The sequence below is a fragment of the Pongo abelii genome, chromosome 11 (assembly GCF_028885655.2).
Source record: "Pongo abelii isolate AG06213 chromosome 11, NHGRI_mPonAbe1-v2.0_pri, whole genome shotgun sequence".
NCBI classification, from domain to species: domain Eukaryota; kingdom Metazoa; phylum Chordata; class Mammalia; order Primates; family Hominidae; genus Pongo; species Pongo abelii.
In genome coordinates, this window is record NC_071996.2 from 78,725,843 (window position 1) to 78,854,731 (window position 128,889).

Genomic DNA, 128,889 nt, shown 5'->3' on the forward strand with positions numbered 1-128,889 from the left:
CAATCGTCTGAGCCTGTCCTCTTATTCCCGGTTGTAACTAAATACTGTTGCGAGCGCAGCCGAAGCCCTTTGTTGGAGATGTGTGAGCGCAGTCTCTACAGAGCGGGCTATGTGGGCTCGCTTCTGAATCTGCAGTCGCCAGACTCTTTCTACTTCTCCAACCTGCGGCCGAATGGCGGCCAGTTGGCCGCGCTTCCCCCTATCTCCTACCCGCGCGGCGCGCTGCCCTGGGCCGCCACGCCCGCCTCCTGCGCCCCCGCGCAGCCTGCGGGCGCCACTGCCTTCGGTGGCTTCTCGCAGCCCTACCTGGCTGGCTCCGGGCCTCTCGGCCTGCAGCCCCCAACAGCCAAGGACGGACCCGAAGAGCAGGCTAAGTTCTATGCGCCCGAAGCGGCCGCTGGGCCAGAGGAGCGCGGTCGTACCCGGCAGTCCTTCGCCCCCGAGTCTAGCCTGGCTCCTGCAGTGGCTGCTCTCAAAGCGGCCAAGTATGACTACGCGGGTGTGGGTCGTGCCACACCGGGCTCCGCGACCCTGCTCCAGGGGGCTCCCTGCGTCCCTGGCTTCAAGGACGACACGAAGGGCCCGCTCAACTTGAACATGACAGTGCAGGCGGCGGGCGTTGCCTCTTGCCTGCGACCTTCACTGCCCGACGGTAAACGGTGCCCATGCTCCCTGGGCAGGTTTGGGCCGGGATGGGAGGTGGGGTTCAAGGGAGAGTGTAAGGGGAGGTGAACCGCCTGGGGGCGGGCAATAGACAGAGTACGGGCTGGGTTGACGTGGGTTGGGGCTGTGTTGCAGGCCTGCCGTGGGGGGCGGCCCCGGGGAGGGCCCGCAAGAAGCGGAAACCCTACACGAAGCAGCAGATTGCGGAGTTGGAGAACGAATTCCTCGTCAACGAATTCATCAACAGGCAGAAACGCAAGGAATTGTCCAATAGGCTGAACCTCAGCGACCAGCAAGTCAAAATCTGGTTCCAGAACAGGCGTATGAAGAAGAAGCGCGTGGTGCTTCGGGAGCAGGCGCTGGCGCTCTACTAGCCACGCTCGTGGCCAGGGCTGGGTTGGATCTGCCCTTTTGGACAGAGGCCTTGTTTGGGGAGGAGGATCTGGGGCTAAGGCTAAGGCTTTTCCTTCGGTTCCTTCTCTGCTGGTCCCAGAAGCCACCAAGAGATTTAGAGACCAGGCCAGCTGGGCTTCCTTGCTTTCCTCAGTCCTTGAGAAGCCCGTGAGAAACGTGCAGAAGTACCAGTGCAACTCTGGCTGGCCTTAAGGCTTCCACGTTGGGGGACTGAGGTCACCTCTCCTTGCTCCTGACTGGGGCATTTGCACCCACCGCTCATTCTTGCTCCCTGGTACCTGGATTTCTCTGTTTCCACCCAATTCGTTCTCCCTTTCCCCCTCTCTCCACCCCCTTCAGCGTATAGCAGTCGCCTAGTTAGGGCTCAGAGTGGAAGGCCTCCTGAGGGAATGGAAAGGACTGTGGGTACAATTAGGTCTCTGCAGCAGAAGCCCTTTGTGGCAAGGCCAGGATCTTCACTCTGGAGAAAGGAAAGGGCACCATCCACCCTCCACCCTCCTGTCTGCCCTGGCTGATTTGAGAGGACAAAAGCCATACTAGATCTTCAGACTTTGGGAGGAAAAGGGAGGGAAGGAGCGGGGCTGGGTAGTGTGGTAAACTTGGAGATATCTCGAAATGAGAAATGCGAAATAGGCTGGCTATTTCCAGCTGGGTAGAATAGGGTGGAACCTTCATTTCCTGAAATGGGATGAGAGAGACTGGGGCTCCAGACAAGTGCCATCTCCAGACAAGACTGGCAAACATTGCCCTGCTCCCACCTCCTCATACATGCCTAGGCCAGGCCCATGAACCCTGTAACTGGATCCCCAGAGCCTAGCTCTGGTCTGCTTTCAGAGCTGTTGGTCTGCTTTGAAGCTCTGTTGCACAGGGAGGAGGGAAAGATATCCAGGGGAGGAGAAGGGAGTGAATAAGAGGAGGAGGGGTGCTACACTCCAACTGTAAATATGGCTTTCCAGTTGAGGTGAGTAAAGGTATCGGTGTATCTTTCTTTCTTCAATTACCTTAATGGAACCCCACAAGGATAGGCAAAAGTCCTTCTCAAGAGTCAAGGGGAGGGGAAGGAAATCTCTTAGATTCTCCGCCCCGCTAGCTGCTCTTGACAAAGCAAAGAGGACCAGAAGTTCCTCTCACCGTCTCTACCATCTGCCAACTCTACCAGAGGCCCAGCTACTGTGCCCCTTCTGAGGCATGTCTGGCCTGTCCCAGTGAAGACTTTGAGGCCCTGGACCCTGCCAGGCTTGCCTCATGGAGGCAGGGGTTCCCAAATGCCAGGTGGAGTTGTTCTGGGTGTACTGGAGTGTCCCGCCTTAATCTCAGTGAACCAAGCCTCCCCCTGCCAGCTCATTCCACTATCCCTGTCTCTTCTCCCTCTCCTTCTGACATGTAGCACTCCTCCTTCACAATTCCTAGCATGATGCACAACAACCCAAGGATTCAGGATTCCTTCCCAAAGTCCAGTGATTTCTTTTCAGTGGAGGACCGGGCCCTAAACCTGGAGTGGGCCCCTCACAGAGAGCCCTGAGCCTTAGCCCAACTGACTTCAGTTGATGTTTAGACTAATTTCATTTTCTAGGCTATCTAATAGTTATCATGCATGTTTTGTTTTGATTTTGTCAAAAACAGTAGCTTGTATATATTAGACACAATATATACAAATGTTTTGAGTGAAAATAAATATCCAGGTCTGAGCCAAGGTGTCAAGGGGCTGAAGTCAATTTTTCAAAATGTTTTGGATTCCACCTTAATGTTTTTCGGGCCACCAAATTCGTTTTTCTATTCCGGTTGTTGTTTCACCGCGGGTGTTGACTGTTTGTTAAATGAGAAAATGGCTTCCGAGGCGGTCAGGAAATGGTGTATAAAAGCCTACGAACCAAATATGTTTGGAATATCCAAAAGGGAAGGACCATGGCAGATCTGAGTGTGTCTCACACATTAAGGGGACTCTCAGCTTGTTGCAAGTTGGGACTTCTGCACTTAGCCTAAATTCTCAAATTTTAAAGCTTGCCGGTATTCGGAGTCTGTAAAGATTTGAGGTTCTTCAGATGTCAAAACAAAACGTCTGTCTCCACCGAGTTTTGGTCTGACTTCTCTGGAACGGCTATGTCCTGCTAAATCCTTGATACCAGCAGGTTTACCAGAAGCCCAGCAGACTCCTTTGGGAAATGGGGCCTCAAAACTTCCTAGTCTATCTGAACCTCTAGCTTAGCCCAGGAAAGTCAGGGCCTGCTTGCTACTCATTTTCTTGCAAACCCCAGCTCCTAGCGGGTGGAGGTGGAAACTAGCTTTTAGCTAGAGGAAGAATTAGCAAAACCACTAACTCACTAACACTGAATATTCAACATTTCAACTCCCCTTCCCAGAAGCAAATTTGGTGTATAATTAAAATTTTAATTGTTCTTTAATTGTATACACACACACAACTATATATACATATATGTATATATATTCAATAGGAGAGAAAGAAGCAAGAGCTGCCAAGGCCCTATGGCTCAAAAGGATTCTCCACCTGGCTGGGCACATAGAGGCGATGGTACCCAGAGCAGGATCTCCAAGTCTGAGTCTGCATTCAGAGGTCTGCCTCCTCAAAAACAACTGAACAAAGGCTGAAGCCACACTGAGCCCTCGGAAGCCTGGGGAAAGAAGGAGGAAAGCATATGAATTCAGATCCAGGCCTTAAGACAGAAAACACGGAGGTCGTTTCTTTCCAAAATATATCATTAAATCATCGTGTTCTTTCTGTTTAGCTTGGGATGAGTAGGGGGAGGGGATATTCATGGAGATCACTCCTCAAAGAAAATTAAATTATTCTAAATATAAAAGCATATCTCTTGGTTCAGCAGTTTTTTCCAAATCTATCCCGTTTGCTATTTCACACAAATACAAAGACTCTGGTGTCTCCTTCCATAGCCCGTGTTCCCGCAGAGATTTGGAACCACTAGGAAATTTGTAAAAAAAAAAAAAAAAAAAAAAAAAAAAATGCTGAAGAGAAAGGACGCTAAAATCTGAGTGCTCAACATTCCCTTCAGAAAGACAAATGTGTCCTCTGAAATGCTGCAGTCCAAGCGGGCCTCTTGACCAAGAAAACCGTTTTAAAACGAGAAAAAAACAGCTTCGTCTGGCATTCAATCAGTTGGGAACTCAGAGGGCGGCGGGGAAGGGGGGACGCTTTTAAGGCCTGGGGGTTCTCCCCCAGGGAGGCGGGCTGAGGAGGCTTCCGGGATGCCGGCGGGTGGAAGAGAAATCTGGAATCGTTGTAAATATTCATGTGGGGGGATGCCCCTTCACCCTTCACCCTTCACCCGCCTCTCCCAGCTGCATTCCCCCCTCAGTGATAGTGGGGGAGGGCAAGGCGACTGCCCCACTGTCCTTAGACAAAGGTGATCTCCCCATATTTTTGTTCTCCAGTCGCTTGACTTAAGGAGTCCATTCCGAACGCTCTGCAGGGAAGGAACTGGCTCTGGGTGTTTTCCCTGCGTTTCTCTTCTTTCGTTTCTTAAAAGAGCATAAATAATTAAAGTTTGGCAGGGAGGAAAAGCTTTCTTGCAGAACTGTAGTGGCAATAAATGAAATGACTCAGAATCCCTTCCCCAGTCAGCTTTTACGAGAGCTGCCAGACAGTGTCTGTTCACGTTCTCCAGATACCAGGGGCACCCTGACAAAGTTAAGGTCAAGTTAGTGTCTTATCTTGGGTGGCTCAAAATCACCGCATCGCGTCCCGGAGCTGTGCGGAAAGCTCTTTCTCGCGGAGCGGCTAGCTGCGCCCCGAAGGCCTGGTGCGCTCCCTGCGTTTCGGGTGGGGCCGCATAGGCAAGGACAAGGCCACAGAACCGGGGTATTCACGGTAGGTTCTCGAGCGGGACTCGCGGGTCCGGAGGCTGCGGGTTTTCCCCGGGTTTGGGGAATGGGGGCAGGAACTAGGAGGGAGCTGCGGCCAAAGAGCCAAGCGGGCTGGGACTGGAATGAAAGCGCTCTGGGCTGTGGAGTGGGTCGTGGGGCAAGGGTCCGCGCTAAGGAGCCGAAAGGGGCCGGCCGCCCCCTTCCCCTGTGCACCGGCGCGCCACTGCAGATGGCTCACCCTCCCCCGCCAAATCGCTGCTCCCGCCAGAGCTGCCGTCGCCATGTCGTTGAACTTGAATGGTTCGTCCTCCCCATTTCCCTCTTCGGCGGTCAGCAGGCTCCACATTGGGGGCGCCGGGCTGCCTGCGCCCCACCCCGTGCCTCCAGTAGAGAGAAGGTGCGAGAATTTTGCGAACCCCCAGACACATAAAGACCCGGATTGAAGTCCTCGCAGCTGCCCTGGGTCCTGAGCTACCGCAGGGCCAGTGTGCAGCGTCCGGGGAGCCATTTTAGGAGAGAGATCCAGGGGCGTCGACCACGAGCCCGAAAGGGAGAGGCTTGGGCCTGGGATGGAGATGGGGAGGCAGATAAGTGTGCTGGGGGTCTGGGTTGAGGAGAAGAATGTCAGCTGGAATCTGGGCGGGGGTGCCAGCTGTGGGGAGGGAGCACACAAGATGGGCAGTTCTAGTTGGGGGAGGCTCGATGCCCTCCAGTCGCCACAGACCTATTTGCGCAGTGTTGGGGGAGGGAAGCAGACATGGGAAGGGGCGGAGGAAGGAGAGAGGAAGGGAGAAAGGGAGGGAGGAGAAAAAGAGGAAGGGGGGGTACATCAGCCAGAAAATAGATATTAGCTCAGACCACCCGCCTTTTCTCTGTCTGTCCGCACGGTGGGCAGAGCGCACACCACCGGCACTGCAGCAGCCCGGGCCAGGGAGGGAACCAGCATCACAGCCAGCGCCGCCTGCCCTGGGTATAGGACTGAGGCCCAGGCCCCAGCGCAGGGATTGCCTGGGTGGAGGAATCTTGGGGAAAGGGGCAGCCTCCTGCCCTCGGTTCTGGGATTTGGGTTTGGGAAGAGACGGTTTACCTTTGAAAAGCGTCTGCTATCTCGGAGGTGGGAGCCCAGGCCTCGCCTGGACCCATGGGCTAGGAGAGGGTCGCGGCAGGCTGGGAGGAGAGTGAGGCCTTGGGGGAGTGGATGGGGCGCCCCACGAAGAGTCTGCCTCAGAGCCAGGTGACACAGAGGGGCTCCAGTAGGGAGTCAGGCTCTGCTGAGAACCCTTAGAGAGACAACCTATCTTGGGGGAGGGGCTGAAGTGACCATGCAGACCCAAGGGTACCAGAAGAGCCTCGGGGAAACGCGGCGTGGATGCGCAGGCCTTGGAGGGGCTCCGAAGCAATGAAGGGTCTGGGTATAAGGCGGACACCCAGGCCAGGCCTGAAAGCAGAGGGTTGAGGAGGACGGAGGTGCGAGTGTGTGGGGGTTGTCTCTTGTGGGGAGCCAGCGGGAAGCCAGGCACCCTGAGAGTAGGACTCCAGATCCTTTTGTTCACCAGACTCCCCAGATTCTAGGGAGGCCGGGGACCACGGGCTGAGCCCCCTCCTGGCTTTAGTGCTGAAGGGGAAGGCGGAGAGGCAACAGGGAGAGAGACAGAGACAGTAACACACAGCTTAGAGGAAAGGAGGGGAGAGGATGAGAGGACAGAGAGAGAGAGGAGAAAGGAGACAGGAAAGCAAGAGGAAGGACGAAGGAAAGCGGAAAAGAAGAGGAAGGAGAGAAGTGAAGACAGGAGAGAGAAGGGAGAAGACTGAAGAGAGACCAAGCAAGGAGAAAGAGAGACAAGAACAGAGAGGGAAACCAGAGAGGAGGGAAGAGAGCCGGGTGGGCACGAAGGCCCCGGCCTGGATGAGTGCCTAGGAGGTGAATGGCCTGGGTTTTTCCGAGGCCAGCACTCGCACTCCTGGGGTCAGAACCGGAAAGAGCCAAGTCACTCCGCTCTGAACGCACTGGGCAGAGAAATATGTAAATCAGGGCTCCCTGCGCCCTGGAGAGTGGCGAAATTACGCCCGCCCGGTGAACAAGAAGCAACAAGCTCCCAGGCGGGTGAGCTGCAGAGGGTGGCAGAGTCGCGGGGGAGGGAGCGGCTGCAGTAAGGGGGGTGGGGTTCGGAACCTCACACCCTCACACCTAGTTCCTAGCTTCTAGGGAGCCTGGAGCCGGGCTCCCTCCACCCTCTGCTCGCTGCTTCTCTCCCTTCCCCCTTCCTCCCCCTCTTCCCCCTCCTTCCTCCTCCCCGCCGGCCTCGGTCCGCGTACTTAAAGCGGCGCGGGAGGGCAGACGCGGGCGGGCGGCCCGTTCGGGCGGTGGCAGATGCGCCCAGCGGTGGCAGCGGCCAGCGGCGCGCAGGTGACCGGCCTGAGGCGCAGCCTGGTCAGGGAGCGCCCGGGGAGAGCTGGCGGCAGAGGGCAGCCGATCCGCCTCCAGCGCGCGCTTCTCGGCGCCAGGAGCCGTCCTGGGGCGTGTTGGCGAGCGTTGATATAGATATAAGGACATTTCTCTTCATGGCGTCACGTGACATAATTACCACCAGAATCAATCAAGATGAATTGCACGTCAGCGCCCGGTGGGGATTTTTGCTTAGTTGATCCTGGCCCAAGCCTCTTGTGCAATCGATGGCTCAGGTTGGCTGCGCGGGAAGCGGCCAGGGGCTCGCTGGCGCGCACGCCGCGGAGCCATGAACGACTTTGACGAGTGCGGCCCGAGCGCAGCCAGCATGTACCTGCCGGGCTGCGCCTACTATGTGGCCCCGTCTGACTTCGCTAGCAAGCCGTCGTTCCTTTCCCAACCGTCCTCCTGCCAGATGACTTTCCCCTACTCTTCCAACCTGGCGCCGCACGTCCAGCCCGTGCGCGAAGTGGCCTTCCGCGACTACGGCCTGGAGCGCGCCAAGTGGCCGTACCGCGGCGGCGGCGGCGGCGGCAGCAGCGCGGGGGGCGGCAGCAGCGGGGGCGGCCCCGGCGGGGGCGGCGGCGGCGCGGGGGGCTACGCTCCCTACTACGCGGCGGCGGCGGCGGCAGCTGCGGCGGCCGCGGCGGCCGAGGAGGCGGCCATGCAACGCGAGCTGCTCCCGCCCGCGGGCCGCCGGCCGGACGTGCTCTTCAAGGCGCCTGAGCCGGTGTGCGCTGCGCCGGGGCCTCCGCACGGCCCCGCGGGCGCCGCCTCCAACTTCTACAGCGCGGTGGGCCGCAATGGCATCTTGCCACAGGGCTTCGACCAGTTCTACGAGGCGGCGCCCGGGCCCCCGTTCGCCGGGCCGCAGCCCCCGCCGCCGCCCGCGCCGCCACAGCCCGAGGGTGCAGCCGACAAGGGCGACCCCAAGACCGGGGCTGGTGGCGGCAGGGGCAGTCCCTGCACCAAGGCTACCCCTGGCTCGGAGCCCAAGGGGGCAGCGGAAGGCAGCGGTGGCGACGGCGAGGGCCCCCCGGGAGAGGCGGGGGCCGAGAAGAGCGGCGGCGCAGGTAGGCACGGGGTGCTGGGCGAGCGGTGGGCCCGGGGGCCGCGGGGGAGGGGGGGCGGCGGGGGCCTCCCTCTGCTTGCGCCTTTTTATGTGCTACTTTATAAGCATTCGAAGAGGTTTATACATCCTATAAGATTTCCCGGGCCGTTGTAAAGCGTGTTTATGGTAGGAAACCAATTTAGGTGGGCTTAAGGTAGACTTCGAGGAGGACATTAATCGCTGTAGAGAGCCTTTTCCCAGTTTTGGGCAGGGGGTTGCTAGATACCATGGAAGGAGGGAGGGAGGGAGATTTCCAGCCAGTGTGAGTGCATACACCGGAGCCTCCCGCTTTTAAGGGAGAGAGGCGGGGGGGTGGGGAAGTGGGGGGAGTTTGATCCTTGCACTGGACTTTATCCAAGCCTCTAGCTGACGCGCGCCGCTGGAGTCAAGCAGATGCCCCGGCGGGCCCGCTCTTGTTTCTCTTCCTTCAGGTTCCAGTTTAGAGCCTGCCTTGCCCTCTGCTTCCCCACCTCTGTGCCAGGCTCTGTGTGTGTGTGTGTGTGTGTGTGTGTGTGTCCGGGCGTGAACACATGTCCACGCCCGCACTCTCTCCTGTGCCCGCCCATATATCATCCCCCACGACGCAGGCAGGGCCTTTCAGCCGCGGCAGAGAATGTCCCCAACGGGGCCAGGGCCTGGCCCTCGCTCAGTGGCCTGGGCGGGCTGGTGGGGGCTGGCAGGCAGCGGCCTCTCTCACCCCTTGGTCTCTTTGCCTTGCAGTTGCCCCCCAGCGGTCCCGGAAAAAGCGCTGTCCCTATACCAAGTACCAGATCCGCGAACTGGAACGCGAGTTTTTCTTTAACGTGTACATAAACAAAGAGAAAAGACTTCAACTCTCTCGGATGCTCAACCTCACTGACCGGCAAGTCAAAATCTGGTTCCAGAATCGCAGGATGAAAGAAAAGAAACTGAACAGAGACCGTCTGCAGTATTTCACTGGAAACCCCTTATTTTGAGAGCTCCAGGAAGCGCCCCCTCCCCAGCCCCACTCACCCACCCTCCTTCCCACCAGCCTGCTCTCCGCAGGCCCAATGTCCTTGGGTTTAATGACGTCTCTTCTCTGTGGAACTTCACGATTCCTTCCCACGGTCAACTCGGGACCTCCCAGCGACCACTGCAGCCTGCGGACGAGGCCGGGACTTGGCCGAGCGGATCCTAATAAGGGGAAAATGGTAAATGCAAACGTCCCTTTACAATTTTACCGCCAATGTGCTGTCGTTCCTCCTCCCCCTCTCCGCGTCCTCGTGGGGACACGGCGGGGTCTCTAGGAAGTTGGGCCGGGTTGGGGGTGCTAGAAGGCGCTGGTGTTTTGCTCTGAGTTTTAAGAGATCCCTTCTTTCCTCTTCGGTGAATGCAGGTTATTTAAACTTTGGGAAATGTACCTTTAGTCTGTCATATCAAGGCATGAGTCACTGTCTTTTTTTGTGTGAATAAATGGTTTCTAGTAAAATGGAGGTTACAGCTTCAATACACTGCATGAATTCTCCTCTTTGAGGTTTAGTGCCCCATTAGGATATTTTAGTGGCCAGGACCCATGCAACTGAAAATCGAATGAAACACTTTTTAGTCCCACTAAAATAGTAGTCGTTCCGTCCCACCACCTCTAGGTTACACTGGTTTTAAAAATCATGTTAGTGATGAATTTCTGAATTGATGATGTGACCAAGCAATGCTGGCGCTGCCTTCTCCAGGCAGTAAGGCTGGGGCAGCAGGAACCTAAGAAGCAAACTCCCACCCCCACCCTAGTCTAGTGAACTTGGGATTTCTGAAAAGACAGCAACCATTTTAAAAAACTGGTTAGAAAATCCAAATGATCTCTTACAAGCTAACAAGGAGCCACAGTACCTTAAAAAGAAACCAAAATTAGAACCTTCCATTGAAGGGAAAAGTTTTCGAAAAGGAAGTCATCAGTAGGTGGAGAGGGCTTGCTGATATCATAAGTGGACCTGGAGCAGGGAAGGTAAACCCTCCCCGCCCCCACTGTAATAGGGCCAGGAGCTGCAGACCCTCTCACGGCATTTATCGCTTCAAGTTAAAGAATGTGGTGAGGGCTGTACTGCACTTTATGTTGCAGGGCCAGGCCAGGCTGTTTACAAAACCTTGAACTGTCTAGACAACACCATAAAAGCCAAAGTTCTAAACAGCTTAATTGGGTTATATTATACACCTTCTGGTGGGCCCAAAAGAGATTTCCGCAATGTGCAATAAACTGGAGAAGTGAGAAAAGCTCTCTCTCTGAAAAGAGTGAAGTGAATCTTATGACTCTTAACCTCTCCTAAGCCCAAAGACAAAATATAAATCTATAAATGCACAGTACCCCATGCATCTTTCAAGGAGTCATGCATTTCAAAATGCAATTTTAAAAATTGCTAAGCCTTATTTGGGAAGGAAAAAATAAGTGCATAAATGTATGCCTTTGAACTTCCGAAATGTCAAGGTCATCACCTTTAACCTTTCTGAATAATTAGGCGCCTTAAGGTTCTTCTTGATTTTCAGCTGCCACCCACTCTCACACATACATGCTCACACGTAGCCAGAGCCACACACACATTTATGACCACACAAAATCATACCAGGAGCTCACCATAAATCTAAGAAAATTCCTAATTTCAGGATCAATAACCTTAATTTCTCTGCAAAGGTTTGTGTAATGCAATAGCAGTCAACTTCTTTTGAAAAATACTGATTAGATTAAAATGCCTGCTAGCTGTTTTCACTACAGCTAGGAAAGGCTGAGAATTCTGGCGGGGGTTCTTAAATAGTAGTCCCCTTTGCTTTAATGAAGAACTACAGTTTTAAAATCAAGCATTTGAAAGAGGAAGTTCTGTGTAGCCTTACACTTTCATTAAATTTGAAAGCAATTTGCCACCCTGTGAAATAAATTATTGCACTTTCTATAATAAGGAACAAAAGGAAATATAGTTATATTGCTTTTAAAAGCATCCTTTGGTGAAAGATGCAATGGAAACAAAGCCTACAATCGAAAAATTTCGTTAAGAAGGGGATTCCTTTGGTATTCTAGACATCGGTTAAAATTTTAGTGCCCTAATAGTATGATCATTTCATGAGCTTAAAACAGTTTTTTTTCTTTCTGTTTCCATCTATTTTTTAAAACTGCATCTAAACGTAGCAAGCTTGTGTGCCCACCACCCAAGGCAAGCCGAACCCGAGATACCATTTTCCGTTTGCAGGGGCCTGGAGATCCACACGAGGGCGCGCTCACGTTCCAGAAGCCGCCTTTGACCAAGAGGCCGCGGTACCTTATCTGTCCAATACTGGATTCTAATAGGCAACCTCAACCCCTTGGAAACAGGCGGCAGCTAAGATGTTTGCTAGTTTATTTGTTCTAAGCAGCCACGAGGTGTGAGAAGTTGTATAGAGACAGAAAACGGAGCAATTAGATTCACGAAACAGTCTAATCTTTGTCTCTTTAAAGACAAAGCTGTTGCAAAAGAATATCTTGGTATAACTTGATGGTGTGGAGGAGAGAGTTTTAAAAGATAAATGTATGCATTTCGAAATATGCTATTGCCACTGCTAGTTAATTAAATTAGGGAAAATCAATTTTCTTGGTTTCAGTGTGGAGACCCTTGTCTAGGGTTGGACACCCCCACTGACATCCCCCTCCCCCCCGCAAAAAAAAAAAAAAAACCTTCATCGGTTTTACCCCCTCTCAGACCGCCTGGGATGATTAAAAGGCTTTTGTTTATAACAGATCAGGGCGCGGGCCACTTAGCCAAATGTCTCTCAGAAAAAAATAAGACGCATGGGGGACTGGGAGAATCGTTCTGGGAGCCCGCGGCCGTGCCTGGAGTGCGCGGCTACCAGTGGCGACCGGGTGGCGCCGGCAGGACTGTGAGTTGGTGTGCCCAGGCCTGGCTGGGCTGATGCGGACACGGGAGGCAGCAGGCACTCAGGGGGAAACGTTTATACTTCAAGGCGTTGTGGAACGGGGAATATATTTGAAGCAAACGGGCTTTGCCTTTGACAGAACACTGGCCACCCTTCCAAGTTGCACGCCGGTCTTGAGCAGAGTTGAATTGTGGCTCTCAGAAGCAGTGCATTCGTTGCGTGCCCTCCTTCCTCCAGCAAAGCCCCTGACCTTGGGGAGGGCCTGTGTTCCCGTTCGGAGTTCACAAGAGAGGAGACAGGGCTCCCGGACAGTGGCCTCTCTAAGGGAGGATGACTGCCCCCTTTCCCTCCCCGAAGTTCATTGTGAAGAGCCTGCAACCCCCAGAATTAGCGCCGGCCTTGTTGGCCCTCCAAGCCCTGGACCAAAGGCCCTGGGGCCTGCCGCTTGCCCCTCTCCCGGAGCTGGCCTCAGCTTTGGTGGGGAGGCCGGGGCTCCAGTGAGCCCCCCGGCGAGGCTTCAACGAGTGGCGTGGGTGTTCCCCGCGGGCAACCTTGGCTCCACTAGTCTGCCGCCGGTCCAGCTTGTCTATAGTGTGGCTACCTTTCCCGAGGCTGAACGGGGTCCTCGGTCTATGTGGAGTGAGAGCTGCCCTCCCTAAATGTCGTTGTGTTCCTCTCAAGGCGGCCCCAGCGGCTGCACATCTGGCTGTGCGGGGGCCCCTTGGACTTGGCTGGCAGCCGCCTGCGAAACACCGCTTCTCAGCGGTCTGCAGTTCCTTTCCTCCCTGCGCCCAAGATGGGCCTGACAAGGGTCCGGGATCACACCAGAACCTCTGGGGGCTGAAGACCTCTCCCCATCCCCATCTTTCAGAGTGTGTGGGGCTTGCGGAGAGTGGCCTTGGATCCTGAGGCACCAAGGTCTCCGACTCTGAAGTGGAAGGGAAATGCGCGAAGTAGGAGCCTTTTGTGTCTGTGCAGAAAGAGGCTCTCCGGCTGCCGGCCCTTGTTGCACGTCTCGATAGACCCCTTATTGCATTGGTGGTAGACTCCCCATTTGCCCCCTAGATTTCCTTTCACCTTGGCTTGGAGGTGCACAGTGCAACCCGGAGGAGCGCCCTGGGAAGACAGCTTTTAATTGACTCTATCCGCTCTGTCCCCAAAGAGTGACACAGCCCAGAGGTGGCTCAGGACCCTAATCCGGGGTGACCCTAAGAACCCACAGGTCCACTCAGGCCCAGGGCTTCAACTTTTCTTCCAGGAGACAAGAGTGCAGATGCAAGCCACTTTTTGATTACAAGTGCTAATATCTTGCTCAAGCTGTTCTTTTAATTTTTCCCTGGAAAGAACTGTGGTGTCTTGGTACAAATATGGGTATTCATCTCCTTTATGGTGCAATATTGATTTATTATTAATGATAACTGCTCCAACTGATCTAAAGATGATCGAAAACATCAGCTACATTAAATACTCGTAAGCAAAATAAAGGCTGGCCTGTAGAGCACTGCCTTTTTATTCCATTTGTCTCACCTCAGCCTTAGAGTCTTAGGCACACTTTCCATCCTTTGGGGCTCAGATCATTCTTTTGTATTATTTCTATCTTGCTCGATTTTTTAATGATAAAATATCTCAAAATATTGACAGTCTCTTGTCTCAAGGAGCGGGTCTGAAGGCAGAAATTTTAAAGATAAAAAATAGAATTTTGTGAGAACAGATTCAAAATTATGTCTGATATACACATTTTTGTCTGTGAGTAAAAACCTATTTAACTCTAACCAATATGGGAGTGACTTTGAGCTCAAAGCCACCGAAAGCTGAAATGGAAAGGTCCCCAGATTCTGAAGACACATCCTGCCTATTCTGGCTCACTGCAGACCTACCCGAACGCAAGGAATTGCTTGTTTTTAGCCTGTATGTTTTCTTCATGTATAAATAAAGATTATGAAAGGGCATTTGATGGGCATAAAATTCCCGATTAGATTAAACAGTCTTGCCTTGCTTAGGGTAGGGAAAATTGGGCAAACAAGTTCCCAGCAGCTCTCCTGGCCGAGATGCAAAAGCGCGACACTCGATACTGCTGGAGCGCCAAGCTAGTGTCAGGGCGCCTGCGGCAAGTGAGTGCAGCGGGCACTTTATCCAGCCTTGGGCACGCTTAGCCCTGGCTCGAAGCAAGATCTCTACTACGTGAGAAAGCAAATTTCAGGGCGCTGGTCAGTGGCTGTTAGCTTTGAACAGTACCTTAGCAACCTAGAGTCAAAAGTTATGTTTTGTTTTGTTTTGTTTTTCCTGCCATCCTCAACCCCAACCCCCAAGCTCGAAAATAGCCACCCCTGTGGAAAGGTAATGTTTAAACCTCAGGCTATGCTGGGATGCCGCAGCCAAAGCAGTTAGAGGCGCCAGGCTTTTAACCTGACAATGATGTTGTATTTGAACAGCTGCGTAAAGGTTTAAAAGGTCTGTCTCATTGCCACCGCGGAGTTTTTTAAAAGAGGTTATTGTTTGGGCGAGAGCACTGAGAGGGAACAGGCGAAACGGTCCCAAGGCCGAAAATAATGTTCGATGCTTGTTTCCACCAGGCCAGGGGAGATTCCTTTTTGGGAAGAGGGACAAAGGGTTTGTTGGGAAAGGTTTTTGTAAAGGAGCGGGCGGGCTACTAGGTACCCCAGAATGCTGAGGCGCTTTAATGAACATCAGGCCCCAAAGAAATGTTCTGTTGAGATGGAAACCCAATTTACCCACAAGTTCAGTCTCTGGGCCTGAAATCCAAGGCCAGCCCATGCCCCAGCGAGTATGGGGAAAAGAGAACACAGATGCCCTCCCGGACTGAGAACTGGTTCATGGTCAGAGTTGCTGGGGCCGTTTTAGTTTCTTGGCTGGCAGGAAGGGAACCCGGCAGGCCGAAGGATGGCTCCAAGCCCTGGCCGGCCCCTCACTCAGGGCACGTCTTTGGAAATCAAGGTTAAAGCTCCCCGCTGCTGCCCCGAGGCCCGGGCTTCCGCAGGGCGGCTCACCCGCCTGCAACAAGAGAGAGAGGGAGGAAGTTGTTGAAGTTTCTCATAAAACTCTGAGTTTCCATGGTGGTAGTGGTGGTTCTTTAATGAGCCGGACCACAACCCCAGACCTTATCCTCTTTATAGAAGTTTCCCTCACCAAAGGAAACAGAGAACTAAGATTCCCACCTCCTTTCCCTCCCTTATCCAAGCAAAGCCTTGTCAAATAATTTTAGGAATTGTCCAAAACTGTAAAACTCAACTTCTGACAAAAGTATAGCTTTTAATATTTGACAATTTGTATTAAAACAAAAATTGACCTTCTTGGTTAGCAGCGAAGGGAAAAAATCAATAGTATAATTTTCAATAATTCATAAAGCAAACGCCATTATGCTAAATTTAACTATTAATCTTATCCTTTACAAAGTCTCGATTGATTTGTTAATAAAGTATCTTCCCGTGTGTGGCAACAGCGGGCATAACTCTTTAAAAACCTTCAGAAGCAAGAAAATTACCAAGTAGCCCAAGAATGTAGATGAGAATTTTATTGATCGCCCTGATTCTTCTTAATATGTATTAATAAATTCCACAACCTTTTGTACCTTGCACTTGTCAGAAACCAATGCTTTTACAAAATCCATAAAAGGAAAACATTTTTCTTTGCAGAAGAACCAAAATGACACCTTTGCATTTCTCTCTGTCCTTCTTGGCCCAGTCAGTTTTCTAAAACTTCTGGATTCTGAGGGTCAGAGTTTCCCCTTTTCTTAAATTATTTTTTCCTCTATTCCTTCCTTTTTGCCCTCCATTATCAGGGTGTGGGGAGAGAAACCTCTGTTTAGTTCTCCTGCAGGGAGCCCGAGGGACGCTTTCGCGGATAGTGAACTGCTGGCAAAGAATTGTCTCTGGGCTGAAAGCTCCCAGAGGTCCGGCCCCGCAGAGGTCAGGGTGTGGTTCCTCTGAGAGCCGAAGGCTCGTGTAGCCCTCCGGGGTGCATAGGAACCTGGAGCCAGGCAGGAAGACCGAGGGGGAGACAACGCCGGGACCGACCCATCCATGGGGATCCGGGTCCCGGCCCTCGCTGCCCTTTTTGCCTCCGCCCTCCGAGAGACACCTTGGCCGCTTTTTAGCCCCAGGGGATCTTTCCTTTGGACCCCTGGGGTGGGATGTCTCAGGGCCCGCGGAATCCGCGGAATCCGCGGAAGCCGACTCACCTTCCTGCTGGGCTGCCCGGGACTAAATTAACCAGCCTGCGCCCCCACCCGCTTGTCCTGGACCCGGCCCTCTTAAGCGCGTTCTGCCTGTGTATGTGGGGGGGATGCTTCTGTGCGCTGGCGCCAGGGCACTCTGGCTTCCCTCCCCGTCCGTGCGTGTCCACTTGGAGGCCCCTAGAGCTGAGCCTTTCCTTCCGCCGGTTGGGCCCAGGGGCCGAAGCGGGGGACGCGAGTGGGGCGGGCTGGCCGAGCGAGCCCTGGAGAAGCGGACGGGAGGGCGGCGGAGAGCGCTGGGCCGGTTGTCTCCAGCGCGCACTATCGCGGGCGCGTAGTAGATGTCGCTGTTGTCCGTGCTAACGCGGCCGGCCGGCCAGGCTCTGGAGCACGTGACCCGAGAGGAGGCTGCGGCTCAAGGCCATTTTCAAATCTCATTGGCTTGGTTGTCATGTGGTCGGCAGAGGCATCCACAATTACACGGGGAATGTTTTCCTAGAGATGTCAGCCTACAAAGGACACAATCTCTCTTCTTCAAATTCTTCCCCAAAATGTCCTTTCCCAACAGCTCTCCTGCTGCTAATACTTTTTTAGTAGATTCCTTGATCAGTGCCTGCAGGAGTGACAGTTTTTATTCCAGCAGCGCCAGCATGTACATGCCACCACCTAGCGCAGACATGGGGACCTATGGAATGCAAACCTGTGGACTGCTCCCGTCTCTGGCCAAAAGAGAAGTGAACCACCAAAATATGGGTATGAATGTGCATCCTTATATACCTCAAGTAGACAGTTGGACAGATCCGAACAGATCTTGTCGAATAGAGCAACCTGTTACACAGCAAGTCCCCACTTGCTCCTTCACCACCAACATTAAGGAAGAATCCAATTGCTGCATGTATTCTGATAAGCGCAACAAACTCATTTCGTCCGAGGTCCCTTCGTACCAGAGGCTGGTCCCTGAGTCTTGTCCCGTTGAGAACCCTGAGGTTCCCGTCCCTGGATATTTTAGACTGAGTCAGACCTACGCCACCGGGAAAACCCAAGAGTACAATAACAGCCCCGAAGGCAGCTCCACTGTCATGCTCCAGCTCAACCCTCGTGGCGCGGCCAAGCCGCAGCTCTCCGCTGCCCAGCTGCAGATGGAAAAGAAGATGAACGAGTCCGTGAGCGGCCAGGAGCCCACCAAAGTCTCCCAGGTGGAGAGCCCCGAGGCCAAAGGCGGCCTTCCCGAAGAGAGGAGCTGCCTGGCTGAGGTCTCCGTGTCCAGTCCCGAAGTGCAGGAGAAGGAAAGCAAAGGTCGGTATGAGCAGAGTTGCCACCCCAGCGGGGCGCGCAGACCGGGAACCCGGCAGAGAGGGAGTGCCGGGGTGCCCAGAGCCGAGCCGGCGCCCGACTTGGCAGGTGCTGCTCCGCCTGGCTGTTAGAGGGGTGATCTCAGCCCTGAGATAGTCCCCGCTTCTCCCCTGCTGCCCTGGCCCTCCCCTCCAGTCCTGGTCCCACGCTGATGGCGCCCGGGCAGAGGAAAAGCTTCCCGGTTTTATTTTTCCTGAGCTAGACCTGAACACAACAAAAGAGCGCAAAGGAGACCTGCGGCTCGTAAACACGACCCCAGAGCCTCCTTTCTCCTGCTCAGATTTGCAGTTCCAGTTTTGCCTTGAGCCCAGTGATCCTGTTCGTGTTCAAGTGTATGCACCCCGCATCCTGCGAGCTTGGGGGTGGTGAGGGGAAAGAGATGGCTGGGCTGGTTGGTGCTTGAGCTGGGAAACAGGGCTTACTGCCTTTGCTGGGCTAGGTAACCTTGGCTTTGTTTAGGAAAAGTGCTGCAGGCTTTGCAATCCGTCGGCAAAGAGCGCAAAGGTGGAGGGGGAGAGTGGAACCCGTATTGCCCTCCCTGCAAGGCCAGCCTTAGGGCTGGGCTAAGGCAAAGAGCCAGGGATCTAGCTTTTTGAGAAGGAATCCTGCTCCTCTCCCCCAGTGCTTAGAGGTGGGCCACAGTAGGGGGCTCCCTTTCTGGGGGAATGCTTTTGTGTGGAGGCAAGAAGACATGAAAATTAAGGAAATTCTGGGGAATGCAACAATACCCAGGCAAGGCGGGGGAAGGTGTCTCCCTTCCCCATTTATCTTTTGAAAGAGAATGGGCACCTATAAACCTGACTGTTGGGCTCCCTGTCTGCCTAGAAGAGGTGGGGAAGAAGTGGCAGATTTGGGGACCTGAGGCAGCAGTGTGGTTGGTAGGCTTGTCCAGGCTTGTGGTGGCTTATTCCCCTCTGTCCCTGTTAGGAGCTGAACCCTTAGAATGTTGCTGGGGAGATCTGGAAAGTTTACTATTGTACTAATGTTTCTACAAGTGAGAAAGTTGAAAGAGAGAGAGAGAACCCAAATGCAGACTGTCCTGCCATCATGTCATTTAAGTAACGTGGCATCAATGTAAGATTCCCTTCCAGGGCCCACTTCATGTGAGTAATGTTTAATATTAGCATTTTCCAAAGCGGCCTGGCTGCCAGCAGGGTCATGGCCAAGGGTACATTTGAACAGTCTGAAGAAAAAAACAAAAACAAAAACCAAAAAAAAAAAAAAAACCCCAAAAAAAAAACCTCTTGATTTTTTTTTCTTCTTCTCCCTTTAATTTTGTTAGAGGAAATCAAGTCTGATACACCAACCAGCAATTGGCTCACTGCAAAGAGTGGCAGAAAGAAGAGGTGCCCTTACACTAAGCACCAAACGCTGGAATTAGAAAAAGAGTTCTTGTTCAATATGTACCTCACCCGCGAGCGCCGCCTAGAGATCAGTAAGAGCGTTAACCTCACCGACAGGCAGGTGAAGATTTGGTTTCAAAACCGCCGAATGAAACTCAAGAAGATGAGCCGAGAGAACCGGATCCGAGAACTGACCGCCAACCTCACGTTTTCTTAGGTCTGAGGCCGGTCAGAGGCCAGGATTGGAGAGGGGGCACCGCGTTCCAGGGCCCAGTGCTGGAGGACTGGGAAAGCGGAAACAAAACCTTCACTGCTCTTTGTTTTTCGTTTTGTTGTATTTTGTTTTCCTGCTAGAATGTGACTTTGGGGTCATTATGTTCGTGCTGCAAGTGATCTGTAATCCCTATGAGTATATATATATATATATATGTATATATATATACATATATATGTACATATATGTATATATATGTACATATATGTATATATATACATATATATGTACATATATATAAACTTAGCACGTGTAATTTATTATTTTTTCATCGTAATGCAGGGTAACTATTATTGCGCATTTTCGTTTGGGTCTTAACTTATTGGAACTGTAGAGCATCCATCCATCCATCCAGCAATGTGACTTTTTCATGTCTTTCCTAACACAAAAGGTCTATGTGTGTGGTTAGTCCATGAACTCATGGCATTTTGAATACATCTAGTACTTTAAAAATGACATATATATTTAAAAAAAAAATTAAGAAAACCCACAAGCTTGGAGGGAGGGGGACTTAAAAAGCACATTACAATGTATCTTTTCACAAATGAATTTAGCAATTGTCCTTGGTGAGATGGGATATTGACGATTTATGCCTTGTAGCCTTTCCCTTGTGGTGCATCTGTGGTTTGGTAGGAGTACAACAGCAACCTGTCCTTTCTGTGCATGTTCTGGTCGCATGTATTATGCAATAAACTCTGGAAACGAGTTCGCTCCCTCTGCTTTCTGAAATGGAAATACGTTATGGTGGAAATGAAAGCCTATGGTGAGATTATCTTCTGGTTACACTCCCTGTTTGGGGCATTTGGGCAGGGGAGTGATAGACGAGTAGGGGAAAGGAGATGGGGGAGAAAAGCTGGAGGAGGCCTAGGGTGTTGGATTTTGGCAGTGGTTGGGGGAGAGGAATGATAAGCTAGCCTGAGAGTGAAGTTTTCATAATTGGGAGGAAGGGGAGTCTCCTCTTTCCTTTCCCAGTCCCCAGTGATAGTAACATAATTGCGCTCTCAATGGTTGTGAGCTTTCCTCTGGCCTGAACCTGGTAAGTAAGCCTATACCCCAAGCCACTTTCTCCTCAAAGCTTCCCATTTGTGTGTTTTCTCCTCTTTGGTTTTGGTTGTTTGTTTTTAATGCTTTCAGTGGCGCCTTGGTGATTTCTGGCTGGCGAGCAATCATCAGGGGCTAGGTTGAAGCTAGTCTTGCCCACCTGGAAATTGCCGGCCTCCATTACAGGAGCAAGGACAAGCAGCAGTGTAGCACTGCAGCGGATCCAATTCTGCCCCTTTTCCCTCAGCCCTACCCCCATCCCCAGCGCAAGACAGCCAGACCCCAGAGAAGCCGAGGATGGGTGAGTTTTCCCATCCCACTTTGCCTTGATCTCCTTGTGGACGGGTTTTATGCTCCGTCATTACCTTTTAGTGGCCCACATGAAATTTTTTTAAAGGAAGAAATGAAAAGATTTTCCCCAGTCAGTCTTTCCTCTATTTAATTACAAAATGCTGGTGGGAACTGCTGCATCTGGGATGCAAGAAAATGCAGAAAGGGTGACTGAAAATTTTGCAAATGAACATGACTTCCCATGAAGTCTAGTGTTCCATTCGCTGCCATGGCCCAGGAGACTCCCACCAGCTTCCACCGGCTTCTACAGGATCCCCACTAGAGAGCCCAGACTTATCTAGTCCTGTCGGGGAAAAGGGAGAAGAGGTCTTGCAGGAGAAAGCTAACAGGAAATTCATTACCCCAGGTCCTGCCTGCAGTTTCAAATAGCTTCCAGCAGTTTCACAAAACACATCCTTTGCATTTCTTCCTTTTAAATGTTTCCCTAAGAACGATCCATTTAGGTGCTATAAGTCCTCAGCCAGGGAGTCTCTGGGACACTGGCATTCAAAATTTTAAACTTCCGCCCCAAAACCAGGAACATTCCAAGACCGAACTCTTTTAGGGGGCCATTTCCTGGGGGTGGGGGAGAGGGCTTGGAATCAATGCTAGATTGAAAACGTTGTAATAGGTTTGCCCCATACTTAACACCGGTTGGGCAGGAGGAGGGTAATTTTTATTTAGCCGTTTCTCCGATCATGTGGGGAGCACCATTAGTTGTTGATAGCGGGCCATGTATCCGAGGAAAGCCTGAGCTACAAGGCAAAGGCATCCCCTCTGGAACAAAATCAGAAAGCTATTGGCAAAGGTAATCAATCAGGCCATAAGTAGCCATTTACCCGCTTCCTTTTCGGGGCTGGAGGTGGGCCGGGAGCCCTCCAAGGGTGAGCTGGGCAACTTGTAGAGCGAGGAATATGCCCTCCGCCGCTGGCGCCCCGGCCGCTTTTGTCTGGGCTCCCAGCCGGGCTTCCGAGGCTTTGTACCATGGATTTGGGAGTGACAATGGGCATTTCCCTCAGATTCAAGGCTGCTCAACCTCACCTCTGTAGGGGGAAAAAAAATCAGAAGGGAGTGGCCCAAGGACCTAGCCATTCGGCTGAAATTTTTAGACATTTTGGGAGTCTCCTCCGAGGCCTTTAAGTGCGAACCGCGCGAAGCGGCCCTGCCGGGGGAGACTCGCTGAGTCAGGGCTGAGGCGGCGGGCGGGAGCAAGCTGCTCTAGCATTTGGGCTCTGCCCTGTGTCGTGTTCTCTTCCAGGGCCTTTCCAGCATCATCGGAGAAGACGAAGCACCCTGGCCGCCACTGTCCGTGCTGCGCCAACTCGCCCGGCCGCCCGCCCTTCCGAGGGCAGGCAGAAGCCCATCTGTGTCCTCCGCCGCCGCGCCCGGCCGCCCCGGCTCGCCCCTCGGGCCGCGGCGTGTGCCCAGCCTCACGTCGGGGTGTGTGTGGCAGCGCGGGCGTGTGTGAGTGTGGCAGGGGGAGGGGGCCCTCCGAGCTGCTCCATCCGTCCGTTTTATTAGGGACACATTAATCTATAATCAAATACACCTCATAAAATTTTTATTGAAAGGCATAATATCATTACAGAGGTCTTCCACCTGTTTTAAACAACACGACAAGCTGTGAGCAAGCGTGTGTGTGGGGATGTGTGGGGATGTGTGGGGAGGGGTGGGTGTGGGGAGGGAGAGAGGCGAGGGGAGAACAGCTCCCCTCGGGCGCCAGGGGCCGCCCCGAGGGCCCGCCTGCCTCGGGCGACACCGGCCTGGCGCGCCCCCGGCCGCTCCGTGTGCCCTGGACGCGCCGCCCGCGGCTCGGAAGCTGGAGAGTCAGCGACGGGGCCCGACTGCGGGACCCAGGGCTGCAAGAAGAAGCGAACAAATAGTCCCCAGCGCCTCCTCTGGATGCGGTCGCGTCTGTGATCCTGGCAGCCGCTGGGCGGGCCAGGCCAGGCCGGGCCGGGCCGAGCCGGGCACATGGACCTGGGCCTGCGGGCTCTAATTGCGGCGCTTATGTTGATGATTTTTTTTTTTTTTTAATCACAGCAGCCTCCAGTTTAGCGGACTGATTTACTCTTGGTATTGGTAAATATGATCACGTGGGCTGCGCGACCAATGGTGGAGGCTGCAGCCTGCGAACTAGTCGGCGGCTCGGGCGCCGGAGGGGAGCGGCTCGGCGGCCCACAGTGTAACCTTGGGTGGGAGCGCGGGACGCCTCAAAATGTCTTCCAGTGGCACCCTCAGCAACTACTACGTGGACTCGCTTATAGGCCATGAGGGCGACGAGGTGTTCGCGGCGCGCTTCGGGCCGCCGGGGCCAGGCGCGCAAGGCCGGCCTGCAGGTGTGGCTGATAGCCCGGCCGCCACCGCCGCCGAGTTCGCCTCGTGTAGTTTTGCCCCCAAATCGGCCGTGTTCTCTGCCTCGTGGTCCGCGGTGCCCGCCCAGCCCCCAGCAGCTGCAGCGATGAGCGGCCTCTACCACCCGTATGTTCCCCCGCCGCCCCTGGCCGCCTCTGCCTCCGATCCCGGCCGCTACGTGCGCTCCTGGATGGAGCCGCTGCCCGGCTTCCCGGGCGGTGCGGGCGGTGGCGGTGGCGGTGACGGAGGTGGTGGAGGCGGCGGTCCGGGCCCCGTTCCCAGCTCTGGCCCCAGCGGCCCAGCCAACGGGCGCCACTACGGGATTAAGCCTGAAACCCGAGCGGCCCCGGCCCCCGCCACGGCCGCCTCCACCGCCTCCTCCTCCACTTCCTTATCCTCCTCCTCCAAACGGACTGAGTGCTCCGCGGCCCGGGAGTCCCAGGGGAGCAGCGGCCCCGAGTTCTCGTGCAACTCGTTCCTGCGGGACAAGGCGGCAGCGGCGACAGGGGGAACCGGGCCTGGGGCAGGGATCGGGGCCGCGACTGGGACGGGCGGCTCGTCGGAGCCCTCAGCTTGCAGCGACCACCCGAGCCCGGGCTGTCCGCTGAAGGAGGAGGAGAAGCAGCATTCGCAGCCGCAGCAGCAGCAACTTGACCCAAGTAAGTGCAAAAGAAATTGCCTCCTGATTTATTGCTGAAACCTGTAAGGCTCGAATGTGCAAAACTGATAGTTTTACTAACCTATAAAAACGTCTAGACGCCTACCCAAGCCTAGGCGAGCAACATGCATCCATAAAAATAGCTTCCCATAACCACCTACCCTGGGCGCTCGGTTTGTACGGTAAACAGAGCGCGGGCATTAAGGCTTTTTATGATAATTCCCCCCAAGTTGTGAAAAGCGACCATCCTTGGTGAAATTAATTTAACGACCTCTCTTCCCCACCCTGTCGTCTCTCCCTGCCTCCCCTCCGCCCCTCTCTCCCCATCTCCAAACCTCCCTCTTTGTAGACAACCCCGCAGCGAACTGGATCCACGCTCGCTCCACCCGGAAAAAGCGCTGTCCCTACACCAAATACCAGACGCTTGAGCTGGAGAAAGAATTCCTCTTCAACATGTACCTCACGCGGGACCGGCGCTACGAGGTGGCCAGGATTCTCAACCTAACAGAGAGACAGGTCAAAATCTGGTTTCAGAACCGTAGGATGAAAATGAAAAAGATGAGCAAGGAGAAATGCCCCAAAGGAGACTGACCCGGCGCGGTGCTGGCGGGAGCGCCCAAGGGCAGCGGATTTGTTGTTGTTGTTGTTTTCCTTGTGGGTGCTTGGTGCTTGATTTCCAGAAACTCTCCAGCGACTTGGACGTCTTTTTTTTTTTTTCTTTTTCCTTTTTAGATAGAAGTAACTATGTGGTTGGTCTCTGTGAGGTATTTGGGGGACTCTGTATTTGCTCGTTTATGTGTTGGAAAAACCAAGTGGCTTTGGGGTTTCGCCCTATCCCACTCCCTCCCTTTCCTGCTCCATTGATTCTTTAAGAAATGCTATATTTTGTGAGTGCACGCTGGCTTGGGGAGCCCTCTCTTGTGTAAATGTCCCCCATGTTTCTGAAAAGTGCTGTAGTTTAGTCCCCTCACCCCCAGCACTGCCCAAACAGGGGCCAAGTGCGCCCCAATTCCAAGAATGAAGACAGAGCGACAACAGTGCGGACACCCCGGCTGCTAGCCCACCGTGAAGCCCGGCCGGGTTGCCCACCAGTTGCGAAAGCCCCCTTTCCTCAGGGAGCACGCGGGACCTCGGCGGAGATCTCCAGTGAGGCCTAGAGAGAGGAGCCCAGGGCCTCGGGCGGGTTGGGGTTTGTCCTCAGTGCATTGGACGCACTGCTCTCTCCCCTGAAGGCTGGGCTCGCGTGGGCGGCCGCGGGTGGTGGCCCTCCCGGTTCCTGCCCGAGGACCAGTTGTAAATGTTACTGCTTCCTACTAATAAATGCTGACCTGATCAAATGGAGCCCAGACGCTGGCCCTAAACGTTGTGTGCCTGCTTTCTCTGCCTCTCTGCAAAATATCACACTCAAGATATTTCTCCTCTACCCCTGGGAGGGGGACATTGTTAAAAATTCAGGGCCCTTCCACCTGACAGATCTCTCTGATGTGTCTCTGCCTTCTCTGCCTCACATCCCTTTATGTAGGCAGATGCAGCAGCACAGACCCTGTGGGGGGACATTGGTGCCTCCCCAAGCCTGGTTCAAGGTCCTCCACGACCTCTGTGCTTGGGCCCAGTGTTAGCCTTGCAGCAGCGCCCAGAGAAGCCAGCAGGCCCCAGAAGCCAGGCACTTTCAGGCTGGGGCTTGGGTACACAGCACCCTAACCTTCCCTGGGCTCCTGGAGCCCCAGATGCCAAACCCCTCTCCAAACAAGGGAAAGGCCAACTCTGCACTCCGGAGCAACTGTCCCAGCTCGGCGGGGCTGGCTGGCTCCAGGAGGTCCCAGCTGGTCAGGCTGTGAGCTTCTGCCCCTCCCCACCAAAGCCCCAAAGTGACCTTAGCGATCAAAATGGTCAAGGCTCTCCTCCCCAGCCACCTCCATTTCATCACCCCCTTCCCCCCCACCCAGCTTCTGTGTATGTTTAGCCCCCAGCTTGGCCCTCTGAGGGCTGTATTCAGGGGCTAAAATGAAGGTCATTGTAAGTGAGGGTTTGGGTGAGCACAGCCTTTGCAGGCCAAAGAGGCGGCACTGCCAGGTGGCCTGAGCTGGGTGGAAGGTGGGGGTGGTGGCAGAGATCTTGGGGGATCCCAATGAAAGAGGGGACTCGAAGAAAAAGCAAAGAGGGGCTGAGAGGGAAAGCCAAGGAAGGCCCAGATCCGGCAGAAGCTGCTGTGCACCCCTGCCACTGTGGCCAACTCGGTACCTAGGGCTCTTTGAAAACAGGAAGAGCCAAGGTGTCATAAAGCTATCTAGCCGGCCAGACGTCTGGAGGTAATGAGTTTACGACAGGCCGGGTGCTTTGCTTTGAAACCATCTCATTTTGATGTTTGTGTTTGTGGGAGGAAAGGAAAAATGCAGACAAAATGGGGTCTTAAAATCTAGACAATAAAATATAAACAAGACTGCGTGGGACCAAGAAGGCAGGGGCATGGGAGCTGCCGGGTGAGGTGTGAGCGCCTAGGAAGTAAACATGATAGAGGTAGGAAGGAAGAGGTGAATGAATTTCTGATTTTTGAAATGAACCAGATATTGGAAGTAGCCTAAGGTGATGGCATTTTATAATATTTTGACTATGACCACGGTTTAGCTGGTTCTTTAGAAACAAACAAAAAATTGGCCTGTTATCTGGGGATAGGGCGGTTAGTGATCTTAGGTCATTTACCCAGGTGACAGTCTCCCAGAAGTGTGGTTTGCGCGAAAAGATGAAGTTAGATGCCTATTCATAAGAATTTGTGGCCCTCCACTCCAAACTTTGAAGCAAAATATTGTTGGAATTTATGTCTATTCACTTATAAAAAAATACAATTGTTACACCTAAACTGGAGGAAAGCAGTTTTGAAGAAGAGTAAAAAGATTAACCTAACAGGAAACACTTAAGCCAATTGAATAGTCATTGCTTTTAAAAAAAATTCTAGTGGAATGCTTAGTTCAATGACTTTTGATATATATTTTAAAAATCCCATTTATTGTCCATAGAAATTCAAACGAACAGAAGCGCAAAGGGACTTTCCAGACAGCCGCTCAGAGATCCAGCAAAAAGCTTTTGATTTGGCTTCGATTCCCCCCAAAATCGCCCACCTAAGTGGGCCCAAAGCATTAAAGTTACAGTGTTAAAATAGCAAATATTCATGATTTAATCCTAAAAGCAACAGCTGTAAGAGAAAAACAAAAACATAACAATACTTGATTTCTGTAATTTCTTGGTTGCCAAAGTGGTTCCTCTGGAAAAGAAAAGGCCTCTTGGCAGTTGATATTTAGAAAGTTGTAGGTTTTGTTAAATCTAGCCTGTCCTATAATTGTTTTAAAAGGCACAGCTGGGCGGTTACAGCATGGGAACTTTTGGTGTCTGGCAAAAGAAGGGCTGGAAGCTTTTGGAAAAGACACTACTGGAAGCTGTTGGGAGCACTGATTAGAATATCCCAGGCATGCAGGAGCTCCTGCTTGCTGCTCTTGACTTGTTGACAGTCACAGGAATGAAGCATTATTAGCGTCAGCAGTCCAAGCCCCAAACTAAAGAACGAGATTAGAATTGGTTTAAGATGAATAAAAATTAAATTCCGTGGACTGGAGGTGGCATTTGGCCACTAGAGAGCGCTGTTGCTCCACTTTCTGATCTCGTAAAGCTGGAATTGCGGCGGAGAAAGGTTTTGATTAAAAATATTTACAATCTTATTTTTAATCCCAAATTAGGATAATTTTAACCAAAAATAAACAAGGTGTACTATTAATTTCTGTGTTTGCTGGGCATAAAATTTTGGCTCGATCAGGGCTTCAGAAAATTTGGACTGTGGCACAGCTGAAACTATAAAACATTATGATAAATTAATGTATTATATCAAAACAGAAAGCTGTAAAAAGCATAGATCTTTGCTTACTAAGTTAATCGCGCTCTTTTTCTACTCATATTATAAACGGAATGCTTAAATAAATGTTAAAAACTGTTTTGTCCCAAGAGGAAATGTTGTGTTGTAACGTTTTCTAAATTTGGCCTGAATGTCTATAAATGAATTTTCTAGTGTTCATTTTTCTTTTATTCCTCCGAAGAATCACACAGTTCTACAAGATGCCTGGTATTGTTGAGATCCGGGCTCTTTCATTTTTTCCCCCCATTCCATTCCAAAATCCACTCATTTATCCAGGGTTCAAAGGCGCGCGCACACACAAACACACACACGCCAAACTGAAAAAAAGGGGCACAATTACAAAAGTAGCTCCAAGGCTTTATTGACAATAATAATCTTTTAATTGGGCATTTGCAAGATTGGAGGACAAATCCTTAATTGTCAGAATCAATTCGTTCGCCTTCGGATTTAAAGAAAGTCATTATACTTGGCAATAACCAGCAGAAAAAAAACCCCACAAAAACAAACAACAACAACAACAACAAAACCCTTGCTCTCCACCACCCCAAGTGTGCACTCCTTACTAATTTAAAAATTAGATAAAGCATGCCTTTATCATCTCCAGATTCATTAACGATTCCTTTACCTTTCAGTCATTCCCAGTAGAAATAATTGAGTCAGACATTATCACCTTGCTATGTCTGTCCATCTCGATCTCATTTTCTCCCTTTGTAAAAATGATATTTCAGTCCACCCGGACACAAGTCAGGATCGCGCTCGCACGCTGGGCCAACCCACAAGGAGCTAGGGGTAGCTGAAATCGCTCGCCAGCCTGCGGCATCTCTGAGGCCGTCTGGGGTTTTCGGAAATTTGCATTTGGTGTGGAAAGCCGGCGTGGTGCGTTTAGCTTGAGCAGGGGCGCCTTGGAGGTCTGTTTCCAAGGCTGTGGGCCTAGCGCCCTCACGACATTTTACCTGTCCCGAAGGAAACGGGGCTCAGTCACCCAAAGAGCCCACGAAAAAGGCCGAGCAGGAGAGGGGAAAACACACACACAACAGAGAACCATTGCATTTATTGGACATTGAAACGGGAGCAGAGAGAGAAAGAAAGTGTGTGGGGAGGCGGTTGGTAGGGTAAAGCCAGACAGCTTTGGAGAGAGCTGCTAAAATCACGAATATTTTGTCGATTCACACTCGACTGGGCCAAATGACTCGGGCAACTTTTCTTCATCTCTGCTCACAAACTAGGCTGAGCCTTCTCTTTCTCTGCTTTGGGAAAAATTCGTAACTTTGAGGCCTGCGCGCTCTCTCGGCAGTAATTTCACAGGCTTGGCGGAGGAACTAGGATCGTTAGCAGAAGATGGGCCGCCTGCAGCTGCCTGGAACCGGCGCGATCTGAACGCCGGCCGGGAGGCTCCTGGGGGGAACTCGCGGTCGTCTGCCCCCCGCGCTCCTCCGGGAACCGCAGCCGGCCCTGGTTCGCTGCGCGCCGGGGCCGAGACCCGGGAGCCGCGTCCTGCCCGAGGAAATGTCACCCTCCCCAGCGCGAGCCCTTTTTCCCGCCTCAGAACGTTTCTGTCCGCTCTTCTATTTACTCTCTCAGCAAGCCTAATGCCCCCTCCTGCATTCTTCAGCCTCCCCCTGCGCCCAGTGCTGACGTCTATCAAGGGTGAAATGATGGAAACTATATTCATGGGCATGATTTCCATTAAATATCAATTAACCTGAGAGCCTCGGCCAGGCTTGCGGTGCGTCAAGGGTAAATGTACGTCTCATTTCCACGGGCCTACTCGGCTGGAAAAGAAGGGCTTTGATTTGCTTTGATAACGCCAGGATCTGGGGCCACACTCGCGGCTTTTAATTAAACCACTTCGATATGCCCCAACTCAAATGCACGGTCCGGTCCGTCAACACCTCTTGTCCACGTTCCCTGTGCTGCACCCGCGTGTCCAGAGCTGCAAAAGCCACGGGCAACCTCTTCTGGGCTGCCCCAGGGGTTCGGGGAGGGAGTCATTTGCTCCGCAGCCTCCTGGGAGTGGCCTCCTTGTCTCCCCCAAGTCTAAGGCTCCGCCGCGGCCCCTCCCTGCCGGCTGCGGGCCGCGTTCCCGCGGCCCCCGGGCACATGGAGCCCTTGGCAGTGCGTCTTTATGGGCCCCCTTTAAGGCTGGCGGAGGCATCTCGGGCCGGGCGCGGCGCTCCGTCCGTCGGCCGTAGCGGCTGAACTGCGCGCGGATCCTTCCGCGGGGCTCCTCGCCCCCGTCACGCCGTCTTTTCGTGCAGTGCTGTGGTGCGAAAATGCCTCGCCGGTGCGCACCGGGGCGGCAGCCTCGGCGGCTGGGGCGAGAGCGGCGGGAGGGGGGCGCCGGGGGGGGCGCGGTAAGAGGTGGCGGCGGGCAGAGGGTGTTTTTTTTCTTTTCCCTCCAGAGCTGGGGTTTGTAAACCGAGGCCAGAGTGTCCCCGTGGGCCGAGCGCACTTTTTTCTTGTCCGGGTACTCTCAGGCACTCTTGGTGCCTGAGAGGAAACAGTGGAGGCAGCGGGGCAGGTCGCCCGGGGCGTCGGCGATTATATTGCGGCCGAGCCGGGGCGCGCCGGGAAAGGCCGGGAGGGCGGCGGCGCGCGGGGGCTGGGCGAGGCCCCGCGACCCGCGAGGGAGGCGGCGCGAAGCCGAGGCGGCGGGCGCAAGACCCAGGCATGAGCGCCCAGTAGCTGAGCGCCCGCGGTTGCCCAGCCTCAGAAGCGACGCGCGAGCGCGGGCGGGCGGCAGCAGCGAAGTAGCCCGGCGGCGAGAGCAGCCGCCCCAGAGGTCCCCGCGGCAGTGCGGCCGAGTCAAGGCTCGCTCCCTGGCTGCTTAGCGCCGCCCGCCCGCCCCGGGCCGCCGCCGCTGACACCCCAATGAGTTCCTACTTCGTGAACCCGCTGTACTCCAAGTACAAGGCGGCGGCCGCGGCGGCGGCGGCGGCGGCGGCGGCGGGCGAGGCCATCAATCCCACTTACTACGACTGTCACTTCGCGCCCGAGGTCGGCGGCCGTCACGCCGCCGCCGCAGCAGCCCTGCAGCTCTATGGCAACAGCGCCGCCGGCTTCCCGCACGCGCCCCCGCAGGCGCACGCGCACCCGCACCCGCACCCGCACCCGTCGCCGCCGCCCTCCGGGACGGGGTGCGGCGGTGGGGACGGCCGGGGCCAGGACTACTTCCATCCCGGCGGGGGCAGCCCGGCCGCTGCCTACCAGGCCGCCCCCCCTCCTCCTCCGCATCCTCCGCCTCCGCCGCCGCCTCCCCCCTGCGGCGGGATTGCCTGTCACGGGGAGCCCGCGAAGTTTTACGGATACGATAACTTACAGAGACAGCCGATTTTTACGACCCAGCAAGAGGCCGAGCTGGTACAATATCCTGACTGTAAATCGTCCAGTGGTAATATTGGCGAGGACCCAGACCACTTAAATCAGAGCTCGTCTCCTTCTCAAATGTTTCCCTGGATGAGACCACAAGGTTGGGATGCATTTTTTTTTTAAGAAGGGAGAAGGGGAGAAATTTGCTTTCATCTCACGTTCTGGCTTTAAAACTCCCCTTCCCTCTCCCCCTCCTTTTCCTTCTTGTGTAGCCACAGTGGCTCTTATTCATAAAGTAATACAGACTTTTTTTTAAAAAAGTAGGAACCATGTAAAGATGATGGGGACAGAATAATTGTGAAGACCTTCTCTCTGCCCCTCTTGCCTGCACACCCTATATATATCGGAGCTAAAGAGCGCTGTGTATATTTCACCCCGTAGACCCCCGTTCCACAAACCTCCAGCAACATGCAGAGGTACCATAACATTTTTAAAACGTTTATCCCCCCTTTTTTTTTGTTTTAATCAGCAGCTCCTGGTAGACGAAGAGGAAGACAAACCTACAGTCGCTTCCAAACTCTAGAGTTGGAAAAGGAATTTCTTTTTAACCCCTATCTGACCAGGAAAAGAAGAATCGAAGTTTCCCACGCCCTAGCCCTCACCGAGAGACAGGTAAAAATCTGGTTCCAGAACAGGAGAATGAAATGGAAAAAGGAAAACAACAAGGACAAATTTCCCGTTTCCCGGCAGGAGGTGAAGGACGGGGAAACGAAAAAGGAAGCCCAAGAGCTGGAGGAAGACAGAGCCGAAGGCCCGACAAATTAACTTCTACCTTTAAAATTTTACCACAGACTATTAAAACTAATAATCACCATATGCTGTGGACACCACCTACTTTCTTTGTTGGAAAGGATCTTACCTGTGTTTCAAGCTACCTTCATGTCACTGCTCTTGAGGTTTCTGCGCTTTGAGAGGGATTTGGGTGTTTAAAAAAGTTTCTAGTATCACATAGAAGCAGTCCTTGAGCTGTCCTATGGAAGGGTAATTTGATACTGACCTTGTAGCTATATTTTTATAATGGTTTTTGATGTCTGAGCTGGTGATTTGCCTGAACAACGTAAACTTCCTAATGATTAGCACTTAATTGCATATAAAATGCTTTATTAATCAAACAAGTGCACTTGAACATTTTAATCTTTGTGGTGAGTAAATTAAAAGGAGTCTATTAATTTTTTTAAAAAAATTATGTCTGCAGAATATTTACTTTATATTATTTGATTACAATATTATTTATGGATTTTTTATTCTTTCTTTTATAATGAATAGTTCGGGTGCGTTTTATTTACTCCTAAGAGGTTTCTTTGCGTATTTTCTAAATGTAATATCTCGGGGAAAAGGCTGGGCTAAATATTTGAAAAGCACGTATTAGCTGAAGAGTGTAACATGTAGTCCAGCTCTGCAGCTTCCTTAAACTTAAGGAAAAGATTGGGCCAGTGACAAGAGTTTAAAGACAATGTCCAAGTTGACAATTATTTTTCTATAGTCCATACAAATTAAATAATCTGGCAACTCTGGCAAATCGCCTTGTAAAATGCGTCTCATTTTTTAACTTGCTTTCGTTTTGAACCGCCCTTGTAATCGCCTGAAATCGCTAGTTCTTTATGCGGTGGCTGCCGCTGTGTTCCGTTATTTTCAGTAGGTGCCATACTTATTTGTATTGCCTTCGTTCTGTTCGCCGCTGGTTTTAAACCAGCTTGCTGTGCGCATCTCAGACGTCGGTTGGTACGTCCTCTGCTGTTCTTCAGGAAAGCGATAGCCTCACCTATTTGAAACAAGCCCTGAGAGGAAACGCAGAAAAACCTGAGTGTAAACAACTCTGGAATGTCGCTAGCTCCTTAATAAATAAATGAATCTCTTTCTGGAGCTAGTGTCTTTGAGCGCCGCAAATACCCCTTTTCCATGAATCACTAACAATTGCCTGGGCTCACACGAAGGAAAGGACTCGCTCAAGGCTTCTGTTTAATAAGAAAGGGGTGGGGTTACAAACATTCCGCGCTGTTTAAAAAAAAAAAAAGGCCGCAGGGGCCCCTTCTTTTTCCAGAGAGGACTGGCTAGTCTATCTTGCTCTAAATAATCTTGCTAAGATGCTCTGAGAACTTTGATCCTCTTAAAGGACTCAAGTTGTAGGCCCAGTGGGGGACAACGCAGAGTCCATGTTACACCACAGCTTATTGCATTGAGCCGGCGTTGATGCTGGGTTTTCGCATCTGTTATTAACAAGATATCCATTTTCCATTGGAGGCTGCTCCTGCAGCTGCCATTTTAGAGGGGAAAGTTGGGGGAAGAGGAGCGGGAGAAAAGAGGAGAAATTCAAGTAATGTAACATTCCGGAAAGAGGGAAAGCACCTTTATTAGGTAGTCATCGAAGAGCTCTCTGCTTTCTCTAACCATGTTTATTTTCAAAGGGGTATGTTTTTATTTCCACAGTTGCTTTTATTACATAGATAAGAAAATGGAATCCTATAGTTTTGCGCCAGGGTCACCTCATCGGGTTTTATCAGGCTGTTTGCCTGTGGCTTCATGGACCACAGAAATGTTGCCACTGGCCAGGTCAGAAGGAAAGCACCACCTGGCTTTCCATGCTGAGAAGAAGTGATGGCTGTGACATTCTCTGACCGGAGCCAGGAAAGATAATTTTAAATCACAGGTGGCCCAGGACTTAAACATTTGCACTCCAAGAGACAGCTGCAAATGCCTATGCTGGATTTGAGAATGTTTTGCTCTGTGCACTGCTTAAGACTCTGCTGTCGGCTGGTACAGAGTAAGGATGCCAAGGGCCAAGAGGCTGGGGAACAGCCTCCAGTGTAAACCATCCAAAGACCAGTGCTGGCTGAAATCCAGCTGCCCTGGATTTAAGGGACTCAGGACTCCTTTGTATATTAGCAAAACTGGCTGTCTCCTGCTCAAGGATGCTCACCAGATACTTTTAGAACCCTGAAATAATGTTGGCAGGATTGTCAGGTGGGAGCCCTGTGTATGGGTGGGTATGGAAATCAAGGAAGGAAGAGGAGATAAAATTGTCATTTCTTCAGCATTCTGTGCTGGTCTCAAAGTGTAACTTCTGGCCCCACTGGCCGCCTAAACCATGGTAAATTCATACCTCATGTACAGACAAAGACTGTTGCAATAGCTGGTATATATTAGATTATGAATTTGTATGTATACATAGCTTACACACACGCCCAGAGTGTTGATTAGGTAAATGTTTCCTTTTGTAGCTGGGAAGAGCATAGATTTGTGTTCAAATAAAGACCTGGGGGAATTACACATCACACACACTCGCCACCTTCTTTCTTAAACTGACTAGACATCCCCACCCCCCATCATGGTGTTTCATGCAGACAGACTGGCAGTGACTTGCGCACAAGATGCCCTTCTAATTGGCTCAAATGTGTCAACATCCAAGCATTGAGGCAACAAGCGAACATTTTTTTGCTGCAGAAATTTGCATAAACCTTCAGAGAATGCTTTGCCATCCCAGGCAGCACTTTTCAGCCCTGGACTGCAGCAGTCTGCCTAGTGAGGTCTGTAAACCGTTTAGAGAAAAATAGTACTCTCCAGTGTTAACACTGAATGAAAGAACCAAGCCTTCTGAGTGATTTAGGCTCTCCATTTGCAATGACCAGAAACATACAAAAGAGAATGTGGGTCTCAGTGGTTTTCAGAGAAGTCAGTTCAAGGATGCCATTTTGTGAGGTTCCACAAAACCCAGTATATCGCTTACCTCCGTACAAGGGGAGAAAAATGCAAATATGGCTGCTTTTCAGTGCAAAGTCTCTGCGGCCCTCATTCCCCAAGTTGAAAGGGAGGGTCATAAAGCTCTGCTTTTATTTGGGTAAGATGGGGAGAAGATAATGAGGCAAATTGACTATTGAGATTATTTCTCAGAAAATTTTGGAATTAAACAAGTTCTTTGCTCAATTCCACATGTATACACCAGTATACCAGTGTGAAGTCTTCTGGGCTTGTGAGGGCCCAAAAACTTGCCCCATCTGCTTGTGTAATTTAAAATATTGTTTTATTCTGTAATACAGAAGGAAGTGCTATTTCACATCCAAGCTTGTTGTGTCCTCTGCTTCCCCCGTGTTTGCTGAATCCTTGGGCATCTAGGGGTGGACATGGGAGGAGAGAGAACATTTTAATGGGCCCTGGCTGCTGCTGCAGTTCCCTCCAGCAAAGTTAGGGCCCATTGGCTTTTTTTCTAGAAAGAATATGACTTTTGCTGACAGATGGCAGCAAAAGTCCTTTAATCAAAAACATCCAAGGTCATCAGAACTTTTTCAAGGGATAACAAATGGCCTGCTCCAGAGGGTGCTGTGCTGCTTCCTGCTTCAGTCCACATCCACTTAGGCACTTACTGGGTGTGCAGATGTTAATAGCAGAGAACTTATACACAGATATCCGATGCAAATATTTGTAACATAGTATTGGAAGTTTAAAGACACTGTGTTTAAAAGGATGGGGGGTGGTGTTACCTCTTTCAGGAAGGTTCTGAAGGCTGCATGGCCATGCCTGTGAGGGGAATGCTGGAGGCCAGCCAAGGACATTTACTTTCAGGGGGAGTTCACCAGAGCAGTTCCTGTGAAAAATATAAAGGGAATGTGACACTGGCCTTTGAGGAAAAGAAATTATTTTTTTTTTCTAGGCTGATCTGAGGAAGTCACTCTTTTCCTGAACAAATGTCTTTTCAGTACTGTGTTGAACAAATTTTTCAATTGGGAAATATTTGGGGGCAAGGGGAGAGGGGAGAACTAGAATTAAACTCCATAAAAATGAGAATTGCTCTTAGAGGGGGACGTAGAGCAAGGAGTTTCAGAAGGGATCCAGAAACCATAACCCTGTCTGTCCAGAAAGATGTTTCTGTGGAGAAAGACCAGGTGGTAGACTTTCAAACGGGTATTTCGGAGAGGTTGACAAGTACCTAAAACCATTTCCAGCCTTTAAGCTGGTTGGTGATTATCCTACTGCAGAACCTCCCGGGACTGGGAGGGACCCCAATTTATGTTGGAGCGGTGTGTGGGGGGCACATTTTCTTGGCCTGCAGAGCCCGCGTTTTCTTCCCAAGATAACTGGGGCTGGCTTGCAAGATGAGAGGGAGGAGGGGAAACCGAAAGTGGCTGGCTGCCTTTGGGGACAGGCCTTTTCCTGAGGGGAGAGGAGGAGAAGCCAAGTGACTGGCACAGGGTGAGAGATGGGGGGAGGTAGCTGTGGGGATCGCTTCCCCAGAGCGTGAGCAGTACATTGAGTTCATTTCCCTCCCTCACAATGGCCAACTGCGCAGAGGTTTTGAGCCAAACCAAAGAAAAGAACACACACACACACACACACACACACAAACACACACACAAATAAACCCTAGAAAAAGAAACAGAGGAGGCGGGGAGGGAGGTAAGAACCACGAAGGGAAGAAAAAAGGGGAAGGTGAAGAGGGACAGAGAAAGAGAAGGGAGGAAGGAGAGAGAGAATGGAGAGAGAGAGGAGGAGGAGAAGGAAGAGAGGAGGCGGGGGAGAGAGAAAGCAGGAGAGGAAAAAACATGGCGCTTGCGAGCTGTATGTGCAAAATCCGCAAGGAATTGCAGTAAATTCCTTTTTGTTTGAAGAAAATTTACAACTTGGTAATAGACCTTTTTATGACCTATTTGCGGTCGTCATTGGCTGCGGCTGGTCATGTGCAGGCGCCGCTCGCCTTCACGGCCTTTTTCCTGATTTCCCAGGCGAATTTCCCCCCGCATTCTGCTTTCCCAGAGCCTCACCCCCTCTTTTTCTAACCTTTGTCTCTGCAGAGGTGGGCTCCAGTCGCCGGCTGCGGGATTGCGGAGTCCGCCGCGGCCTCGGCTCCCGCCCGGCGCCCGACCTGGCCCTACCGCCGCTCACTCGGTCCGCATCGCCGCCAGCTCCAGAGCTGGTGGGGAGCCCGGCGAGGGAGGGCCTGGAAGGGGCCCTGGGCGCCGAGTCCCCCGCCGGCGCCGACACCGCCTGCCAAGAGCAGCCGGCCGCGGTTCTGGCGCGGCTTCTTCACCAACATGAGCGGGTCTCTGCGTCCGAGAGTGAGCGCAGCCAGGCAGCGCCTAGTGGATTACAGCAGACGCCCGGACCGACCGCCGCCTGCAGCTCGGCAGCCTTCGGGTAAGAATCGCCCCCTCCCCGCGCCCCAGCATGCCACCAAGAAGCCTGGGGCGCCGACCCCCTTGGGCAGCTCAGTCCGGCTGCTCCCCTACATTTCCCAGGGAACTGGGGGTCGCTATCTAAGCCCCTTCCCCCAATCACTTCGTTCCTAGGGCGTCCCCTGGGGCCTGGGGTGGGGTCCGGCTGGGTTCAGAAGTCTAAGGGGGCAGTATTATTTCAGAAATTTTGAGAGATGGGTAGCCACAGACAGGATCCCACTGCCTAGATGGAGAGCCCCTCAATCCTACCCTGGGAAAGTGTATAGACGGGTTACTACTGAACGTCTCCACTTTGCTGGGGGTCACTAAAGGCATTTTATATAGAGCTGTGGTTTTTGTGGTTTACCTGTGGCCGTGCCCAGAGGTTCCTGGGAGGCTAACAGGTGTTTTTTGAGGGTTGGGGCTTGAGTGGGGGTGGGGTGAATTCTCTGTTTCTAGGATGTGCTTGGTGTTTGAATCTAGGCTTTAGTGACTGATGCTGGTTAATTTCTAGGGTTGATGGTTTATTGGGCCTTATGTTGTAAGAGATGGAATTTTAAATATTTTTAAATGTTTCTCTAGTTCTTAGGGAAATTTTTAAACCACTCAAGATAGGCTCTTCCCACATATGATAATCCGTCAGGTGAATTTGGATTCTTTTATATCACAAAATGAATGCATGTTTTGGGAGGTAATGGTATCAGAATACATGGTGCAGGTCTTGGTAAAAACCCAATAGATCTTTGAGAAATACAAGACATCTCTGTGTTGAAACATCGTGTGTTTCTTATTTGCCAGAGTAGGAAAAGAGATCTTTTTCTCTCTAAATGTATTGATGGGTTGTGTTTTTTTTTCCGCCTACTAATAAATATTACATTGCAACATTCTTCCCTCAACTTCAAAACTGCTGAACTGAAACAATATGCATAAAAGAAAATCCTTTGCAGAAGAAAAAAAGCTATTTTCTCCCACTAATTTTGAATGGCACTTGCGGATGCAGTTCGCAAATCCTATTGCCTATTCCCTCATGAACATTGTGAAATGAAACCTTTGGACAATCTGCCGCATTGCGCATGAGACTGGCCTGCGCAAGGCAAGGGTATGGTTCCCCAAGCACCCAGTGGTAAATCCTAACTTATTATTCCCTTAAAATTCCAATGTAACAACGTTGGCCATAAAAGCGTTTCTGAACAAAACATGTCATCTTTGTGGAAAGGTGTTTTTTGTAATTAGTGATGGAATCATGCTCATTTCAAAATGGAGATCCACGATTTGTGGCCAGCTGATGCCTGCAAATTCTCCTAGATCACTAACTCTGATCACTTACAAATAAGAAACTTAAGTGATTCTTTTTTTATTTGGGGTGTTTGTATTTTGTAATTATTTCTCTACTACAGTACAATGACCTTTGAGGTCATTCTTTGATCGGGGTAAAAAGCATTCCCCATTGAAAAGCAGGCACCTGGACAGTGGCTTCTAGGCCCTGCCGGGTAGATTCGGAGCAGGAAGAGTCCCTAGGTCGGATGGTACCCGGGTGGGGGTGGGGGTGTGGCCCTGATGGCCAAGCTCTATGTTCAGAGCTTCAGTGCTTTTCCCTGGTTCTGTAGCCCAGCGCGCTTGGGTGACTAAAAACCTGGGTTGGGTGCAGGTCCGATTACGCAGCAGAGGTTGATGTCATGGGCAGATTTGGAAGACTTGAGGGGTTCTTTGTAAGCCCCGTGGTAGCATTAATTCTTATTGGAACGAAATGGTCGATTGCATCTAAGGGAAATAATCCGCAAATCACAGGAACTCTCGGGCCATTAGTCCACAAGAAGACTAGTTCGTGCTGTTGCCACTACCGGAAATAACCCCATTGTTTCTGTTAACCCAACCAAAAAATGAAACGAAATTTTAAAACGCTGCGACCCTGAGAGCTGAGAAGCCCGGAAGTATAACTCCCAGTGTCCTTGGCCGAAACTTCTGTTCTCTCATAGATCAGGGAGCCGATAGCATGTCCGGGCCTTGGTGACGACGGGTCAGGCCATGAACTGGGCTTGAGATCTCTGGCGAGGACTAGGAGAAAGAGCGAAGTTCGACATTATAAATGTGGCCAAGCACGAGAGCTGAAAACAAAGCGTATTTTCCCGTCAGATGTTTCTACAAATAAATTTCGTCAGAGTTCTGTTTTCTGAATCAGAGAGGCAAGGGAAATCGAACAAAGACAGTATTTCACCCTGGGCTGGCAGGCAGCTGTTAGAGGTATTTACGGCCTTGCCGCAGTGCGGAGGCCAGGCAGCGGGGTAGGGTATGCGGGGGCACCGGAAGCTGGGGAGAAGCCATCAAGAACTCAGAATTTCAACTTAAATTCAATTTAGGGTCACGTTTTCGGAAATGGCGTGAACAGATGCCCTCTTTCTAGGGACTGGTCCTTTAGACTTGATAGTTTTGCAGAATGAGGGAGAAGTTGTGCTCTCTGGAAGTAGGATGGTTTTCCCCGCCTTGAAGAACGACTCAAGGGAAGCGGTGCCCTAGATGTGACATTTCTGATCCACATAACAACCTTCAGAGTGTTCATTGGCAACGAGGAGATGCTGCTTGTTCGGCGGAATAGGGTTTGCAAATCAGAAAGGACAGTTGAAGCTTATAATACATGTTTTCCTGAAAAAGAAAAGTATGTTTCTTGCTTCTTGAGATGAGGTTCCCAAGCTCCTCTGCATCCAGGCGTAAAAGCGGTGCTCGGTACTCTATCCGCACTGCGCGGTGCAAGCCGGCCGCACAGCTCAGGGCCGCGCAGCGCCCGCCACACACGCGCGCCAGGCGTCCAGCGCATGTGCAGTGAAATGGCCTAGCCCGAGAATTCGATCCGCAAAGCATGGGTGTGGGGAGCGGGGGTGGGGGGAGGGCGAGTAGACTCGAGCAGGAAGATACACCCGATCTTTCCATTCTCCCTCCGTCAAGGCTCGCTACTCATCTTGCCTTTATCTCAGCCTTCCCTGTATAGCTGAACAGTTCTACCTTTGGCTACATTTCCAATCATTATGACTTATCACCTCACCCCAATTTAAATCTGTATATATATATATATATATATATATATATATATATATATATCATATATTTGCCCCTCGGGGAAGGCTGTAGATTTTTTTTTCAGCCTGGTGCTACTACTTTGGGAAAAGGCCTTTCCTCCTGGCGCCTGTTCAAACCGCCACACTTCAGGCCAATCCTTCAGCCTGATCATTCCCGGATCTTGTTATGCCAGCACAGCACATTCGAGGGCTCCGGGGGGCAGCAGCTCGGCGAAAAGCAGTCAAATAAATAAACAAACAAACAAACGGACATAGAAGGGCTTTTCCCGCCTGGGTTCGCTTAAATAATGGGGGACAAGCGCCTCTTGGCCACGAGCTTGTTGTTTGTCCTGGGGTGAGGGGTAGGGGATGAGAAGTGGCCTCAGGTCCCTCTTGCTCCTTCCAGCCGCCCTAGGGGACACTGTAGAACCAGCCTCTGGTGCGGGGAGACCTCCGCCTGCCGGAGGAAGTCCCAGCCTCAGGTTTCCGGGGCTGGTGGTCTCCCTTCTCTGCTGTCTGGCGCCTCGTCCAGGAGGAGGCGCTGTAGGACAAGCGTCTCGCCGGCTGCGGCGGGCCGGGGACGGCGGGAGCGGAGGGATCGCTACCCGCTCTTTCCTTTCCGCGCACTCTACCTCCGCGCGCAGTGTGTGGGGCCTCGAACAAGGGTCGACGGTGCTGCGCCCCATCCCCCCAGGGGCTCCCTTCCCCAGACTGGCAGTGGAAGCAGCTCCGAGGCCTGGGAGCCTAGGGCCGTTCCGGGTTGGCGGGCCACCTCGCTTTCTCCGCCCTCCCGGAGGGGGCGCGATTTCCTCGTGCTGCGCTTCTAGGAGCAGCAACTTGAATCCTGTGTGGGGCAAGCTGGGCCCAATCCGCGGATCCCAACCAGCCCCTCCCGCTGGGCCGTGGGTCTTGTCATTTACCTTGCCCAGGATTCCTGGTACCCAGAATGGACAGCCTTGAAAAGCACATCCTTTAGTGCCTCCTCCAATAGGTTGATGGGCCTTGCCCTTGCTCACTTAGAACAGGGCCTGGGTCCTGGGACTCCCTGGAGACTCAGAGCTTGGGTAAATTCCATTTGCTCTGCAGCTCGAGAGAACTAGCCAGATGCGCATGTCTACTCCACACCACCCAACCAGTCTTCTACCACCACTTCGCTCATTTCAGGCCTTTTGTGGGCTCCAATGGGCACTCCTTGCACCAGGTTCAAGAGCCAGCGACACCTTACTTAAATAATGCTCTGACCCAATCCCACTGATCCTCCGTTATCTCTTGGCAATGCAGTCTTTTGTCCCCCTCTCCCCACCACCTTCTCTAGGATAATGATTCTCAGTGAAGACCTGCATCAAATCTCCTGTTTATAATGCAGGTTTCTGGGTCCTATCCCAGACCTACTGAATCAGAATATCCAGATATGGTTCCCAGAGACCTGCATTTTGTAAACACTCCTCCGCCCAGGGCACTTGGGCTGCATACTTATGTTTGAGAACCACTGGTCAATTATCTCTCCTGCTCGTTTTATGATCCTTTGTTCTCCAAAGATCAAGTTCCCTCTACCTCTACAACTAGGCATCCCCCAGAGCTCCTAGGGTTCCATCCAGGGTTGTGGTTTTTAAGGTCACCACCCTATAGACTGAGTACTTTCATTTTAGGGAAGAGGCCGTGGATCCCTTACTTTTGGCTTAGAGATTTCAAAGACAGCGGGTTGTGGGTTCAGACTGCCATGGTACCACTTACCTGTTGCCTGACCTTAGGCGAGTACTGCAACTCTCTAGACCTGTTAATTTCTTTGAAAAGGAGGGATAAGAGTACCTTCAAGGGTTGCTATGAGAATTTTTACTTACTTGCAATTCTATATGTCAGGCACTATTCTGTTTTATGTACTTTAACTCACTGGTTAAGTACTTAAACCAGTGTTTTGCCACATACCAAGTATTCAATACATACATGTTTCTTATTATCCCCCTTTTGCTGAGTAATCAGGCCTAGACTTTTAGAGCAAAAGACCCTTGGTTCACTCACCAAATTTTTGAATTCTATGGAGGACAAGACAGGTTTGAACACACAGGAAGTAGTAGACTCAGGAGAACATAGTTCTGTGACTTAACCTATTGCTGTTGTGGGCCACATAGTCCTGGCCCATTGGGTCTCAGTGTCTGGCACCTAAATGTATCAGGGTTACACCAGGCAGAAAGTGGCCCTAACTCCTCAGTGGGTAGGTATCAGGTAGGGGAGGCCTCACATTCACACAGGCACATCTTCGACTCCCACAGATGGCTTCAGGTCTTTCCTGAGAGCAGGCCCATTTATCCAGCTCCTGCAATCACTTTCTCCATCACCACCCTGTCCTGTCAGTCACACCCACTGGGCTGGTTGTTACTCTTGTTGTCCTATAGCCCCAGGGCAAGCACCCTCCTTAGTCTCTTAAAATCTAGGGCAGGGTAGGAAAGCAAAAGACCAACAACAGCCAATGAAGCCGAGGAGCCCCACCTCCACTCCCTCCAACCCTTCTCACCCCTTTAACTGCTTGTGCCCCAGGATCTGGGCTCCAGGGCAGCAGCTGAGCCTCTGCCCCCAACATGTGTGGGGGTTGTAGCCAGAAAGGGTATTTTTATAACTCTTCATAAAGGATGTATGGAATTTCAAAGAATTGGAAGGGTCAATGGAGAACTGAGGGATAAGTCCTCACCCTTAGTTCTGGGTCCATGACTTCTGGCTACAGACTTTTCTCATGAGAGCCTTAGTAGCTCTTGGCCAAGCTGCTTTGCTTGGCTTAACCAGGAAGTCCTCCTGGGTCAGATTTTCCCTCAAAACATACAGTTTCTTCTGCTACCAACCTTGTCAGGCAGTGTTCTGCCTACAGCCTAGGGCAGCACCTCCTGTTCCAACAAATCTTGGTTCTCCTAGTACTTAGATGGCCACCTTAGCCTCTTCTGACCTTCTTGGGACCACTTGGAGCCTTATTTCTAGCCTCCGCTCTGCTCTCAGACATCTTGCTCTAAGCCCCCTCCCCTTTTGTTTTGGTCTCTTCCCTCACTATTGGCCTTTTTGTCTGGGGTCACCTCTGCCTCCCTGGGTCCTCAAGCCAGAGTTCCAATGAGTGACTCCACTGGGGTGGGGGGAAGTGGGCAGGGAGAGAAATGTTTCTGTTTTGGTGATGGAGTATAGTGCCAGGCATATAGAGTTACGTTTCTTTCATGCTGGGGACTCCCTGTTCAGTCCTTCTCTGGCTATACCCCCAGACTATGTCCTTAAGTACCAGCCCTGGGCAGTCTTCTTTCTCCACCTGCCCCTGGCCAGGTATTCAAAGCCCCACCTATCTCTTCTGGTTGTACAAACATTAGTTTAAGAGGAAAGCTCCACCCCCCTTCAGGCAAAAGCCCTCTTAAGAGCCAAAATGAGAACATTCTTTCCTGGAGCCACCTAGCAGGGGCCCTTAGGGTGGGCAGAGGGCTGACTTTCATTACTTTTGGGGTAGGGCTGCTCCCTCCCGGGACCCCTTCACTCTCTCCTCCTTCCTGCGAGCTACTTTGGCTCCCAGGGTTTGGAGGAGCCCTACAAGGTGCCCTATCTCATGGGAGCTTGCTAGGCTCTTTTTAGCCACATGGGGAAGGACAGTACCCACAGTCCCACTTTACCTATAAATTAATTCCTTCTAGGTTTTTAAGAAGGCTCAACTTGTCTTTCCCCACTGCCTCTTCTTTATCACCATAACCATTGCAAGTTCTTGGGAAACTCCCCAACAAACTGCCACATGCTAGCTCTGCTCTTTCCACCACTCAGCGTCTCTTCCCCATTTCACTCTTTCTTTCATCTACAGAAGACCAGGAGGAGGGGAGGAGAAAAGGAACAGGGGAAGGAGGAGACAAGAGAAGATTATGAGAAGGTGGACACTTACTATCTCTTTAATCACTTTGCCTCGCTTTCCTAAGATCAAGACATAAATGATGTCTGCCTCACTATAGTCCTTTCATCTCTCCTTTTCTTTACTCACAGCTACTTTTCTGTTATTGTCTAAATATACAGAGTAGGCTATGTAATTTTATCTTTTTGTGTAGGCCACAATAAAGGTTGCAAGCATGTCTCAGTCACCATGCTTCATCACCGTTTGTTCAAAGAATGTCTACCTAGCCCTGACTGGGTACCCATCACTGTTTCAAACACTATTTCTCCTCAGTCGTATCTTCTCCTTACCCCATTCTTATAAAAAGCTCATCACAATTGCCTGGAAACTAATATGTACTGGATTAATTTCTTTCTTTTCTTTGAGACGGATCCTAGCTCTGTCGCCCAAGCTGGAGTGCAGTGGTGCGATCTCGGCTCACTGCAAAATCTGCCTCCTGGGTTCAAGCGATTCTCCTGCCTCAGCCTCCTGAGTAGCTGGGATTAGAGGCGTGCCACCACGCCCGGCTAAGTTTTGTATTTTTAGTAGAGATGGGGTTTCACCATGTTGGTCAGGCTGGTCTCAAACTCCTGACCTCGTGATCTGCCTGCCTCGGCCTTCTAACGAGGCAGTTACAGGAAAATAAAGGTTACAGGAAAATAAAGAAAGCTCTTCTCAACCCCTCAAACTATTATTATTATTATTTTACAGCTGCTCATCTAGTGCTAACCAGAATCAGAAACTATGTTTTGAAGAGTTTATCCATTTTTAAAAACAGATGCCATCAACCATAAAAGAAAAATATCTTCCTACATGGCTAATGAAACAAAAAAAGGAGAAACGGATGCCTTATAATCCAGACTAATAGCCCCCTGCTTTCTAGCTAATGACAGTGAAATCAGGAAATGGGTTTGAAAATGCATGTAGAATGGGTGGAAATTGGGATGCAAAGAGATCTTTGTATGAAGGGATCTCTTTTATGGGCTTGATGGGTCTTTCTGATTGGAACAGTTGCAACTGAATTTGATTTAGAAATCATATGTGTGTGTGCTCTACAAATCTCCACAGAACATCCATTATTTTCATCAGAATAGTCAAAACCACACATGTTTTTACACTGTTTGGTGGCAACTCTGGTGGGCTATTGAAGGGTGCTGGGGGGTCAACTCTCTTTTTATTTATGCTCCTTGGTGGGAGCTGAGGGCATCTTTCCCTCTCTCTTACCCCCACCCCAGGCTCCCCCAAGCAGAGAATGCCACATTTTCCTAGAGAGCAGCTTCAGGCCCAAGCTCTTTCCTTGGCTTTCTCAGCAGGACAGCAGCAGTGTACTACTCTCTCTTCCTCTCTTAGGCTCTCTCCCTGGTGGGGGCAGCAGTGTGGGTGTGGGGGTAGTCCTCCTAAAACTCCCACCCAGTTTTGAGCCCCCAAAGTTCTTGAGCCTTAATCCCTGTGCTTGGAGACACCATGGGAGTGGGGACATCTGACTTCCTAGGCTTGGATTCCTTGAGAGTCTCATTTGCTTCCTCACACCCTGTCTCCTTCACACCAGGGCTGTTTTATTGTTTTATAACCTTCTTTGGAGCTTTAGTTGCCAAAGATTCTAATGAAGCTATTCTCCACTTTCTCACTTTACCAAACCCCAAGTCTTGCTGTGTTAAGCAGTTTGGTCACTTGCAAAGGCTTCCCTTTCAGATCTAAGCAAATTACAGAAACCTCTAGGCATGTGGCTACCTTCAACTTTCTGCAAGCCCATCCACAACAATATGGAGGGAGCCATGTGTTAATTCCAACTGCCACTCCCACCCCCAAACCCACCCAGCCTCTCCCTAACCACCCGTTCTCTGTAGGAACTTGAACAAAATCTCAAATAACTTCCAACTTCTGTCATAAGCAAATAAGAAGTGGCTTTTGACCTTCCTCTTTATCACATCTAAAGCTAGAAAATTATTGAAATAAAGGGGTTGATAGTACTCACAGTGAATGCAGCCAAAGAATCATAAGACATGCCCACCAACCAGCCTTTTCCAAATAGCACTATCTCCCAACTTAAACAGCTTCTCTGAAAGGATGCTGTTTGAAAAGCCTGGGGTATTGATATGAATATGACCTCCCTTGCATCCTGGATATTTGGAACTATTTAAATCTGAGGGAACAGTTGCAGCGAACCTTTATTTGGTGAATAAAAGTTTAAAGCCAAAGGTTATTTATGGTTCTGCAGAGATGGGACCTGAGTGGCTATTTACGAGCACGTGATTCCAATAAACTTTGTTTTATGGCTTGAGAGTTGACAAGCCAAAACATAATTCCCACCATAAATTAGGTTAAGAGCATACAAGTGCAGATGCTGGGTTCCTGGAGCAGCAATAGGAACGTGAGAGGCTCCAGCCAGCGCCAGGCTAAGAAGGAGATGGTTCTACTCCCAGCTCCCCTGCCCACTAAGAAAGAAAAACAGTAAGTCACTTATTACTTTTTCGACAACAACTTCAGAGGTGGGAGATTTCTCTGTTCCTGACTTTTCTGCCTAGGATGGGGATAAGTCTCATCGAAGTTAATTCTAATTTTAGCCTAAACCTAAATTAACAAATAGAATGAGCATCTCGGTCTCCCATGCTCTCCCTTCCGGATAGGGACAGTTAGGAATTGATGGCTCTCACCTCATGAGAGGGACTTACTGCCCCTCTCCTCCCCAAAAGAGCATCTCCTTCAGAAGTGGAATAAAACAGTGGTATTCTGGGTGGGTAAAGAAAGAGAGTATGAGGGGGAAGCTGCTTTGTCTCTGAGATTGCTGATATTGCTTTCCTATAATAATATCAGGAAAGACTGAAAACTTAAAACTGGACACCAGCCTCTGGGAGGACCACTGCTTAGTAAGATTGTCTTCTGAGCTCTCCAGCAGCAATCCTGAAAAATTGATGTCATACCCATAGAGCTGGATAACAATCTAAAGCATTGCCATTCACTTTTAAACCCATTGATTTTCCTCCTCCTTGGTTATCATTTGGGTCCTCATTTCCCCCTGGAAATTGCTCTTTGTTTTGAAATGGAGTAGAAGTGGCAAGTCCCAGCCATGCCTGATTCTTCTTTGAAGAGAAGACAGGTTTTGGGGGCACTGGTTGGGGCTGAGGAATTTGAAACCAACCTGAAGCTGGAAAGGGAGGCTGAATTGCTCCCAGGGTGGGAGAGATAGGAAGCTGGGGTGAGGGGCAGATGGAGCGGCTACCCCCTCTCCAGTGGACCTGCACCCACCCGGCCCGATCGCGCAGAAGGAAACACACAAAGGCCCATTTTCTCCTAGCTTCTCGTTTTCCCACTGGGAAAACCCGTTACGGGCGACCTGACTCGGGCCAAGTAACCAGTGAGGTTTTGCCCAAGGGTGCGTGGAGTGGGGGAGGCGATGGAGACCGAAATCTGTCATAATCCGTGGCTCTGCTCTTGAGGGACTGCGGTCTCCGGCTCCGCGGAGAACTTTGCGCAGTTCCCGGGGGCGGGTACCTGAAGCAGGGAGGTCTGGGTATTGGTGGGGTATCTGGGCCTTGTCATTTTTCTGTGTGTTATATGTGTCTGCTTTACTATCCTGTGGAATTTAAGTGATCCCCGTTTTCATTGCAACAGGTTCAGGACCATGGGAGAGCGCCGCTGTAAGTACCTTCCCGCTTCTTCCGAATTGCGAAGAGACGGTACTGATCGCGGGGAAGTGGTGGGCTAAGGGGCCAAGCCAGCGGAGTGGGCGGGTAGAAGAAAGGCCCTGCCTTCCCGACCCCACCCCCCCACCCTCCACCCCCGGCCTCGCTCTGCGAGGTTAGCCCGCTTCGGGAGGTGGAGGCGCTAAATCGAGGTCCTGGAAAGCTTTTCTGGGGCCTGGTTCACAGACACCTGCCTGAGAGAACGGTCCGCGGGGTCTCGCCCTTGTCTACTTGGGCCTCCCTAGACCTTCGCGGCCTTTTCCTGCTCTGCACAGGTGCAGCTCCGCCAAGGCGCTCACTTCTGTTAAGAGCTTGCTAATTAGCAGCCTGTCTTATTAGCGGCTTCAAACCAATGCAGTAAACACCAAGGCAATGCGGTCCCCTCCGCAGCCCAACCCTTCTTAACCTGGTCTAGCCTGGCCAACCTTCTGTTTTTAAAAAAATTCACTGAAAACAAAAACTCAATCCTCTATGGCCGTGGGTGTGTTGAGTTGCCCGCTTCTGAGCTTTACGTGGACATTCCTTCCCCGCCCCTCCCCCGATCTGTTTGCAGGGGTGTGGGCCCTGAGCTTGGGACACTGGCTGAGCGAGGAGGGATACGGACCTTCTTTTCACCTCTGCTTCTCTGTAACTGCAGTTGGAGAATTTCCGCCCCAGAGGCGCTGGTGCTGCAAGGAGGCATAGGAGGGTGGAGTGGAGTGGATGCGGTGGGGTGGGGCCAGAGACTCGTGGGATCCTTGGCTTGGATGTTTGGATCTTTCTGAGTTGCCTGTGCCGCGAAAGACAGGTACATTTCTGATTAGGCCTGTGAAGCCTCCTGGAGGACCATCTCATTAAGACGATGGTATTGGAGGGAGAGTCATAGAAAGAACTGTGGCCCCTCCGTCACTGCAAAACGGAAGTGATTTTATTTTAATGGGAGTTGGAATATGTGAGGGCTGCAGGAACCAGTCTCCCTCATTCTTGGTTGGAAAAACTGGGGCTGGGCTCAGAGACAGGTTTTTTGGCCCCGCTGGGCTGGGCAGTCTAGTCGATCCTTTGTAGACTGTGCACACCCCTAGAAGAGCAATTACCCCTATACACCAGGCTGGCTCAAGTGAAAGGGGCTCTGGGCTCCAGTCTGGAAAATCTGGTGTCCTGGGACCTCCTGGTCTTGCTTCTCTCCTCGCCTGCACTGGCTCTGGGTGCTTATCTCTGCAGAAGCTTCTCGCTAGCAAACGCACATTCGGCGCCCTGTAGCTGAACACAGCACAAAAAGCCCGAGAGATCAAAAGCATTAGTATGGGCAGTTGAGCGGGAGGTGAATATTTAACGCTTTTGTTCATCAATAACTCGTTGGCTTTGACCTGTCTGAACAAGTCGAGCAATAAGGTGAAATGCAGGTCACAGCGTCTAACAAATATGAAAATGTGTATATTCACCCCGGTCTCCAGCCGGCTCAGCAGGCTCCCCCAACTTGTCTGGATAGAGCCTAGGCCCAGTGTCCCAGGAAGGTGGATACTTGGGAGTCTTTGGCATTCAGGGAAATTGGGGGGACTTTCCTGGGATAAACAGATTCTGCAGCCTCATAGCCCTTGTTAGAACCGCCGCCCCCAAAATCCCTACGAAATAGGTAAAGTGGTGGAAGCAAAGGATGGGGGGATGAGCAAAGTGCCAGGCTTGGAGGGGGAGTATCCCTGCCCCACCCCACCAGGCCCAGGCCCAGGCTTGAAACTAAATTTTGAATTATGTGGGAGGTAGGAAGGGCAATCAAGACAGTTTAAAAAAAACAAAAAAAAACTAACACCTTCAGCCTACAGTTAGGCACTCAAAAGCCCCACTCGAGCCAGGGCATCACTGTGCCCCTGAAATCCATCGAGGCTCTGAGTGAGTCTGCGCTCTCCATGGCCTGAACTGAGGGGCAAGCACTGCACAGTGCCGAGGCGCTGGGGCGGGTGAAATTTGCGAACTTTTGTACTCTTGTGTGCTGCTGTCGGCAAAGCAAAAATAATGAAAGTTTGTGATATGTTTGTAAATGATTTCGAATGACCCCTCGCCCTGCCCTTCACCATTAGCGCGCCGGCCTCAGCCCAAGGCGGCTCGGTGCCTGTGAGCAGCGCCTGCCTCGGGGTCTGCAGCAGCAGCGGAACGGACAGGCCAGCCCGGATCAGGGCCCATGAAGGTAAATGCGCGACTTCTTGGAGAAGTAGCTTTGGCGGACAACCTGGCTTGGTCGGGCAGTAGGAAAAGGAGTGGACAGAGGATATTCCCCTCTCGCTTCTTTTTCTTCTGCCGCTGAGGGCATTTGTTCCTTTCTGGAAAATACCACTTGATAAGGAGGGGGGTTATTGGGATCCTGGTGGGGGAGGGTGGTTAATAAAGCCGCCATCCTTTGGATGGATTTTCTTTCTTTCTTTCCTTCCTTCCTTCCTTCCTTCCTTCCTTCCTTCCTTCCTTCCTTCCTTCCTTTCTTTTTCTTTCTTTCTTTCTTTCCTTTCGAGGAATATTCTGGTTGCTCGCCTGCTTGGTAACCCTGACCCTGGCAGAAGAATGACGGAACTCATTGCTTCAAATTGTCGCCAAGCGCATTAGGCTACCTGAACTGTCTCAGAAAGTGCGGGTGGCTGCGTCGAACGGTGGTGGCTCAGAGGAAGAGGCTGGGGCCGGCAGCAGCCTAGGTACCTCACTCTGGGTGGGACCCAGAGGTTGTAACGTTGTCTATATATACCCTGTAGAACCGAATTTGTGTGGTATCCATATAGTCACAGATTCGATTCTAGGGGAATATATGGTCGATGCAAAAACTTCACGTTTCTTCGGAATAGCCAGAGACCGAAGTGCGAAATGGAGACTAGAAGCAGCCGGCGCTGGTCAGCCGCCTCTTTCTGTTTCATTACCTTGGACTCCAGGAGGATCAGCTCCGCCTGGTGACATAGAGCAGCTTTTCCTCTCCAGAAGCTCCTCACCTTTAAACAGAGTATCCTCTGGGTGCTGAAAAGAAAGAAAGAAAGACAGAGAGAGGGAAAGAGAGAATGCAAGCCTAATTGGTTGCATGGATGCAGGGCCAAAGGGCTCGGTTTTGGGGTACTAGGGAGTGAGGTGTAAGGCCAGTTTGCCCAGTCCCAGCTCTGCCCTCCAGGAACATGAGGTGCAAAGGTACCCAAATGGGGGCTTGCTTGTATTTGGGGCCTGTGGGAAGAAAGCAAGCTTCGAAGAAGCCCAGTGGGGAGCTCTAGGGTGCATTTTGACAAGGTGGGGGTGCCCTTGCCACCATCCCAGCCCACCCCCAGCTACATGGGCAAGGGCAGCGAGGGTCCCCTGCTATTTTGGCAAGGCCCAGTTTTGGCTGGGAACCCCCGGGCCTGGGCACTGGTAGAAAGCATGGCGGTTACTCATTGCCTAATTTGATTCAAGCTGGCCAGATTCTGGTAACTTTTGGGTGACCCTGATGAAGACAAAGCCAGGACGGCGGCCTTTGTATGGCAGAATCCCTGCTCCCGCTGGCTGCAGGCAGGGCGGGCAGGCAGGAACCCTCCCTGCCTGGGGCACTCTGCCCAACTCAGAGGCGACTTCGCCCAGCCACCTTTCATTGCTCTGTACCCTAATAGGAGGATTCATTCTCCCTTGAGCTGTGCCTACTTGGTGTGGGTGGGGGGGTTGCATTCAGCTGGGGGTGAGTGGAAGGGGCACGGAAGGTTGGCAAAATCAGTGGCAGACAAAAGCTGGGATTACCTGAGGGGAATGGGGTGCTGGGGACTGGAACTACATTAGTATCTGGCAGGGGCTCTCAAATGTGCCATAGCAAGCTACTTGATTACACGTATGTTATTTAGTTAAATTTGTGAAAATTATGAGATGCTCACCAACCCGGTGATAAACTTGCTCCCTCGCCATTGGCTGGCCTGGTCACATGGCTGCCCAACTTTATTCAGTTGACAGCAAGTAGGAGGGCCCTATGGAAGGAGAAAAAAAGACAACACAGAAAAATTAGTATTTTCTACCTTCTGAAATTAATGGTCATGAGTTCGTATATGGTGAACTCCAAGTATGTGGACCCCAAGTTCCCTCCGTGCGAGGAGTATATGCAAGGCGGCTACCTAGGCGAGCAGGGCGCCGACTACTACGGCGGCGGCGCGCAGGGCGCAGACTTCCAGCCCCCGGGGCTCTACCCACGGCCCGACTTCGGTGAGCAGCCTTTCGGAGGCGGCGGCCCCGGGCCTGGCTCGGCGCTGCCTGCGCGGGGTCACGGACAAGAGCCAGGCGGCCCCGGCGGTCACTACGCCGCCCCAGGAGAGCCTTGCCCAGCGCCCCCGGCGCCTCCGCCGGCGCCCCTGCCTGGCGCCCGGGCCTGCAGTCAGTCCGACCCCAAGCAGCCGCCCCCCGGGACAGCACTCAAGCAGCCAGCCGTGGTCTACCCCTGGATGAAGAAGGTGCACGTGAATTCGGGTAAGGCTAGTGTCCAGTAACCTTTCTGTCCACATCCCAGCCCGTTAGCCTGGGTCCCCTGGAAGGGGGTGCGAGTAGGTGGGGGCGTGTGGAGCTTCCATGGGCCCCGCAATTACTCTCCCCATAAATTTTTATAGCTGAGGGAGCAGGTCAGGACCATGTGGCTGGCTGCTCGGCTGTGGGCGCAAAAGGGGGTGGGGATGGGGGTGGGGTGGGGGAGGACTCCATTTTCAGAGCAAAGGGAAGGCTGTGGAAGAGCGGGGGATTTCCAAAATGCTTGAGGGTTCCGGACCTGGTGGCGGGCCCAGAAGAAGGAGCACATTTGGGGATCCCGCAAGCCTGGGGTATGTGGGTGTGTTTGAGGAGGTGGGTGGGAGTGAGCGTGTGCGCCGGGGAGAGGGCGGGAGGGAGGAAGCAAGCGAGCTTGGGAGCGGCGGGGAGGGCCGCGGGCCTCGGGGCGCGCCAGGAAGTGAGCGGCGGAGGCGAGGGGCCTAACTAGTGGCCGGGCGCTGACCTGCCTTTCCTGTCTGTTTTGTCTCGCAGTGAACCCCAACTACACCGGTGGGGAACCCAAGCGGTCCCGAACGGCCTACACCCGGCAGCAAGTCCTAGAACTGGAAAAAGAATTTCATTTTAACAGGTATCTGACAAGGCGCCGTCGGATTGAAATCGCTCATACCCTGTGTCTGTCGGAGCGCCAGATCAAGATCTGGTTCCAGAACCGGAGGATGAAGTGGAAAAAAGATCATAAGCTGCCCAACACCAAAGGCAGGTCATCGTCCTCATCTTCCTCCTCATCTTGCTCCTCCTCAGTCGCCCCCAGCCAGCATTTACAACCGATGGCCAAAGACCACCATACGGACCTGACGACCTTATAGAAGTGGGGACCCTGGGCCCATCTCTCCCTGCGCACCAGGCTGAGCCGAAGCTGCGGGGGCAGGCCGGGCCTGCTGTCACCTCGCTGGGCTCTAAGGTACTGTGGGGTGGACCTGGGACAAGCAGGCCGCCCTCGGACTAGGTTAGCATCCTGCCCGAGGGCAGCCCCCTCCCTAGAGCGGGATGGGGATGGGAGGGGGGGCGGGATTCTCTCTCTAAGTATATTATATGGCAGGAGCTACTGAGAACATAAAATCTTGGCGAGTCATTAAACTCATGAAAATCACCGCTCATGGATTTTGAATTTGCAAATGAAGGTTGGATGCTTTATCCCACTGTGAGTTTGGACATTCTCCCCCACTCCACCCCTCCAGGGCGCTTTGTGGCTTAATAATGTGGGGGAGTTGAGGCAGAAGGTTGGCCACCCCTGTGCTAGGTGCTTTCAGTGGAAGCCAGAGAGCTGGGTCAGGATTTCTGAACTTTCTGGGTTGTCTATGGAATTTCGTGTGATTAAAAAATATATATTTTGCTCCCAGTGGCCCCATGTCCAAAGAAATGGGTCTAAGAAGGAAGTAAAAACGGGTTATTTTATGCTTAGATATTTACTTAAGTATTTATTTGTTGGGAAATGTGGTACAGAAATAACTGACACCTTCATGCCAAAAATCTTAAAAAGGTGAAAGGGGCTGAACTTCAGGGAGCAGAATCAGAGATATGTGCACTTACTTCTGAATTCCACCCCTCCCCACTCTCTGGAAATGTGTGTAGGGGGCCCTTTACCCTTCCAGAAGGAAGCAAAGGATTCACTCAAATTTGCATTCTTGAAAATATATTTCCATATGTGTTTTTTTCAGCACTGTGCTTACAACCAGTTCTGGGTGATTAAAGGAAAGGGAAAAAAACCAACAAATGGTCCAACATTTTCCTTCTGGGGAAAGAAAACAAAACCTCTATGCACTGGGTCGTTAGATAATGACTGAATTTTCTGTTCCAACTGGATTCCAAATGCCCTAAATACCCTCACATAGCAGTGTTTTACAGGAATTAGTGTATGGCCTGTGTAGGGGAGGGGCTGTGCAGTGGGGAGAAAGTGGGAAGGTAAGGAACTCTTGCTTTAAGAAGGAAAAAAAAAAAAAAAACCCAATTGAATCTAGAAGTCCGCAAAAGTTAGCCTTAGAGTTTTTTTTTCCCCCTGAAGTTTTAATTTTTAAAAAACCAAATTTAAGGAAGTTTTCCTCAGCTCATTAGTTAGAAGCAGAATTTGTAAAAGTATAAAAGTTTTCAAGCACTCGTCTTTGCCTTGAGAATAGTGGTTTTTTAAAGAATCACTCTCAACAGGGGAGATGTCCTCTAGTCGTTTTTCTTCTGCCTCTCCTGGGAAGGGTTCAAAGTTCATTTTTCTAAAATGCTGACCCTCAAGCATATGGAGGAAAAAGTCAAAGTTAATGGCCAGAGTTCATATACTCAGATGAAACCAGTCTTCCCAAGGCCTCAGGCTCCAAAAAAGGTTGTAGCTATCAAAAAGTGACCAAAGTGGGAAAGGGAGAAAGGATAAGCTTAAAACTTAATTTTAAGATCCAGAAGGGGGGTATTTTTTTCAGTACTTCAAAAACACTTTAGAAAGTTTCTGTGGTAATTTAAAAAATATATTTAAGTGGGAGGGAAAAAAGAGTTTCTCTGTAGGCGTGTTCTTTGGCTGTGTCTCCTGAGAGCTGAGGGCAGGTATTCACTGCAGTCCCTAGGCTGAAATTCCGCTTCTCTAAAGTGTCTTCCAAGCCTTGGTCTTTTGTATTAGACCCTGGGGACTGGTCTTTGTTCCTCCTTGGGGTGAGCCTGGCTCTCAGACTTGCACATGGCAATACTTGAATATCACCACGTCGGGATATTAAAGATGGATACTCGTGCATTATTCACATCATTGTTTCTATGACAAAAAGCACAGAGTTCATACATAGTCAAGACGTCTTTTTTCTGACGCCCTCACGTTGAGAAGCTGAAAAGGTATTTTACTGAAGTTCGGGTAAATTACAGAATCAGGTTCATCCAGAGGACAAATTTTCTATTTGATTAGCTGTATTTCAGCCGGGAGGACTGACCTCTAAACCCTTAACCTTTTGGACTCTAACTACCCTTCTCTTCTTTTTTCCTCTCTAACATGGAGAGCAGTCTTTGGATGTACCATTTGAAAGGAGCCGCTATCCTTAGGCAAGTTGGAAAGTTGCTAAGCTTCTTTCCTAAAACCCAAATCTGTCTATACATTGAACCTTCTCCTTGGGAAGGGGGAAAAGGTATATATTTTCACAACATCCAATTACATATATATAATAGAGATTTGTTGTATAGATTTTCCCCCACCTCAGAAGTTCAGGTTACTCACCCCCAGCTTCATACCAAATACCACACAGGCTTAACTGACTGCATCCCTGCCCCAGAGGAAAGCCAAGAAACATGTTTTCATGAGGAAAACCCAAGCTCCTTCTCAAACATAGCCCCACTACTTTGGAAAGTAACTTAATCAGAGAAACAACTTCTTTGTTTATAAGTCTCAGCTCTCCTTCTCAGCTTGGAGGGATTCTTTTGAAATGTTAATGGAGCCTGGATGGCCCAGAGTGCAGCCCCCAACCCTGAGGTCCCAGTCAGACCCCAGCATCCATTTGGGCCCACAGGAGTGGGCCAGGGAAGGGATAGGGACCTGCAACCACTTAGGGCAGGGAAGGAAATGGGTTTCCATCTGAGAACGTGCTTTGGAGAAAGCTAGGTGTGGAAAGGCTCCAATGCCCATTTGCTATTATTTGTTTCCAGTTTGTTCCTTTAAATATGAGCCAGAAGTGTTTGTGTTGGTGTTTTAAAAACAAAAACAAAAACCGTGTTGGGATCCTGACTGGGGGAGGGGGAGAGTGAAGTGTTTGCTGAGGACGTTGCTCCTCTGACTCCCATCTCACTTTGTCCATCGCAGCCTTTTGTTGGGAGATGACATTGTCAGTCAGCCCATGATGTCTGTTCACACGAGATGCTTTTTTAATAGAATTGACCAATGTTTTGCTGCCACTGATTAAAGTATTATTTATACTAATTGTTGCTTGTAGTTTTGATGTAATTCATTGATCTATATTTAAAATAATAAAAGGTGTAGCAAAATCTCCCTCCTGTTTGGTGCCTTAACAGAAGTATTCATTCTTTGTTAAGTCTTCTAAAAGCTAACATTTAACATAAACAAGTTATTATTTTCTGCAATAAATTAGGCACCATTTTTTGGGGGGGGGGGTGCCTAAAGTGTGAAGGTTAAACCATGTAAGGCTTAGCAATTCTATTATTACCCCCTCCTTAATTTACACACACTCTCAATTGGCCACCATATTTTGTGAGCATTGGGAAGCCTAGGGTTGAATTCAGGGGACAGAGTGTTGGGTGTTAATTTTTTGAAGAAAAAGTAATTGCCCAGGTTAATAGGGGGATCCAGGTTGGCATTCTGCTGGGCCTGGGCCAGCCCCCAGACCTTTTTGGTCTGGAAGCCCTCAGAGGAAGTCTTTGGGAAGTGGTGGATGAGACACCTTACTGGTCCCCCACCCCTAATGCAGGGAGAGCGTGCTGGGTTCTGGGCCGAGCTGAGGCTCCTGGGTGGCTGCTCTGACCTGACCCCCGGGCCTCCACTCTTGGGCTTCTACTTTTCCAGTACCGCTCAGCTCCTGTGGGGACTCCAGCACCTGACCCTCCTTCTTCCGCGCCCCCTCCACCCCTCAGGCAACAATAAACACTCCCCACTATAAAAAGTGCCCTGCACTACATTTACCGCAAGGGCTTCTTTACATCTTGGCCTCGCCTTGAAGAAGGGGCCAAGACAGGAGTCCCAAAATAGATGGGGGTGCTTGTTCCAGACAGGAAATGAGCAGAATGTATAAAATCAGACATGTGTCCTTAATATATGGAAGGGCTCGCCCCAGACGCGTGGACATGTGTATTTATAAGCGCGCAGGCAGAAGTTTAAATATTCAGACACATTTTATGATTATCCTCTGCCCGTCTTCTGGTTAATGGCTCCTCCCGTGCCCACCAATACATCAATACCGTTGTGTGTATTGAATCGCGTGCAGGGATGAGGAGGAAGCGAGTCCATAGCAGAGCCCGCTGAGTATACAGTACAGTAAATCGGGACCCTCGGCAGACGGCGCTTCCCGCCCGCCTGCCCGCCATGTTGGGGAGCCCTCCCTGCCCCCCGCGCCGGGCTGGGCGGCCGGGGCTCGCTGGCAGCCGGGGGAGGGCCTTTCATAACCCGGAGAATTTTTTAAGTGCGAGGAAGATGATAAGAATAGATTTCTACAAGTCCCGACCACGTGATTGGCGAAATAATTAATTCAGCACGTCCCTTAAGAAACACGGAGTCGTCATTAATCTGCCACGCAAAGGGCTCTCTCCGACTTGGAAAGTGCAGGGATCCCAAGAATATCACCCGCCCAGGGGGGCCGCGCGGTGCCCCCGGCCCTCCACCCCCGGCCCCCGGCGGGCGCGGGAGCGCGGCCGCAGGTAAATATTTTGGCAACTTTTATTTCATCAGATTTAAATCCTTAATGAACTTAGCTGTCACGGCCGCTGACAAATAGTTCCCTTTGCTTCCTGATTTGGAACTGCGCGCCGGCGAGAAGTTGTTAGTGGCTTGGATGGTGACCTTTGGTTCAGCAAAGCTTTGCACTTATGAAAAATTACTGAGAGCGGCCGAGTGTGTGTGTGTGAGTGTGCGTGCGTCCGCGCGCGCGCTTGTGTGTGTGAGAGAGGGAGAGACAGAGACAGAGATAGGGAGAGGGTGTGTGCGCGAGGCGCTAGGGTGCCAGGGGGCGAGGGGTGAGGGGCGAGGTGCACGCGGGCTGCTCCAAGACAACAGGAGTTGTAAAAAACCGGCCCGGCTGGGGGACGCGCCTGGCGCACGCGGGCCGAGGTTGCCCGGTCGCCTGTGTCTACCGGGAACAATGGTCGCTGTCACGGCATCTGCCGCCTATTCTTAAACCGGTGAGAAAAGGCCCTGGCCCTCTTTTCAAGCGAGGGTCGTAAATTTTTCTTTGCGTCATAATAGAAGGCTATAAAATCGAGTTGAAATTTTACCCCAGGCAGGTTTTAACCAACAGATAATGATTTCCGAGTTGCTTCTCCCCCGCTCCTCTCTCCCCACCCAAGTTCTGCTGCCTCTGTCACCCCAGCGAGTTTCTTCTTCTTTCCCCTTTATTTTTGTGTTTGTATTTTTTATTTCTATTTTGGAAGAGCTAAAATAAACGCGAGGAGAAGTCCCTGCAGCCCGAGTGGCAGACCCCGGGGCGACGGGAAGCCGGGGGAAAGGAGGATGGGGGAGAGGCCAGTGCGGGCTGCAGAAGGCTGTTTCTCTGCTCGCTCCCGTTTCTGCCTTTTTTCACCGGCACTCCAAGAAAATTGGGTGTCCTAAGAGCCACTCCGCTCCGTTCCACCCCATCCCCAGCTTGCCAGGGTCGTGGGTTGGGGCAGTAGCGGGCATTCTTTTCTTCCAGCTTGCAGCTCCGACCCGGGCGCCTCTTCATTCGCCTCCTTCCCTCTTGTTGCTGTGAGATGCCTCCATTGGCTTTCAGAATGATTTCAGCGAGCAGGGGCTGGCTGCGCGTGGTGGTTGTTTTGGGATTATGTGTGCGTGTGTATGTGTGTTTTCATTTCTTTTTTGGCGTGTGTATATTTCCCCGTCAGGACAGAAACAAAGTTTCCCCCGTTATGAATTATACATTCAAACAATAACACATTAATTCAATTATTCAAAGATGACAAATGTTTATGTGCTTTGCGAGTGACTCGGGCGCAGATTCCGGGCGCTTTCTCTGAGCTGCTTGCATTTTTCTCAATGAGAATCGTCTCCCCTCCCACCCCCACCCACTCCAACCCACTCCAACTCACCTAGATATCCCCTTGTAGGCCCAGAGAGGAACCCACAAAAAGCTTCCCCAGCCCTGCTGGCAGCCCGGCAGCCAACAGCCTCCCAAGGCCCCGGCTTGGCGGGCACCGGCCCGGGCTATTTTATCAGTGTGACAATTGCCCGGGTTGGTGTGATAAATCATCGTAAGTATTCCTGAAAGGGTGCGAGACTGTTGGGGGCCGGGCGAGGACTGTAAATCTTTCCGGTTTATTGCTCTATGAACATATGCTCCGATTGAAGAAGGCTTAGATCCTTTCCCGGAGACAAATTCCCGCAAAGCAGCCCCCCTCTTTGGCTGGGGATTAACACTTGCTGCTGGGCGTTGGCTCGGCCTCTGGCAAGAGGCTAGGGGGCGGGGTCCTCCGGGTGGGGGTGGGCTGGGGTCACCCACGATCCGGCTTTGAGAGACGCCCCGAGTGGGCCTCTGGCCAGGCCCGGCCAGGTGAACAAAAGGATGGGCTCGTAGAAGGTTCTGGGGGCTCAGGCCTCCGGGACATTCCTGCGCCTCTGGAGTGGGGATGCGGTGGACCTTACCCACTCCTCTGGGGCTCTTCTATGGCTGCTGGGCGCTTTCACTGGTCTCAGACCCTGCCATCAGCAACAGAGCATTTCACTGTGCCTGATGCCGCTGAGCAGAGCTGGCAACGAAACCAAAACTTCGGGGATAGGGTGGAGAGGAGGGTCTTGGGCGCTCATTACAGGCCAGGAGGTCGCTGCTGGCCCTGGCACGCTTAATTCTTTTTTCCCACATTGCAGAATCATTCTTACCAGCCACTCGGAGAGTGGTGGGAATCTGTCTTGATTTAATATTTCTAAAATATAAGTTTCATTGTCCCCCAGGTTAGCCCAGCCAGGACTCACTCCGCAGTCCTCCTCGCCTTCCTGGAGGCGCCGCAGGAAGCGGGAAGTCGCGGCTTGGCGGTCACTGGGCCTATGGGATCTGCGGGTCCTGCCCAGACCTGGAGTCGCACAGATCACGGCGGGCAGTGGCTCAACGCCTAGGCGGCTCCAGGCCTCGAAGGACCAGGTTGGGGTGCTCAGGGATCAGAGAGGGGAGGTCGCTCTGGGTCCGGGTCGCCTGCTACGCGCCTTTTCTGTCTCAGAAGTGGCGGTGACTCGGGTGCTGAGTCCGCGGAACGGCCACGGAATGGTGGTGGTGGCAGGGTTTTCTGAGGTGACTGGCCAGAGCTGAGAGCCGCGGATTCCACCTTAGGGCCGGAGCGGGTCCTCGCCCTGGGAGGAGGAGAGCGGGACGTCGGCCTCCGCGGCGGGGAGGCCGCCTTGCCAGGGTGCATGCGGCTGCGGAGTTCTCCGCGGGCCCGGGAAGCTAGGGGTTACCCTCAGCCTCTGCTGCTCCACGGCAGTCTCCAGAGACGCTTCTAAGAGAGGCAGCTTCTAAAATTTCCAACTCCCGGACCAGTCTGGCGGAAGGCCCAGCCAGGGTCAGAGGTCGTTGTGGGGAGAGACTCTCAACGTCCCTAACCCACTGAGAGCTGCCAGGCCAAGACTGAGTCGGCCCGGAGCTGCGAAAATGAGTTCTTTCCTTCCGCCCCACACCCATCCGCGTCTGCCCCAGGAATGGGGCCCAGGTCCCAAGCCTCCTGCGCCCTTCCTTCCAGCCCTCAGGCCTGGCTGCGCTCCGGGGCTGGGTGGAGTGAAAGTTTCAGCCTCAATCAGTACAAGCTTCCCTCGGGGTCACGTGAACAAATATGCTTGCATTTGAAGGCAGCGTCTGTATTTCCCGACTATGAGGGGGTTTCCGGGGCTCTCTCCAAATCCAGAAACGACCACGTTCCGCAAGCAAAACAAATCCCAAGCTCTGGGGGGCCCGGGAGGGCTGGGCAGAAACCCAGGAGTGGGTGGGGGCGCGGGTGGCTGCCGCTCTGGGCCCGAGAGCGGACGGGCGGGCGGGTGGACCGACGGGCGCGCAGCGCAGGCGAAGCCAGCTCGGGGACTACGAACTCGTTCCTCCTGCGTTTATTGGTAGTTGAACCTCAGTCTGGTTCCGTTCTACCGGGAATTCCGTGTGCTCGAGTATATGGCCGTGTCTGCGAGCGCGCAAGACCAGGGTTGGGACAGTGTTGTCTGCAGACAAAGGGGGAAGGCTAGCTCTGCCCCCCACTGGCGCCCACTCTGAGGCCGAGGACACCAGGTTTATGATAAATTGGGATCCAGGTAAGCAATTGCATGACAAAATGGAAATCTTTGGGCACGGGGCTGCTTGCCGGCCTGAGCGGGATACTAAATATGATTTATTTTGTGTAATCTGTGATCTTGATTATTGCCAATTGGTGAGGCAGCCCGCGTAGACCTAGATACACTGCTACATATACATCGAGGACGGTGATTAATCGTAACAAGGCGCGCTTTGTGGGGACGTTCCCGCCTACCAAAGGATTAGGAGGACACTACCTTGCCAGGCTTGGAGGGTGGCCGGCAGCATTGGGGGTGGTAGTAGCAGTTTAAGGAGGGGATCTGGTGAGGGGATTGAGTGCTGGAGGAAATATTTGGGGGCTAAATGTGCACTTAGGAGAATGGGCTGAAAAAGAAATTAAAACTTTTTTACACTGTTACTGCCAAAGTAAGATGGAGCGTCATATTAATTCTGTGTCTTGAGCTGCCGGGCTGGGTGCAGGCGGGTTGATTTATATGTATTTAAAATAAACTCGGTGGGCAGCCAGCTCCCTGCATTGTTGCGGTAGCAAGCTCCACACACAGCCTTTACCTCTTGCTGTTGGCTTATTTTTTTCTTGGGAGATTAAAATGCTATTGAGCTTTTCCTCCCAAAATTTGAAAGAACCCCCAAACTACCCAGAAGAATTTGGGAGGTTCCTCCACATTTCCCTTTACCAATCTAGGCTTTTGATTGCCATAGTGGCAGAGAAAATGTTTAGTGTTTCTAGGTCTTTCTCCCCAAAGAACCCTGAATGAAAGCTAAATCATATATTGGTTCACGAATCCCATCTCTTCTTTTGTTTACTTGCTCCCTGTGGCTACTGGCTGGGAGAGGAGAAGACAACCCATCCCGGGTCTTTCCGGGCCAGGGATGGAGTGAGCAGCTCCATGAGCTCCAGTGAGTGGTTCCATGCTAGTGGTAATGCCACTGGGCCAGACCCAACCGGACCTCTATGGGGAAGGAACCTCAAAAGCAAGGAGCATTCCCTTAGCTTAGGTTGGGACAGGCCCTAGCAGGAGAGAAACCGACTTCCAGGGGCTTCGCCATCATAAGAGAGCAGTAAAGTTGTTTTGTCAATCGCCTGCGCTTGGCTTCATCAGAACTTAAAGTCGCTGGACATTTTTCTTTGCTAGCTGCCTTGAAGCTGCACGCCTGCCAGCTTAGTCAGCTGAATCCAATTACCGCGAGTAGCATTTCATTTGGCCCCATGGAGCATTCACTTATAACTTCCCCCGAAAATTTCAATAATCCCTACCAAGGCTCCACGCTGGCCCTATCCTAAAGAGTTTTCCTAGGGTGCTGCTGAGGGATGAGGTGTAGGGTTGGGGCTGCCTGGACTCAGCTCTTCCTTGACAGCTCGCGGACACAGCTCCTTCCGGCTCTTCCCGTTTTTGGCTCCAGAAAGGGCACCAGTGCTGGTGGTCCAAAGCCAGCCCGGTTAAGGCTGAGAATCTGGGCAAACAAGGAGCCAAAGTTGGACCCGCGTGGGATGGTGGGTGGGCAGGGTAGGAAGCGTGGGAGAAGGTGCTGAAGGCTTTTCTAGTGGTCCAACTTTGGTCAACTTGGGGTCCTCTTTCCTTTCTTCTTCCCAAGCCTCTTACGCCAAGAGCTCAAAGCGCACCGCGCACCCCGGAACCCCCAGGCGCAAACTTACCCTGTTCCTCCGCGGCTGGAAAAAGAAAAATCTAGCTAGAGGCATAAGGGGGTGGCGGCCCCAGGTGACCTCCCAACTTAGCTCTTCTTTTGAGGGGATGCCCTACTTCTAAATAACTCTTTTTTAAAAATAAATAAATAAAAAATAATCAAGCGGCAAAGTTGACGTCCGCCCACGTGAATGTATTATATAAAGCAGCTACAGGACCAGCTAGCTTGAGAGCCCTGGTACCTCGCGCCTCCACCGCACCACCCTCAGGGCCCGGCCCAGCCAGGAGCGCTTGGGGGAGGGGGGCGGGCAAGTTGGCGTTTCCCCCTGGGTCCGGGCCGGCTGGGAAGCTGAAGCCGCAGCGCGAAGTTAGGAGCCCTACCGGGCTGGGATCTCTTCGAGGCGCTTCTCTTGGGTGTTCATTAAGGGGTGAGTTATTGCGGTGCGAGCCAAAGGTCACTTCAAAGGCTTATGGCTGCGCGCTCTAGTCTTTAGAAGCGCCGGGAACGCTTTGTGTGAGGCTTTCCCGGGTGTAGTTTAGTGCTCGCAAACTACTGAGTCGACAAATTGCACAGGGCAGATGCAAGAGGGGGACTCTGTCTCTCTCCTTTCACCTGACGGGGGTGGGCACCCGCTGAGCGGTGACAGTGGTGGGAGAGCTTGGTCTGTGGCTTTGGGTAGGGGTGGAAAGGATGTTTGTTTCTTAGGCGATTTGCAGTCTGATCCTGACCCAGAAGTGGGCAGCCCAGGGCCAAGAGTGTTGTGGATACTTACCGGAATGAATAAACTCAGGGAAAGCATCTGAGATATTTAGTGTATAAATCAGGAACTAGCGCCCAGGTCCTCTTCACTGAGGCTCTGTAGAGCAGCCCCTGACCAAGATCCAACCAGGCCTATTTACCTTCCTTTCCTGGTGCCCTTTTCTGCAGCCTCCCCTGCCAAACCCCCACCTTAATTCTGCACAGTCTCCCTCTTCTGCCCCTAGGAGAGTGTTTGGCTTCCGGGATTGGGACCTGGAGGAGCATTTAGAATTTGGTGGGGGCAGGAGGAGAGCAGATTGGCTTCCCTGCACCTCTGAGCCACCTGGCTAGAGGGTCTGGCGCTTCCCTTAGGTGCGGGCTCTCCCCTCCCCCATCCAGCCATGGATTTTGGCGTTAAAGGGGCCCTCGCTCCCCAGGAGCCAACTGAGTCTGTTTTCTGCTGGGGAGAAGGCGTCTGGATGGTCACGGGTACCATATACAATAGTCACATTGACTATGACATCCTTCAAGTGGGAAAAGCCCTTCAACATGTAAGTGTTTGTAAGCAAGAACCGGCTGCTACTGAGAATTTTCCATTTTGTTCCAGATTCGCCTCCACAGATATCAAAAGAAACCTGAAGAGCCTACAAAAAAAGAGATAAAGACAAAATTCAAGAAAACACACACATACATAATTGTGGTGAGTGGGCATCATTTAAAAAATAATTTCCAGTACATTTCCATCTGCAACTCAAGGTGGCCATCTCAAAATTCATACATCAAGACACAGAACAAAGGGCAGCTTTGAAGTGGGTCACTTCAGTATAAACTGCCACCCGTTACATGAAAACCGATCATTGGCCTTCAAATTTATGGCGCTTTAATGGGGCAAGCCCAGTGCCTTAAATACAGGGTGCATTACAGTATTGAGTTATCTGGGCTAAATAAGAGTGATTTAGAAGGCGCGTCCAGGGCTTCTTATAGAGCAAAAGAGGCTCAAGCTTAGAGATCGGGAGAACTTGGGCAGAACGTAAAGAAGTCCCCTTTCGAGCAAACCCGAAAACCAGTGGTTTCGAATCCCGAAGTAGCAAAGCCAACAGGAAAGGGAGAATCGTTGCTCGGTTCCAGTGAATTCGTGGGGATGCTCAGCAAAAGTCTTGGCCGCCAGAAAGAAATCCGTGGGCTTCTGACCCTGGTTTAGGCGAAACAGCGGGAGGCGCCGAGACCAGCTCGAGCACTAGCGGATTTTGAGAGAAACTGACCGCAACCTCCATCGCCTTCCCCCTCTCTTTCAACTTGGATGAGCTGACTCTACCCGTCGGTGATTTACGACGATTGCAGCGCTAGTCACAGCCTGGCGCCCCCTCCCTTCCCAAGCCCCCTCAGCTTTTCCACTGCCACCGGCGTACAAGCAAGCGCCGAGCCGGCCTCCGCGAGTCGGACTAGCCTCCCGGCGTCCGAGGCCACGACGGGCAGCAGATTTTTGGTCCCCAGCGAGGCTGCGCGCGTTCGTCCCGCCTCCGACCGCCGAGCAGAGCTGCTATCAGAAGCAGGCGCCGGTCACTTTATATAATCCTGCTGCTCGCAGGGTGCAAGAGCGGGAAAAGTGAGGAGTAGGGAATTCTTTTGCTGCGCTGCCTCCTACGCGGAGCCTGCTTTCCACTTCTGAAAAGTGCCGGGCCTTGGGAAGTGTTTTTCTTTTCATTCCTTACTGAAGCGTTTACTGCCGCCGTGGTCGCAGTCATAAATTTTGCTACAAACCACAATGACAGGTGCATTGATATGCACCGTGAGAGCTCCAGCTGCTTAATAACCCCGTCCCCTGGTCGCTGTGAGCGCCTTTTATTTATTTGGTATCATATTAGGTATTGATCTCTAGTAGAATTAAGTGCGGTGAGCAAGTATCAGGGTTCGGCTGCTTTGGAGGCACAGCGGTTGCGGCGGGCCGGCAAGGCCCGGGAAGCGGGCGGTGGCCGCTCAGAGAATACCTTCCTTCCGGCAGGAGACCGTTTGGCCCTGTATGCCGGGCCTGCGGTTGGGCCTCCAAGCTGAGTTGGGCAACTTCCCAGCACCGCAAGAAAGGGCGAGCCAGACCTATTTGGCACCCCTTTCCCAGGAGGAGCAGGGGATGGTGCCGGCGGAGTTTGGAGAGGCTGCCCTGGCCAGTTCCCCGGGTTAGAGGGTGGAGGAGAGGAGGAGGGAGAGGAAAGGGCAGCTGAGGACTTGGAAGAAATGAGAAGCCCTGCTCGACCACCCCTCCCCCAACACTGGCTCATCTTCACCCCAAGGCATTTGGGTCTTGGAGCCCAAATGAGCAAAGGTACCAAAGGGCGAGAAAAGAAAGACTTTAAAAAAAGGGTGAGGGGGTGATCGAAAAGATGAGCCACTGAACAGTTGACCATTGTCCAAGTGATTTATGACCCGTTCCTGCTTTTTAGGTTCAAGCAGAGTTCACAAGGAGTAGGGATTTGTGAAAAGAAATAAGCCTTTTTACCAGTTTTGTAACTATATTCTCAGGTTTTGTTTTAAGAGGGATCACTTTTGGGAAGCTGCATTTTTGGGGGACTGCAAAGCCATTTCCAGTAAGGACAGCACCATCACTGGCTCTTGCTTTTGGGGAAATGGACATTAAGGTAGTGGATTGTCATTGAGTGGGAAATTTCTTGAGACAATGTAAACAGTTAGGAAAACAGACTCTGGTTTTTCAGGAAGATGCCCAATATTTGTACTTTTGAGGTCTGTACACAGAACTTTTTCTAGGAATATGCCATAGGGGCAAATATATATATAAAGCCATCTGTCCCAGAAGAACTGGTCAGTTCCTAAGTAAGCTATTTTAACATGACTGGTTCACCTATCTAGTTCAACTTTGTCAACTTGGGAGGCAGGAGGGTGGATGTTTTGCTTCCACAGTTGTAAATGGAATGACAGAGCAGCAGCAAGTTCTGGTGGTCTGAGTGTCCGATGTGACCATTAGGCCTCCAGAGGGTTAAGACTGAAAGCAGGATACCAGAAAAGCCTGAAACATAACCAAATCCAGAGTGCCTCTTTCTTCAGCAGGGGGCAAACATATGTAAGTATTAGTCACAGAATGAAGACTTAGCTGTCCATTTGATATCCAGTAGCTTTTAACAGAGAATGATATATAAAATTAATCAAAAGAAAGATTAAGTCCAGCTTTGTTAAGTAGATATCCTACCTACATACATTTAAGAACAATAATGGAAACAATTTCTACAACATAGTATCTTGGTATTAAGGGCCTGTTCCTCATCAAGACAAATGGCATACTCACTTATATTCTAAAACAAAACAAAACAAAAAGGGCAACAACACTACCTACCAAAGACTAATTGGAAGAATTTTAAAATTTGGGTTAGGCTCTTTGGTGAAGGTGGAGGGAAAAGTAGTGAATCATTTTGGTACCTGTGGTCAAATCCATTAGGCCACATAAGCTGTCTAGATGATGTGGTCCATCACGATGACCAGGATGGAAGCCAGGGAGAGTTTCTAGGAAGGAAAGTTGCCTGAAAGACAGATCAAGAATTGAGACCAGGGAGCTGACCTATGAGTTTTCTTTATCAAACAGACAAAGGGATTGAATGGTATTAGTTATACTTTAACTCTTTAGGAGCCTTTCGGAAGAAGTGGGGAGGCAGGGAGAGAAGGGAAACCCCCATAAAGAAGGGAATACAAAAGGGGTAGGATTTTTCTTAGCTTTTTTTTCTTCTTCTAATTCTGGGTCCATTCATCATGTCATGAAAGGTTCTCTCATTGGTTGTGGTTTGGGTGGGAGGTGGGGTACAACAGATTATCCAGAGCAGATGTCAATAATATCTATTTATACAATAGATCCAAGGCAAAAATAATAAAGTTATAAAGCATTCTCCATTCACCCATGTTCCATGTATTTCAAATTCTAGATCTCTTTGCCCATTTCCAGTGGTATCTGTTTAAAAGTAGGGGAGGTCAAAAGTAAAAGGTCTAGAAAAATGTAAATGAAAGAGAAGAAACATTTTCTAGCCTCAAAATGAGTCTGGAAGTCTGCAAGTCCTCCTGTTGGCTTTTATCCCCTAGTTTTCTACATTGTAGATTTTACACTGCTGATTCATAGAGCTAACTCAGCTGATTTTCACCCTGTCATCGCTAAGTGGACTATCTGGACTTTCATGAAAGATGCTGTGATTTTGAAAGCAGGTGGGGGGGGGAGACACTTTTTTTTTTTTTTTTTTTTTAAGTTCTGGCTGTTCTGAGCATGTTATAGGACTTTCATTTCCCATCAAAACCTTGTGCTGACCCAATGATTGACTGATTGATCCACTTATTAATTCACCTATTCAACAAGCATTTATTGCACTAACTACATGCAGGGCACTGTGCTGGATGTTAGGAATAGTAGACAAATGACACAGCCCCTGCCTGCAAGGAGCTTACAGTTTAGTGGGAGAATCAGCCAACAAAATGTCTAAGGCTATAAGTACTTTTCCACACAGAAGAAAGGCTAAATGGACAATCTTGAAGAAAGTAAATTGTATCTGGAGGTAGAGGGAAGCCCTTTCCCTCAGCTACAGTTGAGCTAAAAAGAAGGAAACTCTTCTTACATTTAGGAAAAATTCCTTCTGATTTTTCCAGAGGTTCAAGTAAGTTGAACTTCATAAAAATCTGCCAGGCACAGTGGCTCATGCCTGTAATTCCAGCACTTTGGGAGGCCAAGACGGGAGGATCACAAAAGCCCAGGAACTCAAGACCAGCCTGGGCAACATTGTAAGACCCTGTCTCTACAAAAAAAAAAAAAAAAAAAACAACAACTAAGAGCCAGGAGTAGTGGCTCACACCTGTAATCCCAGCACTTAGGGAGGCCCAGGCAGGTGGATCACCTGAGGTCAGGAGTTCAAGACCAACCTGACCAACATGGTGAAAACCTGTCTCTACTAAAAATATAAAAAATTAGCCAGGTGTGGTGGCAGGTGCCTGTAATCCCAGCTACTTAGGAGGCTGAGGCAGGAGAATTGCTTGAACCCAGAGGTGTAGGTTGCAGTAAGCTGAGATCATGACACTGCACTCCAGCCTGGGAAACAGGAGCGAAATTCCATCTAAAACAAAACAAAACAAAACACTAAGACATGTAGCCAGGCATGGTGTGCACCTGTAGCTACTGCAGAGTAGCTGGGACTCTGAAATACTCTGAAATAGCTATTAATACTGCAGAATAGCTGGGACTTTGAAATACTCTGAAATAGCTATTAATACCAGGCTAAAGTGGGAGGATCGCTTGAGCCCAGTAAATTGAGGCTGCAGTGAGCCATGTTCATGCCACTGCACTCCAGCCTGGGCAACAAGCAAGACACTGTGTTAATAAAAAATAGATAAGTAAATAAACTCAGATCCAGCACCTTGCCCATCTCCCCACCATGAAGTGGGTAGGAAGCAGAGAGCATGGGCTAGTCCTTCTATATTGACTGGTCTTGCCAATGACACTCCCTCTGGGGCCTCTTGCTTTTCTTGACAGGTCACCTGGAGCCTGGGGGTTGGCCCAGCTCTCTCAGGATTCAGCAGACATTGGAGGTGGCAGTGAAGGATACAGTGGTAGTCAATGTTATATGAGCAGGGTCAGCAGGCCCTGGAGCTTCCTGAGTGCACAATGCAGAAGGCTGCTTACTATGAAAACCCAGGACTGTTTGGAGGCTATGGCTACAGCAAAACTACTGAAACTTACGGCTACAGCACCCCCCACCAGCCCTACCCACCCCCTGCTGCTGCCAGCTCCCTGGACACTGACTATCCAGGTTCTGCCTGCTCCATCCAGAGCTCTGCCCCTCTGAGAGCCCCAGCCCACAAAGGACCGGAACTCAATGGCAGCTGCATGCGGCCTGGCACTGGGAACAGCCAGGGTGGGGGTGGTGGCAGCCAGCCTCCTGGTCTGAACTCAGAGCAGCAGCCACCACAACCCCCTCCTCCGCCACCGACCCTGCCCCCATCTTCACCCACCAATCCTGGAGGTGGAGTGCCTGCCAAGAAGCCCAAAGGTGGGCTCAATGCTTCTAGCTCCTCAGCCACCATCAGCAAGCAGATCTTCCCCTGGATGAAAGAGTCTCGACAGAACTCCAAGCAGAAGAACGGCTGTGCCACTGCAGGTAGCTCCCTGAGGTGGCCTACCCCCAGACCAAGCCCCCTCCAGATTGACCCAAGGAAGCCTAGACAGGGCTGGAAATGCAACCTTGAAGGTCATATGTCTAAACTCCTACTCATGTCAAAATGTTCTTTTTTTTAGTGTTCCTGATTGGGGTCGTGACCTTGCAGTGACAGGGTGCTCCCTTCCATTCCAGGCTGCTGGTGCTATTGCTGGACAGGTCTTATAGCTATTAATAGAGAGTGCTTCCTTATATGGGCATATCTGTTTTCCTGGGCTGCTAATTATAACTCCGTTCCCTCTTCCACCCAACAGCTCTTCAAGATTTGAAGATAGGTATTACAATCCCCAAGCCTAGGTGGTTATATAGCCCATATCACATGAATCTCGTTCCCTTAAACTCATAAAAACTGAAGTCTTAGAAAGTACCATACTAAGTACTTTCTAAGCATTATCTAATTTAATTTTTCAAAGAACCTTTTGAGGTAGGTATGTGATAACATCCCCATTTTACAGATAAGAAAACTGTTAGAGAGGATAGGCAACTTGCCCAAGATCATGAAACTGCAAAGTGGTGGATTTGAATCCAATCAGTCTGGCTTTAGGGGCTGCTAAGCATAACCATGCTTAGCATTTGGCCCACCTCAGCCCAATTCTCCCACTCCAGCAAATCCATAATGGGGAGGTGCCTGTCCTAGTAGGAGAGGATATTCTGGGAGACAGTAACAGCCTTGGATTTCTCTAACTGGAAGGGGAGTCCCTCCAGTTGGGGCCTTCTCTAGGTCCACCCAGGGCATGTAGAAGATAGGCATGGCCAGGAACTCTGAGGGCTGTTCCTTCTCTCTGCTTAGACTGCCTGGTTCCTGAAATTTTCTGACCTTGTGGTATCTGATGTGGTTTATCTTCAGGTAGATGAACTTGCTTCCAGGTCCAGGGCAAGTTTGGGGCCTGGGGTGTGGCTTGTTATCAGGGATCTGGTTTGCCTGATGCTTTCTGGGGCTGCTGCTCCTAGGGGGAAGGTATTATCCTGCCTGCAACCTCCTTTTCCTGCCCCTCCTTCCTCAGCTGCAGGCTCAGGCCCTCCCTCCCAGGAGAAATCCATTTGTCTTCCCTGGGAGGGAGTGGACAAGCAGCTGAGAGGTGGCAGGGTAGTAACAGCCAGTGTTGAGGCTGCTGCTCCTAGCACTGTGAATACTCAAAATGCTTCCAGCCTGGCCTTGGACTCCCTAAAATACCCAGGCAGTGTTTTTGTTTGTTTGTTTGGTTGGTTTTTATTTTTTTATTTTTTATTTTTTGGTTTGTCATCTCCCTGGCTTTGAGTGCAGTTGGGCTGCAGTGGGGCGCCAAGATCTCCATCCCTGTACTTTGCTGGGGGTTGGTGGGGGGCTTTGCCCAGGGGCCAGCTCCTAAGCAAGGCAGGCTGGAGCTATTTCCTCCTCCTTTCCTTCTCCATACCCCACCCCTGGCAGCAGAGGCTGGGAGGAGTGTTCAAAGGAGTCTGGCCCTTCTTTGACAGAGGGAGGCCTTACCAGCTGCTCCTGGTCTCTCATTAAACTCTTTCATGGCCTTTCGGTGGGTATGGGATGATGAACTAGGCTGCAGGGGAGAGGGTGGGTAGAGTGAACTGGATCTCAGAAGGCTGATGGAGGTTTCAGGTGCGACTGATAGGTAGGCCTAGTAGGGGGTTGGTAGGTAGGTGAATTCCTCCTTGGAATCATACCTCTCAAACGGCCCTTCCCCACCCCAGCCAGGATTGGAGGTGGGGGGAGGGAGGAGGAAAAGAGAACCAGGGAAGCACCCCTCTCCAGTCCTGAGGGTCCCCACCCACTCGCTCAGCGCCCTCCCTCTCTCCCTCCCTGCCCAGGAGAGAGCTGCGAGGACAAGAGCCCGCCAGGCCCAGCATCCAAGCGGGTACGCACGGCATACACGAGCGCGCAGCTGGTGGAACTGGAAAAGGAATTCCACTTCAACCGCTACTTGTGCCGGCCGCGCCGCGTGGAGATGGCCAACCTGCTGAATCTCACGGAACGCCAGATCAAGATCTGGTTCCAGAACCGGCGCATGAAGTACAAGAAGGACCAGAAGGCCAAGGGCATCCTGCACTCGCCGGCTGGCCAGTCCCCTGAGCGCAGCCCACCGCTCGGCGGCGCCGCTGGCCACGTGGCCTACTCCGGCCAGCTGCCGCCAGTGCCCGGCCTGGCCTACGACGCGCCCTCGCCGCCTGCTTTCGCCAAATCACAGCCCAGTATGTACGGCCTGGCCGCCTACACGGCGCCACTCAGCAGCTGCCTGCCACAACAGAAGCGCTACGCGGCGCCGGAGTTCGAGCCCCATCCCATGGCGAGCAACGGCGGCGGCTTCGCCAGCGCCAACCTGCAGGGCAGCCCGGTGTACGTGGGCGGCAACTTCGTCGAGTCCATGGCGCCCGCGTCCGGGCCTGTCTTCAACCTGGGCCACCTCTCGCACCCGTCGTCGGCCAGCGTGGACTACAGTTGCGCCGCGCAGATTCCAGGCAACCACCACCATGGACCTTGCGACCCTCATCCCACCTACACAGATCTCTCGGCCCACCACTCGTCTCAGGGACGACTGCCGGAGGCTCCCAAACTGACGCATCTGTAGCGGCCGCCGCCAGCCCGAACTCGCGGCAAAATTACCTCTCTTGCTGTAGTGGTGGGGAGGCGGGTGGGGCCTGCGAGGCAGTTCGGGAACCCCCTTCCCCGCTCTTGCCCTGCCGCCGCCTCCCGGGTCTCAGGCCTCCAGCGGCGGAGGCGCAGGCGACCGTGCCTCCCCTCCATGGGCGTCTTCCTTTGGGTGACTCGCCATAAATCAGCCGCAAGGATCCTTCCCTGTAAATTTGACAGTGCCACATACTGCGGACCAAGGGACTCTAATCTGGTAATGGTGTCCCAAAGGTAAGTCTGAGACCCATCGGCGGCGCGCCCTGCAGAGGGACCAGAGCTTGGAGAGTCTTGGGCCTAGCCCGCGGCTAGCTTAGTTTCAGAGACCTTAATTTATATTCTCCTTCCTGTCCCGTAAGGATCGCATCGGACTAAACTATCTGTATTTATTATTTGAAGCGAGTCATTTCGTTTCCCTGATTATTTATCCGTGTCTGAATGTATTTATGTGTATATTTGTAGATTTATCCAGCCGAGCTTAGGAATTCGCTTCCAGGCCGTGGGGGCCACATTTCACCTCCTTAGTCCCCTTGGTCTGAACTAGTTGAGAGAGTAGTTTTGAACAGTCGTAACCGTGGCTGGTGTTTGTAGTTGACATAAAGGATTAAGACCGCAAATTGTCCTTCATAGGTAGAGTCAGGAAGCCCGGTGGCGTGGCACAACACACGTTGGTCATTTCTCAAAAACCACAGCCCTCACCACAGTTTATTGATTTCAAATTGTCTGGTACTATTGGAACAAATATTTAGAATAAAAAAATTTCCCAGTCGGAAGTGTATCTGTGTTAATCATGCACACTTGCAAGCAGATCACTATGCCTTTATCTTGCACAATCCCCATGGAAGGCCTCGAAACAGACTGACACTTTGAAAAAAATATTTTATTTATTTGGAGTCTAGTGCATAAATTGGTTCTGGGGATACTTGATTACTTTCCAGCTATTGAAATTAGGGGAGGGGGAAATGAGGATGCAAACCTAAAAAGGTTCTGGGCAGGATGATTTGGGCAGGGCTTTTTGAAAGCAGCGCCTGCTTTGCTGTTTTTACTGCCTTCTTTCTAGACACAATCGACTTTACACTGGGGAGGCCAGAGCTCACTTTTCTGCATTAAGTAACAAAAAATAAACTTTGAAAGAAAACTGACAATCAAAAAAAAAAAAAAAACACAAGAGAAGTTGTAAAAAGAATTGAGCTATGAAAAAGCTAAGGTGTAGAAAAAGAAACCATCATTTGGAGACGTGCACCTAAGCTTTTTCTCTAGGAAATGCTGTCATGAATTCTTCCTTTGTAGTGATCATTAGTTCATTTCTAAAGAAAACAAACATTCCCCATGATGTAAAGTAATAAAAGTTTCATTAATGAAACATAACAAGTATAAACACCTTGTTTACTCCTGTTTCTTATACAAAATGGGCAAAAATGTCTTCAAGGATTTATAACCATTTTGTAAATATTAATGTGGCTTCTGCTTGGGGTGGACAACTTCCCGGCTTCTATGGGAGGGGCCACTTAGAAAACGCCTTCAGATAAGGTTCAATTCTTTTGTATTTCAGCAAAGTCAGCCCACACATCTCTATTTGGTTTGACAAATAATGCAATTCCTACTACATCCCCGATGACACGAGGTGAAATTCCTATTGTGTGGAAATAATTTAACTTCTAATCTTCTGGTGGAACAACAATCGTTTCTATTTGGATGTTTGTATTTCACTAAGTAATGATGGCTCAAAATAATATTTAGTTTCCTTGTTCCTTTGTGCTGTTTTTAAAATGGCATGTTAGATTTGGGGGTGGGAGGGGATATCCTTTTGCTAAATTTCACTTTATCTGAGCAGGTTTAAAATATATATGTTGTAGAAGTGTATCAACAGAATAAATGATTTCAATCGAAGGCACATTTTACCCACTTTCAAGGCTTAACATTGTTTTCTATGAAATTTGCATCCATAGGCAGAATTTCTAATTGTCTTGTAAGAAATTATTTTTTAAGCTATTAGAGAAATCAAGGAAGCGCTCACTGCCTTGCAGCGATTACAACCACCTTTCTTAACTGGCTAAATATTAACTAGCTGAATTCTCAGGCTGCTTAGATTCAGCCCGATTTTCCCTCATCTCCTCTTCCTACCATAAATAATAATAAGAATACATAATGTGTCATGGCTCCAGGCGTTTTCCAGCACAGTGTGTTACCGCAGGAGTATCTGCTGAGTCTGCGGGTGTCTGCAAAGCCCCAAGTGTCATTTGTGGCTTAGGGTTTCATGGATTAGACTTTAAACGGTGTCTAGCCCGGCTGACATTAGCTTCCTCTCACACTCAGGCTCCAAGGAAGTGTGGGATCAGGGGCTCCCTCTCCAGGCAGCCGCAGCTTTCCCCGACGCCCTCCTCTGGAGTGGGGTGAGGGCTTGGACCAAATCTGCCACCTTCTGTCACCTCTGGAGGTTCCCGAGACTTCTAATAGCTCGGATCTGTTCCTGCTATTGGCGTGAGACTCATCTGAGGGGCGTGGGTGGGGGTGGGCGGCGAGCCGTGGGAGGGCGCGTTTCCGCGCGGCTGCCAGCCCAGGAGAAAGTTGGGGCCCGCGGCACAGCCATTTAAAACTTCATAAATTATAAACAAGCCGCCTTGGCCTTCGCAATAAATTCCGCTCCTTTTGAGCCTGCAATTAGTGTTAGAAAGCACCCGAGTCTGAACACAACCAAACGCCCTCTGAAGGGCCCAACTGCCTGAGGTTGCAAACCTTTATTTCCCAGCGCCACCCCCTCTCCGACTGAGGTTTGCACACACAGTCGCCTCCTCCCCCGCCACTGCCGGCGGTACACACTCGGCTGGGTTCCCGCTCTGCAACGGAAGGTCACAATAGCTGCTCTATCGGCTGCGGAGGCGCCTGCCGCCTCCCCCCGCTCCCCCCCCACCCGAGTCTCAGAAGCAGAAAAACAAGAGAATGGGGGAGGGGAGGCCCCAGCAACAGCGCCCTTTGCGGGAGGCAACCTCCACCCTAGCCAGGGTCTCTCTCCCGGGACGAGTGCTCGCAGAGGGTTGCGGGGAGGGCAAAGGGAGCGCACCAAGACCACGAGGCTGCTCCAGGCCTTGCCGCAGGGCGCTGGCTTGAGGGTGCCCGAAGCAGCCGCGCCATTGTGTGCCAGGTTTTCCCACGGGTTCCGTGATGGGGGAGGCCATATAAAGGGAGCTCGGATCCGGGTCTCTCCGGCATTGGTCTCTGGGAGGGTCTACCTCGTTTGCCCAAGGGGAAGAAATGGCTCTGTCTCAGGTCTTAGCCAGCTCTGCTTTTTTCCTATAGAGACCACTTTGGGGAAGGTGGGGATCAGGGAGATTGTGGGTCCTCCCCGGGTCTGAAGAAAGGGGTCAGGGCAGGATCTCAGGCCCATGGGTGAGGGGTGGCAGTCGTCTGGACATTCTTGGTGGTGTTCTGTCCAGGCAATCAAATGTGAATTAAGGCAGGATAGCTGTGAGGCAGCCAGAATGACCAGCTGCAAAATGGGAGGTGGGGGTGGGGAAGGAGATGCAGACAGTGAGAGCTTTCCCTGCAACCAAGAAAAACTCAGGATCCAGCCAGGAGTTGAAGTGCTGAGACCCAACTGAACTAGCCAGGAAGAATGGGGAAGTGGCAGAAGAAAGGCCTGGAGAGTAGTCCTGGTCACTGGTAAGCAGGTCAGAAGGGGCAATTAAGTACATATTCTGTCTCCTGGCTTTCAGACCTCCACCTCATCCAGGAACCTGACAGAAAAATCTGCCTCTGATGGAATCGTTAAGTTAACCATCCACCTGTACCATTTCTTTGTACAGGCTTTCAAATGAGAGAGAGGAGAGAATACAGGAGGAGAATGTTTCCCCTCGGTGCAGCCCTAAGCTCCCTATCAGAGACACATCAGCCAAATTAGTTTCCGAGGCTTCAGAGGCTGCTAACATTGCTGAACAAGATTTTTCAAATTTCTATGTGTTAGGAGTATTAAAAGATAGTGATTACCTATACTAGCAGCCTTTGTCCCTTTTCCTTTCCCTAGTCTGTACCAGCCCACTGGCCCCTGAGTGAAGTGCATCTTCTCAGCCTGCGGACGTGGGAGCTCAGGCTCTCCATCTGTTGAGGTTTTTCATTAGGGAGACTACAGAGGATGTGTGTGGGTGTGTGTTTGAATAACAAAGAAGTAACCCTTCATTCTAATAAAAGTGTTCCTCTGCTTGACCTGGAGGAGCCAGAAGCTTGTTTATACCTTCAGTATTCGAGGGACAGTCACAGGCCTGTTTTGACCTTTTCCTGAGAATTAGCTGAAACGTCCCTCTGAAGTCAAGTAGTGAATCTGTTATAGGTCTAAGGAAGGTCCTCTTCATCTGGGAGTTCTTGGCATTACTTTGGTCCTTCTTTCAGAAACTGAAAGAAAACAATAGGAAGAACAGAAGTTTGTGAGTAGGCAGGAAGGGACATGGACGACCCCAGTCTTCACAGGCCTATGGCCTGATCACTTCGAGGCACTGCAACTTCCCAGACAGAGTATATATGTAGGGCTTGGGTTGAGTGGCCCTGTTCTGACACTTTGGGCACAGGGAGCTGAGACTGGGCTGTCACTAGCCAAGCCCTTACCATCTTTGAGGGCTGGTTCTTAGATCTCTCTTGCAGAAGACCTGGATAGAAAGGAGAAAGACTGGGTATATTGGGAGGCTGAGACAGGAGAATCGTTTGTACCTGGGAGGCGAGGTTGCAGTGAGCTGAGATCACACCATTGCACTCCAGCATGGGCAACAAGAGTGAAACTCTATCTCAAAAAAAAAAAAAAAAAAAAAAGACTGGTTACATAAGTCCTCTGCACTTTCTGCACTGGTGATGCTGGAGAGGAAGGATGGTGAATGATGAGGATAATCACAGAGGGCGAAATCTTAGTTCTCATTGTTCCCTTGTTTTCTACTCCAGCTACAAATGCCCTTATCTTTGGAGTCCAAGGTTGGGAACAAATGGATTTAAGTACCTGGCCTAAAGCCTATTCCTAAAAACTTCCCTTAGGTTTCACACCTACCTTGGCAAGTTGGAAAGTGCAAAGACAATGTAAGGGCCCATTTTCAGGCCAGGTCCAGCATGAGACAGAGTGAACAAAATTAGTTCCACACATTAGGGAAGAGCCAAGGCAGACGAATATCCAATCATTTGCAGTAGTAGAGGCAGGTGAAGGGTCCCCAGATCTGTAAGGCAGGAATTACTGCATGAGTCTTTCTGTCCTAGATCTTTGGGCAAAATGTCCTGATTGGTTCCTATAGCTAGTCTGGATTATTTTAAGCAAAGAATACTATCTGGAAAATCATAAAAGCTGGGTTTTAACATCAGTAAGGGCCAGAAGAATTTAAATCCTAATTTAAACCAAAACTCCCTCTGGTACAGGGAGTGTTTTTACCTGGGAAGCAGGGCTCAAAACCAGGCCAGGAGGGCTTGTTGGGCCAGGAATGTCCGTGGTTGGTGAGGCGGCTGGGAGAAGGCCTTTTTGATGGTTCCATTGTTCACAGCGCTGCCCTACAAATACCATACCCCTCCCCACCTCCTCTGCAAGGGCCGAGCGGAAGAGTAGGTCTGGTGAGCTGAGCTCTAGGGAGCTGGTACCATCTTCCCTCATCCCGCCTCGGTTACCCCTTGGGGCAGCAACGACGCCATCCCAGGCCCTTCCAGAGAACACACAAAAGAAGCCCCACCCGTCCTTAGACCTGAGGACACGCTCGGGAGGGGGCTGGCGTGGACCCCGTTTCAGGGCGCCCCGGGCCCCGGCGGGGAACAATAGCCGCCGCCTCCTGGGCGGTCTGGTGGGCGCGCGGCACAAACGTCCGCGCCGCCACGTGACGCGCGCGCTCGCTGCGCGCTCTCCGCGCCTCCTCTAGCTGCCAGGCTGCGGGCGGGGTGGGCGGGTGCTCATGATCCACCTGGAACACTTTTGCAAAGACAGACGGTGAGTTAATCACCCTACCGGCTGGCGGCCGCGTCCCCTCTCGCCCGCGAGGAGGACTGGAGAAGGGGCTGGGGTGGAGGATTTCTCTGTGTGTGTCTATGGTGGGGGGCGGGAGAGGTTAGTTCTATTAAGAGTTCATCAATCACCCGGTGTGCACTTTTCGCTCGACAGCGGTTCCTCCTACTTCAGAGCAAGTCTGGGCCAGCTGGGATCCGACCAGAAACCGCAAGCGGAGGAGACGCAGGCGCGCAGGCTGAGCGCTAACTGAAGGCGCGACCTGAGCCCGGCGCCTGCTGGGGAGCTGCGCAGCCAGGACAGCGGTCGGCAGCACAGGGCCTGGGAGCAGGGCCCGCCGTCACCACCTCACGTGGGGAGCCAGCACTGCCGGCCGCCAGCCCTGCCGCCTGCCCTCGGACTTCCTAGGGCGCCCAGAGTCCTCCCAACGCGCCTGCACCCACACCCGCCCCTGAGCCACAGTGACCCTGCATTCCCCGCCCCCTGCCACACCTCCTGCGTGCCCAAGTGTCACCCTTAAATACCGCTCTACACCCAGAGAGGGACGAATACACCTCTGAAGACAGGGCAAGACTAACTTCAATGGGTCAGAAGGTTCTTGCAGGCACTGTTTTATTTAAGAGTGCCTATTTACTGGCAGGAGTATTTGTGTGGGAGGAAGTAGGCTAAGACTGCTGTTGAACTTGAAGCTAAACTTGAATGCCATTTAAAATAACAATAAAAATATACTTAAAACACCAATCACAATGATATGACTCACCTCTCCTTTCCAGTGTGGAGGAAACACTCCAGTATTTTTACCTCCGTTCTTTCCGGTTTATTTTAAGAACACCCTAAAGGGATAGACAGCAAGTGTCTGAGGGTAGTCACTAGCATTAGAGCTGTTTACAGCAGGAGGGTTTGGTGGAGTTAGTGGTGAAGCATTTTTAAACCCTTCTGGAGTGGTCATGCTGTTCTCTTTGTAAATCCTAACAAAGTTCCAGCCTAGTTCCCCTTTTACCCTTTTTTGCTGGGGGACTTCAGCTGAGCTGTTTCTGAAGTTAGTAAATGTGTTGCCTCAGCCCACAGAAAATAGTACCTGAAGGAGAGAAAGCCTCAGCTTTGCCCCCTCTTCCTTCAGCCTTCTCTCCCTTCATCCTCTTGCGTGGAAAATTAACTTGCTTTGGAAAAATGTTCTACCATGTTGCTTCAGATAGATATAAGCTGAAGCATTAAGCCTCACACAGTGTCCTGAACTCACTGAGCAATGAAACTACTGGTCCTGCTGTCCTTGGTTCAGTCTGTTCCTCCTCCTTGCCTTTCACCAATTTCTAGTGAACAGCTCCTATACACACTGTGCTGGGCTCTGGGATACAAAGACAAGTCACTGATGGTGTATGCTCTTCAATCTAGTGGGGAAGAGAAATAATCTTAAAACAATACGACAGGTGCTATAACGGAGGTGTGGTCAAAATGTTCCTCTAATAAAAAAGGAGCCACTAGTAGTACTATAATGTCGAAAAAATAGTTTCAGAGGAGGTGAATTCGGGTTCCTGAAACATAAGCGTTTTTCAGGCCAAGAAGGGAAGGCCATACCAGATAGAGAGGACAACTCATGCAAAAGCAAAGAGGGAGGAAAAAGCAAAGTCTGGGCTTGGAACAAGGAGAGTACTTTGGAGTTTGGTTATCCTGGCTGAAAAGAGAGATTGCACAGGGTTCACGTGAAGGAGTCTGGACCTACTCTCTAGAGAATGGGGAACCACTGCAGGTTTTAAGCTGGGATGTGAAGTAACATATTTTGAAGCTAACTCAGGGATGCTGTGCTGATTAGAGAAAGGAGAGATAGGAGGCAAGAAGAACAAAATAGGAGGTGACTGCAACAACACGGCAGAGAGAGGAACTAATGTAACAAGAGTGAAGAGAAAAGACATTTAGGGGTAGAATTCACAGGACTTAGTGATCAATTGGATGAGTAAAAGAGGAGTTGTGGATTTGAGGGACTGAGTCACGTCATTCACTAAAATGAATAGAGGAGGGAGAAGAGAAGGCTTTGCAAGGAATCTAATGAGTTCGGTTGCAGTCTACGTTGTATTTTCTGCTTTGCTACTGATACACTGTGTGGCCCTAAGCAACCCACTTAATCTTTCTGGACTTCAGTTTCATTAGTGAAAGAATCAATAAAGATATCTACCTCATAGGCTTATCATTAGAGTTGTATGGGAATGTGTGTTAGGTACTGGTATCTTCACCAGGCCCAAGTGAGTGTTCTATATAAAGCTAAAACCTAGGAAAAACACACCCGCACTCACACCATGCTGATGAATACTTAGATCCCGGGTGTCCAGTGAGAAATGTCTTAGAGAAATTAAAAACAACAACATCCTACTGCTTCCTAGATATTGAATCCAAGCTAATGTTTAGGACCAGGTCAGATCAAATTGCTATTCAGAACCGTCTCCTTCAAGAGCGGTACTTGCTGGAGGATTCATGCAGAAATGTGTTCTTGGTATCAAACCACTAAAGAAGAGGTCTTTTAGCAGATGTCAGAAAGCTTCCATGCTTTTTTTTTTTTTAAATATCATGTGTCTTTCAGGGAATGCTTGAAGCCACCTACTCTCTTTTGAACCTCCTTGAGCCCTGTGTGGAATGGTGTAGTATAGGGAAGAGTGCTGAACATCTGACTTTGGCCATTTACACCAGGTGTGATTACAGCAAGTTGGTTATCTTTTCTGTGTTAGTATTATCATTTGTAATACAGAATTATGAAAGGCTCAAGATAAGGAAGAGAGATATTTTGGGAGATGTTATAAGAGTAAATAAAAGGTATTATTTTTCACTTACCAGATTGGCAAACATAAAAACTTCAACATCCCATTGACTTGGCAAAGGTGTGAGGAGACAGGAACTCTCATATATTGCTGATAGAGGTATAAATTAATTTATTTCTGTGGAGAAATGTATTAAAACTGACAGTGCACACACCTTTTGACTAAATCATTTCACTTCTACAAATTTTTCTAATAGGTAAAAGCTTGACCATGTGTTTGTAATACCAAAAGGTTGAAAACAAGCTATATGCCCACCAATAGGGAATGGCTAAATGAACTGTGGCAGGTGTATACAGTAGAACAGTATAAAGTTATAAAAGTAAACCAGGGCCAGACGCCGTGGTTCACATCTATAATCCCAGCACTTCGGGAAGCCAAGGCTGGCAGATCACTCAAGCCCAGGAGTTCGGACCAGCCTGGCTTTGTAGAGATGAAACCTTATCTCTACAAAAAATACAAAAATTAGCTGGATGTGCTTGTGCATGCCTGTAATCTCAGCTACTCAGAAGGGTGAGGTAGGAGGATCACCTGAGCCCAGAGAAGGTTGAGGCTGCAGAGAGCCATGATTGCACCACTACCCTCCAGCCTCAGCGACACACTCAGACCCTGTCTCAAACAACAACAACAACAAATCCAGGAAGTTATGTGTGGATATATATGGAATGGTCTGAAAGATACAATGGGGGAAAAGCACAGTGTGAAAAAGTCTGCCTAGTATGCTACCATTTGTGTAAAAAACTGTGGAGTACACACACACGTATAAATTATGCTAGTAAAAAGTGTCTCTGGAAAGATATACAAGTTGGTTGCTTATGTGAAGGGGAACTAGGTAGCTGGGAACAAGAGTGGGAGGAAGACTTTTCACTGTATACCCCTTTGTACCCTTTGAATTTTGAAGCAGGCACATTTAAATTTATTACCCTTTTGAAAAAATAAAAGAAGCCGGGCACAGTGGCTCTCACCTATAACCCCAGCACTTTGGGAGGCTGAGGCAGGTGGGTCACCTGAGGTCAGGAGTTCGAGACCAGCTTGGCCAACACGGTAAAACCCCATCTCTACTAAAAATACAAAAATCAGCTGAGCGTGGTGGCACAAGTCTGTAGTCCCAGCTACACAGAGGCTGAGGCAGGAGAATCACTTGAACGCAGGGGGTGGAGGTTGCAGTGAGCCAAGATCACACCACTGCCCTCCAGCCTGGGCAATAGAGCAAGACTCTGTCTCATAAAAATAAAAAATAAAAAAATAATAATAAAGGAACAGAGCAAACGGTGCGGGGAGGGAGAAGATCAGGAAAAATAACTAATGGGTACTAGGCTTAATACCTGGGTGATGAAATAATCTGTACAACAAACCCTCATGATACATGTTTATCTATGCAACAAACCTGCACATGTATCCCTGAACTTAAAAGTTACAAAACAAAACAATGCCATTACTCACCCTGAGTAAAATGATAAAGGAACAACAACAAAAAATTGGTTAGTACAAGTGACCTGGGTGTGCCCGTGTGTGTTCATATGTGTCCTTATTTATACTTGCTCTATCCAGCAAAATTAATCATGGGATACCTCTTGTTTTGCTCCCCCAGGGCCCTGATGCTGATCAACCTCAATGATAATGAGGGGATTCTTCACTCTTGCTTGGTGCTGGGGTCCCAGGTCTGTCTCTACCCTCTCTTCTAGGAAGACTCAAGATGAGGCTACAGAAGTCTGGCAGAGCAGCAGGCCTCTCAGTCAGAACCACTGACTGTGTGGCCTCCTGGAAATGAGTGCGCCTTCTTGAACACTGCTGTGCTTGCTTGGGATCGAGGCCTGCCACAATGCCAAGGAGTAGCTACTATATTTCTTCCTCTTTGCAGACTGTGAAAAGGCAATGGACTGTGGAAAGTCATGAGACCCAAGGTGGTTCCATTTTTTGCAGGATGGCTTTGCCTTTTAACCTCTGAGTAAAGTGACTTCCTCTCTAAAATTAGGGGTTTGATGTAGCTTATCTGGAAGGCGTTTTCTAGTTTTGACATCTTAGGCTGTGAAAGGTCAGCCTTTAGCCAGAGAAAGAGTTACTGCTTAGGCTAAGGGACATTTGGCCCCCTCTGGATCCCTGGGGCTCAAAGACATATTCCAATTTGAGAGATGGAAGAAAAAAAAGGCTGAATCCTCTCTCTTCAGATGCCCATTCTCACTCCTTCCTTCTTCCCATTGCCTCAGAACCACTCTAAATTTTCTCTGAAGAGACTGGGAGAGACAAATCTCTTTCTCTTCCCACCCCACTGGCATCATCAAAGCCAAGGTAGGGAAGCGGCAAGAAGCAGAAGTGAGCCCAGTCTCTGCAAAGCACCAATTGGTCAGCAAAACTTGGGAAACTTCCAACTGACCACTTCTTAAGGATATGTTCTAGAACTTCAGCTGAAGTAAACTTAAGTTTTACCTTGATATTGACCTCTCTGCAACCCAACAAACCTCTGGACACTTTTTAGGTATACTCATGTGCCAGCTAGCCATGACCTCTCATCATTTATGGTCCCTCCCATAGGAACATCTCCTTTCTTCCCACACTGCCCCCTCCCACCCCAACTCCTACAGCAGAATTTTTCAAAGTGTGGTCCCAAACAATCTTGCTTTAGAATCACCCGAAAGTCTTGTTAAAAAAAAAGGATTCCTAGGCCAGGCACAGTGGCTCATGCCTGCAATCCTATCACTTTGGGAGGCTGAGGTGGGTGAATCACTTGAGCCCAAGAGTTCAAGACCAGCCTGGCCAATGTGGCAAGACCTCATCTCTACAAAAAAATCAAAAATTTAAAAAAAATTCCTGAGTCAGACTATTAAGTAAAAATCTCTGGGGATGATTCAAGAAACCTGAACTTTTAAACAAGATTCTATGGTGATTTCTACCCACCTGATGTGGTTTTAGGAGGCAACAATCTAAAGATATCCTTCAGCCGTTATTAGTCATGGTAAAGACACACCATTCTGTCCACTCTGCTTACGTCCAACAAACACTTTCGAATGCCTCCATGTGTCAATCACTGGCTTGACCAGTGAGTCTTTCATTCACAAAATTCTCAGGGAAAGGCACAGCACTTTAAATGGTTTTCCTCAGGGAACGTCATATTGTCAGATTTTCAACAGGTTTAGAATTCTTGTCCTTAGGACTCCTTTGCATCCCTACCTCCATCCTAGGATGACTGAGGGATGCTACAGAGAACTGCATCTTAATCTGCACTTTCTCTTAATGTGGATTAAGAAAAAAAAAAAGACACCCACCCTTTTTTACCCTAACAAACAAGATTTTCTGTGACGGGATTAGGAAGCCAAGAGTTTCAATGTACTCAAGTGCTTCCACGCGGTAACATAGTGGGACTTGTCTAGAGGGCTTACCCGGAGCTTCCTGAAAACTTTAAACTTACAGAAGCAATCCCTGCACTTTGGGAGGCTGAGGTAGGTGGATCACTTGAGGTCAGGAGTTCGAGACCAGCCTGGCCAACATGACAAAACCCTGTCTCTACTAAGAATATAAAAATTAGCCGGGCGTGGTGGCATGTGCCTGTAGTCCCAGCTACTTGGGAGGCCGAGGCATGAGAATTGCTTGAACCCGGGAGGCGGAGGTTGCAGTGAGCCAATATCATGCCACTGCACTCCAGCCTGGGTGACAAACCGAGACTCCATCTCAAAAATAAAATAAAATAAAATAAACACACAGAAAACCAGACTGCCACCCTTTATCACTTCTGTCTGAAGAAAAGAGGCTAGTTATTAGAAAGGGAGAGAAAGGTAGTCATGAAAGGGATAGGGAGTGGGTGGGGGTGGCTGCTGTGGTGAGCAGGAAGGGAGAGATTTCAAAGCATTCCTACATCAAACACAACCTGGCAATTGGGCCCCTCTGCTGTCACCTCCCGTGGAGAACTCAGCACCAGGACCCAGCAGGGCGAGTGACCCTGGGGAATTCATGGCTTGACAAGTAATAAAATTAGTAAGACATTTCTCCCATACTTTGTGAACATCTAAGAGACAAACTTTAATGTTACTCAAAATATGCTATATTCACATCTTTCTATATTTCCCCAATAATATCTTCCAATTTCTCCTTAGATAATTATACATTAAGATTCCTCTAGAGTAGATTTATAAGTATAGCTAAAACCTGTGTCAGAAATAAATCTCTAGCTCCTTTGGTTTGAGAATGTCTTTTCCCTAGCCTAACTTTCTCCTAACAAAATGTCATTACACAGTAAATCCTTGGCAAACATCTGTTGAATTTGAGTATGAGATGACCAGAGTCTTGACTTCCAACCTGAGCAAGTCAAGACCCAGCCCAAGAATAGAGATGCCAACTCTGAGCCCCAAGGTGTGGGATATGCCAAGGATTTGGAGATTAAGGGAGTGGAGAGAAGGGTGAACAGAATGTAGCTTTCTTTTTTTTTTCTTTTTTTTGAGACGGAGTCTCGCTCTGTCACCCAGGCTGGAGTGCAGTGGCATGATCTCAGCTCACTGCAACCTCCGCCTCCTGGGTTCAAGCGATTCTCCTGCCTCAGCCTCCCAAGTAGCTGAAACTACAGGCGTGTACCACTAATTTATTTTTATTTTTATTTTTTTAGTAGAGATGGGTTTCACCGTGTTAGCCGGGCTGGTCTTGATCTCCTGACCTCGTGATCCACCCACCTCGGCCTCCCAATGTGCCGGCATTACAGATGTGAGCAACCGTGCCCAGCCAGAATGTAGTTTTCTGTATGCGATTATCAGAGAAATGCTATTGGGTCTGAACAAATATTGAACATCTCTCCCTCGCTCTCACCCACAGTTGTGAAAACAAAACAAAACAAAACAGTATTTTTAAAAACTTCATTCTTTTTTAGTACACTTTCTTCCCTCAGAAAGGCTAAATCTCCAAAATTTTACTTGATGGAGCTAGTGTGGATAGCTCATGGGTGCATTAAAGTGAAGGCCTAATTATATCATGAAGGACCCAGCCTTTGCCCCAAATGCCCAGGAGGAAAAACTTAGTCTTTGTTGCCGTGAAAGCTGCCAGGACACCTAGGCAGCCTGATTTTTCTGAAGCCTTAGAGAAAAGGCCCTTAATTTGAGGGGTTTTGGTGAGACTTGCCAGACAGTCAGGCTGACTCTTCTGCCCTAAACCCTGGGTTGCAGCCGGCTGGATGTCTTCCCCAAAGAGGTTTATAAAGCCATCCTTCCTTCTTAACCCATGGGGCCTCCAGGCTTAGGAGCTGTGATAGGATAAGTATCATTTGAGGGAACAGTGTGAGAGCTGGGACATCTTGCAGATAAAAACTGGCTATTAAACTCTAGCCAGAGGTGGAGGAGGGGGCATTGTGAACTCAGCAGCATCTTATTTGCTGTTACTTTTGCATAAATGGCACAGGAAAGGAGTGAAGAAACGTGTCTGCATTTTAAGGCTGAGCTAGCTCTGAAGAGCTCTATCATTTTCTAACTGGGGTGCTAGGGAAGAACTTTTATTTTTCTCTTCTTAAAAATTATTTAGGGCTGGGCGCGGTGGCTCACGCCTGTAATCCCAGCACTTTGGGAGGCCGAGGCGGGCGGATCACGAGGTTAGGAGATCGAAACCATCCTGGCTAACACGGTGAAACCCCGTCTCTACTAAAAATACAAAAAATTAGCCGGGCATGGTGGTGGGCGCCTGTAGTCCCAGCTACTCGGGAGGCTGAGGCAGAAGAATGGCGTGAACCGGGGAGGCTGAGCTTGCAGTGAGCCGAGATCACGTCACTGCACTTAAAAAAATAAATAAATAAATAAATAAATAAATAAAAATTATTTAGGACCTTGTCATCTGACTGGCTATAGCACAAAACTGAAATAGCAAAACCAAGATTGAAGGGCTATTTTCAGCACAGGTATTCCATTTCCAATCAAACTCAAGAACTCCAGCAGTGCAGGAACCACAGACCTCTTTAACTTTGTGCTGATTCCTAGGCATCCACCCTGTACTGGCTCCCCTCAACCTGGGGACACCCCTCCCCCATCTTGCAACAACTTCAGGTCCATCAGTAGTCCACATTTTGGTAGGGCTTTGTTTATTCACAAGTCCACATCCCTGGAAGGAACTGGCTCCCTGGGCTGTGATGGCGCCTATTCTAAAGACTTCCTCAGAGTGGAATTTTAGGCAACAGCTGAATCGCTCTTTTATGACAAGTGAATCAGTAAAACAATGATAAAACCTCGCTTACCATAACTTAGAGGCTGTAATAAGTTAAGTTTTCAAGGGCACTTGATATAAGCTCTGAGTAGACTCTTTAGAGTCTTTATTCACACAGGGTTTTAGGAAACCACCCTCTTTCATAACTACTGTGTGTAAATAATCTCTATTTATCTAACTTGTAATTTTCCTACACTCCCCCCAAAAGGGAACATTAAAACAAATGCTAAAGGAAGTTGGAAAGTTTGTCAATGTAAAGCTGGTCTTTGTAACCTTTCTACTCTTCATTTCCTGTGCCAATTGCACTTTTATTTCCCGTCTCTCTACACTCAGTAAACAAAACCATATTATCAAGGGAAAGACGTGAGCCCATTAACATTGTGAGCCCTCAGATTTCACTCACAAGAGACGATGCAGCACTTATCTGATGGAGCAGAAGCTCTAATTGCTTCGAGGTACAAGTCCATCCAAACCTCTGAGATCTCACCCGTCCCCGGTAAGCCTTTGCGCCCTCCACACAAGCTCCTCAGTGAAAGCAAGCGCCGCACCGGTGCCTGTGCCAGCCTCCCAGATAGAAGCATAAAGAGTGTTCCACCACCACTCTGGATTCTTTATTCCAACAACCCAGCCAGAGGGGAAAATCTGCTAAACTACCCCACAAGGCAGAAACTTTATCAAAATCTGGCACTACAACACTGGCCCTCATCACGCCGCCACAAATTGCGAGGGATAGAAGAAAGCTGCAAAGTCACGTTAAAAGGAAACCTAGTCAAAAAGTGAAAATTTTGTCCTGCCCTAGGCACACAGCACTCACAGCATAAAATGTAGTTCCATGAGTCCTAGGAAAGGGGGAAGAAAGGAAAAAAACCAAACATCTGCTCTAGGTTTAGAAGAGGGATAACATCAGCGCCAAGCAAACCGAAAGCGCAGAGGACTCAGAAGAGGGGAAGAGGAATAACTTCATCTATCCTGGAGGTGGGCGAAGAGCAGTCTCCACCGGCCGCGCGTCATGCTCCCATTTAACCTTTTCCACGCCGCGACGCCCACACTCCGCCCTCGAGGGACTAGCTCCCCACGATCCAGAGCAGAAGCGGCTCGCGCCCCTGCATCCCCTCGCCCTCACCCGAGCGGCCAGTCCTGCCTTTCTCCCCCCACCTCGCCCAATACCTGTCCGAGAGCAGGCGTTCTGCGCTCTCGCCCCGCCCTTGCCCAGGCAGCCCCCGGTCGCGACGGCTCTCCTCGGGGCTGGGGGGCGCTGGGCGGCGGCCCTGGGCTGCTTTGGCTAACTTGGCTGCGGGGCAGGCGCGAGGAGGCGCGCCAGTCGGGACCTGGGCCGTGCGGGGAGGCCGCCCATTGGCCGGCCAGCGCCACGTGGCCGCCCCCGCCGGTATATTAGGCCACTATTTACCTCCAGCTCACTCGCCATGGCTTGGAGAGGGCAGCTCGGGTAGAGAGGGGTGGCGGAGCGGCGCAGACGGCGGCAGTCCTGCTCAGCCTCTGCCCGGCTCCGTACTCCGGCCCCGGCCTGCGCCCTCAGAAAGGTGGGGCCGGAACCATGAGCTCCTACCTGGAGTACGTGTCGTGCAGCAGCAGCGGCGGCGGGGTCGGCGGCGACGTGCTCAGCTTGGCACCCAAGTTCTGCCGCTCCGACGCCCGGCCCGTGGCTCTGCAGCCCGCCTTCCCTCTGGGCAACGGCGACGGCGCCTTCGTCAGCTGTCTGCCCCTGGCCGCCGCCCGACCCTCACCTTCGCCCCCGGCCGCCCCCGCGCGGCCGCCCATACCGCCTCCGGCCGCGCCCCAGTGCACCCTGGAGGGGGCCTACGAACCTGGTGCCGCACCTGCGGCGGCAGCGGGGGGCGCGGACTACGGCTTCCTGGGGTCCGGGCCGGCGTACGACTTCCCGGGCGTGCTTGGGCGGGCGGCCGACGACGGCGGGTCTCACGTCCACTACGCCACCTCGGCCGTCTTCTCGGGCGGCGGCTCTTTCCTCCTCAGCGGCCAGGTGGATTACGCGGCCTTCGGCGAGCCCGGCCCCTTTCCGGCGTGTCTCAAAGCGCCAGACGACGGCCACCCTGGTGCTTTCCAGACCGCATCCCCGGCCCCAGGCACCTACCCCAAGTCCGTCTCTCCCGCCTGCGGCCTCCCTGCCGCCTTCAGCACGTTCGAGTGGATGAAAGTGAAGAGGAATGCCTCTAAGAAAGGTAAGTCCGCGGGCCTTGGATGGGGCCACCTGGGGTTGGGGACGGAGCCTCCCCCGCGGAAATGCGCTGGGAGCTTGGTGCCGCTGCCTCTCCAGACAGCGGTTTGGGTTTTGTGGAGGAGACGCGTTCCCGGGCGAATTCCATTGAGTCTGCCTCGAGTACAGACTCGGAAAATGTGCCAGGCATTCAGAAAATTTCAGGAAGGAGCTCTCCGTGGAATGTCTCTTGGCACAAATTCTGTTCCTAGGGACCCAGGAGGGCTGCGCTGGGACTTTGATTCTAACTAGTTCCACTGCTCACCCACGTTCTGTCCCCGGCCTCTGGCCTGGCTGACGCTCTGTCTTTACGTTGCAGGCAAACTCGCCGAGTATGGGGCCGCTAGCCCCTCCAGCGCGATCCGCACGAATTTCAGCACCAAGCAACTGACAGAACTGGAAAAAGAGTTTCATTTCAATAAGTACTTAACTCGAGCCCGGCGCATCGAGATAGCCAACTGCTTGCACCTGAATGACACGCAAGTCAAAATCTGGTTCCAGAACCGCAGGATGAAACAGAAGAAAAGGGAACGAGAAGGGCTTCTGGCCACGGCCATTCCTGTGGCTCCCCTCCAACTTCCCCTCTCTGGAACAACCCCCACCAAGTTTATCAAGAACCCCGGCAGCCCTTCTCAGTCCCAAGAGCCTTCGTGAGGCCGGGACTTGGGGCGGAAAAACTGTGGCCTGCAGAAGTCCCAGGCGCCCCCCACCCCGTCTAGACTTAGGAGCTCAGTTTGAGATGGAGGTGGGAGAACAAAAATGAATAGGGATTTCACTTGGGAAATGAAGTACTTTAGTTGGCTTCTGATTTCCAGACTATAAGTCCAGATATTAATTGGCTGTCTTGTAAGCCACTTGTTTGGTTATGATTTGTGTCTTATCAGGGAAAAGGTGCCCAGCTGCCAGCCCAGCTCCGCTGCTGTCTTTGCCTCACTTAGTCATATGCAATTCTCGTTGCAGAGTGGCAGACCATTAGTTGCTGAGTTCTGTCAGCACTCTGATGTGCTCAGAAGAGCACCTGCCCAAAGTTTTTCTGGTTTTAATTTAAAGGACAAGGCTACATGTATTCAGCTTTTTGAGATGACCAAAGCTAGTTAGGGTCTCCTTGATGTAGCTAAGCTGCTTCAATGATCTTCACATTTGCACTCCAGTTTTTTTTTTCTTTAAAAAAGCGGTTTCTACCTCTCTATGTGCCTGAGTGATGATACAATCGCTGTTTAGTTACTAGATGAACAAATCTACAGAATGGGTAAAGAGTAGAATCTGAACTATATCTTGACAAATATTATTCAAACTTGAATGTAAATATATACAGTATGTATATTTTTAAAAAATATTTGCTTGCAATGACCTTATAAGTGACATTTAATGTCATAGCATGTAAAGGGTTTTTTTGGTAATAAAAATTATAGAATCTGCTGCTCTCTGCTTTTCTTACACTCTTTAATAATGATTCTCTTTCTTTAAAGTTGATTCAGTTTCCTGTATTTGAATTTTCTTGATTCTGCTATGATAATTTGTTTATGTTGATAACTTTTTTTTTTTTTTTGAGATGGAGTCTTGCTCTGTTGCCCAGGCTGTAGTGCAGTGGCACAATCCTGGCTCACCGCAACCTCTGCCTCCCAGGTTCAAGTGATTCTCCTGCCTCGGCCTCCCCAGTAGCTGGGATTACAGGCACGAGCCACCATGCCCAGCTAATTTTTTGTTTTTTTTTTAGTAGAGACGGGGTTTCACCATGTTGGCCAGGGTGGTCTCGAACTCCTGACCTCGGGTGATCCGCCCACCTCGGCCTCCCAAAGTGCTAGAATTACAAACGTGAGCCACCACACCCAGCTGATAACTTTTAAAAATAATACTTCCTACAGGTTGTGTACACACCCAGCAAGTTATGGACAATTAGTAGTTTAAGAGAGAAAGCTACTCTGCCAAATGTCCAAGTAACTATGGAAATACTTTCCTTACCTTGAGTGCCCTAGTTTTATGGTAGGTGTGTAGTCTGCACATTAACTCAAGTGTTAGGTGCCTACTGTGGAATGTTGTAAAGCCAAGGAGACACTTCAGGGAGATCTTGTTCTTTTGTCTCCTGTCCTCACAAAAGGAAGAGGAAAGGTGACCTGAAGACTTTGTTTCTTGGTTAGTGTTCCCTGAGAAAGGCAGCTGCACATCAAAAAGTTCTCAGTGGCTGAATTCCCATTTCCAAAGTCAAGAGTTACAAAGGAGACTGGGAAAGGCTAGTAGTCACAAATTTCTACTTCCTGTAACCCAGACTGAGTATCTGGCTGAGAGAGAGCACAGACAGTGCCTTTCTGATTTCAGAAATGAAATATTTTCAAATGAATACTTTGGAAGAGGTACAAGCACAAAATTTGAAAGTTGACGAGAGTATGTGGTTTAAGAAAACCCCAAAACCTATTCTCTAATCTATTTCACCCAACCTTCCATTTCTCATCCCTGGAGGCATTCATAGTTGACCAGAATTTATGTAACCTTGCAGAAATATGAGAAAAAGATACAATATAAAGATACAGAATCAAGTGGATACTTGAGACAGTTTTGGGGAGTAGGTCCTTATTTTACAACTATAAGTTCTTTCTGTAGTTCAACAGAAAGGCTAAAGGCCTAAATAATTCAGATAAGAACCTCACCTATTTAGCTAGATTTCTAGATTCCAGTATAATGCTTTAAATCTAATTATTCATAAATCTAAGCAACTGTGAAAGATTACTTTTTTTATAAAACAGCAATATGATTAGTTCTCTTACAAAATTGGAGTTACACTGAAGTTCTCATTCTTTGCATCTATAGTTGAATGGAATTGAAGAAATCAAATGATCAGCTCAAACAAACTCAGCTGATTAGAGGGAAAAGATATTGCTTAAAAAGCAGGTCTGTCAATATTATTCTTATGTTTCCCCGTCTGCCCTTTAATAACTTGATGCTAATTGAATCTTGTTTGAAACAACAGCCCCCCTCTGAGCTCTGCTGCTATTTGAAAGAACTTGTTAAAGGACTTGTGATCTGCTTGCTTACAGCCACCTCTAGGCTTCCCCTGCAGTGGTCTTTGACATGACAATGTTTCCTTTTTGATAAGCATTTAAATGTACACCTAAACAACAACAACAAAATACCAACATGCTGGGTCATTTCCTTAATCTACCACCCTTTTCTCTGAGAAAATAAAGCTTTTCCTTCTGAAGCTAGTACTAGCACTTAGCCCTGATGGATGTCTTCCTTGATGAAGGTGGCTATTATGACATTCGTATAACGCTGTTTTATGAATCAGGCCAATATTAGCTATTTTTTGCCCAACCCCAGGGATCTTTAAAAGCTTTCTTAATGCAGATCACTGTACAGCTATATTCAGTATTAGGAAGAGTCCTGGCTGGAGATTGGGATGAACTAGGTGACCTCTGGAGGTCCCTCCCAACAATGAAAATGCTACAATTTAATGACTTCTGCATATTTTATTTTAGACCTATCATTTGAAGGGAGTTAGGCTCTAAGAGAAAGCAAATGTGCTGTCTAGGATTACAGTGATACTGTGTTTATACAGGAAAAGAGGATTTTAGACACTATCAAATATATGTTGTCAGTGGAGGTACCTAGGCAATGTGGATCATTTACAGAGCATTCCTTTTCCTATTATTTTGAGCCTTGTGTTATTTTGAGTCAGATCTCCATGAAGTGTGAGGTTACTATGTAAACTGCAACTACTCAAACAATCCCATTTCTATTTTACAAGATTTCAAACTAAATATGCTAATTTACCCTCCAGCGATCTGTTACAAGGATGAATACACAGTGGACAGTTCTGGCTGTTGCATAATTAACTATTCAATGTTCCTTTGTCTTCACATAATGACCATGTGTCTACTTTTCTGGATCAGGATAATTGGGAGTGAGGAAGAGGAAAGCATTTAATAATATATAAAATTCCCATAAGTTGAGTACTAGCAAATGAAGGCTTTGCTGATATAAAAACCTAAAGCAATGTCACCTAGAGTTTCAAAAGATTAATTGTGTGTGATTTATGCTGCCTCAATCTCAAATATGGTGAGGACCAACACCAGAAGAGGCTGTCTGATTATCATGTCATCCAAAAAAAACAGAAGCAGGCTCAGGAGAGTTGCATTAACTCTAAAGTTCTTAATTATTTCTTATGGCCAAAGAAATGATCTATATTTGCTGAATATTGAATTTGAAAACCTCAGGATCTAATCAGTTTCCGAGAGATGTTTAGTCTGACCACAGACCTCTCAACAAGAAAAATGCCCATTGTTAAAACTTTATTTGTGGTTTTAAAGTAAAACCATAGTGGACATATCTCACAAATAAAGATAAATATCCGTCTAAATAGAAACAAAGATGTTCATGGTTTTTACCTCTATCTAATGTTTTCAAGTCATGAACATGCAACAAATCTGCAAAATAACTCTATTTCAACGTCTCATTTGTAATTGCTTATTACGTTGTACTTGTTATTCAGAAATAAAATTTCTATAGAAACTGTTTAACTAGATTCAATAATGAACCAAGAGGACGAAAATCCTAAATATTGGTGTGAAAGGAAGGTCTATTACTTAGCTTGTAAAGATTTCAACATAATCTCTTCTCCTTCTAGAAATCTTATTGATATATTTTGGAAAGAAGGGCCAAAGAGTAGTCATTTGGACTTGTCATAGCTAATAAACTATTACAAGTTTATTAAAACTGACACTTTTGAGGCATTTCTAGAAGGTACTGGACTCTTTAGCACACTGAATTCTTAGGGATTTTATAGAGCCGAAGCTTATACAATCTGGGGAAACCTCTTTAAGGAAAAAAATACAAAATTGTTAATACAAAATTCCCAGGATGTGGAATGGTTCAAGTTAGTGAAGTTTAAATTTCACTGGGCTCATAGTAAATCCATATCTGCCCCTGCCTTGAAACCATTGCTTTTTCTCCACTGCCATCATTGCCTATGAGATAATAGCAATGATTGCTTTTATCTAACATCTTAGAGCCAGAGTCACTCTTTCTCTTCAAATGCATCAAATAGTGGATAATGGGGACAAGGGCAGGTTGGCACTCTCTTCTACTCTCTTAGCATCTCAATCTCACTGTGCTCTTCTGGGCTACTGGGTGGCTGACTTTAGCCAGTGGCTTTTCCCATTCTACTGCCTTAGAATGGGAACGCTATCTCATCCTAGAGGTCCCCGTCTGTTGTGTTTTCTTCTCAAAGATATAAACAGAAGAGAAAGATATAGCTGGAGACAATGCAGCCACATTGTTAGCGTCCAAACATTTCCTAGGATGGAACCACTGAGGCTGAAGTAAAGGACCCTGAAAAAATAACATTATTATTTTTCTTTTCTTAGAAATGGGATCTTGTTTTGTTGCCCAGGCTGGTCTTGAACTCTTGAGCTTAAGTGACCTTCCTGCCTTAGCCTCCCAAGTAGCTGGGAATATAGGCATGCACTGTCACACCCAGTAAGAACATTATTGTTTTGTTTTGTTTTTGAGACGGAGTCTCGCTCTGCCGCCTAGGCTGGAGTGTACTGGCGCAATCTCAGCTCACTGCAAGCTCTGCCCCCCGGGTTCACGCCATTCTCCTGCCTTAGCCTCCTGAGTAGCTGGGACTACAGGCGCCCGCCACCATGCCTGGCTAATTTTTTGTATTTTTAGTAGAGACAGAGTTTCTACCTTGTTAGCCAGGATGGTCTCGATCTCCTGACCTCGTGATCTGCCCGCCTCGGCCTCCCAAAGTGCTGGGATTACAGGTGTGAGCCACCGCCCCTGGCCAAGAACATTATTCTTAAGGGAGGAGACCTGGATTTCAGTACCAGTTGTATTTTCTGATTAAAAGGAAAAATAGCTTGCCTGGTCTTAGATTCTCCTATAAAACAAAGTGGGTTGGTCTGGATGATCATTACATTCCCTTATCACCTTAGCATTTCTTCACAATCCTTTACTCTGCTGGTTATTACTGAAGAGTATTTAGTAGTACTGTAGCTCTGTAAGGTTAATGTCAACGAGAGGCTGGGATTGAAGTAATTTCTGAGACCTTTGAAAATTATCTGGCTTGGGCCGGCCCGGTGGCTCACGCCTGTAATCCCAGCACTTTGGGAGGCCGAGGCGGGCGGATCACGAGATCAGAAAATAGAGACCATCCTGGCTAACACGGTGAAACCCCGTCTCTACTAAAAATATAAAAATAAATTAGCCGGGAGTGGTGGCGGGCGCCTGTAGTCCCAGCTACTTGGGAGGCTGAGGCAGGAGAATGGCGTGAACCCAGGAGGCAGAGCTTTTGGTGAGCCGAGATTGTGCCACTGCACTCCAGCCTGGGCGACAGAGCGAGACTCCGTCTCAAAAAAAAAAAAAAAAAATTATCTGGCTTTAGAATCTGGGTGTATGTGCATATGTATATGTGAACTAGGTAATGTTCCTCATTTGTCTACCTGATGAACTAAAAGCTAACGATGGTGAGAGCCTCCAAAAAGACCACTTTCCATTGAACAGATAAACTAGATCTTAACAAGAGATTTTTCAAATGGTGTCAGCACTTTCTGTTTGGATTCTCAATCTCTTTGTCCTTAATTCCATACTTCAAAGTTGACAACTTTCAGAATAGAGAAGTCATATTGATTCTTTTCTCTTCCTTTCAGATAAATGGGATTCTGAAGTGAATGCTCCGTTCTGTTGAGGAAAAGAAATATGGATAAACAAATCTCTCCTCCTTTCCATTAGTCAGCAAACTCTATTTCTCCTTCTCCATTGGCTTAGTCTTTATCATTTCTCACTCAGCAATGCAACTGATGCCTTACTGGTCTCCTTGCCTCCAGTCTTCTTCCCAGTCAATCCGTTTGAAAGCCCTACTTTCATTGTATTGTTCCACTTTGAACTCTCAGTAGCTGCTGGTAGCAAGTAGAAGAAACTCAGATGTTTTTAGCCTGGGATTCAAGGCCCTCAACACCTGTATCCAGCCATCTTTTCCCTGATAATCTCCCACCATTGCCTGACACACAAACTTTACCCCCAGTTAGTGTGGACTGTTTATACTGCCTGCAAGAAACTCAGGCTTTCCTGCCTCTGAACCTTTTCTCATGTCATTCCTGTTTCGTACATCTACTTTCTCTCTGCCTATCCAAAGTCATCCTTTGTGGCACAGCTCAAACCTCACCACCTCTATAAAACCTTTTTTTTACATCATCCAAATTTAAAGCTAACTCCTCTGAGCTGCTGTAGTATTTATTTTTTGTATTACCTGCTTAAGCACTTAGAATCTCCTGCCATATTATGAGAGGTCTTTTTCTCTTTCCGCCTTTGTTCCCCTATCATTAGTTACCCTTCCATGGGCATATGTATATTTCATCTATCATTGAGTATTTTATACATAATAGTGGTCCTATACCATTTGCTGAATGTTGAATGTGGATCAAAACTTAGAGTGCTACTCATCAAGTGCTTTCTACCAGGTGAGGAACACTCTGATGACTTATTTGCTAAGTATTCTCTATATTTCATCAGTTATAATAGAACACAAGTGATTTTTGACTACACAGTAGAATACAAATAGGAGGCTAGAAAGCTGAAGGAGGGAGAGCTTATAGACTTTCCTCCTTATGCATCTGGTACATTCTTTTGACTAAATGCTTTGTATACCAATAAAGTGTGAATGTTATCTAAAACAATCCCTTTTATTCTTTCTATTCTTTCTTTTTCTTTTTTTTCTTTTTTTTTTTTTTTTGAGATGGAGTCTTGCTCTGTTGCCCAGGCTGGAATGCAGTGGTGCGATCTTGGCTTACTGCAATATCCGCCTCCCTGGTTCAAGAAATTCTCCTGCCTCAGCCTCCCGAGTAGCTGGGATTACAGGTGCCCACCACCATGCCCAGCTGATTTTTGTATTTTTAGTAGAGAGGGGGTTTTGCCATGTTGGTCAGGCTGGTCTCGAACTCCTGACTTCAGGTGATCCACCTGCCTCAGCCTCCCAAAGTGCTGGGATTACAGGCAGGAGCCACTACGCCCAGCCAATCCCTTTTATTCTTACAGAATGTAATTTATAATGCATTTTGGTTGTTGTTTGAGGCTTTTTAATATATTGTATTTGTTACTTATTATAGTTGTTGGAATACCTTATGGAAACAGAACTCCTGGAGAAAGACTGATGAAACCAAATGAGGTCTAGCAGAGGGTTTCTAGAGACAATTAAATGTAGTAGTTACCACAGTGAACCTTGGAAGCAGACAGGCTTGGGCACAAATCCTGGGACAGGTGATTCAGTGTCATTCAGTTTTACATCTCTCCCTTAAAAATGGGACTATTAATGTCTCCACTTCACTGACTTGTGAGGAAGAACAGAGATAATACATGTGGATCATTTAGAACAATGTCTAGTGTAACCTTTGCTAATTATTAAGACAGAACGGGTAATGAGCATTGTGATAGGCATTTGGATGGAAAGACAGGGACTGAGGGAGAGAAATACTTACATATATGACAAATATGTACTAAGTTTCCAGGTGCCATGCACAGACTATTACCAATTAGGATTGAAGAGATACTGGGAAGTGAAGAATCATTGCAGCGAATATGGCTGAAGAGAATAAGTAAAGTCTAGGGTTATTCAATACATTTAGCAAAATAATGGTGGTACATAATAACAGAGGAAAGGAAAATGGCAGTTAATGAATGCTTGATGACTGTGACGGCTGGGCACTCACTAAACTAAGACTCCAAGACCTTAGAAGAAGCCCGGGAGAAATAAAGGATGGAAGAGGTGTCAGGCCATTACCCACTGCTTCTAGTTTACTGGCTCATTCTGAGCACAGAAAACTTAAATCCATCACACTTTTGTTCAGTTTTTTTCTATCCAAAAGGGCATGTGAATTCACATACATGGCACTTTGGAGGTCAGGGGCCATAAATTAGAATGCAATGATGATTTACATATATTTCCTACATTGTAGCACTCCCCAGGGTTGAATTTATCATTCTTTAAAATAGAGAGGCTCAGGTTGTGTTCTGTGGACATCAAAGTGAAAACAGGAGTGATCAACCACATTAACTCCTATTGCTGCAGAAAGGAGAAATTCTTCCCTCTACCACTTTGGCAGTGGGGAATTGTGAATTTTCTCAACTGTGCATAAAACTGTAACTATTTCCGGCCGGGCGCAGTGGCTCACGCCTGTAATCCCAGCACTTTGGGAGGCCGAGGCGGGTGGATCACGAGGTCAAGAGATCGAGACTATCCTGGCTAACATGGTGAAACCCTGTCTCTACTAAAAATACAAAAAATTAACCGGGCGTGGTGGCGGGTGCCTGTAGTCCCAGCTACTCGGGAGGCTGAGGCAGGAGAATGGCGTGAATCCGGGAGGCAGAGCTTGCAGTGAGCTGAGATCGCGCCACTGCACTCCAGCCTGGGCGACAGAGCCAGACTCTGTCTCAAAAGCAAACAAACAAACAAAGAAACAAAAACAAACAAACAAACAAAAAAACTCTATTTCCATTGTGGGTCTATAAAAACCTACCCTTAAACTGAAAAAAATAAATAAAAACTTGCTGCAAAAAGGACACATTGTGGTCTAATTAAAGGCTGAAGGACAGTTCTATATAAATAGAAATTATTTTTCCTGATTGCTTATGATCTAATTGTCAAAATAGTGTTAGTATTCAATTGCCTGTATGAGTAATTACTCTATCATATGTAAATGTTTACACCTCTTACATTTGAAACTTTGAGCCACATTTTGAATATGTGAAGTGTGTTAGCTTTATATAGGGGGAAAAAACTATTCGCTTATGAAATAATTGTAGGTCGGGCACGGTGGCTCATGTGTGTAATCCCAGCACTTTGGGAGGCTGAGGCGGGCAGATCATCTGAGGTTGGGAGTTCAAGACCAGCCTGACCAAAATGGAGAAACCCCATCTCTACTAAAAATACAAAAAATTAGCCAGGTGTGGTGGTGCATGCCTGTAATCCCAGCTACTCAGGAGGCTGAGGCAGGAGAATCGTTTGAACCCGGGAGGCAGAGGTTGCCGTGAGCTGAGTTCATGCCATTGCACTCCAGCCTGGGCAACAAGAGTAAAACTCCGTCTCAAAAAAAAAAAAAAAAAATTGTAGAAAAGGTAGATTCTATATGAATATATAAAATGAGCTCCAAATGATGAATTAAAACAACAATATTTCTTATTCAGACAAAAATAGCGTACTATTTGTCCCTAAAAATCTTAAATAAGAGTTAAAATTTAAACTTCCTTGGGTTAACCTGCCAAGAAAGTCCAATACACTTCTGTTTTGACTGCAAATAAAAGCACACATACAACCAGAATAATCTATTTTTCTAGCAGCATATGGTTCCTTTGGAAACTTCAGAAACAACTGTGTTTGTATGCTTCAGAATTGTCACATGGGGAAGCTATCTGAGAATTCTCAAGGCCTGTTTTTATTAAAGGTTTGTAATTTGGGGCTTGGCCGTTGATTTTAAAAAATTTACATATTTTAGAGGACAATGTTATCTCAACTGGTTCCATGTAAACACAAACAATTGCAGCTTAGATATTTTAGTACACCAATGAAGTGAATGAACTTTGTTCTGAATGAACTAAGAGGAATAAAGGTATTGCTTTATACCTGTCCCTAATTCAACATGTGTCACAATGACAAAGGTAAGCTAGCTGCAATTCATATGTAAATAAAGACTAAAGGTTTCAGATGTTCTATTTCTGCCTCCTTCCAATTTTAGTTATAAAACATAATAATCATTTGGAACTCAAAATGAATAGATTTAGCTTAAAGCTTTCTCAATTAAGATTATGTAGCATTAGGGTTGCTTGTTTATTTATTTACTTTTTTTTTTTTTAAATTAGAGACAGAGTCTCACTATGTTGCCTAGGCTGGAGTACAGTGGCTATTCACAGGCACAATTATAGTTAACTAACTATAGCCTCTAACTTCTGGGCTCAAGCCATCCTCCTGCCCCAGCCTCCCCAGTAGCTGGGACTACAGGTGTGTGCCACCATGCCCAACTGATTTGTTATATTTTTAATTTTAGGAACACTTTAATAAAGTTCAACAACACATTTGGATTGCTAAAAAATCCAAACTTGTAAATATTTTTCTCCCATACTTCTAGAAGGCTCTCTTAGTGAAGAAGAAACAGTTATCTGTTAGTTTCATCTGGTTTCTCTCTCTTATTACATCTAAGTAAATGTAAATTTAATATTTTTATTTAAAAATAGCATGCATGATATGTATAAAATTTTATAAAATTATATAAAGTTTTATAAAATTATTTCTATGTACCAAGTTATCTATGCACCTATCACTCCTAATATCTGAGTGTCTACATAGAGCTGTCAAGAAAGATGTTCACCTAATATTAATGATGGTTACTTCTTTTTTTTTTTTTTTAAAGTTCAGCTTTTTATTGAACACGTTATAAAAGAGGTTTAGTCAAAAAGACCAAAGCCCATGTCATCATCAGACTCCTCGGATTCTTCTTTCTTTGCTTCCACTTTCTTCTCCTCAGCTGGAGCAGCAGCAGTGTAGGGGGCAGGACCTCCTGCGGGTGCAGCACCAGCTGCTGGAGCAGGTCCACCAGCCCCTACATTGCAGATGAGGCTCCCAATGTTGACGTTGGCCAGGGCCTTTGCAAACAAGCCAGGCCAAAAAGGTTCAACATTTACACCGGCTGCTTTAATGAGGGCATTGATCTTATCCTCCGTGACTGTCACCTCATCGTCGTGCAGAATGAGGGCCGAGTAGATGCAGGCGAGCTCGGAGACGGAGGCCATGGCGCGGGTGAGTGTAGGGTCGGAGCTGCCGGACGCGGTGCTAGTCGCCGGATGTAGTGAGGGCCTCACTCCAACGCGGCCTTAGCTTCCTCGGAAGGACTGAGCACCTTGGCGGCAGCTGAGGAAAGGAGTCGGTTACTTCTACATAGTAAGATTTTGTTGACATTTTTTTCTTTGTAGTGATTTTCTGTTTTGCTTAAAATTTAAATAATTAAATGCAGAAATAATAAAGTCATTACTTTCAAATATAAGAAAAAGGGCAAAATTCATCTGGTAGCCACAGTGATTGCATTTATTTTTGCCAGTGGAAGGTCCCAGAGGAATTAGATAATGCTCCTCATGTGCCAATTCTTTAATAATTAAATAAAAATGTCTGTGATATACATGGGTGTACACATGAGTCAAATAAATGATGGATAAGGTCTATCATTCATTTCTTCAACAGGGAATTGAGCATTTGAGTGTCACATATGTTCAATTTTCATCCTACCAGTTGGAAACAAGTTCTGAATTGTGTTGATAAAAGCGGAATTCACGATTAGCAAAGTAATAAGAAAAGTATACCTTTAGCTTAAGTAAAATGGAGAATCCAAGAAATGTGGAAAACTATTTTGTTTATCATTTTTCTATACTTATAATACAAAATTAAAGAAATGTTAAAAGCAAGTTTATAAAGATATAGGCACACTTTTTAAAGGATGCATATTTTTAGTAAGCTTTGCAGTTTTCTAGGGAGCAACACTAAAATATTCTTTAATTTTTGTTGTAGCAAGATTTATAAAATTTGATAGTGGTCTGTGTAACATACATACAAACACAAGTCTAATTAAGCCTCAAGAAGGTTAGTAAGGGTTAGGTAACCATGGTAAGAAAATGCTAGTCCTTCCATTAGTTTTATTTAGAAGTTGGCTTATTTCACTAGCAACTTGATCCCTCGGGGTATGCCTGGGAAGACTTAAAACAGATTTTTTTTTTTTTTTCCAGATAGGGTCTCACTGTGTTGCCCAGGCTGGAGTGGAGTGGCGTGATCTTGGCTCACTGCAGTCTTAACCTCCCAGGGCGCAGGTGATCTTCTCATCTCAGCCTCCTTCTTGAGTAGCTGGGACTATAGGCGCGCACCACCACACCCAGCTAATTTTTTGTAGAGATGGGGTTTTGCCACGTTGCCCAGGCTGGTCTCAAACTCTTGGAATCAAGCGATCCGCCTGCTTCAGACTCCCCAAATGCTAGAATTACAGGTGTAAGCCACTGCGCCTGATTGTCAGATATATTCTTTTTCTAATGGTATTAGATATCTTCATTTGGCTGAAATTATTTAAATCCTTTGGAGGATCTGTTACATAGCTGCCATTGTTTTGGCTTGCCCAGTATTCATTTTCTGTCCCTCTAACAACCTGACACTTTTTCTGTGGGAAAAGGAACAGCTGATTCCCGTGCCCGTGATGGTGATACCTGCCCTGGGGCCTGTGCTAGAATTACATTCCAGGTGTTGCTGTTGCCTCCTGCGTGTGGCGTACCCTCCGAACCTAGTTTCCTAGCCCTCCTAGAGATAACTAAAGTTAATCATTTTTCCTTTTTAAGCTACCTTTAGTGGGTCCAATGTTTGCCACTCAGAACACAGTGTGATGCACTACCCTCAAGGAACTTACAAACTCAGTAGAAAGGAAGATTGGATAAGTCCAAAAATAATATTAAGTGCTTTATTGGCACTTCACATGCTTAGGACTGTGTCCACACAGCACAAAATGAAGTGGCAGGCTGGCAAGCATCCAGTTGCTTTAACAAATTTGGCAATGCATTGAAAACGTAGTGCTACAATGTCGATCATAAGATCTCTGGAGAAGGGAACTCCACAACTTCCACTGGTAATTGGCTGCTAGTTGCTTCAGAGACTCTGGCAATGGAGAAGTGAAGTCATTTTTTTCCCCCTCCATCTCTTTTGGTTCCTAAGAACTTTCCTTCTCAGCTCAAAGTGGGAATTTTGGACTAAGTGATGACAAAGCTCCCAATACTAATTGCTTCTGGCTTAGTTTCATGGTTGGATTAATTTTAATTCCTTCTGTTTCCAAACCCTTCTGTACTCCACACTGCACTTTGCATGCATCTTTATTATAGAACAATTGCTGTTTATTGCAATTATCTGGATCCATGTCTGTCTCCTCCAGGGCAGGAGCTATAACATATTCATCTTTCTAGCTCTAGCTTCTCTACCATATTCACTTTTGCTGTGTTGGGTATTATGCTCATTTTACATATTGTAATTACTGAAGAGATTTTTAAAAAAGACTTGTCTGTTTGCCCACTTTGGTCCTGCTAGAAGGTACTGCATCCCATGCTTGGGTTACAATGATGAAGCGAGAAAGTCTGTCTCTGTCTCTTCTTTTTCTGAGACTCTTCCGGCCACTAACAGCCTCTCTGTACAGGCCTACCAATACTGTCCAGTCAGATTAAGGCAGCTCTAGGTTCTAATTAGCAGTGTTCTATCTTAACCTAGCTGCTTTTTAAACTGTATATAAAGTTTAGTGTACTCTTCTGCATGTATGTTACATTTTACAATCGAAAGAAGTGAAATAATGTACATTTAAAAATATGTCGTCTCCTAAACATACCAGGTTTCCCTCTGAGTGAGAGATAAGGCTGTCTCGATATGTTTTAAACTTCTTCTAGAGACAAGAGTGAGACACTGAGAGTGTAACATCAGATGACATAGAAAGCAGAATTTTAAGATGGATTAGACCGGAAGAGACAGAAGTCAGAGAGGCCATTTAGGGATTCATTTCAGTGGCCTTGATGAGAGATGATGAAGGCTTGAGGCAATGAAGACAGAAAAACATAAAACAGGCACTCTGGAGAGAGAATGGGAAGGAGTTAGCGACTGATGCAAAAGAGGAGAAAGATCAGATGCAGACTTTAGAGCCCCAGGAACAAAAGATTTTTAAAATAATTTATCATGGGAAAATATATATAAAATAAAATTTACGATTTTAACCATTTTAAAGTGTATAATTCAGTAGCATTAATTTCACTCAACATGGCGAAAACTGTCTCTACTAAAAATACAAAAATTAGCCAGGTGTGGTCGCACGTGCCTGTAATCCCAGCTACTTGGGCGGGGGCTGAGGCATGAGAACCACTTGAACTTGGGAGGCGGAGGTTGCATTGAGCCAAGATCACACCACTGCACTCCAGCCTGGGCAATGGAGTGAGACTCCATCTCAAAAAAAAAAAAAAAAAAGATAAATATTTACTGTAGTTTTTTGACATATAATAAGCACTAAATCTATGTAAGTCATCTTTCATTTTAGTCTTGAAGAGAAATGAGGCACAGAGATATGGCCTGATGGCTGAATGTACAGCCAGGATTGAAGCTACAATCATCAGAACTTTTATGTGCCTAATAGCTCTCTGGGTTTCTTGAAGCCAGGAGGAGGGGATAACATCAGGTTATAATGAAGAATCTCTTGGCTGGGCGCAGTGGCTCATGCCTGTAATCCCAGCACATTGGGAGGCTGAGGCAGGTGGATCGCCTGAGGTCAGGAGTTTGAGACCAGCCTGAACAACATGGTGAAACCCTGTCTCTACTAAAAATACAAAATTAGGTGGGCGTGGTGGGGGGCGCCTGTAATCCCAGCTACTTGGGAGGCTGAGGCAGAAAAATCATTTGAACCCAGGAGGTGGAGGTTGCCGTGAGCCGAGATCACGCCATTGCACTCCAGCCTAGGCAACAAGAGCGAAACTCTGTCTCAAGAAAAAAAATAATAATAATAATTTCTCTGTTGAGGTCTGAGTGATAAAATGTCGCCTGACACCAAAAGCACTGCAGTTTATGTCCCCACAGTAGAAAGAAGGGAAGGGCTGCCTGGTAATGGAGGGACAGACTGCCAGTGGGGCCCTTTCCCACTCGCCCACACTCTACCAGCCATTTCACCATTTTTTGGTTTTGTTTTAGTAAAGACTCTGGTTAAAGTATAAATACTCCTCAAAAGGGGTTATATATTAACCTACTATATTAGTTTTCCATTTCCATGTACAAATTATCCCCAAACTTAGTGGCTTAAACCAACAGTAAGCATTTGTTAAACTTCACAGGTTCTCTGGGTCAATAATTCTGGAGTGGCTTTGCTGGGTGATTCTGGCTTAGGATCTCTCAGAAGGTTACAGCCAAATGTCAGCTGGGCTGCAATTTGACTGGGTCTAAAGGATTCACTTCCAACGTGGTTCACTTACGTGGCTGACAGGTCAGTTCTCTCCATTTGAGCCTCTCTGTGGGGCTGCTTGAGTGTCCTTGCAACACGGCTACTGGCTTCCTTCAAAACAAGCAATCTAAAAACCCAAGGTAGACGTTGCAATGCCTTTATGACGTAGCCCGTGAACTTGTATGCTATCACTCTGGAATGTTCTAGCAGTCACACAGGTCAGCTCTGATTTAGTGTGGAAGTGTCTGGACAAGGACCTGAAGATCTAGGATTGAGGATCACTAGGGGCCATCTGGGAGGCTGGCGACCACACCCACCTTTAGCTCCAATTTTAATTACAAGTTAGCTCAGGAACAGGAGCAACATGGGGGTGGATTGAGGTATGGAGGGAGACTTTAAAGTGGCCCCAATGGGAGTGATGGAAAGACCCAAAAGCAAGCTTTGTCAGCCTTTCCTTGCCCTAAAGGCTGCTTGAATCAGGAAGAAACAGCCCTTGAAGGAAGTTACAGACCTCAGAACACACCCTTGCCTAAAAAGTATAGATAATATGATTCTTCTTTTAAGCAAATTGGGTACAGCTTTTAAACTCTTGACAAATTTCATGATAATCACTGTTATCTGACTGGGCAGCAGTTTTAGTGGCTGCTGCCTCTACCAAGTTACAGTGTGCAATAGCAATGTGGTCTCCTCGTGACTTACTGCCTCTGTCTTCAGAATGTATTCAACAATATTAATTCATTGGTGGTTGTTTTGAAAAACAGGTTTGTCATTACAAATACCATATAGGTTGGGTATGATGGCTCATGCCTGTTATGTAATCCCAGCACTCTGGGAGGCTGATGCAGGAGGATGGCTTGAGCCCAGGAGTTCAAAACCAGCCTGGTCAACAAAGTGAGACCCTGTCTCTACAAAATATTAGAAAATTAGCCAGGTGTGGTGGTGTGTGCCTGTAATCCCTACTCAGGAGGCAGTGGCAGGAGGATCCCTTGAGCCCAGGAGGCTGAGGCTGCAGTGCACTGTGATTGCATCTGCAATATGGGCAATAGAGGGAGACCGTGTCTAAATAAAGAAAGAAAGAAAAGAAAATAGAATAAAAACAAATATACAGTATACTTATTTCCATGTTCTGTTTTGCTTTAAAATGTTTATTAGTATGTTTAAAAGCTGGTGTAAGATCCTCATAGATGCATTAATCAACACGTTTACTTGCTCATTTTTCTTTTAATTTTAGTTTTCAAAAATACCCAAAGGCTACATCCATTACAAGGTAATGGACTGCAAAATCTTATTTAATTGCAGTGAACATATTCACTGAAATTACAGAAAAGGAAAAATATGTAATTCTGACTTCTATCAATTTAAAAGAATCAAAATAATCTCTGGTAATGAGCAAGAGAGTGATTCTCCATGGTCTCCCTCTCCATCTCTTCCTCCTTTCTCTCCTCACTCTAGCTTTGCGGATTTTAAGAAAGCAGGAGACCCTGGGCCAGAGCATCTTTTGTACTCAGAAGACCCTGGAGACCTGTGGTTGAAAACTCCTGGGAGATGGAAGTATCTAACACTCTCCTAGCTTGATTCTGATACAGGGCTTTAGAGTGACTCACCAATAGCAATTTCTAGAGTCTTCTGCAAACTGAGAATGCTTAGCTGCTTAATTGTGCCAGGGGATCCTTGGGCCATGAGTAGTTGCACTGTCTATGGGTTATTCTGTTGCATTCTCTATTCATTTCTAAGGTGGCATGAGCCTTTTTTGAGGTGACTAACTATGGCCTTACTCAAACCAATGGTCTTATTTATGATTCGTGAATTGTCTTATTTTAATAAAATATTTTTCCCAGGAATTTACAAGTAATAGTTAAAAGTAGATAAATCATACAAATTCAGGAATACTTTGTACATTCCAAATTTTCTAGCAGATCCTGATACCATTACAGATACAACCATATTTAATTCAATTTAAGAGGGTTACTTCAAACTGAATTTTCCTGCTGTCTACTTCTGGTTCCTCAGGGATCCTATAAAAAAATCCAAGGAAATGCCTTGCTGATTGCAGAGATATTAGACTGCAACATATGGTCCACACATGTCATTAGTATTCCTCTAAGGAAAAATGCAAAGGATTATATTTAGAATACTGGGTATGTGTTCAGTGGTTTGAGGTGACCCAGGAGATTATTATATTCTTCTTGTGGAATTTTCTATAGTTAAAAGATGAATCCAGAATTCTGACTGTCTGGTGTGGACACGAGTCTATCTGTAAGTTTTTGCAGGTGGGAGGCCTGCCAAATTTTCATTATTGGGTGGTGTCTTAAAACCTATTCATCCTCCTCTTAATGGAGAAGATCTTTCGAGTTTCAGAGTTTCTCAGGTATATTTTAGAGGAGTCTTTAAAATATTTTATTTATTTTTTATTTTTTAGAGACAAGGTCTTGCTCTGTCACTCAGGTTGGAATGCAGTGGTGTGTTCATAGCTCACTGAAGTCTCAAACTCCTGGGCTCATGTGATCCTACCACCTCAGCCTCCTGAGTACCTGGGACCACAGGTTTGCACCACCATGCACGGCTAATTTTTAATTTTTTTTTTTTTTCGGAGATGGAATCTCGCTCTGTCACCCAGGATGGAGTGCAGTGGTGCAGTCTCGGCTCACTGCAACCTTTGCTTCCCGGGCTTAAGCAATTCTCTTGCCTCAGCCTTCCGAGTTAATAGAGATGAGGTCTCACTATGTTGCCTAGACTGGTCTTGAACGCCTTGGCTCAAGCAATCCTCCTGCCTTGGCCTCCCAAAATGCTGGGATTACTGATGTGAGCTACTGTGCCTGGCCTAGAGGAGTCTTTCGACACAGGTACCTTCTAAAGTAAAAAATCAATTATTTATGAATTATATGTCATTGGCCCCCAAATAAAATGAGTTGAGCCTATAATAGTATTGCTGGTTTTGCATCTACCTTAAATAATTCTAAATTTCATTTCTTCTTGTCCTCATGCTTTTTTTTTTTTTTTTTTTTTTTTAACAGAGTCTTGCTCTGTCGCCCAGGCTGGAGTGCAGTGGTGCAATCTTGGCTCACTGCAACCTCCGCCTCCCAGATTCAAGTGATTCTCCTGCCTCAGCCTCCCGAGTAGCTGGTATTACAGGCGCCCGCCACCATGCCCAGCTAATTTTTGTATTTTTAATAGAGACAGGGTTTCACCATGTTAGCCAGGATGGTCTCTATTTCCTGACCTTGTGATCTGCCCGCCTCAGCCTCCCAAAGTGCTGGGATTACAGGTGTGAGCCACAACTCCCGGCCACCACAATTATATTTGACCATATACAATGGTAGAAATAGAGAATGGGTATCTTAGTCCATTCCAGCTGCTATACCAAAAGTGCCATAAACTGGGTGGCTTATAAACAACAGAAACTTATTGCTCACAGTCCTGGAGCCTGGGAAGTTCAAGATCACGGAACTGGCAGACTGGTGACTGTTAAAAGAGTCCTCTTCCTCATAGGTGGTGCCTTCCTTCCAGCTATGTCGTCACATGGTGGAAGTGGCAAAGAAGTTTCCTCAGGCCTCTTTTAAAAGTGATTAATCCCATTCACATGGGCCTTGCCCTCACGGTTTAATCACCTCCCAGTGGCCCTACCTTTTAATACTTTTACATTGGAGATGAGGTTTCAACGTAGGAATTTGGTGGCGGGGAGGAGGGGGGCACAAATATTGAGACCATAGCAATGGGATATGATTTCTGATGAAATTCCAACACTAGCTCAATCCTGGGAGGCCATGGCTGATAAGCCAGGATCACTTGCTACTTTGGTCCAAGGCCTTGGCTAATGAGGCCATCTCAGAAACTCCACTGTGTCTTCCCCATTTTCTAGTAAAAATGCCCTGTTCTGCAACATAAACTTGTTTTGAATGTATCCAACTTAAACCATTAAAGTCCTGAAGAATGTAAAGCCTTCCAACAGGCTATACTTGGCCTTTTCACCTGAATATCCTACTCTCAACTCAAAATCAGTATCTCCTGCCCATTTCACCCCTCCAATAAACTTGGTCCCCTTCCCAAAATTGCTCGACTGCTGTCACTTGAGTGACAACTATTTCTCCTCACTTCTAGTCACTCAGGTGTGAACTGTGGGGTACTATACTTTTCTTCACTCTCTTACACTGCTTCTTTTTAAGTTCTTTTATTTTTCTCTCAAAGGTCTGTATTTGCTTTTCATTTTCCTCTTCGTCTTCTTTTTTTTTTTTGAGATGGAGTCTCATTCTGTCACACGGCTGGAGTGCAATGGCACAATCTTGGCTCACTGCAACCTCCGCCTCCCAAGTTCGAGCGATTCTCCTGCCTCAGCCTCCTGAATAGCTGGGATTACAGGCATGCACAACCATGCCCAGCTAATTTTTAGATTTTTAGCAGAGATGGGGTTTCACTATGTTGGCCAGGCTGGTCTCAGACTCCTTTCCTTAAGTGATCTGCTCACCTTGGCCTCCCAAAGTGCTGGGATTACAGGCATGAGCCACCACACCCAGCCTCCATTTTCCTCTTCTTTAACATCACATGTGAAGTTTTAATTATAGCTATTTTCCACAACTTCATGTCCTCATCCAATTCAGCCTCAATCCCACTGCCAGTGATTCGTCATAAGCCATCTCCTTCTCTCAATTTTGCTACTGTCCTGGACTCTAGGCATACTATAGCAAGCTTAATTTATTTTATTTCACTCTCAAGGGCCCCTTCTTGTAAGAATCTTCTCAATCTGTCTAGCCAGATTTCTCACTACTGCCAAAATAAATCTTTTACTTCAAAGTGAAGTTATTTTTTAAGATGGGATCTCATTGTGTCACCCAGGTTGTAGTGCAGAGTCATGGTCATAGCTCACTACAGCCTCCAACTCCTGGGCTCCAGGGATCCTCCCTCACAGCTGGGACTATAGTCACATGCCACCACATTGGCTAATTTTTAAAGCACTTTGTCGAGATGGTGTCTTGCTATGTTGCCCAGGCTGGTCTCAAACTCCTGTGCTCAACCTGCCTAGGCCTCCCATGTTGCTGAATTTCAGGTGTGAGCCACTGCACCCAGCTTTAGCCAGGTGAATTTTCCATTGCCTTTTATCCATATTGAACTCTTACTTGATTCTGCTCTTTTTTTTTTTTTGAGGTGGAGTCTTGCTCTGTCGCCCAGGCTGGAGTGCAGTGGCGGAATCTCAGCTCACTGCAATCTCCACCTCCCGAGTTCAAGCCATTCTTCTGCCTCAGCCTCCCGAGTAGCTGGGATTACAGGCATGTGCCACCACACCTGGCTAATTTTTGTATTTTTAGTAGAGACGGGGTTTCACCATCTTGGCCAGGCTGGTCTTGAATTCTTCACCTCATGATTCATCCACCTTGGCCTCCCAAAATGCTGGGATTACAGGCGTGAGCCACCATGCCTGGCCTGATTCTGATTTTTTAAAGGATTTTTTTTCTTTTCGAAATATTCTTTTCCCAACCTTCCAAGTCCACAAATTGAGACCTCTAACTATCGTCTTTTACAGTTGTTTCTTCTTTCCATGCACTTCAAATCAACAAAACAGGTCAGAACCATAAAAATGTCTTCACATCCTTTGATCTAGTAATTTCAGTTCTGGAACTGTATCCTAAGAAATTAACAATTGACAAGTTAAAAAAAGCTCCTGTGCATGAAGTTTCTCCTCCCATCCAATATTATTGATGATAGTGTTGGAGAATTGGAAACAAATTACATATCCAATAATGGAAAGAGATAATTATCATACATCACTCTATGAAAATTTTGAATGCACAAAATGAATATGATAAAGACGATGTGATTATATAAATTTAAAAAAGTAAGTTAACTCAAAAGTAGAAACAAGGTAATACTGTATTTGTATAAATATTTTAAGTAATGGAAATCTTAAACAAGCTTGATTATTCTGCTTTTAAAATGGTGAATAAAGATAATTTAACAGTAAAGGTATTTCTGTCAAAAGAAAAACATATCCATAACTAGTTTTTTAAATAAATAAACTCAAACTTTTGTTTAAAATATTTAAGATCTCTTATGTGCCTATAACATTCTAGTTACTTTATATGTCACTTAATCCTTACAGTCTACCTGGTGAGGCAGGGATTATTAGTTACATTGCATTAATGAAAAAAACAAAAAACAAACAACAATAACAAAAAAAAAACAGGCCCAAAGAAGTTAAATAATTTTCCCAGGATCACATAACTAGGAAATCATAGGTTCAAAATGTTCAGCTGATTCTGCTGCCCAACAATCTGATATGAAATTAATTTAAACACATCTTCATTCCTAGTGAAATGTCCATTGTTAATAACTTAATTATTAAGGAGTGTGACTATTATAAACCCTAAAAAGTAGAGGACAAGAGAATGAGAGAAGGAGAGAAAGAGTTTTAGAATTATCGACATGGACTTCTTTCTAAGATTAGTCAGAAACACTTGGTGAACAGGGTGCCTTCTGGGAGCTCTGGTTCACCATTTTAGCTTAAAGTTTATGATTCAGAGGTGATAATGATAAAACTGTTCAAACCCTTGAATGATTTGGTTAAGATATAACCTACTAACAAAATCAGACAGAAGATTAGATGCTACCATCTTACTGTAGACCAGCAGTTCAGCTTGGTACTTCATGACACTTTGGTCTCAAGTAATCTTTCAGCTCCAAAGGTAATTGCCTGTCCAGCTTGGGGGTATTTCTGGAATGGAATAGCTATGTTTTATGTATGGATCATAAGAATCTATGGGATTTTGGTAATCTTTGGCTGCAAATAACACTTTGATCTGCAAAATAATCTTATTAATGTTTGTAATAAGCTAATTTTACTGAATTGATAGCACTGCTAACCACTTGGAAAAGAGTATTTTAGAGATCCATGCATTTTCCTCTGGGATTTAAAAATACAGATTCCTGATTGAAGAGAACAGGTGAAATATTGTTGAGCTTCTTCCATGCAATCCAAGTTGTAAGAGACGGCTTAGACACCATGGATAAAGTACTAGTGAGAATCTGGATCTCACAGTAATTCAGTTATTAGGTCAACCTTTCTTTATCCAAACTGTGCTGTATTTTTCAGAGCTTACTGACAAATAAGTCATTAATCAACAAGATAAGGTTGTGCATGCCTAAGAGACTCAAAATTTATTTCACATTGCTGTGGGCAGAAAAAAGTTTGGTGGTCAATTCAGTTACTCACCAAACACCAGCAGATAATCCTCAGAACAATCCCTGGGGGTAGAGTGAATTGGGGAAATAGTTCTTAGAGAGCCCTTTGTTGCTAGAGTGACCAAGATGGCCAAGGAAGGAGTGGGTATCAGTTGTGTGAGAGGAGGGTTGAGTTAAGAAGGTGGCACTGAAGCTCATGTACAGCCAACTCTTACCAAGGTAAAGGGAAATGGAGCTGCCTCTCTCCCTTCCCCTGCACACAATGCAGGCTTCCTGTTGCATTGTTTTGACTTCTTTTTGCTCTCAAGTCTCCCTACTGGGTGGAGAGGTAGTAGAGAAATCTTAACTTTCCCAGAGATGATCCTAGATGTTGTTGCACACTTTGGAGAGGCAATGCACTAGTTAAAATGGGTGGTTTTGTGAAAACCTTTCCTTGGCACAAAGTGAGAAGTCCAAGGTTTGGGAGTGCCTCGTGTCCACCAGCACATCTCAGCACTGTTACTAACACCTTGTTAAATAATTCAGTTGTGAGGTATTTGGTAATGTGGCATTAAAATCCCAGACAATTTTTAAAAAATGAACAACTATTTAAAAATTATATATGAACTACTGTTTTTCAAAATGAATTTCTTCCTAATGGTAACATCATCTATATCTTCTGAAGTTTTTGAATTTATGTTTCATTACAATTGGACAATCTATAAGTCCTGTTCAAGACAACCTATATTTTAGAGAGACTTATTAATGTCACCATTTTATATATTCCTTCATTTTAAATTAGATACTTCTTTATTTTAATTTACAGTTCTTAATGTAAGCCGCTTCAGGGGGACAGGAAATTATAAAATTAGTAAAGGTGCATGAAATGACTAAGAACATTCACCAACTCTTCTTCTGAAAATCTTAACTCCATGGTAGAGAGAGAGGATTGAGTCTCTTTCTTTGTTTCTTTTCAAAAATCCTTTTAAGCCTACCTAAACTCTCTTTTTCTACAAAAATTTAAAAACAAATATGGATTCTAAACATATTTTGAGAATTCTACTCATTTGGATCATTTTCAAGCTAGATAAATACTGATTCAACTCGGGTGTTTTCTTAGCTTATGTTTGCTTAAAAATAATGCAATATTTTACTTTTGATATATATCACATGAGCAATGTATAGGTTATAGGCCTAAGTATGCTATTTAGGGACTTTATTATGAGGAAATTTTGGTTTGTCCTGTCATGTGGGTTGTAACATTGAATGATGTTATTTTTAATAAAAGGATGACTTTTGGCCATCATTTTATTTCCTCTTCACTAGGATATAAGTAGAGTCAGATGACTTTCTTAAGACTGTGAAGAAAAAAACTATTATTCCATCAGTGACCTTTGGCAAGCAACTGATCTCTTGAACTATTCTTGTCTCTGGAGTGTTTGACCAAGAATTCTTCTGGTCAAACCATCGACAATCCAAATGTCAAACAACAGTGTGGCCATTTTTCAACTCAAGATAAGTGTTTCTCCAATAAGATGATCAATTAGTCTTATTCACATTACAACACACCTCCCTGTGTATTTTATGTCATACAAAGATCTCTATAGTCCTATTAGCTTCTTATTAAAAAAACCTCTTCATTTAGATTTCAGGCTGTTGGAACACATAATCAATCCAAGCACACCTCATGTATGACCTATGTGTATTGGCATTTTCATTATACCAATACATTCTACAAAGGTGGTATTATTTTTAAAAATTCTGTGTTCTCAAGAATATGAACTGAAGTCTTTCACAGAAAATGTCACATACTTGATAAAAAATAAAATTCTAGGAATGGTCTTTTTACTGAAGCAAAACAAATTTTATTACAATTCCTTAGAATTTTTTTTTCACTTGGAAACAAGGCATTTCATGGAATGCTATATAAGAAAAAATTTGAAATTTGTCTTCTTTTTGCTAGAAAGACACTTAAGATACTGTACTTTCTTCTAGAGAAAAGCCTAATTTGGGAAATATTAGGTGAACATTTTGAGAAGAACTCTCAGAGCATCACTCTGTATTACTTTTGGAAATTTTTGACTGCACTTTGGGGTTGTGTGGATACAGATAAAACTACCACTTCAAATGCAACCTGATTTAAAATATAAACTACGGAAAAAAAATCTTGTTAATGGTAACATCATCCACATTTACCCAAGTTTTGAAATTATTCTCTATTACAGTTGGGCAATTTATAAATCCTGTCTAAGAGGCACCTACATTTTAGAGAGGTCTATGAATACCATCATTTTAAAGGTCTCTTTATTTTATTTATTTTTTGAGACAGAGTCTCACTCTGCTACCCAGCCTGGAGTGCAGTGGCTGATCTCGGCTCACTGCAACCTCTGCCTCCCGGTCTCAAGCAATTCTCCTGCCTCAGCCTCCTGAGTAGCTAGGCTTACAGGCGCCTGCCACCACACCTGGCTAATTCTTTTGTATTTTTAGTAGGGATGGGGTTTTGCCATGTTGGCCAGGATGGTCTTTAACTCCTGACCTCATGTAATCCGGCCACCTTGGCCTTCTAAAGTGCTGGGATTACAGGCGTAAGCCACCGCGCCTGGCCTTCCTTATTTTAAATTAATGGAATTTTGGACAGGCATGGTGGCTCACACCTGTAATCCCAGCACTTTGGGAGGCCAAAGTGGGCAGATCACCTGAGGTCAGGAGTTCAAGACCAGCCTGACCAACATGGTGAAACTCCATCTGTACTAAAAATACAAAATTAGCTGGGCAGGGTGTCATGCACTTGTAATCCCAGCTGCTTGGGAGGCTGAAGCAGGAGAATCGCTTGAAGCCAGGAGGCTGAGGTTGCGGTGAGCTGAGATCACGCCATTGCACTCCAGCCTGGGTGACAGACCGAAACTCCATCTCAAAAAAATAAAAAATAAAAAATAAATCAATAACTAAATGGAATTTTTAAAGGCTCTTTCTGAGAATGTTACTGAATTTAAACTGTTTCAAATCATTTTTGGAGGTGTAATAAAAATATATGACTAAATATATATGTATGGTTGTATCTATGCATAGTGAGAGAGAAAAATAATTCTGTTCATGTCTTTCTTAACAGAAGTCAGAAATTTGAAACATTTAACATATTCAAAGCTGGCTTAAAATAATAACATAATACTTTCTTATATTTGAAAGTGAAACAGCAGTTCCAAAGAGCATTATAAATAGAACAATCTTCATTGATTCACTGGTTTATTAATTCTTTCTTTCCTATGATGAGCCAGTGAAAAGCACCTATTCTGGGCCAGGTATTGTACAAGGCACTGGAGATACAAAGATAAATGGCAATCTGTGCCCTCCTGGAGATTTTTTCTTCCTGGAGTTTTAATGTTTAATTTCAACAGCGCTTTTATTAGGAAGGAAAGGCAAGAGAGGAGAGGAGGAAAATGTCTAAAAAAGGGATGGAAGCTTGAGTCAAAAGCTATTTGGCTTTCCTTGGAAGGTTCTGAACCTATTCCATTATTATAATTGTCTCACTTCTTTACTTTTCCAACTGAAGTGAAACATAGCCCTTTTCTCTCATATCGAGATAGGATTAATAATCAAAAGACAAGTATGTGGGACCTGGATTCAGATAGGTATGGGCAGAATGTTGATCCTGCTACCAACTCAATTGTACCTTTCTTTAATTTACATAATTAGCTTGTCTGTGTATTAGTTTCCTCATCACAGAATGGGAATAAAAATATCAGTTAGTCCTTGGTAAAGGTTGATTCTTTCTCCTTCTAGTTTCTTCTTTTCCCTTTGAGCACTGAGTAGCATTGATTTGAAAATAAGGCTCCAAACAAAATTTAAAATAATTGAAACCTAAGAACTGTATCTTTCAAATGATGTAGCATAATTGCTAATCTTTATGTTTTATAAGATGCTGGACTAAAAGTGATGTCAGGGCCTGCTAAATCCTTGGTCTGGCTGTGAATTTTTGGCACTGATCCAGACGAAATATAGCAAGTCTTGCTTCTGGGTCAATATAATTTCTAATCCCTAGGTTGAATGGGCAAACCTTCCCAGACAAGATTTAATTCACAAATCCATTTAGGTAGAGATTGGATATATCTAACAATGCATCATCAAGTAATAACAGGTCATCAGCATTAGCTTGGCTAACTAAAAAGAAACGTGCATTAGGAAGCCAGCAATCTCACTAACAAACCCTGCTGGGGATTGACTAAACATAACTGTTAATTGAAAAAAATTAAAAATAGACTATTAGGGATATATTCTCCCACTGACAGTTGCACATAATTCCCCTAAGTGTTAATGGAAGCTGCACAAATGCATCACTGGAAGAGTATACCTCTTAACAGCCACAGTCATCTGTCAGTCTTCCATTTTACAGACTCTTAAAGGTCGGTGGAAAAGGCAAGAAAATCTCATAGCATTTTCAAAGCTTTTTAAGCAAGAGAAGTCCTTTATACTTACCAGTTCACCACACCATAGCCTTAGCTTTAAAATGGCTAAACTGTTTGGAATCACAGGTTCTCATCCCTGGTGAATGGATTTTGCTCTTTATCTTTCTAGATAATGTTAATGGGATTTCATCTAACTTATTTTATGAAGGACAAGCTTTAAAAAGACAGGCCTCTCTGATGTACATGAGCATTAAAGCACTTCTTTTTTTTTTGGCCTAATCCAGAATGTCTCTAAATTGCAGGACTTAAAGAAAGCTGAGAGCAGGCTTTGTGCTCTCAGAGTTTTAGTAAAAGTTAAATGTCTTTGTTTTTCCATTCATTTTTCAATGAAATAAACAAGTCTATATTTTCCAATTTCTCCACTAACTGAAATCAATTTCTACAGTGCATGAAAGTTATTATCACAGTTCAGTGTGAGAAGTCAATGAGAAATTTAAGACTGCTGTTTTTATGACCACTTCTAATGATCACCGTGGCGGCTTAGACTGCTTAAACAATATTCCTATAAACCAGGCCGAAACCAATCCTTATCCATTTCTGTGCAACTTTTCCCAATAAAACAACCATTCAATCTGAGACTGAATAAGCTATACTTTAGCAATTTGTTTGGCTTGTGGCTGCTATTATGCAATTATGCTACATCATTTGAAAGATACAATTCTTAGGTTTCAATTAGTTTTCTATGGTTGTCTTAGCAAATTACCATAAACTCAGTAGTTCAAAACAACCCAAATTTATTACCTTATAATTCTGGAGGTCAGAGGTCTGATTTGGGTCTCAATGGGCTAAAATCAATGTGTTGGCAGGGCTACATTTGTTTCTAGAGGCACTAGGGAGAATCTTTTTCCTTTTTTTCCCAACTTCCAGAAGCACCATACTCCTTGGCTTATGGTCCCCTTTCATCTTCAAAGCTAGCAACAGCTGGGCAAGTCCTTCTCACATCAAATCACTCAGACACTTATCTTCCACCTTCTGCTCCCACTTTTTTTTTTTTTTTTTTTTTATTAAGTCTCGCTCTGTCGCCCAGGCTGGAGTGCAGTGGCGCGATCTTGGCTCACTGCAACCTCCGCCTCCCGGGTTCAAGAAATTCTTCTGTCTCAGCCCCCCGAGTAGCTGGGACTACAGGTGCATGCCACCACACCTGCCTAATTTTTGTATTTGTATTTGTATTTTTTAAATTTCATTTTATTTATTTATTTTTTGAGATGGAGTCTGGCTCTGCCACCCAGGCTGGGGTGCAGTGGCGCGATCTTGGCTCACTGCAACCTCCCCCTCCCGGGTTCAGGCAATTCTCCTGCCTCAGCCTCCCGAGTAGCTGGGACTACAGGCATGTGCGACCACACCCGGCTAATTTCTTTATTTTTAGTAGCGACAACATGGGGTTTCACCATGTTGGCCAGGCTGGTCTTGAACTCCTGAACTTGTGCTTCACCCACCTTGGCCTCCCAAAGTGCTGGGATTACAGGCCTGAGCCACTGTGCCTGGCAATTTTTGTATTTTTATTTATATATTTATTTATTTATTTAAATTTATTTTTATTTTTATTTAGTATTATACTTTAAGTTCTAGGGTACATGTGCACAACATGCAGGTTTGATACATAGGTATACATCTGCCATGTTGGTTTGCTGCACCCATCAACTCGTCATTTACATTAGGTATTTCTCCTAATGCTATCCCTCCCCCAGCCCCCCACGCCCTGACAGACCCCAGTGTGTGATGGTTTCCTGCCCTGTGTCCAAGTGATCTCATTGTTCAATTCCCACCTATGAGTGAGAACATGCAGTGTTTGGTTTTCTGTCCTTGTGATAGTTTGCTGAGAATGGTGGTTTCCAGCTTCACCCATGTCCCTGCAAATGACATGAACTCACCCTTTTTTATGGCTGCATAGTATTCCTCTTCCATGGTGTATATGTGCCACATTTTCTGAATCCAGTCTATCATTGATGGACATTTGGGTTGGCTCCAAGTCTTTGCTATTGTGAATAGTGCCACAATAAACATACGTGTGCATATGTCTTTATAGCAGCATGATTTATAATCCTTTGGGTATATATCCAGTAATGGGATTGCTGGGTCAAATGGTATTTCTAGTTCTAGATCCTTCAGGGATTGCCACACTGTCTTCCACAATGGTTGAACTAATTTACACTCCCACCAACAGTGTAAAAGCATTCCTATTTCTCCACATCCTCTCCAGCATCTGTTGTTTCCTGACTTTTTAGTGATTGCCATTCTAACTGGTGTGAGATATCTCATTGTGGTTTTGATTTGCAATTCTCTGATGGCCAGTGATGATGAGCACTTTTTCATGTGTCTGTTGGCTGCATAAATGTCTTCTTTTGAGAAGTGTCTGTTCATATCCTTTGCCCGCTTTTTGATGGGGTTGTTTTTTTCTCGTAAATTTGTCTGAGTTCTTTGTAGATTCTGGATATTAGCCCTTTGTCAGATGGGTAGATTGAAAAAATTTTCTCCCATTCTGTAGGTTGCCTGTTCACTCTGATGATAGTTTCTTTTGCGTGCAGAAACTCTTTAGTTTAATTAGATCCCATTTGTCTATTTTGGCTTTTGTTGCCAATGCTTTTGGTGTTTTAGTGATGAAGTCCTTGCCCATGCCTATGTCCTGAATGGTATTGCCTAGGTTTTCTTCTAGGTTTTTTTTATGGTTTTAGGTCTAATATGTAAGTCTTTAATCCATCTTGAATTAATTTTTGTATAAGGTGTAAGGAAGGGATCCAGTTTCAGCTTTCTACATATGGCTAGCCAGTTTTCCCAACACCATTTATTAAATAGGGAATCCTTTCCCCATTTCTTGTTTTTGTCAGGTTTGTCGAAGATCAGATGGTTGCAGATGTGTGGTGCTATTTCTGAGGCCTCTGTTCTGTTCCATTGGTCTATATGTCTGTTTTGGTACCAGTACCATGCTGTTTTTGTTACTGTACCCTTGTAGTATAGCTTAAAGTCAGGTAGCGTGATGCCTCCAGCTTTGTTCTTTTTGCTTAGGATTGTCTTGGCGATGTGAGCTCTTTTTTGGTTCCATATGAAGTTTAAAGTAGTTTTTTTCCAATTCTGTGAAGAAGAAACTTTCTTTACAGAATACAGGTAGCTTGATGGGGATGGCGTTGAATCAATAAATTACCTTGGGCAGTATGGCCATTTTCATGATATTGATTTTTCCTATCCATGAGCATGGAATGTTCTTCCATTTGTTTGTGTCCTCTTTTATTTCATTGAGCAGTGGTTTGTAGTTCTCCTTGAAGAGGTCCTTCACATCCCTTGTAAGTTGAATTCCTAGGTATTTTATTCTTTTTGTAGCAGTTGTGAATGGGAGTTCACTCATGATTTGGCTCTCTGTCTGTTATTGGTGTATAGGAATGCTTGTGATTTTTGCACATTGATTTTGTATCCTGGGACTTTGTGGAAGTTGCTTATCAGCTTAAGGAGATTTTGGGCTGAGATGATGGGGTTTTCTAAATATACAATCATGTCATCTGTGAACAGGGACAATTTGACTTCCTCTTTTCCTAATTGAATGCCCTTTATTTCTTTCTCCTGCCTGATTGCCCTGGCCAGAACTTCCAACACTATGTTGAATAGGAGTGGTGAGAGAGGGCATCCCTGTCTTGTGCCAGTTTTCAAAGGGAATGCTTTCAGTTTTTGCCCATTCAGTATGATATTGGCTGTGGGTTTGTCATAAATAGCTCTTATTATTTTGAGATACGTCCCATCAATACTTAGTTTATTGAGAGTTTTTTTTTTAGCATGAAGGGCTGTTGAATTTCATTGAAGGCCTTTTGTGCATCTATTGAGATAATCATGTGGTTTTTGTCGTTGGTTCTGTTTATGTGATGGATTACGTTTATTGATTTGCATATGTTGAACCAGCCTTGCATCCCAAGGATGAAACCAGCTTGATCGTGGTGGATATGCTTTTTGATGTGCTGCTGGATTCGGTTTGCCAGTATTTTATTGAGGATTTTCGCATTGATGTTTATCAGGCATATTGGTCTAAAATTCTCTATTTTTGTTGTGTCTCTGCCAGGCTTTGGTATCAGGATGATGCTGGCCTCATAAAATGAGTTAGGGAGGATTCCCTCTTTTTCTATTGATTGGAATAATTTCAGAAGCAATGGTACCAGCTCGTCTTTGTACCTCTGGTAGAATTTGGTTGTGAATCCATCTGGTCCTGGACTTTTTTTTGGTTCGCAGGCTATTAATTATTGCCTCAATTTCAGAGCCTGTTATTGGTCTATTCAGAGATCCAGCTTCTTCCTGGTTTAGTCTTGGGAGGGTGTATGCGTCCAGGAATTTATCCATTTCTTCTAGATTTTCCAGTTTATTTGCGTAGCAGTGTTTATAGTATTCTCTGATGGTACTTTGTATTTCTGTGGGATCGGTGATGATATTCCCTTTATCTATTTGATTCTTCTCTCTTTTCTTCTTTATTAGTCTTGCTAGCGGTCTATCAATTTTGTTGATCTTTTTAAAAAAACCGGCTCCTGGATTCATTGATTTTTGAAGGTTTTTTTGTGTCTCTATCTCCTTTCGTTCTGCTCTGATCTTAGTTATTTCTTGCCTTCTGCTAGCTTTTGAATGTGTTTGCTCTTGCTTCTCCAGTTCTTTTAATTGTGATGTTAGGGTGTGGATTTTAGATCTTTCCTGCTTTCTCTTGTGGGCATTTAGTGCTATAAATTTCCCTCTACACACTGCTCTACATGTGTCCCAGAGATTCTGGTACGTTGTGTTATTGTTCTCATTGGTTTCAAAGAACACCTTTATTTTTGCATTCATTTTATTATTTACCCAGTAGTCATTCAGGAGCAAGTTGTTCAGTTCCCATGTAGTTGTGCAGTTTTGAGTGAGTTTCTTAATCCTGAGTTCTAATTTGATTGCACTGTGGTCTGAGAGACAATTTGTTGTGATTTCAGTTCTTTTACATTTGATGAGGAGTGCTTTACTTCCAATTATGTGGTCAATTTTAGAATAAGTACAAGGTGGTGCTGAGAAGAATATATATTCTGTTGATTTGGGGTGGAGAGTTCTATAGATGTCTATTAAGTCTGCTTGGTGCAGAGCCTAATAGACAGTGCGAGGCGGTGCTGAGAAGAATGTATATGCTGTTGATTTGGGGTGGAGAGTTCTGTAGATGTCTATTAAGTCTGCTTGGTGCAGAGCTGAGTTCAATATCCTTGTTAATCTTCTGTCTCGTTGATCTGTCTAATATTGACAGTGGGGTGTTAGAGTCTCCCATTATTATTGTGTGGGAGTCTACATCTGTTTGTAGGTCTCTAAGGACTTGCTTTAAGATTCTGGGTGCTCCTGTATTGGGTGCATATATATTTAGGATCGTTAGCTCTTCTTGTTGAATTGATCCCTTTACCATTATGTAATGGCCTTTTTTGTCTCTTTTGATCTTTGTTGGTTTAAAGTCTGTTTTATCAGAGACTACGATTGCAACCCCTGCTTTTTTTTTTGCTTTCCGTTTGCCTGGTAGATCTTCCCCCATCCCTTCATTTTGAGCCTATGTGCATCTTTGCACGTGAAGTGGGTCTCCTGAATACAGCACACTGATGGGTCTTGACTCTTTATCCAATTTGCCAGTCTGTGTCTTTTAATTGGGGCATTTAGCCTATTTACATTAAAGGTTACTATTGTTATGTGTGAATTTGATCCTGTCATTATGATATTAGCTGGTTATTTTGCCCATTAATTGATGCAGTTTCTTCATAACATCGATGGTCTTTACAATTTGGCATGTTTTTGCAGTGGCTGGTATCAGTTGTTTTCTTTCCATGTTTAGTGCTTCCTTCAGGAGCTCTTGTAAGGCAGGCCTGGTGGTGACAAAAATCTCTCAACATTTCCTTGTCTGTAAAGGATTTTATTTCTCCTTCACTTATGAAGCTTAGTTTGGCTGGATATGAAATTCTGTGTTGAAAATTCTTTTCTTTAAGAATGTCAAATATTGGCCCCCGTTCTCCTCTGGCTTTTAGAGTTTCTGCTGAGAGATCTGCTGTTAGTCTGATGGGCTTCCCTTTGTGGGTAACTTGACCTTTCTCTCCGGCTGCCCTTAGCATTTTTTTCCTTCATTTCAACCTTGGTGAGTCTGACAATTATGTGTCTTGGGGTTGCTCTTGTTGAGGAGTACCTTTGTGGTGTTCTCTGTATTTCCTGAATTTGGATGTTGGCCTACCTTGCTAGGTTGGGGAAGTTCTCCTGGATAATATCCTGAAGAGTGTTTTCAAACTTGTTTCCATTCTGCTCATCACTTTCAGGTACACCAATCAAACACATATTTGGTCTTTTCACATAGTCCCATATTTCTTGGAGGCTTTGTTCATTTCTTTTTACTCTTTTTTCTCTAACCTTGTCTTCTCACTTTATTTCATTAATTTGATCTTCAATCACTGATACCCTTTCTTCCAGTTGATTGACTCAGCTATTGAAGCTTGTGCATGTGTCACGAAGTTCTCATACCATGGTTTTCAGCTCCGTCATGTCATTTAAGGTCTTCTTTACACTGTTTATTCTAGTTAGCCATTTGTCTAATCTTTTTTCAAGGTTTTTAGCTTCCTTGCCATGGGTTCGAACATGCTCCTTTAGCTCAAAGAAGTTTCTTATTACCGACCTTCTGAAGCCAACTTCTGTCAACTTGTCAAAGTCATTCTCCGTCCAGCTTTGTTCCGTTGCTGGCGAGGAGCTGTGATCCTTTGGAGGAGAAGAGGCGCTCGATCTTTAGAATTTTCAGCTTTTCTGCTCTGGTTTCTCCTCATCTTTGTGGGTTTATCTACCTTTGGTCTTTGATGTTGGTGACCTACAGATGGAGTTTTGGTGTGGATGTCCTTTTTGTTGATGTTGATGCTATTCCTTTCTGTTTGTTAGTTTTCCTTCTAATAGTCAGGTCCCTCAGCTGCAGGTCTGTTGGACTTTGCTGGAGGTCCACACCAGACCCTGTTTGCCTGGGTATCACCGGTGGAGGCTCAGTTGGAAATGCAGAAATTACCTGTCTTCTGCCTTGATCACGCTGGGAGCTGCAGACCAGAGCTGTTCCTCTTCAGCCATCTTGGAACAGATCTCCTCTGCATTTACTTTTAATATATCTGATGCTTAACCCCTGACCAAATGGACTCATGAAATAAACTGTCTTCCTTGGGTAAGAAGAAAAGTTCGAACAGAAGCCATGTCTTAGGCAGCAGTGAGGCCAGATACTGGATTCCTGTCAATTTTTGTATTTTTAATAGAGATGGAGTTTTACCATATTGGTCAGGCTGGCCTCAAACTCCTGACCTCAGATGATCCACTCGTCTTCGCCTCCCATAGTGCTGGGATTACAGGCATGAGCCACTGCGCCTGGCCTACTTCTACTTTTAAGGACCCTTCTGATTCTTGGATAATCCAGAATAACCTCTCTATTTTAAGTTTAGCTGATTAGCAACCATAATTCCATCTGCAATCTGAATTCCTCTTTGCCCAGCAACATAACATATTCACGAATTCTGAGGATTAGGACATGGACGTTGCCTACCACAAGGCAGAAATCTTGTGGTAATCTTGTGGTAAATCTTCCCATGCTCCCGTTAAACAACAACCACCACCTCCCCAAACAAAAAACAAACAACAACAAAAAAGGCAATCCATTTCTCTTTTTCAGGAGAGTGAAATGAAAACCCTTCTCAGCTGGACAGATTTGCCATTTGGTTTGAGGATTGGGAGCAAATGTTTTTGAATCACAAACTCCAAGTGAGCCTTGTCTAGCTTGGGGAGAGTTCCCAGATTTGTGACAGTTACAGAAGCAGAATCGAGGTTTGAGTCCTTTGGGGGCTCGCTTCATATTTCAAATAGTAAACTGAGGCCAGGCTCAGTGGCTCACACCTGTAATCTCAGCACTTTGGGAGGCTGAGGTGGGCAGATCACCTGAGGTCAGGAGTTCGAGGCCATCCTGGCCAACATGGTGAAACATCGTCTCTACTAAAAATAAAAATTAAAAAATAAAATAGCTGGGCATGGTGGCACATGCCTGTAATCCCAGCTACCTGGGAGACTGAGGCAGGAGAATCGCTTGAACCTGGGAGGTGGAGATTTCAATGAGCCAAGATTGAGCCAATGCACTCCAGCCTGGTTGACAGGGCGAGGCTCCATCTCAAAAAAAAAAAAAAGTAAACTGAGGCAAACAATAACTTTCTTGCAGTTGTCTGAAGGGAATAGTTGAAAGATGTATCATTGTAATCTGACGTGGGTTGAAGAGAGCTGGACAAGCTTCCCCTTTCCTCAAAGCGTACATTGCAATCCCCTGTTGGAGACATGAAGACATTAACTACAGTACTGACAGACCCTGGGTGGGTAATTTCGCAGACAGTGGTTTTTACTGGTATCTGGGGCATAATTAGATACTAACACCCCATCATTGATGCATCTTTCTCTTTCTCTTTCTGACTATTTTGGAGGAGGGGATGAACTTTGTCTCCCCCATTCTTCCTCCCACATCCCTGCACATGTTTTTTGTCTGTCAGGGATACCCAGTACCTCCCAGTGAAAAGGTATAAGTTACCATTCTGTAAAATGTGTGCAGCTTTTATAGTAGAATTCTATGTAGCTGTGATGAACCGCCAGATTGGGCTTGTCTAGAATTGTTTTTCTTTATGGTCTTTTAATTCTCCCTCTGATCCTTTAAAAAATATAATAGGTCTTTCCTAAGTCAAAAGATTCAAAGACGTGCTGGTCAAGCACAAAACATAATGAAATCTTTTAGGATTTGTAGAGTTAGGGGAGGAAATGATTCTATTCCTAGGTAACAGTAGCAGTCTGTTTCTGCACTCCTCCACTCGTCAGCCTCCACCTCCATTCCAGCCCTTTCAGAAAAGGCCCCAACGGGCCTCTTTACATGCCTAGAAGCATAAACTTTGCAATATCAAAACACTTCTGATGATAATCACTCCTGCTGATACTCACACGAAAAGCCTGCTGATACTCACACAGAAAGGAGTTTCTAAATCCTATTCCCAAAGAATAATAGGTCATGAGTTGATTTTAGATCCTGCTGGATGATCAGAAGAACAGCTGTGTGTGTGTGTGTGTGTGTGTGTGTATGTGTGTCTGTGTGCATGTGTGTGTGTGTGTGTGTGTGTGTTGGAGACAGGGTCTCGGTCTGTTGCCCAAGCTGGAATGCAGTGGCCAGATCACTTCTCACTGCAGCCTCAACTTCCTGGGCTCAAGTGATCCTCCCACTTCAGCCTCCCATGTAGCTGGGACCACTGTGCCCAGCTAATTTTTAAATTTTTTGTAGAAATGGAGTGTTACTTTGTTGCCCAGGCTTATTTCAAACTCCTGGCCTCAAGCCATCCTCCCATTTCCACCTTCCAAAGTGTTGGGATTACACACATGAGCCACCATGCCCAGCCCAAGAGCTCTTATTTCATCCTTTTTTTTTTTCTTTATTTGTAATGACTATTGTGGTGGGCAGTCTTTAAGACAGTCCCAATGATCCCTGATTTCTTGAGTATGGGCTGGACCTAGTAATTTGCTTCTAACCAACAGAACAAGGCAGAAGTAATGAGATTTTGGTTCCGAGATTGGGCTATAGAAAGACTTTGGTTTCCATCATACTTGCCCTTGATTGCTCTTTCATGTGTTTGCTTTGATGAAAAAAGGGCTGCCATGTTTTGAGCTGCCGTATGGAGAGGCCATGTGACAAAGAACTGAGGTAGGCTTCCAAGTGACAGCCAGGGAGGAACCCCAGCCCTCAATATGACAGCTGCAGAGGAACTGAATCCTGTCAACAACCATTAGAAGTGAATCTTCCCTTAGTCAAGACTTGAGCTGACTGCAGTCTGGAGGCTACGAGAGCTGGCAAAGCTTATGCCTGGATTCCACCCACAAAATCTGTGAGAAAATTCATGCTTGTTGTCTTAAGCTTCTAAGTTTGGGGGTAATTTGTTCCATAACAATAGATAACTAACACAACAATGAAGTTTAACATTAAAGAAAGTTTGGAAAACAGAGGGGAAAAAATCACCCATAATTTTACCACTGAATCACAAACACTGCTTTAGTTTTTGCATGTTTTATTTCAGTCTGCACACATATTCACACATATATTTATACTGTAAGAATAATGTGAATAAAATTTTGCATCCTATCTTTTATTTAACATTAAGCCGTATTTCCATGTTGCTACAAAAATCTTCATAATTATAATTTTTAATGGCCGCATAATATTCTCTCAAGTGAAAGTACTATAAAATAGCTAATTTCCTCATTCTCTTTGGGCATTTCAGTTACTTCCCATATTTCATTTGAAATTAAATATAATGTTGCAATCAGAATCTTTGTTTATATGGTACTTTCCTTTTTATCCTCTCCTTTTCAATTTCTCCCATACCATTCTCTTCCTTGGTAATTGCTGTAATAACTCCTCAGATAATCCTCTGTGGTCAATGGATAGCAAAATTTGGGTCAGATCATATCCAAAGCTATCTTTGTTTTTCTCCTCGTTAAGTATTAGCTTAGACAGCTATTCATTTTATATTGAAAATTGTCATGCCCAAATATATGGCAATATCAAACTTAAGAAAAATTCCATCTCCCCAATAAGAAGATAATTTTTCAAAATTTTTAACCAGCTTGAATATACAGTTTTATACATGGAAACAAAGTAGGTAATAGATATTTATGATATTTAATTTCATCATTAATTTTAAAGCAACCTTGCAAAGTCGCTTTATTAGTTTTACATAATGCTTTCTTTTTTGTTCCTGTTGATTCTTACAAATTATTGCGGTCCTCATTGTGGTAAAATATGCCTAATATAAATTTTGTCATTTTAATCATTTTTAAGTGTACAGTTCAATGGTATTAAGTATATTTACATTGTTGTGCAACTATCTTCATCTAATATCAGAATGATACTGTTTTTCTTTTAGGTTAGGAAAAATGCTCCTGAGTGTGATTATAGGGTCAGAGGGTTTAAATCATGTGCCTGTTAACTTTTAAAATTCAAGCAAATTGTAGTGTCTAAGAGCATGGGCTATAGAGTTAGACACACCTGGATTTGAGTCCTGAATCTGAGTAATATTTTACAACTGTGGGGAAGTTACCTAACTTTCTAAGCCTCATATTCCTCTTCTACAAAGTGGGGATAATAATTACACTTAATAGTACCTATTAATAATGGCATAAAATTACATGTGCAAACTACTTAGTATGGTTCCTGCCACATAGTAAATACTAATTATTTATTAGTAATTTGTAAACATATGTAATATATAAACACTTATTAACTAATCATTGTCATCATCATCACAATCACAATCCTATAGAATAGGTTGTTTTTTGAATAAGGCAGCTCCTGGCATTTTACTGTCTCTGTCATATACTGCAATGCAAGGAGATTTAGAACAATATTTGTGAGCAGTATTTGTGTTTTGAACAAGTGGTAATAAAATTATCATTGGGATGATTCAACACAAATTTGGAGGATCAGCTTTTTGCAGAGCTAAACAATAACTACAACAAACATAGAAATAAGCCACAACACAGTATTCGCAGTACACCACAAGGCAGACTTCAATGTGAAATGAAGCACGGTGGGAAAGAAGAGAAAATGAGAGAGAGAGAGAGAGAGAGAGAGAAGAAATGAATAGAAAGAGAATCAAGGAAGC

At 47.5% G+C, this 128,889-nt stretch overlaps 9 protein-coding genes and 2 long non-coding RNA genes across 14 annotated transcripts; 9 read left to right on the forward strand and 2 right to left on the reverse strand.

The window, feature by feature from the left end:
- The first annotated feature begins 71 nt into the window (after nucleotides 1-71).
- On the forward strand, nucleotides 72-2,770 carry HOXD12 (homeobox D12). Its single transcript, XM_002812607.4, has 2 exons — nucleotides 72-652; nucleotides 799-2,770. Exons 1-2 carry the CDS (start codon nucleotides 79-81, stop codon nucleotides 1,035-1,037), a joined length of 813 nt encoding a protein of 270 aa, XP_002812653.2. The 5' UTR covers nucleotides 72-78; the 3' UTR covers nucleotides 1,038-2,770.
- A 4,803-nt stretch (nucleotides 2,771-7,573) lies between these two features.
- On the forward strand, nucleotides 7,574-19,221 carry HOXD11 (homeobox D11). Its single transcript, XM_054549048.1, has 3 exons — nucleotides 7,574-8,433; nucleotides 9,192-9,643; nucleotides 19,151-19,221. The coding sequence occupies exons 1-2, from the start codon at nucleotides 7,650-7,652 to the stop codon at nucleotides 9,425-9,427; spliced, it is 1,020 nt and encodes a 339-aa protein (XP_054405023.1). The 5' UTR covers nucleotides 7,574-7,649; the 3' UTR covers nucleotides 9,428-9,643; nucleotides 19,151-19,221.
- On the forward strand, nucleotides 17,013-20,190 carry HOXD10 (homeobox D10). Its single transcript, NM_001133713.2, is given in 3 exon segments — nucleotides 17,013-17,811; nucleotides 19,151-19,632; nucleotides 19,677-20,190. Coding segments are annotated over 2 exon segments (1,023 nt in total). The 5' UTR covers nucleotides 17,013-17,066; the 3' UTR covers nucleotides 19,429-19,632; nucleotides 19,677-20,190.
- Nucleotides 20,191-22,527: 2,337 nt separating this feature from the next.
- Nucleotides 22,528-25,215, forward strand: HOXD9 (homeobox D9). The gene is made up of 2 exons (XM_024243235.3): nucleotides 22,528-23,870; nucleotides 24,219-25,215. The coding sequence occupies exons 1-2, from the start codon at nucleotides 23,075-23,077 to the stop codon at nucleotides 24,458-24,460; spliced, it is 1,038 nt and encodes a 345-aa protein (XP_024099003.2). The 5' UTR covers nucleotides 22,528-23,074; the 3' UTR covers nucleotides 24,461-25,215.
- Nucleotides 25,216-30,637: 5,422 nt separating this feature from the next.
- Nucleotides 30,638-32,996, forward strand: HOXD8 (homeobox D8). 2 transcript variants are annotated; one of them, XM_024243238.3, is made up of 2 exons: nucleotides 30,638-31,239; nucleotides 31,609-32,996. In XM_024243238.3, exons 1-2 carry the CDS (start codon nucleotides 30,642-30,644, stop codon nucleotides 31,902-31,904), a joined length of 894 nt encoding a protein of 297 aa, XP_024099006.2. In that variant the 5' UTR covers nucleotides 30,638-30,641; the 3' UTR covers nucleotides 31,905-32,996. The 2 variants fall into 2 exon arrangements, with proteins under 2 accessions (XP_024099006.2, XP_024099007.2); XM_024243239.3 differs by having other exon boundaries at nucleotides 31,612-32,996.
- Nucleotides 32,997-36,666: 3,670 nt separating this feature from the next.
- HOXD3 (homeobox D3) lies at nucleotides 36,667-73,257 on the forward strand. 2 transcript variants are annotated; one of them, XM_024243236.3, is made up of 4 exons: nucleotides 37,118-37,265; nucleotides 64,285-64,377; nucleotides 69,187-69,811; nucleotides 71,672-73,257. In XM_024243236.3, exons 3-4 carry the CDS (start codon nucleotides 69,271-69,273, stop codon nucleotides 72,427-72,429), a joined length of 1,299 nt encoding a protein of 432 aa, XP_024099004.1. In that variant the 5' UTR covers nucleotides 37,118-37,265; nucleotides 64,285-64,377; nucleotides 69,187-69,270; the 3' UTR covers nucleotides 72,430-73,257. The 2 variants fall into 2 exon arrangements, with proteins under 2 accessions (XP_063568940.1, XP_024099004.1); XM_063712870.1 differs by lacking the exon at nucleotides 64,285-64,377 and having other exon boundaries at nucleotides 36,667-37,265.
- Nucleotides 50,580-54,338, forward strand: HOXD4 (homeobox D4). The gene is made up of 2 exons (XM_024243240.3): nucleotides 50,580-52,320; nucleotides 52,864-54,338. Exons 1-2 carry the CDS (start codon nucleotides 51,888-51,890, stop codon nucleotides 53,196-53,198), a joined length of 768 nt encoding a protein of 255 aa, XP_024099008.2. The 5' UTR covers nucleotides 50,580-51,887; the 3' UTR covers nucleotides 53,199-54,338.
- Nucleotides 73,258-74,155: 898 nt separating the features above from the next.
- On the reverse strand, nucleotides 74,156-78,301 carry LOC103889989 (uncharacterized). Of its 2 annotated transcripts, XR_008522866.2 has the most exons (4): nucleotides 77,887-78,285; nucleotides 77,515-77,677; nucleotides 77,187-77,256; nucleotides 75,208-76,874 (listed from the first exon to the last, which is right to left on the reverse strand). It is a non-coding gene; the product is annotated as an uncharacterized LOC103889989 (long non-coding RNA). The 2 variants fall into 2 exon arrangements; XR_654341.4 differs by lacking the exon at nucleotides 77,187-77,256 and having other exon boundaries at nucleotides 74,156-76,874; nucleotides 77,887-78,301.
- Nucleotides 78,302-78,363: 62 nt separating this feature from the next.
- Nucleotides 78,364-79,185, forward strand: LOC134759605 (uncharacterized). The gene is made up of 2 exons (XR_010136053.1): nucleotides 78,364-78,429; nucleotides 78,601-79,185. It is a non-coding gene; the product is annotated as an uncharacterized LOC134759605 (long non-coding RNA).
- Nucleotides 79,186-88,824: 9,639 nt separating this feature from the next.
- Nucleotides 88,825-91,074, forward strand: HOXD1 (homeobox D1). Its single transcript, XM_003776027.5, has 2 exons — nucleotides 88,825-89,617; nucleotides 89,972-91,074. Exons 1-2 carry the CDS (start codon nucleotides 88,972-88,974, stop codon nucleotides 90,304-90,306), a joined length of 981 nt encoding a protein of 326 aa, XP_003776075.2. The 5' UTR covers nucleotides 88,825-88,971; the 3' UTR covers nucleotides 90,307-91,074.
- Nucleotides 91,075-101,010: 9,936 nt separating this feature from the next.
- On the reverse strand, nucleotides 101,011-105,760 carry LOC100453898 (large ribosomal subunit protein P1-like). The gene is made up of 2 exons (XM_054549532.2): nucleotides 105,655-105,760; nucleotides 101,011-101,545 (listed from the first exon to the last, which is right to left on the reverse strand). The coding sequence occupies exon 2, from the start codon at nucleotides 101,425-101,427 to the stop codon at nucleotides 101,083-101,085; it is 345 nt and encodes a 114-aa protein (XP_054405507.1). The 5' UTR covers nucleotides 101,428-101,545; nucleotides 105,655-105,760; the 3' UTR covers nucleotides 101,011-101,082.
- Nucleotides 105,761-128,889: the final 23,129 nt, after the last annotated feature.

Bases quoted from the DNA above. Each gene is read 5' to 3' on its own strand.
- HOXD12 (XM_002812607.4), top strand. From the start codon at position 79: ATGTGTGAGCGCAGTCTCTACAGAGCGGGCTATGTGGGCTCGCTTCTG. The intron at 653-798 runs GTAAACGGTGCC...GCTGTGTTGCAG, and splicing joins GCGACCTTCACTGCCCGACG to GCCTGCCGTGGGGGGCGGCC.
- HOXD11 (XM_054549048.1), top strand. From the start codon at position 7,650: ATGAACGACTTTGACGAGTGCGGCCCGAGCGCAGCCAGCATGTACCTG. The intron at 8,434-9,191 runs GTAGGCACGGGG...TTTGCCTTGCAG, and splicing joins CGAGAAGAGCGGCGGCGCAG to TTGCCCCCCAGCGGTCCCGG.
- HOXD9 (XM_024243235.3), top strand. From the start codon at position 23,075: ATGTCTTCCAGTGGCACCCTCAGCAACTACTACGTGGACTCGCTTATA. The intron at 23,871-24,218 runs GTAAGTGCAAAA...CCCTCTTTGTAG, and splicing joins GCAGCAGCAACTTGACCCAA to ACAACCCCGCAGCGAACTGG.
- HOXD8 (XM_024243238.3), top strand. From the start codon at position 30,642: ATGAGTTCCTACTTCGTGAACCCGCTGTACTCCAAGTACAAGGCGGCG. The intron at 31,240-31,608 runs GTTGGGATGCAT...TGTTTTAATCAG, and splicing joins TCCCTGGATGAGACCACAAG to CAGCTCCTGGTAGACGAAGA.
- HOXD4 (XM_024243240.3), top strand. From the start codon at position 51,888: ATGGTCATGAGTTCGTATATGGTGAACTCCAAGTATGTGGACCCCAAG. The intron at 52,321-52,863 runs GTAAGGCTAGTG...TTTGTCTCGCAG, and splicing joins GAAGGTGCACGTGAATTCGG to TGAACCCCAACTACACCGGT.
- HOXD3 (XM_063712870.1), top strand. From the start codon at position 69,271: ATGTTATATGAGCAGGGTCAGCAGGCCCTGGAGCTTCCTGAGTGCACA. The intron at 69,812-71,671 runs GTAGCTCCCTGA...CTCCCTGCCCAG, and splicing joins GAACGGCTGTGCCACTGCAG to GAGAGAGCTGCGAGGACAAG.
- HOXD1 (XM_003776027.5), top strand. From the start codon at position 88,972: ATGAGCTCCTACCTGGAGTACGTGTCGTGCAGCAGCAGCGGCGGCGGG. The intron at 89,618-89,971 runs GTAAGTCCGCGG...TTTACGTTGCAG, and splicing joins GAGGAATGCCTCTAAGAAAG to GCAAACTCGCCGAGTATGGG.
- LOC100453898 (XM_054549532.2), bottom strand. From the start codon at position 101,427: ATGGCCTCCGTCTCCGAGCTCGCCTGCATCTACTCGGCCCTCATTCTG.